Source organism: Plecotus auritus (genome assembly GCF_963455305.1).
Source record: "Plecotus auritus genome assembly, chromosome: 10".
In the NCBI taxonomy this organism is placed as follows: domain Eukaryota; kingdom Metazoa; phylum Chordata; class Mammalia; order Chiroptera; family Vespertilionidae; genus Plecotus; species Plecotus auritus.
The window spans coordinates 40154295-40298473 of NC_137785.1; the positions used below are offsets into that span (position 1 = coordinate 40154295).

General features: G+C 41.8%; 1 protein-coding gene across 1 annotated transcript; it reads left to right on the forward strand.

Moving 5' to 3' along the window:
* Nucleotides 1-40350: 40350 nt before the first annotated feature.
* Nucleotides 40351-108566, forward strand: ADAMTS18 (ADAM metallopeptidase with thrombospondin type 1 motif 18; the record flags this gene model as incomplete). The annotated part of the gene is made up of 20 exons (XM_080644378.1): nucleotides 40351-40612; nucleotides 42874-43067; nucleotides 43326-43409; nucleotides 45432-45591; nucleotides 46961-47066; nucleotides 51629-51766; nucleotides 55126-55279; nucleotides 60666-60761; nucleotides 64966-65114; nucleotides 70787-70959; nucleotides 74082-74212; nucleotides 74899-75022; nucleotides 75968-76212; nucleotides 91517-91658; nucleotides 94039-94165; nucleotides 97318-97522; nucleotides 98766-98951; nucleotides 100611-100823; nucleotides 104308-104455; nucleotides 106868-108566. 20 exons carry the CDS (start codon nucleotides 40351-40353, stop codon nucleotides 106981-106983), a joined length of 3153 nt encoding a protein of 1050 aa, XP_080500504.1. The 3' UTR covers nucleotides 106984-108566.
* Nucleotides 108567-144179: the final 35613 nt, after the last annotated feature.

The following is a 144179-nucleotide window of genomic DNA, read 5'->3' on the forward strand; positions in this document are numbered from 1 at the left end:
GGGCCGGAACAAAAGCATGGATGGAGTGTTTGTGTGAACTAATATAAATTCAAAGTAAAGGAGCGGAGGGGAGAGCAAGAAAACCGGATAGAACAGCCGGATCCGGCCCGCGGGCCGTAGTTTGCCCACGGCTGCGTGGCTAATCATTTCCCTTCTCTAGGCCTCGATTGCCTCATCTGAAAGTGAAGGGATGCGATTAGAGAAGGATGTGTCACGCTGTCACCTCGGTCTTCCTACACAGGTATTATTGTAGTGCCCGATAAACGGTCCGATTCCTAGGCCTCACCCCAGACCTAAAGAGTCGTCGTCTCTGGGATTGAGACCCTTGGAATCAGCACTTTCAATAATGCGCATGCTCATCACTTTTGAAAAAAAAAATCTGATTCATTATAGAGAATTTTTGTTTCAGAATTTGGGTTGCAACCAACTAGTGTAGTGGTTCTCAACCTTTCTAATGCCGTGACCCTTTAATACAGTTCCTCATGTTGTGGTGACCCCCAACCATAAAATTATTTTCGTTGCTACTTCATAACTGTAATTTTGCTACTGTTAATGAATCGTAATGTAAATATCTGTTTTCTGATGGTCTTAGGCTCTACAGCAGCGGTTCTCAACCTCTGGGTCGCGACCCACAGGTTGGGAACTGCTAGCAGAGTCGCCTAACCAGGCATCCTCAAACTACGGTCCGCGGGCCATATGCGGCCCGCCGAGGACATTTATCCGGCCTGCCGGGTGCCGCTGCCTGTCCTGCTTAGCAGCCGACTCGTCCTGGGCCCGCAGTGCGCATAGGAATTTGTTCATAGTTTTTTTTTAAACTGTAGTCCGGCCCTCCAACGGTCTGAGGGACAGTGAACTGGCCCCCTGTTTAAAAAGTTTGAGGACCCCTGCCCAAGACCATCGGAAAACACAGATATTTACATTACGATTCATTAACAGTAGCAAAATCACAGTTATGAAGTAGCAACGAAAATAATTTTATGGTTGGGGGTCACCACAACATGAGGAACTGTATTAAAGGGTCGCGGCATTAGAAAGGTTGAGAACCACTGAACTAGTGGGTCATGAGTCAATTTAATCGGTTCTGATGACCATTAGCAAAAAGAGAAATATTACAGGTAGCATTAAGTACATAGGCTAGACTCCGCCGGGTTATTGTCTAGGAAGAGCACTGAATGAGATTTTTCAATGTGTGTGTCCACTGAGCCATGTTATAACATGTATGCTAATTTTTTTAGACATGGCTTTTAGCCAAAATAGTTAGAGACACTATTATAGAGCATCCATATTTAATGGCTGTGCAATGTGGTTTGTGTAATTGTCCCTCAAGAAGGTGGTATTATGTGGGCCACTTAGATCCAACCCAGACAAACACACAGGGTTGTGCTGGGGCAACATTCGCAGGAGCTGTGGAGTCCCTGAGTAAATGTCTCCTCTCGCACTGATGGGTCTTAAAGATTATGTAGGTCTCTATACATTTGTGCCATTTTTTTCTCCCCCCTCCCAGACCCCCCGAAAGCATGAGAAAGGTTCCCAGTGAGTATTTGAACAGAAAGGGAGCACTTCCCCTCCCATGTCAGCAAACGCCTGCCTTTGATAGCCCAGCTTTTAGCTGAGCTCAGATTCAAGCCGGGGCTTGTTTGATGAAGCAGCCCTGTCAGAGTGCTCCGCCGTAAATGCCATAAACCTGTTGATTTAAGGGGTTCAGTGTATACTGTAGGTCATCAGCCCCAAACAGAGCACATGGTTTTTGATCTGAGGATTCAGTTCTCCATTGTAAATCTGTCAGCCTGGGCTGTTGAGTCAGCTACTGAGAGCAGAACGTCTGTGATACTGTTTATCCTGTCATATCAGCTTAGGTGAACAGTTTTTTGTTCCTCTCCCCTGTTAAATGCTACTTTTGACTCTAATGCAGTTCCTTATCTCTGCTTTCTGCACCGTCTGTTTCGGTGGGACAGGGCTCCAGGTGATGTAGCTTTAGTCTTTTGACTAAAACGTGGCCACTCAGTTCACAAGGTGCTTCTGAAATCCTGCATAGAATTTAAAGAATGTTTCGCTTTCTGCTCCAAAACGTTAATTGGAATAGCATAAATATAAGTAGGTGCACAGATAATGAGTATAAAGTGCAATTAATTTTTGCAAAGTGGCCACACTCAAGGAACTGCCAATTTGATTAGAATATAGAAGTCCTTGGCTGCCTTCTCTCAGTTTCTCAAATATTACCATTACTAGAAGCCCGGTGCACGAATTCGTGCACAGGTGGAGTCCCTCAGCCTGGCCGGCGATTGGGACCAATGTGGGGGCTGCCCCCCCCCCAATCAGGGTGATTGGGGGGGCCAGCTGGCCAAGGAGAGGGACCGCGGGAAGTTGGCCCCAGCAGCAAGCTAACCAATGGCCGATTCTGCGAGGAATCGGGCTCCCTCCTTCCTCCTGTATGGGTCCAGGGTGCGGGTGAACCAGATTCGGGGTTGTCAGGGCCCAGCAGCAAGGTCTGGGTCAGTGCGCATCATAGCTACCGCCGGTCATCTGGTCATTCTGGTCATTCTGGTTGTTCGGTCTTAATGGTCACTTAGGCTTTTATATGTATAGGTAATGAGTTCTATCACTGATACAGGTACCAGAGGTATGTTCTTTTTTATTTAAACTTCTTGAACTTTGTTTTGTTTTGCTTTGTTTTGTTAATCTTCACCCGAGGATATTTTTTCATTGATTTTCAGAGACAGAGTGGAAAGGAGAGGGAGAGACACAGAGAGAGAAACATCGATGTGAGAGACATATCAATTGGTTGCCTCCCACATGCACCCCAACCAGAGCTGGGGATCAAGCCTGCAACTGAGGTACATGCCCTAGACCAGAATCGAACCCAGGACCCTTCAGTCTGCAGGCTGATGCTCTATCCACTGAGCCAAATCAGCTAGGGCTTCTTGAAGTTTTCAGTGCTTCCTAGATACGTGACTGGAAGTCATTTTTAGTTTTGGAAAATTCTTGGCCATTATACTTCATCTGCTTTATGTTGTTTCACCTCCTCTTTTGAGACTTCAATGGCACATGTACCATACATATATTTTCACATTACACAGAGCATGTATATTATGCGCTTTCTATTGACCTGTTTTCCAAAACAGTAATCCTCCCTTTAACTGAGTCTGAATTTTTGTGAAGTCATCTGAGTTCTTAATTTCAATGATTATAACTCCCATTCTAAAACATGAGTTTTGAAATAAATTTTGCTTTTCGAGTGACATTTTTCTCCCCTGTGATTTATTTTCCTGGGCATGCTAACCTCAGTTACTTTAAAGTGGCTAGTGACATCAATATCAGCTTCTCCTGAACCTCTCTGTCTAGTTTCTGGGATTCACCCCCACTTTGGTCCTGTTTATTATTATGCCTTGTGATTTTAATTACATGGTAAGCTTTATGTATGAAAAGTTATAGAGATTCCAGATGAGCCTTTAGCTTGTGAGGCAGTCAGGTAAGGGAGAATCTGCCAGGCAGATCCATTTAATCCAATCTATGTTTTGAGGGTGAAACTTCAGTTTTTGTAGTCTACTCCACTTCCCATAGTCTGTTCTACCTGTGCTGCACTGCTTCAGGCGGGCTCAACGGGAGACTGCAGGTTCTTACCAATTTTCTTCTTCCTCAGTGGTTGCTGAACTCCATTTACTTTTTATCTCCCCATGAAACTGCCAACACCTTAGTTTAGCCCCCTCAAACTTTGGTTTGTCACTTTCTGCTCAGCTTCTCTGAATCAGCACCATTTATTAAGTAGAACATTCCTCAAAGAGATAAGCATTTCAGACTATTGGATTCACTTCTTTGTACTTCTCTCCTCTGTAGGATGTTGGCCCTTCAAGTCCTGGATATTTTGGGAGCCTGACATGGTTTCTGTCTTCCTAGTTTCTTGACTCAGCAGAAAATTATGTTCAAGTTTCCATCTCTTTGCAAAGTCTAGATAGTCATTTAATATCTGATTAACAGATGTGTTTTGGGCTGTGGGTTTGGAAATCTTATAAAGCTTATCTAGTTGTCATCAAGGATGATCTACTGTAAGATAGTTTCAGTTTAATTTTCTATTAAGGACCCTATAGAAAAGAAACAGACTTCCATTGCACACCTGTTTTGTGGTTGGCACTGTGAGAGACTGAGAGACAAAACACACAGGTATTGACAAAGAGGACTCATCATTATCATGTAACGCCATCTTATTTTTTATGAAGAGTTGTACTTAAGAAGGTAATGGGATTTTTCATCCCCCTTTCAGAATTCCTTCCACATATGTTAAGTTTTAAAAATGTCTTTCTTGGTCCAGGGCCTAATATTTTGAGCGTTCTGCTATACTACCTTTCAATTGATAATAACAATGTTTTCTTCTTCTTAAAATATGTTCTGAGTGCTTTGTTTTGTTATTCAGCTATGTCTTAATATAACCACATGCTAGGGTTCATTATTATCACCATTTTACAGAAGCAGAAATGGAATATTAGAGAGGTGTTGTGTACTGAATTAATTGGACATTGCAAGAGGTTTTCCCAAGTGGGTTGGAGAGGTGCTCAAAATATTGAAAAAAATTCCTTTGTTTGAGCTTGATTTGCATTCAGGATGGAAATTTTGGGATGTCTGGACCTGAAATTTTGGGATGTCTGGACCTGAATTTAGGTTCACTTTGCTGTCAACACACTACTGAGGCATCCAGATTTTCTCTCCCTATACCGACAGACCGCACAGGGGTGGCCAGATGCTGCTTCAAGACAAAGTCTTAAATTTCCCCTGTCCTTTGTATTCCCCCTATCTGCACATCAATGCCACTTTTAGTCACAGCTGATCTGCCCAAGATCACTTGGAATTATTTTCCTCACCAATGGCTAAGGTGATTAACAGCAGCGCTAAAAACATTGTTTTCTGGAGGAACTGGCCTTGTTAAGATTTTGTTCAAATATCCTTTTCACCAAAGAAATCTTCTCTGATGCTCCTGCACTGAGTTAAGGACTCATTCTTTGTACTCTCTGGCTTACCTTTGTCATTATGCTGTATTGCAATGACCTGCTGGCTTGGCTATCATCCCCATGAGATAGGTAACTCCTTAAGGAAAGAGGTCAGATCATAATCTTTGCAGTCTCAGATCCTGGCACAGAATCAGTCACACTAGATGCAAAGAATCACAGAGTGGACTGTGTCAGAAACGCATTTGAAAAGTACATGGATAGAATGACCTGTACTGGGCTTTGAGAATTTATAGCCTTTCATTATACAAACAGGATAAGCAAACAAAGAACTTTCGCATTATTAAAAGTCCCATCTACCCTGTATTTGAGAATCAAGTCATGTTTGCTATTGTTTCTCATGTTGATTTTTATTTTTATTTTTTATTTTTTTAATTTAATCTTTATTGTTCAGATTATTACAATTGTTCCTCTTTTTTCCCCCCTTAGCTCCCCTCCACCCAGTTCCCAACCCACCCTCTGCCCTTACCTCCCTCCCACTGTCCTCATCCATAGATGTACGATTTTTGTCCAGTCTCTTCCTGCACTCCCCCACACCCTTTTCCCCCCGAGAATTGTCAGTCCACTCCCTTTCTATGCCCCTGATTCTATTATATTCACCAGTTTATTCTGTTCATCAGATTTTTTATTCACTTGTTGATAGATATATATTTGTTGTTCATAATTTTTATCTTTACTTTTTTCTTCTTCTTCCTCTTTTTAAAGAATGCCTTTCAGCATTTCCTATAATACTGTTTTGGTGTTGATGAACTCCTTTAGCTTTTTCTTATCTGTGAAGCTCTTTATCTGCCCTTCAATTCTGAATGATAGCTTTGCTGGGTAGAGTAATCTTGGTTGTAGGTTCTTGCTATTCATCACTTTGAATATTTCTTGCCACTCCCTTCTGGCCTGCATAGTTTCTGTTGAGAAATCAGCTGACAGTTGTATGGGTGCTCCCCTGTAGGTAATTAACTGTTTTTCTCTTGCTGCTTTTAATATTCTCTCTTTGTCTTTTGATCTTGGCATTTTAATTATGATGTGTCTTGGTGTGGTCCTCTTTGGATTCCTTTTGTTTGGGGTTCTCTGCGCTTCCTGAACTTGTAAGTCTATTTCTTTCACCAGGTGGGGGAGGTTTTCGGTCATTATTTCTTCAAATAGGTTTTCAATATCTTGCTCTCTCTCTTCTTCTGGCACCCCCATAATTCAGATGTTGGTATGCTTGAGGTTGTCCCAGAGGCTCCTTACACTATCTTCAAGTTTTTGGATTCGTTTTTCTTTTTGCTTTTCTGGTTGAGTGTTTTTTGCTTCTTTGTATTTCAAATCTTTGACTTGATTCTTGCGGTCCTCTAGTCTGCTGTTAGGTCTCTGTATAATATTTTTTATTTCAGTCAGTGTATGTTTAATTTCTAGTTGGTCCTTTTTCATATCCTTGAGGGTCTCACTAAATTTATCGGCCTTTTCTAGGAAATTCTTGAAAAACCTTATAACTGTGGTTTTGAACTCTATATCCAGTTGTTTGTTTTCCTCCATTTCTTTCATTTGTGATGTTTCTTTGTCTCCGCATTTTCATTGCTTCCTTGAGTTGGTAAAGTAGCTTTGTGTGCTAGGTGTCCTATAGGGCCCAGTGGCTCAGCCTCCCCAGTTAACCTGAGGTGGACACTCTTGGTGCACCCCTTTGTGGGCTGTGTGCACAGCCTTGTTGTAGTTAAGTCTTGATTGTTGTTGGTATCACTGGGAGGAATTGACCTCCAGGCCAATTGGCTGTAAGGATCAGCTGTGTCTATGCTGGGAAAACTTCTGTGCTGGATACACCCTTATGAGACAAGTCTTGCAAAAGCTTCTGTGCTCAGCTTGGATGGGGCAGAGTCTCAGGGTGGAGCAGACAGCCTTGGCTTCCCGTCAGCCCTGCCCTATGAGGTCCCTGGGTCTTAGTGTCCCTCGGTAATTGCTGCAAGCACCTCTGAGAGTAAGCTTCCCTGGAGTTTGGCCCTCTGCCAGACAGTCCAGTTTCTCCCCGAATGAGTCTGGGTTCCCAGAGTCTTACCCTGAACTGGAGTTCAGTGCAGTTGGGAGCTTCTGTCTCCCTCCCGCTTGAGAAAGCCAGCCACTCACTCAGTTCCCTGCCCTCTCTGTGCATGCGCCTCGGTACCTCTGCTTTCCACAGCTCCCCTGAGTCTCAGTGTGCTTTTCTCTTTTTCTGACAGTCCAGATTCCCCCCAAATGAGTCTGGGTTCCCAGAGTTTCACCCGGAACTGGAGTTCATTGCAGTCGGGAGCTTCCATCTCCCTCCCGCTTGAGAAAACCAGCCACGCACTCAGCCGCCAGTCCTCTTCACGCTCGCGTCTCTCTACCTCAGCATTTTGCAGCTCCTCTGAGTCTCAATGTGCTTTTCTCTTTCCTTCTAGTTGGAGAATTTCCACTCAGCAAGCTTTCCTGTGGTTCTGGATGATGTCCATTTTGTCTTTTAGTTGTAGTTTTGAAATTGTTGTGCGAGGCAGCAGTTTAGGTGTTTACCTATGCTGCCATCTTCATTTCTCTTTCATGTTGATTTTTAAAAAAATATTTAGCTATGGAGTTTACAGGCAGTTTTCAATGATTTTATTTCTTATTTTCTTATTATATTACTGTCATTGATTCAGTTACTTACTTATAAAGAAACCTTGGGTCCATGTGATAATATAGTAGGGTAGAATTGAGGTTCATACTTAAAATCTGTTTTCTGTCAAACATAATATTTTATAACCCTGAGAAGTTATCCTCAAAATCTACTCTTCTATCTCTCTTCTCTGGTCACAGACATTCATTGCCTCATGGAGTTTTATGATGTTGCAACAGGAATGCAGAACTCAATTCAAGCTCTTGATTCATTCATTCATAGCTTTTTCTTCTCTGCTCCCTCTTCCTCCTCCTCCTCCTCTGCAAGTGGACACTGGATTCTTAAAGACCAAGGTCTTTGATTTACAAGAACCAGCAGTGGAAGACTTTTCAGAGGTCATACCCTGATGAAAGCTTGCCCCATGTAACTCCAGTTGTCCTCAGGTCTCCGTTCTACCCTGAGGAAAGCCCTCTCCCCACTGGATCCATTCAAGTCCCTTTGGTTACATGTTCACAACACCATGTCTCTGCCTTTCAAAGTACTCATCTCCATTCATAATTGTATACTTAATTGTGTGATTCTTTGAGTATTGTTGATCTCTCCCACTAGACCTTAAGAACTGCAAGGCAGGACTCTGTCTGATTTCCCTCACAATATCTAACATATACAAGTACTCTTAATAAACATTTTGGGTAACATGAATGACTCTGTCTCCCCTAATAGTTATGCTGGCTGAGACATGAAGATCATTTAGATGTTGTTCAAAGGACCTAACTCATCAACAGACTGTATTCTAGGCAGAGGGACCTGGATATTCAGAAGCAAGGAGACTGTTGACTTTTAATCATATGGGTCCCAAAGATCTCCCACCCCCTTTCCCTTTCCCAGCCTCATATGTCATACTGTAGTGGAATATAGTGGGATGAAAGCACAGGCTGTAAACATAGACAATCCTAAGTTCAAATTCTACCTCTGACACTTAATAGCATGTTATATTGCTAAACGTGCTTAAATCTTCATTTCTTCACACTGTCCCCCAAATATGGGTAAAATTTTCCCTACATTCAAATATCATTATGTGGATTAAACAAAGTGACTCAAAGAAAGCATTCTCCATGTATGCTTGCATTATTATTTCCAATAATATCAAATCTTAGCCCAGGGATAAAGTCTCTCTTGACTTACATCATTCCACCTCTTAAAGGTACCAACACCCTCCTATCATAAACTCCTATATTTTTGTCTTTTCTATATGATATTGGGCAAGTGACTTAACCTCTTTGTGCATCAGTTGTCTTAACTACAAAATTGACATTGTTATTATGTGTCTCATATTTCTAATGAACATGAAATTGAGTTAATGCATGCAGGAGGTTTTAAACCATGCTTGGCACGTAATAAGAAGTTAACATATTAGCTTTCTTTGTTATGATTTATAGTGATGATTATAAAAGTAATACTTATTAATGCTGTACCACTATGTGATTGCCCAGTAATTGCTTCATGTGTATTTGATAGAGATTGTATTTTTATGACATTGCGGGGCATTTCCCACAGGGAAGCCAGATGCTAGGGTAAAGAATTCAGGGCATTCAACCATGGCCAGAGTTCTTGGTCTTGAGCCAGGCATCTCTTAAGTTAGGATGCTTTTGTAAAAATAAGAACTGGAAAGTTAAAGCTTTGTATGTGTGTGTTGTTTTTTTTTTGGGGGGGGGGGCAACAAATGCTAATCCAATCTTCCTTTGTTTTATAAAAAATGTATTTTTCTACTGTTAGTCTTCAGATTAATTATCCATGTTGATCAAATGCAAGTTTGTATAGCAAAAGGAAGAGAAGGCACATAAACATTCTCCAACTTAGGTTGATTTTTAAAGTTGTTTATGTGCTACTTAAGTCTGGGGCTTAAAATGGGACTCTCTGGGTTTCAGTTCCCATTAGTAACCTCAGCAGCACTCAACGGCGGGCTCCTTCTCACTTCTCCTGCCCGCGTCTCCCAGGCACACTCCAGGCTTTGCAGGAGTCCTCTGTGTGGGAATCTCTGTTTGGAAGGATGTCCCAGGATGGTGAGGATAAGGAACACTGCTGGGTTCTGGGGTTGCCTTCAGGAAGAGGACAAGAATGATCAGAAGTGGGGCATCTCCCAGTAGAAGGGTCCACTCTGGGTGGAAGACAGTAGTGGGTCATATTTTGTGCTGTAACAGGAAACTTAGGCGCTTGGCTAATCACTATATAACTGAAGTTCTTCTGCTTCTGAGCTGTTGCCACTGTTCCAGAAGGAGACGGAGCTCATGAAGTCTAGTGTCTGATGAGGGCAGTATAACAGTGATTAAAGCTCTGGAGCCAGACCAGGTTCAAATCCCAGTTCCACCATTTGGTGGAAGGTTACTTAAGTGCTCTGGACCTCAGTTTCCACATATCTCAAGCAGGGTGCAAAATATAACTTACTTCAAAGGACTGATGAATTAATTTAGGCAAAGTTCTGGAAATGGCACCTGGTCCACAGTAAACATGTTTGCTGTGATTATCTTGGATCATTGTGCCTCGACTCTTGTCTAAATTTGTTTTTTTCCCAAAGTAAAACCCGAGACAAGGATTTGGATGCTTCTGAATTGGGGTAGTTTATTGGGGAGATGATCCCAGAAGTGAGAGGGCAGGGAGAACATGATAAGGAATTATTTATCATGTTTAAAACAACAGTATTGGGGTGCTTTCTGGAGGATTATTTGGGGTCACAGTGAGCTCAGTTCTGCCAAGATCTCTTGAGAAGCACACAGATGTCTCCTAGAACTCTCCCTGGAGAGTGACTTTCACTGAGTCCCATGCTCCACTGGTTGGGGATTACCCCAGGGGTCGTAACTCACTCCATCCTCAATGCTGGGCTGGAGGCTGAGTGGGCAGTGGCATAGAAGAAAGCCATGAGGCAGACATGCAAAGAGACACAGCGCAGGCTTGAGGTGGGATGTGGTCATCTGGATATATAAGTCCGACCTCACCCTGAACTGTCCATGGTGGTTGGGTTGAAGCCAGGGGACCTGAAGGGGATGTGATATAAGCACCGCGGAGCTTCTATGAGGTCCTGGGTCAGGCAGGGGTGGACTTTCCACTGTGCAGGGTCAGAGGTTCCATTTTAAATGTTATTAAATTATTTGAGAAATCTGCTGTGGACATTAATTCACTCTAACCAGTTGCCACCATATACTTCTTGGTACTAGAAAGTCTTTGTACTTATTTTAAAGAGAGAGATGCCTGGCCAGGTATTCATATAAGCCACTATCCTCTTAAAGATAGATCCATGTAGGATTCTAAATTGTAGATAGCAAAGTTATCTGTAATTAATTTGTATAAGGGACAGAATTTTGGGGGCTGATTACAGTTGTAGTTGTAATTATCACTAATTAGTAGTGGTAGTAGTAGTAGTAGGAGTAGTAGTAGTAGTAGCAGCAGCAGCAGCAGCGACATGGGTGCTTCTTATTTTGGGTAGTTTATAATCAAGTCATGATTGCATACTGAACAGTAACTATTGACATGTGTTATGTATTGTGCTTGGTATAAGCCAGCCACTATAATTTGCGCCTGGCAGCATAATCTTACTTGCAGCCCAAGGCAGCTCTATGAAGTATATACTGTTATCTTCTCCATTTTATGACTCAAGCAACCGAAGGTCAGAGGAACGAAGCAACATCTCAGCATCCTAACACCAGCAAGTAGTAGAGTCTCTGACTGAGAAAACACAACTGATATCACTTAGTTTTATCTTCTTTGGGGGAGAAAATCAAATAAAAACATTAGAATTTCTCTAGGCTCTAGCTTTAATTTCAAGAATGAAAAGGTTGGCTCACCTGGTTTAAAGAAAAAGGGAATGTCTGGTTTTGGCTCTGAGGGATGTAGGTGCTAAGCGAGGTCAGCAGGCCCGGGTCTCTCTCCGATGCCTGGGCCTGCTTCCCTCTGCGTCGGCTTCCTCAGGCCTCCCTGAGTGATGGCAGGGATGACCACAAGCAGTCCTGGTTGACTTGCTTGCAGTTGAGCAATCTCAGACTAAAGACAGCCTTTTCCCAGGAGATCCAGCTAAGTGCACAGGCTGGCCCTCATCGGCCGGGTTGAGGTGGGTTGGGATGGGCTCATCTCTAAACCCAGGTTAAGTGGCACAGCCTCAAAAAGCTAGTGGTGGGTCCACCTCACACCTGAACCACATGGAGTGACAGTGAGGTATAAGGTATTTTCCCACAAACAGGTGTGGCTGCTGGCCCCAAAGAAGAAATGCTGGGCATGTTGATGACCACCATACAGGCTCATGTCATCTCTATTTTTATGGATATAAATGAATAAACTATCTTTTTGTACACAAGCAGTCCCCCGTTATCCATGGCTAAGTTACCCACAGTTGACTGCAGTTCTCACAATGGAAAATTTCAGAAATAAATAATTCATTCATTTTAAATTGTGTGCCATTATGAGTAGCCTGATGAATTTTCTCTGTCCCTCTCAGGATGCCAATCATCCCTTGTCCAGTGTCTCCACACTGTAGAAGCTACCCTCCCATTGGTCAGTCAGTGGTCAGTTGTCAGGGCTTATGTGTAAGCAACCCTTATTTCTCTTACTGTGCCTAATTTATGAATTAAACTTCATCATAGGCATGTATGGATAGCAAACCCATAATATATATAACAGCACTATTTGCAGTTTCAGGCATCCACTGAGGGGCTTGAAACGTATGCCCCACAGATGAGGGGGCTCAGCATCTCCCCCAACAGCCATTCTATGACCTCTTCTCATCAAACCTAAACTTCTGGATTCTACACATTTTAAATCCTCCCTTTATTTAGTTCTTGAATTTTCACTTCTTAACCCATTTCTATCGGTTTTCTACCTAGAAGAGCAGTTCTCAACCATGGGCGATTTTGACCCCAGGGGACATTTGGCAATGTTTAGAGACATTTTTGGTTGTCACATCTAGGAGTAGGGGACGAGCTACTAGTATCGCAGGCGTCCTCAAACTACGGCCCGCAGGCCACATGCGGCCCGCCGAGGACATTTATCCGGCCCGCCGGGTGCCGCTGCCTGTCCTGCTTAGCAGCCGACTCGTCCTGGGCCCGCAGTGCGCATAGGAATTTGTTCATAGTTTTTTTTTTAAACTATAGTCCGGCCCTCCAACGGTCTGAGGGACAGTGAACTGGCCCCCTGTTTAAAAAGTTTGAGGACCCCTAATCTAGTGGGTCAAGGCCAGACATGCTACTAAATATCTGTCACGCACAGGACAGCCCAACACCACAAAGATCAATGTCAATAGTGCAGATGCTAAGAAACCGAGGTCTAGATCGATGCTTTAAAACTACTGTGACCAAAGTTACCACGTCTCCTTTTCACTGAAGCGGGAACATTGCCGTCAGCCCTTAGGTTGCCTGTTAGAAGTATTTGACCATTTTGATCATGGCCTTCTGGAAGCCCTGCCCGTCCTTGGAATATGTGATTGTTACACCACCCCCTGGTCTCTTGCTATACTTTTGGCTGCTGCTGCTTGTTTCTTATACCCTTATTGTTCTTTTTACCAGGTGTCCCAAGCTCAAGTCCTGAGGCCAGGCGTGAGGAAATGAAACAATCTCGATGCATGTGGGAGGGCACAGAGGGATCGGTGGTGTGCAGGGCAGGGTCCCCATCTCAGGAGGGGCCCTCCAATTTCTTGTCACCTCCAGATTCTCAGGAATGAGATACAGTGTCACCAGCTTCTCTGAGTTTCCCGGACAGTCTGTGAAGTCTTTCCATGTTTAATGTGGGCGACTGAGTGAACATTTTCGTAAGAAGCTCTGGGTGGACAAAGCAAAGCACATCTCTGTGTTACCAGAGTGTAACCACCTCTGCCTTAACGATCAGAATTTCCTGGGGATCTTTTTTAATAACCCTTATTTTCTTCTCAGGCTCTGTATAGTGGCAGGTTTACCCAGTTCCTTGGAATAGATTAATATCAATATGCTAATGACTCTAAATTCTACAAGGTCTGTGTATCTAGTCAATATGGATCTATTAAGTTTGTTAACAGAATGGAGTTCATTATGCTTTTTAAAAAAGAAGTGTATTGATTTTTAGAGAGAGAGAGAGAGGAAGATAGAGGGAGAGAGAGATAGAAACATAAATGTGAGAGCACAACATTGATCAGTTGCCTCTTGCATGCCCTCTACCTGGGATGGAGCCCGCTACCTGGCATGTGCCCTTGAATGGGAATCAAACCAGCAACCTCCAAGCTTTGCTTAGTGGCAGTATCTTAGTCAATGAGATTTATCCGAGGTGTGATTATTGCTAATTGAAAACTTTTCCCAATACCTCGCCGTGACGACTTGAAATATAGTCAGCACTGGCAATATTTGACAGTCTCTACGGAGACTGAAAAAAAAAACAATAACACAACAAAAACAAAAAAGCAACCTCCTGGTGCAGGGGACCACACCCAACCAGCTGAGCCATACCAGCCAGGGGTAATTATGCATTTTTAATGTAACATCTGGGTGATGATGATGAAACCGATTACAGAGAAGAAAAACTTAACGTGATGTATTAACATAATAGCCACAGCAATTGGGAAGTCTGACATCCTCTTATATTTGTACTTAGGAAAATTGGAAAAATGAGGATCCTGCCCCTTTTTCTATAAATTTCACTCATAAAGGAATAAATAAATGTGCCAAGTTCCTCTTTTCTATATGTTGGTTTTTCTTCTTTCCCACATCTAAAACAGATTCTAAAACTAATTTTTATTCTCTGCTGTACTTGTGGTAATAATAGCATCAGATCTGGAATCATGAGTTATCTCGAAAAGCGATGCAGATTGGCACATGTTTAGTGGACAAAACTGGGATGTTGTTTAATGCGAACTCTGAAAATAATAATGTTTTTGGAATCCACCTGGTTTGTGATTTGGGTTTACAAAATAAACCAATCCCTGTTTCTCATAAGTTTTCCTGGAACCTAGATTTCCCCTGTGTGCCGGAATTCAGAACTTACTCTTTGCAGGTTTTCTCTTGACCAGTCGTCTTACCTTCAGCATTTGTTTTTCCATTAAGATTTTTACCTTTGAATATTTCCTGTGGTTTTGGTCTAAAATGATTTTTCAACCTTGTGGTTCTGATAACAACTTCCTTCAGAAATTATACTAATCATGTGAAACTGGTACATAACCCATATGGTGTCTGGAAATAGTTATTTTTAAATGACTTTATGCTGAAATGTAGTCATATTTTTGTAAAAAAAAGGCTGTGATCTGTTTTTAATTTGCAGCAGTTTGAAGCCATATTGATTTTTTTTCTGCTGATATTTCAAATTTCCCTTTATGGCAAACACAGTAAGTCGATTAACCTCTTGACTTCCCTTGCAGTCAAGTGGCAATAGCGTTATTTACCCAATTGGACTGTCTAGAGATTAAAAATTCTTTGGTTCAATGTACAACTTGGCAGAGGGTGGTGGGGAGTTATAGACAAAAGGCTGTGTCTAGAGCGCCAGCCTGGTAGCCAAATGGTTAGCGAACACCCTGGCCTTCCCATTTTCCCACACCAGCTGGGTGGCCCTGGGCAAGTTGCTTCACTTCTGCTGAGTCTCGGTTTCCTCATCTACGAAATATTAATAGTGTTTTTCTACTCGAGAACTCAATGAGATGAAGCAGCTTGGCACCCCGCCCAGCTCACAGTGGGAAGTGCTTCGTAAGCGTTGGAAAGTACTACTCCTAACACTGGTACTCGGTAACTGCGGCAGTAGTAAGAGTAGTAGCCATCCATCACATTTCTCTAGAGTGGATCTAAAACTGCCCAAAGGCTTTTTTCAATTTGGGTTTCTCCAGAGTCCTGTTTGCTATTGTCCATTCCATCCTTTTATTAATTTTTTTCACGTCTTTCTCCATGTCAGGGCCTTTGGTTAGGTGCAAGAGATGGAATGATTGTTTTTTTAAAGGTATGTTCCTGCCCTTGTGGGATTTATAGCTTATAATCATGTGGGAGCAGATCTGTCCATTAAGGAATCATGGAAACATGCAATTACAGCTTCGGTAAGTGCTTCCAAAGGAAGGTACACGGAGCAAGGAAGGCATGCTTGGTGGAGGGGGGTGCAGAGGAGGCAGCCCTGAAGAAAGCTGTGATTAAGCTGAGACGTGATGGGAAGACGAAACGTCACGAGCCTGCTGGGTAGAGGCAATGGCTCGTTCCTTAGGGGAAGGAAGTCTGGCATGGCTGGAGGAACCAGTGAGGCCACCATGGTGGGGCCACGCTGGATGGGCAGCTGGAGGAGCCGGGTCCTTGGTGCGGCTGCAGCGGGGGGCAGGGCCAGACCCCAGGGACCTAGTGCGCTTTCAGAGCACTTAGGCCTCCTCCATACCAAACACTCTCCCTCCCCACCTTCCTCCTCCATCTCAACGCACATTTACCAGCTGATAATCCAGTTGGAAAGAAGATGTTGGTATGGTTTCTTGTTTCTCCTGAGGTCTCCTTTGGTACTGTGGCGTAGTCTCTCTTTCCTCAGAACTACTTGGACCTGTAATAAGATTGTGGTGAAGCTAGGCTGATAAGGGAAGATGATCCATATTCTCACCAGCCACAGGCAAACAGCTTCCTGTGCCTATGATTTTCTGTATGTTGAGAGCCTGGATGTGGAGGGAACGTGGGTTGTAACTTAGGTGCAGATGATCTTGTTACCTTGCAGCTATGCTGCACACCCAAGTGTGAGGAGAGCTGCAGTGGTTCAGCCGTGGAGCTTATAAAGGCAGTTGCTACAGGATCATCCCAGACTTGATGAGTGGCAGTCTATCGTGGTGTGTGCCCTGTGCAGTGATAATCAGCTCAGGCTCCCCAGAGGTTCCAAGGCATGCTGCCTCAGATCCTCAGCTCTGCAAAGGCAGTGTCCACACTTCTGTGTGTTTGGACCCAAACACCAGAGATCTCTATTATATTAGTAACTAAAGGTCCGGTGCACAAAATTCATGCACCCAGCGGTGGGGGGAGGGGTCACTCAGCCAGGCCTGCGCCTTCTTGCAGTCCAGGAGCCCCTGGGGGATGTCCTACTGCCAGCTTAGGCCCACTTCCCACAGACATCCTTAGCACTGCTACGGAGGTGGGAGAGACAACCACCACCACCACTGCACTCACCAGCCATGAGCCCGGCTTCTGGCTGAGCGGCGCTCCCACTGTGGGAGTGCACTGACCACCAGGGGGCAGCTCCTGCATTGAGTGTCTGCCCCCTGGTGGTCAGTGCATGTCATAGCAACCAGTCATTCGCCATTCAGTCAATTTGCATATTAGCCTTTTATTATATAGGATTCCTCAAAGACAAATATGCCTTTGCAGATTAGTTTTCAATGCAAAGAGAAGAATAAGAAATAAATTTGCATTTATTTATTAAACATATGTGTGTATACCTGTACATACATACACATACATGCATACATATATACCTGGGTATGTGTGCCTATTTTTTGTCACCTATTGGTGACAAAATATCCTATTTTGTATTTTATGAAATGATGTTGCTAAAAGAGTGCAGTTTGGGGAATAAATGTGGAAATCCATGTAAATATCAATCAACTAAGTTTTTATTGACAGGTCCAAGAATTTCAAAAAGCCTTAAGAGCTCCCTGCTTTTTATGTTAAGTGTTTCCTTGAAAAATGTCTTCTAAGTTACATTTTGGGTGGGAATCTTTTGTTAGCAGTGCAATTTTTATTTCTTTCAAATTGAGGTAGAATTAACACATAGCATTGTATTAGTTTCAGATATGCAGCATAATGATTAAATGACTGCGAAACGATCAACATGATAAGTCTGTTTGACATCCACCACCATGCATAGCTAAAAAGTTTTTTTCTTGTGATGCGGACTTTTAAGATTTACCCTCTTAGCAACTTTCAAATATGCAATACCAATCTGTTCTCTGTATCTCTGAGTTGGCTTTTTGTTCTGTTCTTTTTCTTTTTAGATTCCACTTACTAGTATAAGTGAGATTATACAATATTTGTCTTCTCCATCTGACTTAGTTGACTTAGCATAATGCCCTCATGGTCCATCCATGTTTTTGCAGATGGCAAGATTTCCTTCTTTTTATGGCTAAATAATATTCCATTGTGTATGTGTACCACATCTTTATTTATTCATCCATTGATGGATACTTAGGTGGTTTCCATATCTTGGCTAATGTAAATAATGCTTCAGTGAACAAGGGGCATATATCTTTTCAAAGTAGTGTTTTCATTTTCTTAGACTAAATACCCAGAAGTGATATTTATGCTGGATCATGTGGTAGTTCTGTTTTTAATTTTTTGAGGGACGTTCCTACTATCTCCCATAACGGCTGCACCAATTTACATTCCCACCAATTGTCCACATCCTTGCCAATATTTGTTATTTCTTACCATTTGTTAAAAGAGAAAGCTATTTTATTCTTATTCCTAAGGTAAATCAGATGTACTTAATCTCTGGTAGATCTTTTTTTATCCTCCTTTCTGTTTATTAGGATATTACAAAATACGTTCAATTCCTTTTGACACAAATTTCTAATGCCTATGTCATATTTGCTTCCTTCCAAAACTTTCTTCTCAAAATAACACTGATAACTAATATTTTTTCTATGTGCCAGTATTGAACAAATACCTAATTCTCTCATCGGCCACCCAAATAAAGCTTTTGTATTCTCATTTTTAAAATGAGACTACTGAATTTAAGAGAAGTTAAACAACCTGAAATCTATGATCAGTATTGAAAACTAGGCTTAACTAACTTCTTGCCTATTCTGTGACTCTGGGCTGTCTCCACATACAAAGCAATGAATAGTCTATGAACCAACACCTAAGTGCAGGAACCTAGTTGTGAAGTTATATTCAAAAATCTCTTGGCAGCGAGATCAGTACCTCCCCACCCCCAACTCCACCCAAATGGCTGCTAAGTTTGTATATTAATGTACAGTGATAACAAGTTTTATGGTTTCTGGGGGGCAAATTTTTATAACAAAGTTGATGGTCTTGAAAAAACAAACAAACAAAATTATCATTAATCATGCGGAGCCCTGTTAACGCGAGTCAAATATCTCAGCAGCAACAATCCCATTGGGCTACATGCCGGATTCATAGCCAGGACATTTGTCAGTGTCAGAGGATGCTGGAAGGAAGAATGGATCTGGAGTGAGAGTCACATTAGAGGCCACTGGACCATAACGGGCCCGGCCCATTGGAGGTGTTTTTTTCAGGCTGGATTTTATGGCAGCTCGTGGTTTAGAAAACTGTCCACTGGGCTGAGCATGATGTCAGTGCAAACTGCTGAGCCTCTGCTGGCTCAAACCTGCCTGGCTCCCTGTTTGGGGTGGACTGCACACCCCCAGGCAGCCTTACATTAAGTCCATGGTGCAGTAGAGACTGTGCTGAATTAGTAACTGACTTGGGAGGGCTGCACATTGGGTTTCTAGGCAGAGCTTGGCCTCTCCATGACCTTCTACAAGCCACGCCATCCTCTGGACAACTATTTTCACTTCCATGTGACCAGATGGTCACTGGGACCCTTTTAGTTTTATTTTTATATACTTTTAAATTACAGTTGACATACAACATTATATTAGTTTCAGGTGTACAACATAGGGATCACACATTCATAACCTTACAAAGTGATCAGTCCCATAAGTCTAGTGTCCATCTGTCACCATAGATAGTTATTACAATATCACTGACTATATTCTCTATGCTATACTTTATATCCCCAAGACTGTTGTTATAATTGGCAATTTATACTCCTTAACCCCGTGGTTGGCAAACTGCGGCTCGCGAGCCACATGCGGCTCTTTGGCCCCTTGAGTGTGGCTCTTCCACAAAATACCACGGCCTGGGCGAGTCTATTTTGAAGAAGTGGCGTTAGAAGAAGTCTAAGTTTAAAAAATTTGGCTCTCAAAAGAAATTTCAATCATTGTTCTGTTGATATTTGGCTCTGTTGACTAATGAGTTTGCTGACCACTGCCTTAACCCATTCAACTTTTTCACCTCTCCTTCAAATCACCTCACATCTGCAAACCATTTATTTATTCCTATTCATTTGCTCTCTATATCTATGAGTTTGTTTGTTTCATTTATTCATTTATTTCAGTTCTTAGATTCTACATAAAAGTTAAATCATATTGTTTTTCTCTATCGGACTTATTACACTTACCATAATACTCTCTAGGTCTACCCATGTTGTCACAAGTGACAAGATTTCATTCTTTGTTATGGCTGTGTACTATTCCATTGTACAGATGTACCAAATCGTCATTATTCAAATGTCTTTCAGTGGACACTTAGGTTGCTTCCATATCTCAGCAATTATAAATAATGCCACAATGAACATAGGGATGCATATATCTTTTCAAATAAATGTTTTGGATTTCTTTGGATAAATGCCCATAGTTGCTGGGCATTCAAGGACTTTCCATACTGTTTTCCATAGTCCCACCAAGAGTACATGAGGGTCATTTTTTTCTCCAAATCCTCACTAACACTTACTGTTTGTTGATTTGTTGATGATAGCCATTCTGACATGTGTGAAGTAATATTTTATTGTGGTTTTAATTTGCATTTCCATAATGATTGGTGATGTTGAACATCTTTTTATATGTATATTGGCTAACGCCGGTGGTCTTGATCCAGCATCTAGAAGGGTTCAGGAAACCTGGAGAAGGGGCTGTGTGTAAATTAAATAAGAGTCCAGAGACAAAACATAATTTTGAAAGGTATTTGTGGTGGGGGCAGAAGAGCTTGGCTGAAGGAACCAAGTTCTCCTTGTCTCAGGGCCCCTTGCTTTTTATTGAAACAATTTGTCCTAAGGCAAGGTGGAGATAATACACATCAAAGGGTAGGGTTTGGTACAGCGGCTGTTCAGGTGTTTGGCCAACAGGAGGCAATAATATGTAGATTAAGATGCCCTGAGCTGTCTGGCAACAAGCAATCAATTTTTGTATCCTTTTCAGGTTTGGGGAAATGCCTTTAGCCGTTCCAGCAGGCAATAACATATGTGACTCAGCCCTTGTTGAGTCCCCAAGTTCCATCAACCTTTCGATGAAACTCTTGCAGTTATGACATGCTGGAATTGGCTTCCGGCAATTGGCCATCTAAATGTCCTCTGAATTTGCAGGCCTTCCCTGAGCTAGTCAGGTTAGCATGTGGCTCCTTTTCCTCCACATTCTTTAATGACCCTAGTCTTTTAGACACTGTGAGCTCTCCATGCTGTCTGAAAGTTTCCATGCCAGCCCACTCATCATGTCGGTATAGAAAAGGATTTAATAGTTCACATTTATACTTTGACTTAATGCCTGATACAACTTAATAGTAAATGAAATGCATTGCTATTATTATATCAAAAAGATACCATTTTGGTACTTAATGCAGAGGGATTTGCCAACTGGGGTTCAACAAGGACAGAAATACTCACTGATTCAACAAGTAATTTTCATGCCCAGTCTATGCCAGGAATGGACCAGGCACTGGGAATACAGCAGTGCACAAATTGAAGTGAGCGCCCTCCTAGAGCTTATACTGCAGTGGGAGAAAATGGACCATAAGCAAACACATGTACAGTCATCAGCATGTAAAGTATTATGAAGGAATGTAAAGCAGGTAGGTGGGCATGGGGAATGATGAGGTGGGAATTTCATACGGGGGTGGGGGTCAGGGAAGGTCTTATTGAAATTGACCCATGAGCATGAAGGAAATGAGGGTGTGAGGCAGGTGTGGGTGAATGTTCTGGGCAGAATAAACAGAACTTATAAAGGCCCTACACAGGAGCATTATACTTAAACATCTTGAAGAACAGCCATCAGGCTGGTATAGCAGGTGCTCATTTAGTGAAGGATGACCATTAGGAAGTGAAGTCAAAGAAGAATGCATGAGTTCAGATCATGCAAATCATAAAATAAACATGACAACACCATAGAGACCATGACAGGTACTTTGACTTTTACTCTGACCTGGACAGGAGCTGACCAAGAGTGATATCACTTGACTTTTTCTTCCCCATAATATTACCAGTTGTGCCTGGCACATAGTATGTGGTGAAAATTTTGATTCAGTGATTCTCATTAGTTTTGTACAATTTCCTGTATGATGACTGAGTATCCTCTATGTGGGAGGGACTGTTTTTCTGTGACTGAAGTTTCTGTGAGCACAGGTAGTCAATGGAACTATTTTCTTAGTTAATAGCAGTATGAGTTACATTTCTCAAAGTTGAGGCACCTTTGTCCAAATCACCAAGCCACCTTCTCCTATGATAGAGGTAGATCCCCTTGGTAAGGCTGCTGGGAAACTTAGAAAGGGTCCTCTCTGTTGATCTGAAGTAAACTCCTGGGTCCCCTTGCCTGCCACCTGCATGAAGAAAATAACACCTTTTCTTTCTGTTCAACTTGAAACCAAATATAGTTGTTGTAGTTTTTGTTATTGTTTTAAGATATTATCATTCCCATTATTTTTTTCCCTTTTGTTGAGTTTATTGGGATGACCCTGGTTAATAAAACTGTACAGGTTTCAGGTGTACAATTCCACAACACATCATCTGTACACTCTATTGTGTGTTCACCACCCCAACTCAAGTCTCCATCACCATTTATCCCCCCTATACCTTCTTTTTCCCTCTAACCCCAGCAGATTATAGGTTGTTCATAGGGACTTTGCAGGTATTAAAAGGGAGATCAATAGAACCTTACTGTTGACTCCTTCCCCTCCCCCTCTCCCTGGCTATTGGTACTTTATCAGGAACACCCTCATAATTACCATAATTACTTTTTATTTGACATTAGGAGGCTCCAACTTGTTTGGAGCAAGCCTCTTTCAGTTTTATCTAAGACTGAGGAATCATGAAGGGTTGGTTTCTAAACCTGCCTCCCTATTCTTCCAAATGCATGTATGCCATGACATTGAATTTATGCGTGTAAGTAGATTGAAATTCCTATCTTTAGAAGTAGTTTGACATCTTTTAATTTAAAAAGAAAAACAAAATATAAATGTGTGGGACCATGGACAACTTATTGAAGTTGATGGAAGGTTGGGAGCATGGTGCAGCCAATATAATTTTCTGCTCTGTTCAACGTGGTAGCCGCTAGCAACATGCACTTGGAATGTGTCTAGTGTAGCTAAGAAACTGCACTTTTAATTTTATTTAAACTGAATTATGTTAATTTAAACAAATGTGGGTAGTAGCGACTGTATTGGACAGCATAGCGTTGGTGGGCTGACGGAGTTGTCTGTAGGAAGTTAACAGAGTGGGTGACAAAAATGAAATAAAGGCTCTTTTCATCATTGATCTATCCAGTTGCCTACCAAAGAGATCTGAGTACCTTCCTTAACAACCCAAACCCAATAATTAAACCCTTGTAAGTCTACAGCAGCCTTGGGCAAACTACGGCCCGCGGGCTGGACCCGGCTGTTCTATCCGGTTCTCTTACTCTCCCCTCCTCTTACTCTCCCCTCCGCTCCTTTACTTTGAATTTATATTAGTTCACACAAACACTCCATCCATGCTTTTGTTACGGCCCTCTGGTCCAGTTTAAGAACCCATTGTGGCCCTCGAGTCAAAAAGTTTGCCCACCCCTGGTCTACAGTCTTCTTTTTCTAATTCGTGTGCTTTATTCCATTTTTACTGCCATTGCCTAATCTCCATTGCCATTTTCTCATGCAGAAACCAAGGCAGTAGACTCGGAGGGATTGCTTAGTCTCGATTCTTGTCTTCCTTTCAATTCTTCCTCCACTGCAGCCACATTAACTGCTCAGGATTAAGTCCCTGATGACGCTCCCATTTTTCTCAGGATGAAGCTCAAAGTCCTGAGCTTTAATGAACATAATGGCTTTTTTTGCTTTGTAAGTTGTAAAGCTCTGACTATTTGGACATCAGATTAATGTACATTTTATTAATGATATTTCTATTTGGAATTACATGTAGGTACACATTATCTTTTTAGTATTTAGGGCTTTTAAAAGTCTGTCCCTTTCTGCTCTCAAAAGCATGTGCATGCCAGTGCACATAACCATTCTATGCTTGACAAATCAAATAGCTGCAGGCAACCCAGCACTCTTTCTCTTTCACCTCTGCTCCCTCACCTGGATACCCTGCCCCCGCCCCTGACTCACCTGGCTGACACCAGCCTCATTAAAGACTAAGCTTAGATATTCCCTCTTCTAAGAAGTCCTTCTAAGAATTTGTTAGGTGCCCCTTCTGCGATGTCCCCAGCTCCTGGGGGATGGAGGGGGAGGGCAAAAGGAGGCTGTCTTTCTTGTGATGTCTGCTTAGCCGTTGGTCCCCCTGGTCAGAATCTCGGCACCCTGGGGTGCAGGGGCCAGAACCATTTTATTCCTGATCCCCAGGGCCTAGGTCAGTGCCTGGTCCATTATAAAGATTCAATATTCGTGAATGAGTTAAACTGACAGTTACATGTTACCATGTGGGGGGTTTTCCAAAACCCCTGCCCCAAAGAAACAAATTAAAACCAAACTCTTCTTACAGGCTTTCATTTTATATACATTTTGTGGAACAGATAATACAAAGCTTGGGATACTCTTACTTTTATTAAATCACATCCTTGGTTCTCCACCTAATGACTTCTTTACTTAGTTGACTGCCGCCAGCTGCATTAGTGGCTGCTGTCTTGTCACAAAAGCATCAGACACTACTCTTTTTTTGTTGTTAATCCTTACCTGAGGATATTTTTCCATTAACTTTTAGAGAGAGTGGAGGTGGGGGAGGAGAGAGAGAGAGAGAAACATCGATGTGAGAGAGACACATCGATTAGTTGCCTCCTGCATGTGTCCCAACCAGGCCTGGGGATGGAGCCTGCAACGGAGGTATGTGCCCTTGACCAGAATTGAACCTGGGACATTTCAGTCTGAGGGCCCAGGCTCTATCCATTGAACCAAACCAGCCAGGGCGAGACACTGCTCTTGGTGCTTGGAACTTAGGAACAAAAAATCAGGACAAGAACATGGCAAGGTTCCTCCTCTCTGCTGCCCCACATGATACTGGGACAAGATAAATAATCAGTCTGTCGAGAAACACAATACTGGCAGGTAGTGAGGCAGCAAATGAAATAAACCAGGCAGGCACTGGCTGTAGGCTGGACACTGTTCTACATAGTTCTGTCTTCAGTGCTCATCGCAAGCCCGTGTCTTTCATTCATCCCCAGGAAGCAGGCACAAAGGTCAAGTAACTCAACCAAGGTCACAAGTAGTGGAACCAGAACTTGAACCCAGATATTTGGTTCTGGTCTGTGGCATGACAACCATGCTGCCCACCTTTGTGATGTCAGGAGGGGTGTTTTGAATTAGGTCAGGGAAGACCTTGCTGAGAAGGTGAATTCAGCCTTACAGAGAGCTTGGGGTTTCCAGTGTTCCTCGGAGAAAGCCCCAAACAGGTTTGGCAAGTTTCAAGAACAGCAGAAAGGCCTGCCTGCTTAAGAAGTTTTAAAGGGGGGTGGGGTGGGCACAGTGGTGAGAGATGGAGTCACAGAGCACATCAGAGCAGGCACAGTCTTTCTTACTCCAGCTGCGTAGGTGGGTCCCAGCACCCAAACGCGGGCAGCAGCCCTTAGGTAAATAATCGCCTGTTGGGTAGCAAAGGGACAGTTTTGCTCACAGGCGTGCTTGCTGATGGATAAATGTAAGATATTAGCTGTAATCGCAGTACACATGTTATCTTAGCTATGGTTGGAGACACAAACAAAACTCTTTTTTTTTTTTTTTTTTTTGGCACAAGCTAGAGAACTCAGCATCCTGCTGCCGATTTCCTTAATGTGATCATGGTAACCCACTGCTGTGCAGCCTGTAATCTCTGATTCAAGGAGAAACATGACAGCAAAAGCAATTCGCTTGAAAACACTTCACACTGCAATAAAAGAACGGGCTGTGGAGAAAACTGCAGGCAGTGGATGGAGTGTGAGCGCTGAGTTTCCACGGAACGGTCTCCGTGTGTGCGCACTGGCTGAGCACTGAGATTGCTGCCAGCACCTGGCCGCCTGTTTTTATCTGCAGTCGGGAAGCCTGCACACACTTGAAGTACAGCTTAGCCTAGGACAGTGTGGCCAGAGCCATCTGACATTTTGAGTAACTTTGCAAACGGATCCCTAACCCACAGCAGACTAATGTGTAACTATTGACATCAGATGTAAGTGATCCAACATCTGGCAAGAGAGCCACTTCTCGTCTCCCTGCCACCCTGCGCTCGTAGCAGGAAGAGAGCTTGCATGACTGTTGGGTAAGCCAAGGAAACTCTGAGAGCCAAGGGAAAGCTTGGAGATCACCACACATATTTAATTAATCCCTCTGTTGTATGTTAACGAGTTAACAGCATATGCATTTGCCTGACAATCCTGTCTTATTTATGTCCTTCTGAAGCTGAATCTGGACAGAGGGTATGACTTTAATTTAATGCAAATGGTCCTTGGCTATTTTTGCCCCCAGGCTCGCCTCCTCCATCCCCTGTGTCTGTTTGGAGGAGTAATTTGGATGCTATGGAAGGCAAGTTTGGTTCCCATAACAGAAATGTTTACCCATTTGCAGGCTTCTGTAGTTTGTTTCTGCATGAAGGCACCAAATATTTGCAAACTCACAGGCTTTACAAGGTAAATAAATGATGCTTCTGTTGCAACCTTCTGAGAAAGCTGTGTCTATCTGCCGTCCCATGCAAACAGGGATCATTTATCGATCTCTTAATGAATGCCTGTCACCAAGCAGTGTGCTTTGCCTGATATAATCCCAAACAGTGCTCAAAAGTAGACTTCTATGTCGTTCTCATTTTACAGGTGAGGAAACTGAGGCTAAGGGGGGAAGGGAGGGAATGCAAATGGTTCGAGGTTGCAAAGATTTTGAGTGTGGAACCAGAACTTGACTCCAAATCCCTGTTCTTTTCCCCTTTGCTCAATTTAGACTCTTCATTCATAACCAGATATTTTTGGGTCAATAACTACATTTGCGGAGTTAGCACTATGTTCGGAGATCTGGCAGGTAAAAAAAAGGAAGAAAAAAGAAATGTCTCTGATAATAAGACATGACTCATATAAACAATGCATCAGCTATAGGGTGAATTAGGGCAGAGGTCGCAAAGCCAAATGTGGAGGCACCAGACTAGTAATGTAACAAGGGACTGTGGGACAGTGGGGAGGGTGGGGACTGTGATGAACTAAAGAGCATATGCCATATCTGTTACTGGTGGGGTTAGGTCCTTGTCCCCACCTGTTACTAGTGGGGATGGATTTCTTGCAATATCCTGAGAAGAAGAATTCTCCAAGACTCACACAGGGGAACAAGTGATTTTTATTTGCATGGAATCAAACCCTGGAGTTTTCAAGGTCTCATTTCCCTTTATCCCGTCAAGAGAAAAAGTCCCATTTTGCCTTTAGCAGGGCTAATGTCAGAGACAGTGTCCAGAGTTTCCTTTCCACGTTAGGGCATAGTCCAATCCAGCATCAGGCTAGCTTAGCTGTGTTTCCCACTGCAGTCCTTCAGTCCGCTGCATGTGGGGTTGCATAGCCAGAGAGTCAAGGAAGAATCCAGAGCCTAGAGAATTCCTTTGTTTAGGGGATTATGTATTTCCAACTTTTTGCGGGCTTGCAGTGGCCCTGGCCGTCGGGGCCAATGATGTCTGTTCCCAGTTTTGACTGGGCAGCACCTTCCCTGCGTCACTCCGACTTCACTGCACATGCGTCCATTTCCCCTTTGTCCAGTCTCTTCCCCAGTGATCTGTGGGGAATGGGCCAGTGGTTCCCTGGCGAGTGTGAGGTTGCAGCTTCCTGCTGAAGCTGCCCAAGTGAACTGCCTGTAATGTCTGGCGTCCCTCTTTGCTCCTTTCCTGTTATTAGTAACTAGCTAATTACAATGGTATCATATCCTCAGGGGGCAGCCTCAGCTCATGCCCAATAGTTGTATATACAAAACAGAATTTCTGACTTCTCTTGAAAAATTGAATTGAAATGGCAAAATTGGATTCAAATTCCTGCATGGAAAAAAAATATGTTAACACAGAGTTGAATAGGAAAACCTACTAATGGGGAGTGTTTTCAGCAAGATGGAGGAGTGGAAATTTATAGTGCTTGTCTCATAGAAACATCAATTTGAACCCATTCATGGAAGCAAAACCCTTCACAACAGCTAAGCTAAGTGCATTAAGGACTTAAACGTAAGACTGAACACTGTAATGCTACAAGAAGGGAATATAGGGAAAGGCTACAAGGGAAAGGCTTCTTGACATTGGTCAGGGCAATGAATTTTTGGATATGACCCCAAAAGTACAGACAAAAAAATAAAAATAGACAAATGGAATTGTATCTAAAAAGGATCTGCACAGGAAAGGAAACAATAAACAAAGTGAAAATACAACTTACAGAATGAAAGAAAAACTTTGCACACTGTACATCTGATAAGTGGTTAATATCCAAAATATATAAGGAACTCAAGAGCAAGAAAACAAATATCCTGATTTAAAAATGGATAGCCGAAACCGGTTTGGCTCAGTGGATAGAGCGTCGGCCTGCGGACTGAAGCGTCCCGGGTTCGATTCCGGTCAAGGGCATGTACCTTGGTTGCGGGCACATCCCCAGTGCGGGGTGTGCAGGAGGCAGCTGATCGATGTTTCGCTCTCATCGATGTTTCTAGCTTTCTATCCCTCTCCTTTCCTCTCTGTAAAATACCAATAAAATATATTTAAAAAAAAATAAAAATAAAATAAAAATAAAAATGGATAAATGACCTGAATAGACATTTCTTAAAAGGGGGCATTAAAATGGCCAACAGGGATATGAAAAAATGCTCAACATCACTAATCATCAAGTAAATGCAAGTCCAAACCACAATGAGGTATCATCTGACACCTGTTAGAACAGATATTATCAAAAAGGTAAGTATTGGGAAAGATTCTATACACTTTGGTGGGAATGCAAAGTAATTATGGAAAACAATGTGGAGGTTCCTCAAGAAAATTAGAACTACCATATAACCCAACAATTTCACTTCCAGGCATATATCCAAAGGAAATTAAATTGGGATCAGAAAGAGATATCTGCACTCCCATGTTCATTGCAGCATTATTCACAATAGCCAAGATATGGGATCAACAGATGAGTGGATAGAGAAAATGTGATATATATATATATATATATATATATATATATATATATATGATGGAATATTATTCAGCCATAAAAAGGAGAGAGTCCTGTCATTTGCAAAAACAAGGGTGAACTTGTTTTGCTAAGTGAAATAAGCCAGGCACAGAAGGACAGATACTGCATGATTTTACTTATATGTGGAATCTAAAAATTTCATACTCATAGAATCAGAGTAGAATGGTAATATCAGGGACTAAAGTGTGTGTGGGGGGGGAGAATAGAGAGATATTGATCAAAGGATACAACTTTCAGTTATGCAGGATGAGTAAGTTCTTGAGATCTACTCGAGGCACGGTGACTATAGTTAATAGTACTGTATTGTATATTTGAAATTTGCTAAGAGAGTAGCTCTTAAGTATCATCTTCACATATGCAGAATATATGGCAACTATGGGAAGTGATAGATATGTTAATTAGCTTGATTTGGGGAATCATTTCACAATGTGTACATATACCAGAAGATAATATACAGTTTAAGTATATGCAATTTTTGTTAATTATACATCAATAAAGCTGGGGTGGGGAGGGAAACCCTACCAAGGGCCAGGTTGGACCTGCAGGCACCTGTTTGTAGTCTATTCTGGAAGACTGGTTTTCAAACTCTAGAAATTTAGTCTGTGAAGGTCTGAGTTGGCTACAGGTGTCTACATCTTTAAGCTTGATATTCAGCTAGCTTGAAGGTGGGCTCTAAGGCCCCTGACTGGGCTCTGATGCTACGCAGCACCACCAAGAAATGTGTTTATTGCTCCGTGTGTACCAGGCTCTCACGCAGGCTTGCCATCTTGTGCAGAAATTGTGTTTTGCATCACAGTAAATAACCTGCATGTCATCCCAACTCATAAAAAGAATAGAATTACGGAAGTAGTAGGGCCCTTCATTAAGTAGGTGAGAAAACAAAAAGCGAGGCAGGAACGATCTGCTGCTAAGCAGTTGTGAGACTTTGGTCAATTTCTTTGTTCTTTCTGGATCCCATTTCCTTTTCCTGTAAAATCAGGGGGATAAAGTACATAATTGCTAACATACCATAATCCTATGATTATTTTCATTGGTTTTACCTTCAGGCGGGGATTGAGGAGGGGCAGGAGGAGATAAATAATTGAGGAAAATTGGGACCAGCCGTTTCCAACATGGTGTTCATCTCTGGCTCTTCCACACCACCCGTGGGAGAACTTGGGCAGTCCAGTCAGTCACCCAGCCCCTCAGTACAGCCACCCAATCAGTGGACGCCACGTGGTGTACTTCATCACATCTCTAACAGCTGGTTCTTGGCATGGCTTCCAGCTCCAGCTGTCTCTTTAAAAAATGATTGCTGTCAGTTCCAAGGTGGGCAGGGCAAGGTAGGGTGGAAGGCTTGACATAACCCATCAGCACTACAGAAACAAGTATAAACATATGTCTTCCTGATGCTGTGCATCCGCAGGCAGCAGCCTTGGGGATGCAAGAGCACCATTTATTTCAAAGCTGGTTGCTCCAGTATCTTGCAAGTATCACAGACACTACTCATGCAGCTCCAGCTGAGTCACAGGGCCCGTGTCAGCTGTTCCACCCGGAAAGTCACTGTTTTCAGCAAGTGTATGTTAAGCATCAACTACATACATTCCTTCCTGTCCAAACTCAGGGACCAAATAAATTTGGACAGTGAGAATTTAAATAGCAGGAGACACCAATAATGTAGTGATTATTGATTATCAGATAGCAAGGAGTTAGAGTTTTCATAGCAAACTATACTAATCTTATATGAAAATGTTCACCATAATTGATTCGCTACTGAGTTACTTTTTTTCTTTTTTCTGTTATTTTTCAACTAGAGGCCCAGTGCACAACATTTGTACACTGGGGAAGGGGGAGGTCCCTCGGCCCGGCCTGCACTCTCTTGTAGTCTGGGACCCCTCGGGGGATGTCTTACTGCCGGCTTAGGCCCACTCCCAAGGGGTCCTTAGTGCTGCCACAGAGCCTCTCTCGCCACCGCTGCTGCGCTTGCCAGCCGTGAGCCTGGCTTCTGGCTGAGCGGCACTCTCCCTGTGGGAGCGCACTGACCACCAGGGGCCAGCTCCTGCATTGAGCGTCTGCCCCCCACTGGTCAGTGTGCATCATAGCGACCAGTCCTTCCGCTGTCCGGTCAATTTGCATATTAGGGTTTTATTATATAGGATCACAGTTTGCATTCAATGTTATTTTGTAGTAGTTTCAAGTATACAGCATTATGGCTACACTTTAAAAAGTGTTCCAATATTTCCAGTACCCACCATACATAGTTATTACAATATTACTATCTATATTCCCTATGCTATACTTTACATCACCATGACGGTTTTTGTAACTACCAATTTGTACTTCTTAATCCCTTCACCTTTTTCACCCAATTCTCCCAACCTCCCTCCTCTCTGGCAACCATCAATATGTTTCTGTGTCTATGAGTCTGTTCCAATTTTGTTTATTTTGTTCTTTAGATTCACATGTAAGTGAAATCATATGGCATTTGTCTTTCTCTGAATGACTTATTTCACTTAATATAATATCCTCTAGGTCTATACATACTGTCTCAGATGGTAAGATTTTATTCTTTTTTTCACGGCTGAGTAATAGTCCGTTGTGTATGTGACCACAGCATTTTTCACCCATTCATCTGTTGATTGGCACTTGGGTTGCTTTTATACCTTGGCTATTGTAAACAATGCTGCCATGAGCATAGTGGTGCATATAGTCTTTCAAATTAGGGATTTGCATTTTTTCGAATATATACTGAGAAGTGGAATCGCTGGGTCATAAGACAGTTTCCTTTTTTGCGGACCCTCCATACTGTTTTCCGTAGTGGTTGCACCAATCTGCATTCCCACCAACACTGGTCAAGGGGACAATTTCTCCACATCCTCACCAGCACTTGTTGTTTGTTGATTTATTGATGATAGTCATTCTAACAGGTGTGAGGTGATAGCTCATTGAGTTTTTAATTTGCATTTCTATGATGATGAATGACATTGAGCATCCTTTCTATTGGCCATCGGTATGTCCTCTTTGGGGAAGTTTGTATTCAGGTCCTATCGATTTTATAATTGGATTGTTTTTTTTTTTTCTAGTTTTTAGTTATATGAGCTCTTTATACATTTTGGATATTAACCCCTTATCTAATGTATCATTAGCAAATATCTTCTCCCATTAGGTAGGCTTTTTGGTTTTGTAATGGTTCCCTTTGCTATGTAAAAACTTTTTAGTTTGATGTAGTCCCATTTGTTTTTCTTTTGTTTCCCTTGCCTGCTGAGATATAGCAGAAAAAAAATATTGCTAAAAGAAATGTCAGAGATTTTGCTGCCTATGTTTTTTTCTAGGAGTTTTATGGTTTTGAGTCTTACATTGAAGTCTTTAATCTATTTTAAGTTTACTCTTATATATGGGTTAAGATGGTGGTCTAGTTTCTTTTTCTTTTTTCTTTCTTTTTTTTTGCATGTATCTGTCCAATTTTACCAACACCATTTATTGAAGAGACTGTCTTTACCCCATTGTATGTTCTTGCCTCCTTTGTCAAATATTAATTGACCATCTAGGTGTGTGTTTATTTCTGGGCTTTCTATTCTGTTCCATTGATCTACATGACTGTTTTTATGCTAGTACCATGCTGTTTGGATTACTATGGCCTTATAGTATAGTTTGATATCAGTTAGCATGGTACCTACAACATGTTCTTTTTTCTGAAACTTCCTGAGGCTGCTTAGGGTCTTTTGTGGTTCCATGTAAATTTTTGGATTATTTTTTCTAGTTCTGTAAAATATGCCATTGGTATTTTGACAGGAATTGTATTGAATCTATAGATTGCTTTGGGTAGTATGGACATTTTTGTGATGTTCATTCTGTCTATCCATTAGTACAGCATATGCTTCCATTTATTTGTATATGAAGAGTTTAGCTTCCCATATTTGAATACCTATATGTATAATAATTAAGCTCTTTAAAAAAGAAATGTGAAGCAAAGATGGCATAGTAAGAATTGACAAAGTGGATGTTAGCTAATGTGTGTTCATTATGTAATTTTCTAGTCTTGTCTAAATTTCTTTGACATATTTCACGATAATACCAAGCACAATAAAAAGTATCAAATTAGTTTATTCTTCACTGTTACAGGAAGCAGAGAGTCCCTACAACCTGAGTCCAGCCAGTTTTCTGTAACATAGATAGTTTCTTATGGCTTCTCCCTTCAAAACCTTCTGCTGTTCCTCACTGTACAAGAGTTTGAATATTATCCTCAGAGGTGGTCTGCCTTGACTTTGTGCTCCCATAGGATTCTGTATGTTCCCTCATTCATTCAGGATGATTTGAGTGTCATGCCAATGCCATCTGAGTACCAAGGGCACACTATCTCCACTTTGCAGGGATTTACATTACAATGAGGGAGGATGAGAGAACCCTTTGAGTGCTGTGGCAAAGTACAGACTAGTAAAGAAGCCTATGCAAGGGGCATGTAAATCAGAATGATGAGTCAGGAAAGGATTTAATGTATCTGATTGATTGCTTACTTTTGTCTCCCATAGTAGATGTGTCCTTAAGTGTTGACATCAATGTCTTGCTTGTTCTTATGTCTCCCTCCCGTACCAAGCACGATGCCTTACTTAGCTCATTCCACAAATATTTACAGAGCACCTACCATGTGCCAAACACCGAGTATATGAAAATGAGCAACACAGACAAAAGCCCAGGTTTTATGGAGCGAGTAGGCACAATGGACAATAAGCAAACAGTTTCATGATGCACCATCAATAATGATAAGCGTTCTACGGAAAAATAAAGCTGACTGACATGGAGAAAGACAAGGTTTGCTGTGTTTATAGGGTGGTTTGAAGAGGTTGCCTTTGAGCAAAAATCTAAACGCAGGGATGTATCTAGGAAAAGAACATTCTAGACCAGCGATTTTCAACCTTTTTAATCTCATGGTACACTTAACTAATTATTAAAATTCTTCAGGATACCAAACATATATTTTTTTGTCAGTCTCACAAAAAATAATTTTGATTCATTCACACTGGATAGCTATTGTCACTTTTTTTTTTTTTTTTTTTTTTTACAATCTAAGGGAAAAGAGGTCAGTGCCCTGACTAAATAGTCAGGGATTGCATGTTTTAAACATTCTTGTGGCACACAGATTGAAAATCACTGTTCTAGACACAGAAAACAGCAATCGCAAAGGTCCTGGGGCAGGAGTGTGGCTGTCCTGTAGATGGAACAGCGATGGAGCAGGTGTACCTAGAGTTCAGTCAAAAGGGATAGAAGATGGGTCCAGAGGAGACCAGGCACTGGACTTAGGTGGACCTGGACTGCAATGTTGTTTGAAATCCATATTTCTTGTTCTGGCACTCAGCGTGTAATAATACAGTGTGAATAATACACTCTGCAAAGTGATGCTTTAGAAAAATGACTTTGGAGCCCGAGAGGGTAGGCATTGCCCACAGGGAAATGAAAGACGGGGCCAGTGCTTTACTCTAGGACCGGGTGATACATGACACACTGGAATCAGAACACAGGGAAGGACAGAGTTAGGGGCCCAGGGGATCAACTGCATGTTTAAAATTGTCAACATTGTTAACCACATAATACTGCATTTGGTAGGATGTTATTTGGAGGAAATGGAAATTTGAGATTGGGAGCACAAATTTGGATTCCCAAATTGACATGAAAAAACACAGCCCTGATGGATGTGAGTTATGACTGTATCCTCCCAGACTTTTAGCATGCACACCTCCCCTCCCCCCCTTCCCCAGGACGTTGACGTGACACGTGACGAAGGAGGACCGTTATTAGCAGACATAGCACCAAAGCCTGGAATGATCCAGGGGGAAGGCTGGCTGCATGGTCCCATGTGAAGTTCGTGCAAAGTCTGGTTTCTATTAAATCCAGACATGCTAGCTCTCTCGACTTGGTCCCTCATAATTAACCAACAGCCATGATGGCCGTCATGTGTTTTCCAAATGGAATCCTTCCTTTGAAATGATCCGATCTAAAGGAAAGTCTGGAGCAAAGAGGGCTGGGTGGCACAAGACTGTCAAATAGCCCCTTCCTTAGTCTTCCCTCCATGAGAAAGTCCTCGTGACCAAGCTGCTGGTACGGGCCATGTAGCTCTGACATCGGGCCTCATGGATGATCAGGGTCTAATAAGCTATTGGAGGAGCAGAGAAGTCGGGGTGTCACTTATCACTCTCCCGAAGATGTGTGGAGTACCTCTGACACACAGGAGGACATGCCTTGGTTGTTGCCAAGCAGAGTAGCCCAGCCGTGCCTGCAAGTACGTGCAATGCAGTAGAAGGGAGAAAACCAGAACATTGCAGGCTGGACCTGAACTAGCTTGGTAACGTGCAGGAGGCCACATTCCAGATGAGCCAGCTGTCTCCAGATCCATGGAGAAGCTTTCTCAGTGACACTACAGGACACCCTCCCTTTGGTGTGAACACTGAGAGCGGAAGCCGAAGGGATGACTCCGATTTTAGCATCTCTGGACCCAGCCTTCATTTCTAGACTCTCTCAGCTCTTCTGTTCCATATGAAGTGGCAGTAAAAGGTAGTTAGCACTTAAGTTAAGCCAGCCCAGAAGTATTTTGTTCTTATCCTCTCTGGAGCCTTTCTTGTCTTTTTTCAGCATTACTGGGGTATAATTGACAAAACTGTAAGATATTGAAAGCTTATAATGTGATGATTTGACTACCTGTACATTATGCAAAGATTTTCCCCAGTCGAGTTAATGATCACATTCTTTCACCTCATTTTATGTACCTTTAAAAAAAACTTTACAAAGACATTCAAGTTCTCTTTTAGTAAATTTTAGTTATGCAATAAAGTGTTCCCGGAACTTTTCCTGAATCCTAATGGGATGCATGTTTATGGGTGAAGAAAGGCTGTATGATACAGAAAGGTTAATAAGAGAGCTTATCAAATAGGACTATTGTGAGAGGCAGGTGCAATTTCTCAGACAGAATGTTGTGAACGCGCAGTGTCTGGTAGAAAACAGTGAACAACTGCTCCTTCAGGCGGGCAGTGAGAAAGGTGGGGAGAAAAGGAGAGAGAATCTGTCAGTCATAATTAAACTACTTGGATTCGTTTATAAATGTGAAACCACAGGTTTTGACTGCTTATAAAAACTTTATTTAAGAGCATTTGTGGATTTAACATTTTTAAAATTAATACTGAAATTTATACAATACACTATGGTAAACATGCCAACCCCTTTGATATTAATACATTGTTTAAAAAAATAAAAAGAGCTTCTTATAAGCATATGGCCTTCTGAGGAAGGCACAGCCAGACACTGGACAGAATTGGCTCACACATCTCAACCCCATGCTGAGTTGCGAGCCACTGCGTGCTGGTCTTGTGAGATTTGGGCTGTTGAAGTCATTAAGTAGTTCTTTCAATAGAAATATCGTTAATTAGCCAAATAAATAAGTTTCATCACTATGTTATTAATGTCGCTTAAGAGCCACTGGAATGGCTTGGTCTATACCCGCGCAGACAGTTTATGGTTACAGTGCTTTGAAGAAGGGACTGAGACTGTGCATCTTTGTGTCAGTACCATAAACCATTGCATATGGCCAAAACCATGTTGGCTGATAATTGTTTTGAGCCCAAACTGGTTGGTCTGAGTGAAAGAAAGGGATAATTTGTTTTGAGCCTACTGAAGTGTTTGAACAAGGAGCTAGGAAAGAGGGAAAAAGCCAATCATTTCTAAGAACTTCTGAAGCAAGATTTTTGGACTTTCCCCCCCCCCCCCCCTAATCCATCACTATCAGTGTGATTCAGAAAGCCATAGAGACTGAGAGTGCATGGAGACGCTACCTGCCTAGCTGAGGTCAGGGGTCACCTGGATAAACACCTTTGCTAGTGATGCAGCCACATGTGCCACGGGCAGAGTGCTCAGTGAGCATCTGTGGAGCAGCCTCAGCATGATCCGCCCAGGTGTTCACTGGGAGGAGGTGGGCCTTTACCGTCCCATCGAAACTGAGGGCTGGCATCAGAGAGCTCTAGTCCAGCGGCCATCAACCTTTCAGACCTCACGGACACCAGTGGTCCACGGACCACCAGTTGGCGACCACTGCTCTAGTCCATGGTCATGGTGCATTCTGCCATATTCTCCAAAAAGTCCACTTCACTTCTTTCTCCCAGCAGTAACCATCCATTTATTTCTTTAAGGCAAATCAGAAGTATTCTTTCCCCCAGAATGCTGCCTCCTGTCAGTGGAGGGCAGGTGGGTAAGAGACTGGGCAGGTAGGTAAGAGACTGGGCCTTCAGAGTGGACAAAAGCTGGATTTAAACATTTTGACCCATGAATATTATGGATCCAAATCAGGTTGTTTAAGAGGCACAGTTTAGCAATTTCCTTTCCTTTCTCATTCCCATCAATACAAACCAATAAACAAATCAAAACTAAAACATAGATTCTTTGGGTTAAGCAACTCTCCCAGGTTAAAAAAAAAGTTTATTATCTCTCCTCTATCATTATCTTCAGTTACATTTGTAAGAATTTCATTCATATGTCTCTTTTTTTTGTCCTAGCCAGTTTGGCTCAGTGGATAGAGCATCAGCCTGCTGACTGAAGGGTCCTGGATTTGGTTCCGATCAAGGACATGTACCTCGGTTGCAGGCTCGATTACCGGCCCTGGTCAGGGCTTATGTGGGAGGCAAATCAATTCATGTGTCTCTCTCACATCGATGTTTCTCTCTCACTGTCTCTCCCCCTCCCACTCTCTCTAAATATCAATGGAAAAATATCCTCGGGTGAGGATTAACAACAACAACAACAAAGTCATGTCTCTTTTCAGGTCTTAAAACCTTGTTTGGTCCTTCCATTATCTCTCAATAAACAGAACACTTACGCCACTTCCCAGAATTTCAGGTCCAATTGAAGGAGGAAATTATAAAACAAGCACACTGTTAGAACAAGGCACGACTCCTCTGCTTTGTTCCCTCAAATAATCAAATGGAATAATGATAACAGCAATAAACATGTACTGAGTGTTTTCTCCGTGCCGAGCACTGTTCTTGGCACTTAAAAGGACTAACTTTAAAAACTCTCTAAGAGAAGTGCAGTTATTATTCCCATTTTACAAATCAGGGACTTGAGTCCCTCAGAGGTTTGTAAACTTCCCCAGGAGATAAGGAAAGGATGGAAGGGGCACTTTGCCCTTGCCGATTGAAAACACTCAGTGGCTCTTATTTGCTACCTGACCTCCTCTCTCACCAGGCTGGGAAGAATTGGGGGATGCTGACAGAGTCTGATTAAATGTGGATTGACTGGGCTCTTCAGGAAAGAGCTGCGAAAATGCCCGTCCCCACAGCCCATCACCGCCCACTCTCAAATCAGTCTCCCCATCCTTCTCACCCTCTCCGTTATCCTCTCTCATAGATAGCATGCTCTTTTTCTGCATGCTTTACACAAAGGAATATTTCATAGCCCATTGGTGATCTTTGTTTAATTACTGCTCCCCCCATTTCATCAGAAGCCCTGTGAGGGCACCGATCCTTCAGAGGACCTCAAGTGTTCAGTAACTCAAAATGCTTCATTCACACACTCTACAAGCGCACAAACAGATCACTCATTTTGGATGTCCTGGGTTTATATACTTAAACTATACCATGCATTTATTTGGTTACACTCCATGTTTTCAAACTAACCCCCCCGCCCCACCACCCCAAAGAATGTTTTCTTTTTTAAAAGCCAACACTGTAAAATCCTAGTTTTGTTATAAAGAATTGTTCTAGATGTTGTCCTTGTCACTCTGAACTGAAAAATAAAGGGCTGTGTGGGCCCAGTGTGTTTGTCCCACTATAGGATGACAATTATTTTAGTTTATTGCTTTCTCAAAATGGAAGTTTTCTCTCTGCATGTGAGTTGCCTATCATTCTCCTGAACTGAAGAAAAAAAGAAAGATTCCAAACTGGTTCGTCCAGTTATAGCACTTATGGGGGTTAAGCCTTTGATATGAGTTTAACCAAGTTAGGAAGTTACTTAAGGCTGGAGGACTTTCAAGGATCATTCACTTTTTCTTTTCTTTTTTTTTTCAAAAACAGTTGCATCTGTTCACTCTGTTGGAGACTGTAAATGGTGTCCCTTGCAATGGTCAGCTTGGAAGAGGTGAGGGTCCTCTTCAGGGCCCTGTCAAGCTGAGATTGGCTCACAGGGTAGCTGAGAGTTTAAAGAAGGGACTGCTTTAAACTCTGGCTTCCCATCTGCAACGTGGACAGAGTTCATGGTTTCTATGAATTTGAACATGGCATTCCCCTGCTCTGGTTTCTCCTTCTGTGTAGGGAGGAGGCACTGGCACCCCTTCCGTATATCCCCTGCACTCTGAGTTTCTTTAACTCACTTATCCAACAAATATTAGCAGCCAATCAATATTTACTAGTATGACCTACAAATGTGTGGCACACACCAGGGATGCCAGCACGGCGCCTGCCCCTTGTAAGTGCGTATGTTGAAATTGTACATCGCAGGTGGTGGGGAGAAGGTGCCTTTTGTTTGTTTCCTTCACTGAAGATAGACTAGAGCAAGTAGTCCGTGGCCTGAGATCACTTGGAAGTGGGGGAGGGTAGTTTTAAACAGGGTCCTGAGTATTTGAGCTGAGACATATGTGATGAGCCAAGCCAGCTGGAGGGAGAAGACTGCAGTGAAAGGAGTGTGTGCAAACTCCCATTCACGTGTGTAGGGGAGGAAAAATCATTTTTTCCTTATCCCTTATTAACCTAAGAAATAAAAAGCCAAAGTGAGAGGCCACAGGTGTTTATTTAATTTCACAGAATTGCAGTCCCGGGGCACAGATTCAGGCAGAAACCCAAGCTGTGCCCTGATTACAGGGTGAGGACAAGGGGTTTTGTGAGACATGCAAGGGAAATGTTTGCGTGAATAAAGGAAAGATTTCTACTGGTGCTAACAAGTTGAGTCACTCTTTAGCTATACATGCTGATTACTGATTCTATCTTCAGAGAGTCCACAATCACAGTGCTTGTGGTCAGGATGTCTGCTTTCCTGTTAGTTTTGCAAACAATTATGTCGTATAAGACAGTGTGGCTTCGGCTCAGTCCAGAGGTTATGTTGTCCACTTCAAACTTTCCGAAGGCTCAAGGAGCAAGACATGCAAGCAGTTCCTCTGGGCTGACTTCTGGCTCTATTATGCCAACTTTTCATACCTTCTAGGTTCTTGGCTGAGATACGCCTGTAATGAAACAGACTTAAGGTAGTGGCTTGGGCCAATTCCAGGAGTTACTCAGTTTTCCTGAGTATCTCCCATGTAGAGAGGAGGTATTCATGTCATTAAACATCTGTTTGTTTTTCTCCTGTTAATTTGTTGGTTTTTTTATTTTTATGACAATGGGGTTCTCAGCCAAGAACCTGGAAGGAAAGAGGGAAAATTATTCTTCCTTTCCCATAGTGCCAGTATTCGCTTTCCCACTTACTATCTTAGCCTCGGTTTCCTCATCTGTAAAATGGGAGTGATACGAGTTGCAACTGCTAACGGTGCAGGTAAAATGAGAAGATACGTGCATGCATTTAGCACAGTGCCTGCACCACAGGAAGTGGCCAATAAGCAGTTGCTAAAAATCAACACAGAAGACAGGCATGCCTGGAATCATTCATCTTCTCTTTGTATTTGGCTTTTCAGTCAGGTCTAATAAGGACACGAAAAAATGAATTCCTCATCTCGCCATTACCTCAGCTACTGGCCCAGGAACACAACTACAGCTCACCTGCGGGCCACCATCCTCATGTACTGTACAAAAGGACCGCCGAGGAGACGGTCCAGCGTTACCATGGCTACCCAGGCTCCAGCCAGATTTATCCTGGTCATACCCTCAGTCACACTCCCCACACGTACCGGAGTCAAGAAGGAGAGCACCACCATCGAAGGTCGCAAAAGCAGCATTTTTGTGGACGACGCAAGAAATGTATGTAAGGAAACTTTCTCTTTTCTGTTCTTCTGTGGGCGCTCGACAGGCTTTGAGTGCCATTGGCTGTGCTGACTTTGCAGATTAAGATGGGGAGACACTGAGCACCCCCAGAATTTAGTCTTGGGGAATGGAACAGACATCACCCTGTTAGGCAAACACTAGGTGATCAGTTCTCAATTTTTCTCGGATAAACTAGGAAAGACTTTTATATGCTTTTTTGTCATTCTTATAGCATCTCCTACATTTTAGTCACAGGTTCCACTGTTATCTCTGTGCTCATGAGAAAAGCACCCAGTCTTCCAATAACTAAAGAAATCAGAGGTGAATCCTCAGGGGTGATTGGTGTTCCTTCTGAGATTTGAAGGAGAAACTTCCCAGGAAATAAGAACTTTGGCACCTGAGTGGAATTAGCTGGACCTGTGGGCATGTTTGTTGACCCAGGCACAGCCTTTCTCATTTTCTAGACCAGCAGTGCCAGCAGCAATATAAGGCCAGCCCCAAATGTAATTTTAAAGGCACATTTTTTAAATTTAAAAATGGTTAAATTAATGTTAATAATATAGATTTTAAAATATATTCCATTTAACCCAATATATACAAAATATCATGTTACTATGTCATCAGTGTAACATGACATTTTTAAGTGTTAAGTTTTGGAAATCTAGTATTTAGTTTGCACTGAGAGCACAGTTTCAACTGAGATGATAAACTCTCATCAGAAATACTCCATCTATATTTAGGTGTCATAACACTTAAGGTTGAAAAAGTAGATTTATATATTCAAGTTATTCCGAACATGCTTAAGCTTTTTAATAACTGAATCAAGCCTTGCTTTTTAAATACAAATTTACATTAAATTAAACTTAACATTAACTTCCTCCATTGTCACTAACCACATTTCAAAGGCAAGTAGCTGGACAGGCAGCCAGGTGATGGTCCCACCCCTGGAGAAGGGGAGCTCCGATGGCTGAGGTCTTGATTGGGAGCTATAATGAAAGGCCGTGTTTTTACCATTTTAATTGGTTTTTGCATTCAGAGTAGAACGGACACATTCTCTTTTAGAGACATCTCTTCGGCATGGGTCTACAGCAATAGTCGTATTGATCATTGCAATGCTATTCACAGTGGCAGTGAGATATGAGAACTAAACTCAAGGTCACCTTTCAACATGGCCAATCTGAGTTTTTAAATCTGCCTCTAACTGGTTTGTTCCTTTAATTTCACCCTGTGGAGAGAGGACATCACTATTAAAACTATACCAGTTGGTAAAGCACTAAAATAATTCCATATTCGTTTCTATAGTGACTGGGCTTTCAAATGCCCTTTTCCTTCCCAGCCGCCCTTGGACTAAAGGGACCATGCCTGGCCCAACAGGCCCGTTCAGGGCTCTGCGCAAAGGCCATGGCCAGCATCCATTCTGTTGAGGTGGTGCCCACACTTTCCCTCTTACAAAATATTTATACTTCAAATATCAACCTGACTCTGCTGTTCCCCTATGACTAAGTCGATATCAGGCAAGAGACCTGATTTGACCACTTATTTTGTGTTACATTAAAGTTCATGTTGATGAAATAGACTATAATAAGACATGGGCAGTATTCTACAGGATATACATTTCTAATTTTATTTAGAAAACAATATATAAAGTGTTATGAATTCAGACGCAAAGAATGATACCTATTTCTGCAGTTTTTAAACAATAAAATAAAATGAGCACTTTCTGTTTTTAAAGACTATGCTCACAAAATTGATTTTTCTTGACCCACTAGAATTGTATCTTTTCTTTTACTCCTTAGAGCATTTTCATTTATTGAATCCATCCTTCTACCCACCTGTCCGTCCGTCCATCCATCCATCCATCCATCCATCCATCCATCCATCCAGACTTCTATTGAATGAATCTTTTTTTTTTACTTACTAGACAAAGACTTTATTTTCTTTTATTTTTTTAATTTAAATATTGTTGGAGTATTACCTATGTCTCCTCCCCCTTTCCCCCACCATTGGCCACTTCTAGCCCCTCCCCCAGGTCTTCACCACTCTATTGTCTGTGTCCATGGGTTGTTCATACATGCATACAAGTGAATGAATCGCTCTTGACCACAAACTTGGTGCAGAGCCTCAGGACAGACACGGATGGCATCAGTAGCTGAGTGAAGTGTTGGTTACAGAGTCCTCCTCCTCCCCTGGTTTAGATGTCTGCCTAGCTCACCTAATGTTCTGTACTGATATCCCTTCCAAATGCTCTTCTGTTCATTGTAGATGCCCCCAAGCCTCCCACAGGGGACACCTATCTCAGGTTTGATGAATACGGGAGCACAGGGAGACCCAGAAGATCAGCTGGGAAGTCACAAAGGGGCCTAAATGTGGAAACCCTTGTGGTAGCAGACAAGAAAATGGTGGAAAAGCACGGCAAGGCGAACGTCACCACGTACATCCTCACAGTCATGAACATGGTAAGGGGGGCTGTCAGGACTCCATCCCTCCTGGCCCTCTACGACAGCTAGAAAGAATAGAACTCCCCGCTATTGGCTGACTAGGGGATACAGCCGTGTGTTTTTCTTGAGAGAAAAAAAAGTGTTGAAATTGGCTTCATTGTACATATATTTGGTAAAACTAAAGCCTTTATACATATAAATATAACTAATTGATTTCCCACTGTCTCAGTTTTGGAAACTTTCAGATTTTGTTTTTGACTTTGCATGTTTCAACAGGTTTCCAGCCTATTTAAAGATGGGACCATTGGAAGTGATATAAACATTGTTGTAGTGAGCCTCATTCTTCTGGAACAAGAACCTGTAAGTGGCAAAGTTCACTTATTTCTTCATTCAGGATACACTTATTAAGTATCTGCTATGTGCCAATCTTGTACTTACCGGTCATTAGAAATTTGCATTTGAAAATATGCTGATCCTACTCTCAAGGAAAGTATAGTCTAATAAGGTTGTATAGTCAAATAACTAAAACCTTACAAAATAATCATCTGCATGTATATATAACATATATGCATATATAATGATACAAAATATTAAATATACATATATAATATGAATACAAATGTAAAAATATAAATTTCACATTATATACAAAAATATAAATATTACATAGCTTCATAAGGAAGGTGCATTTGGTAATAGCTGTATGGGTAAACTGGATTTTGCAAGTTGGATAGGCTGGGTAATAGCAGATATATGCAAAAGGATATTTTGAAAATAAATCCTCAGAAAATTCTTGTAGTAAACCTACTGTCTCCCCAGCACCGTCTTGGGTACTATAGAGAGTAAACAAGGAATATGTAGCTGCTCTGATTGATTATGGTGTGGAATAAGGGAAAGGCATGGGGTAAATTATACCATCAGGACACATAATCAAGTGTTACATGGCACGACACTCACTGCTTTGTAGTATTTTGATGTTAAAGCTGTATTTTTCTGAGTTGGGGATTACCAATTAAACAGACTATTTTTTAAATATATTTTTTATTGATTTAAGAGAGGAAGAGAGAGAGAGAAACATCAGTGATGAGAGAGAACCACCGACCGGCTGTCTCCCGCATGGCCCCCACTGGGGATCGAGCCCACAACCCAGGCATATGCCCTTGTCCAGAATCGAACACGGGACCATTCAGTCCACAGGCCAACACTCTATCCACTGAGCCAAACCAGCCAGGGCATAAACAGACCATTTTTAACATCTCCTGTGCCTTTTTAACTTTATCTATAGCCCCAATAATGAACATGGAAGGCAAGGAGTCAGAGACAAAAGGAAAATTAATCTAATTGCCCAGGTGTGTAGAGCTACAGAGGTTAATAACTTGTCAAATGATTCTTGGGATTTTAGGAAGGAAGCAAAGGTGTGTGCTGTTTGGGAGACACTTTTGTCTTTAACCTATCACTTACACCTACCTCAGGGACGTTGAAGCCCCAGCATCCTAATTCACTCAGAGTTGAATATCTCTAAAAACCCTCAACTTGACCCATGTCAATAATTTAAACAAACATTTTGATAAAAATTATTATTTTTAAAAAATACGTTTTTATTAACTTTTAGAGAGAGGAGATAAAGAGATAAAAACATCGATCGGCTGCCTCCTGCACACTCCCCACTGGGATCAAGGCCAAAACCCGGCATTTGCCCTGACCAGGAACCTAACCAGCGACCTCTTGGTTCATGGGTCAATGCTCAACCATTGAGCCACACCAGCCAGGCAAAAAAAAGTATTTTAAGGGTGGATTCTACCTCACCCTTTAGAATCTTATAATTGTTTCTTCATTAATTCAATGAGCTTTCATTTGACTGGTTGGTTGGTTGGTTGATTGGTTGATTGTAACCTATGATATGCCAAGACCTTTCTTGAAAATTTTGATAGAGGAGTAACTGAGCTATACTCAGCTACATTTCTCATGCTCTATTGAGGAGGCATTGAACTTTATCACCATCAATTTACAATTATATTCTAAAAGTTATAAAACTTTTGTAAAGGTGGTACCAGCAAGAGATAAACAAGGATGTTGCTAACCAATGTCAGGTTCCTTGTTGCAGAAATATAATTGACCATAAACTACACTACTGAAACTCTGTAGTTACTTTAAATATTTGAGCATTTACCTGAAGTAGATTTTAGGCATTTTTCTTCTTTTTCTTTCTCTTTTTCTTTTTTATTTTAATCAATTGTCACCAACCTTAGCCCAAGTTTTTTCCTCTACTGACCTTTCTCCCTAGAAACATTCTGTTTCTGTGTTTGCCTGTAGAAATGGAATGATTCAACGTTCTCATCTCTGTGACAAATTCACACTCTGATTTGTGTGGGTTTCCCATAGGGAGGATTATTGATCAACCATCATGCAGACCAGTCTTTGAATAGTTTTTGTCAGTGGCAGTCTGCCCTCATTGGAAAGAATGGCAAGAGGCATGACCATGCCATCTTACTCACGGGATTTGACATTTGTTCCTGGAAGAATGAACCATGTGACACTTTAGGTATGGTATGAACAGATGCTTTACACACACCCCTGGGGAGCTGAAAACACAGTATGGAATCTTCCTATTGGGTGGGTGGCCCTTATGATCATTAATAAGGAGACCTCATACTTAAATGGTGGAGTGTCCTCACTGTACCCTCTTGTGAGTATTGTTCTATTTAACTGAGCTCAGCATGGAATGGGGAGCCCACTTACTTTCTGTGTTTTTCTTTTTAACTCTATTGAGGCTCATTGAGGCATGAGATGAATTATTTAACTAGAGAAGCTGTGGTTTATTCCATAAGCATCATTACTGCAGAACTGGGTGGCTAAAGAGAATGTGATTGGTCTCCATGGTACTTAACTGTGCTCCTTGGTAGCAGTGTCTCCTTTAAAAAGTTACTTGAGCTTTGAAGGACTCAGGCCTTCTATATTTGTACAAGACAGTGAGTGAGCACTAAAGCTTTTACATCTGTACTGTATTTTCTAGTGTATTCTACTGCATATAGTAGGGATTCAACAATTTGTTTAATGAATTGATGGTCATCTAGATCAATATTGATGGTGATGGTGGTGGTGGCAATGGTGCCATCCATGATGCATGCCTGTGCATAGGTTCCCCAATGATCTCACACCCTGATGGCAAGGTGAGAGCAGTCCATTCACAAGTGTGCATTTAGCACTAACTGGGTACGTAGCTTGTTCTACTGGTTATTAGGACTCAAAACTTGGGAGAAACCAAAATCGTGTAGTTCAAGATACAGTCAAGGACTGGCTTGAATGACTTTATAACTGTTCTCAGAAGGAACTAGTTTTTTGAACAGGAATATTTATCACATTATAGTGAACAGGAGAAAAATGAATTTAATCTATTCACATTATGTAAGCATTTTCATGTTATATGCTTTAGAAATAGACCAGAATGTGTTTTCTCTTAGAAAATAAACCTGAGCTTTGATGCTAATACTACTGTTAAGTGAGCATTTTGCATTGGTTTATCATTTCATCAGCTCCTCTGACCCAAATAATAAACTTAGATAAGGCATATAAATGTTCTGTGACTTACTGTCCTGTATGTAAAATGAGAATTACAATATTCAACTTCAAAGTGTTATTAGGAGGATCAATTGATGATCTTATCTTTAGAAGAAAGAAAATATTAGACACTACATTTATCTGTTTGGACATGAGAGAGAACCATATACCTTTATTGTTTTCCTGCAAATAAAAAAACCCCACAAAAACAAACAAACAAAAAAACACACCAAAAAACAAATTACTGAATTCATTAAACTAAAACTGTGCAGAACATTTGGAGCACAAAAGAAATGATGAGGTATCTGTGTGTGTTCCCTTTGGACTAACATTTGAAATTGATCTTTCAATAGGGTTCGCCCCCATCAGTGGAATGTGCAGTAAGTACCGAAGTTGTACCATCAATGAGGACACGGGGCTTGGCCTGGCCTTCACCATCGCTCATGAGTCAGGGCACAAGTAAGTGACTTTGTATGAAACTTGTGATCCATTGACATTCCCCTAATGATTATTATTGATATCTTAGAATACTTAGGATACATCTGTGTAAAGCTTAGAATAGTGTCTGACTGTGTGAAGGGCTCAATAAAGGCCATTGTGGATGTTGCGCTTTTTAAACAACAGCATTTAGTAACCACATTACATTCTGCAAAAATCAACTTCAGGTTCTCTAATAAATCCTCTGGTAACTTAGGCATTTGCTTATATTGTTTCGTGTTTTACTGAAGATACTTTTAGTTTATTATAATAAAGAAATAATGATGGAGACATGTAAATTCTCCAAAGTAATGGCATGCTAATTGTTTAAAAACTTTTGATGCATATTCTAGATATTCTTGTAGTTGGCATCATTGCAGGCACTCTTGTGAGAAAATAGTTAGGAATGATGAAACCTAAGAGAAATGAGATGGGTATATTTTAGGAGGCATATGATCTGGTGTGGATACAATTCTACAGAGAATTTTTAAACATTTGAGCAACAGCATCTACATTGGAATAAGCATACTGTTTTGCAAAATGACTATTTCACGGGCAAGCTCTTTGGATGTATGAGTTTAGGATTGTTTGTGTGTGTGCCTTATATTTGACATTTATATTGAATGCTCATTTTCAGAACATCCAATGAATTTCTGACTTAAAAGCAAATTCATCTATTCCACAACTATCCTATCTAATAAAGAGGGAATGTGCTAATTGACCATCACACCCTCACAAAGATGGCAGCACCCATAGCCAATAAGGAGGGAATATGCTAATTGACTGCTACACCCTCAAATATGGCATGCCCACAGCCTCAAGGTGGTGGTGCCCCACCGGGAGGTCCGGCCGCTCCGCATGCCTGCCTCCAAAGGCCCCCAGTCCCCTCAGCCACCCAGCCACCCAGGGCCGGCCCGAGGCACAGGCAAGCCTCAGATGGTGACTGCCCAGCCGCCCAGGGCTGGCCTGAGGTGCAGGCAAGCCTCAGATATTGGATACTCAGCCACCTAGGGCCGACCTGAGGGTCGACCAAATGACTGAACAGCAGGCTGCGTGGGGTGACCAGGTCAGCAGGGGAGGGCTGTGAGGGGCAAACAGGCTGGCTGGGGGGGAAGTTGGGGGCAACCAGGCCGATGGGGGGGCAGTTGGGGGTGACCAGGCCAGCCGGGGGATGCAGTTGGGAAACTAGGCCAGCAAGGGGGCAGTGAGGAGTGACTAGGCAGGTGGGAGGGGCAGTTGGGGGCAACCAGGCTGGCAGGGGTGGGTGCAGTTGGGGGGGTGACCTGGCCGGCAGCAGGGAGCAGTTAGGGATGACCAGGCCAGAAGGAGGGGGGCAGTTAGGGGTGATCAGGCCAGCATGCAGAGGCAGTGAGGGGCGATCAGGCCAGCAAGGAGGGCAGTTAGGGGCGACCAGGCAGGCAAGCAGGTGGGTGATTAGGAGCCAGTGGTCCAGGATTGTGAGAGGGATGTCCGCCTGCCGGTCTAGGCCCGATCCCAGGCAGGCGGACATCCCTCGAGGGGTCCCAGATTGAAGAGGGTGCAGGCTGGGCTGAGGGGACCCCCCCCCCCCCCGCTCTATACACGAATTTTGTGCACCAGGCCTCTAGTAATTTATATTTGATATTTTTGTGTTAGTCTCTCATGAGCTAAATTTATTATCTCTAGGAAATTTGAATCTTGACCATACCGTTATCTAATAGTTCCCTAGAATTTTATGTATATACACAACTGTTTTTATAGCAAGATATGAATGAATCAATTTTACTATGAATGGCAGTGGTGCAAAAATGCCCATTAGGCACAAGACCCCTTTGTACAGAGCAGGAAATAAAATATCTGTGAATGTCAAATGTATATCTAAATTTGTTTCACCAACATGAAGTCCAAATTAACAGGTCTCTCACTTTTCAAAATACCGGCCATTAAAAACTTGACTCATTCTTGGTTATGAGTTAAAGTAACCAAAATTGAAATCCAACATTTTAAAAAGGAGAAACAAAGACATTCTCCAGATGGGGTGAGGAGAGAATGGTCAGAATTAGAAGAAAGAACAGATATAAAATAAAATATACATACTCATGTTCTAAATAACATAGCCTTATAGGGGTAAATTTTGAAACAGACATTTCATGAGATTTTGATATGCCTTTTGACATGTGCTAAGGAAAATGTATATTATTCTCTAAAATGCTGTTAAATAAAAATAAATTAGAAAATTTAACATTTTAAAGTTTAAAATTCAATTCAAACTTGATTTTATTATGTTCATAAAACTCCAGTGAAATGCTAATTTAATTACCATTTCCTCTTTAAATAAAGACTTTCATCTCTCCTCACCCATTCCCATCTGTCTGATTTTTACCCTTTCCTCTGGTTTTGATATATAAATTTCCTTCTGTTTTTGACTTTCATAAATATGTTTAGAAGGAGTGTCTCCCAGACTAACTCCCTTACTCTCCCGGTTCAGTATAAAGAAGAGTTGAATTGAGCAAAGCTGAGGAGAAAATGCTTTCTCTGAGTATTTGTTGAAGTAAATAATACCTATTTGTTTAAGAAAAAAAGTACACCTATTTATGAATCTGCTACATCTAAATAGCAGGAGCATTCCCTGATCCTGTCATGGTGTATAGCCATCTGGGGTTACCTGCCTGATCAATTGAGAGGAATGTTAGAAAAGTGGCTAGTTGTAGACATGAGTCACAATAGAATCCCATTTATGGTTGTAACATACTAGTAATTATCTATTTACATTACATTGTAGTATGTTATCTGGTAGAGACTACCTTCAAAAGATAACTATATAAATAAGATTATATCGGAAGAACGTGTTTATTTCCACAGGAATCCTATCTGCTTCATAAAAATATGTTTTTTTCCAGAGGCAAATTATGCTCCTTTATTATTTTTTTTTGCTTTATTTTTTTAAAATATATTTTTATTGATTTCAGAGAGGAAGGAAGAGGGAGAGAGAAATAGAAACATGAATGATGAGAGAGAATCATCGATCGGCTGCCCCCTGCTCGCCCCTTACTGGAGATCGAGCCCACAACCCAGGCATGTGCCCTTGGCCGGAATCAAACCCGGGACTCTTCAGTCCACAGGCCAGCACTCTACCCACTGAGCCAAACCAGCTAGGGCCAAATTATGTTCCTTTAAATAATTAGGTTAAGAATAATCTAAGTTAATGATAAAGTTGATATCTGTCTATTATCTACCCCTCTAGAAGAAACACAAAAAGCTTTCTAATGAACTGAGTTTTTTAGAGATGATTAAAGACAGTTATTCTCCTATCCTCTACCACTTTAATATGGCCTGAAGTAAGCACTTTGTGGTGTGTGTATTATACATGGATATGTACATCACTGTCATGTTTATTCTCCCAGTCAGGAGATTTGAGAACCATGTAGGTGTAATGTGCATGATTTACAGGGAGTAAACCACCTAAAATTATTTTTACTCTGTAATTGCTAGAACCTTCTGTGTAAAATGGGACAAATCAATGTTTTCTCATAAAATGCATTCAAAAGAAGTCTTTTATATGCCTTCAATAGATGGGTTCAAACACTAATTTGTAAAGAGGTTTATGAGTTAATTATGACCAGAGTTTGTGATTTCAGCTAATAAATGGGTCACCATTACAAGTTTGTGTCACACTAGCTGTATGCATGAACAGCCCACAGCTTTCCATCAGCTTCTCTCTGTACCTACCTCCTACTCACACTAAACTTCCTTACCATAGTTCCACGAATGGTGGCAAGAAATTTTGCTATTTGAATAAAAAGGAATTTGACTCTCTCATCACTTCAGTTTAGCTTAAAAATCTTGACCAAAAATTTTTCCCCCTTAAAATACCATTCTTTGATTCTTTTGTGGCCAAGACATACTATAACAAAGCTGTCAGCATTCTTTAAAATTTTCTCCATGAATTTCACAACACTTTATGTAGTAATTCATTTTTTGTTTTTCCATTTTCTTATAATCTTTTCTTTTAAATATATTTTTATTGATTTCAGAGAGGAAGGAAGAGGGAGAGAGAGAGAGAGACATCCGTGATGAGAGAGAATCTGATCTGCTACCACCTGCACTCCCCACACTGGGGATTGAGCCCACAACACGGGCATGTGCTTTGACCAGGAATCGAACCATGACCTCCTAGTTCAGTGGTCGGCAAACTCATTATTCAACAGAGCCAAATATCAACAGTACAACGATTGAAATTGCTTTTGAGAGCCCAATTTTTTAAACTTAAACTTCTTCTAACGCCACTTCTTTAAAATAGACTCGCCCAGGCCGTGGTATTTTGTATGAGAGCCACACTCAAGGGGCCAAAGAGCCGCATGTGGCTCGCGAGCCGCCGTTTGCCGACCACTGTACTAGTTTATAGGTTGGTGCTCAACCACTGAGCAGCACGGGCTGGGCTTTGCTTACGACCTTGCTCACTCTCTCTCTCCCGTGGGCTCCTTGATTCTTAGGGCACCATTTTTCTCCTCTGATTATAATCAGGGAAGCGGGTTGTTCACAGAAGGCTTTGTTGTTTGCTTCAGCTTCGGCATGGTTCACGATGGAGAAGGCAACCCCTGCAGGAAGGCTGAAGGCAATATCATGTCTCCCACACTGACTGGAAACAATGGGGTGTTTTCATGGTCTTCATGCAGCCGGCAATATCTCAAGAAATTCCTTAGGTAAGACAGGCCAAAGCAGGCTGCTCCCAGGTTTGGAGCGGTGCCAGCGAACAGTGTTCAAGAAGTGTGAAAACAAGTGTGCAGCGGGAATATCTTCTGACCCCCCAATGAACAGAAAGGCTGACACATTCCGATGATGATGATGGTGGTGGTGGTGATGATGATGGTGGTAGTGATGATGATGATGATATTGTCATTGTTGAAAAAAACAGATTAAAGGCCTAATACTGTGCTATATGCTCTCCACATGATGCCTCATTCAATCCTCATAGCAATCCTATTATTTCCTCATTCTAGAGCTGAGGAAATGGAGTCTTAGAGAGGATAATTGTGTTGCCTAAGGTTTTGCATCTGGTAAGTTGCAGACATAAGACTCACACTTACGTCTGATAGGACTCCAAGCTCTGTGCTTATAACTATTTCTCCTTATGACCTCCAGAGATTGCTAGGTATATGGGCTTTTCACTGTGACTAATTATTTTAATCTGATTGATTTGGTTTAAGAGTATTAAAAAACACAAAAATGGTGTGCATGATTTTAATGAATGGAGATTGCCTTGATTGGCTATTTTGTTTGGAATGGTTGAGAGCTAGTTCTATGACCAAATGATATCCAAAGAGGATGATAGCTATGTAAAATTTATTTTATAACTAAGAACTCTTGCATTACATTAATAAAGTGTGAATTACAAAGGTAGCACTACTTGATTCATATTAAATGATGAACCCAAAGTTGAAACTCTCTGAAGTTTCCTTTAATTTTATTTAGCAATAATATGTATTTGACACTTTGACCATTGTAACAGCACTATATATATATATACACACATATATATATAGTTATATAGTTATATATAGTTATATATATATATAGTTATATATATAGTTATATATATGTATATATGTATATATATAATTTTATATGCATGTAGCTATATCTTATTAATCTATGTTGATTCATAAGAACTCTCAGGTTCTAATCCCATCTCCCTTTGACCAGATGTTAGGGAAACGAAACATTTCTTTGGGAACTGATATTGATGCAGTAGTCTCCCCTTCTTTGTGGTTTTAGATACCTATGGTCAGTCATAGTCCAAAAATAATAAATGGAAAATTCCAGAAATAAAACAATTTAGAAGTTTTAAATTGCTCCTCATTCTGAGTAATGTGATGGAATCTACTCCCTCCCGCTCGGGATGTGAATTAACCCTTTGTCCAGCATTTCACACTGTATACGCTACCAACCCCTTTGTCATTTAGTAGCTGTCTTAGTCATCATCAGCTATCAGAGAATGTGAGAGTTCACATTCACATAATTTTTTATTACAAAATATTGTTATAGTTCTATTTTTATTACTAGTTATTGTTCATCTCTATGGTGCCTATTGTATAAACTTTATCATATGTACATATGTATAGGAAAAAGCATAGTATACATGTATAGGGTTCAGTACTATCCACGGTTTCAGGCATCCACTGGGGGTCTTGGAACACATCTCGAAGAAATGGGGGGGACTACTGCACTTTTTTTTAACCTGTGCCACTGCATATTATTTCCAAATGTTTATAGGTTTAGCAATATATACAGCACAGGCAAAGCTGATTAAATGTTGATGTCTAACAAATGATGTCCCAAAAAATAGTGAAAAATTGATAAACCTTTTGCTCACAATAAGCTCTATCACATAGAAGATTTTCTTTTTAGTCTTAAATCTATGATTTGGTGCCTGAAATTATCTTTTCTATCTCATATGAGAATAGATATTATACATCAAGGTCAACTTAATACACGGGGGTGGGGGGTGGCGGGCGGGGAAAGAGTAACTTTATAGTTGTTTGTATAAAAAATAATACAATAATTAATAATAATACAAGAATAAACTCTGTTTTGGGTATTCACAACTATAAACCTACTTTTGCCTCACCCTGTAGATAGAATTTCCATTATCTATGTGAAACAGTTAAATGCTTTTGGATTATAATAACGGCAGCAGCTGCTAACTTTGAACACTTACTATGCTGTGTTAAGTGCTTTCTTTTTTCTTATTTGATCTGTGTAACAGGTATTTATGGGAGTCCTTGTCATAAAGGAGATGTATAAGAGTTGCATGGCTGACCAGGACCCCCATCTGTCTGACTCCAAGGTCACACTTAGCCACCATGCTGTTTTACCTCTCATTGATATCATAGTTTCATTAAGTCAGTGGAGATAAGGTGGTTTCTAAGAATAACCATGCCATCAAGACAGCTCCTCCCAGTTAAACATGCCTCAGGGACATTGCTCTACCTTATGCCCATGTGTCCTTTCTCCTGATTTCTTTCAAAAACCTGATTCATTTTTTACTTGTAAATGTCATTTGAGGTAAAATACATCTTTGATTACTTCCCCAGTATCTATAAAAAATATATCATCACTTTCAACTCCATGAAGATGGGCACTCTCTGTACGTCTAGTTTACGCTGCTCCCTTAGTGCTTAGCCTGTGCTGTCCACAGAGTAGGCACACAATGAAAATCCATTGAAGCCCTAACCGGTTTGGCTCAGTGGATGGAGCGTCGGCCTTCGGACTCAAGGGTCCCAGGTTCAATTCCGGTCAAGGGCATGTACCTTGGATGCGGGCACATCCCCAGTAGTGGGTGAGCAGGAGGCAGCTGATTGATGTTTCTCTCTCATCGATGTTTCTAACTCTCCCTCTCCCTTCCTCTCTGTAAAAAATGAATAAAATATATTTTTTTAAAAATCCATTGAATATTGTTGAGCAAGACTGTTGAGGAAAGTTTCTAATATGTTGACCTTGCCCATCTCTTAGCAGACCAGGCCAGGTCACGTGGATGGCTATAACTTCAGTACCACATGAAACCCCCTTTTTTTTAAAAAAAATATATTTTATTGATATTTTACAGAGAGGAAGGGAGAGGGACAGAGAGCCAGAAACATTGATGAGAGAGAAACATCGATCAGCTGCCTCCTGCACACCCCCCACTGGGGATGTGCCCGCAACCAAGGTACATGCCCTTGACCGGAATATAGGTTTAGCAATATATACAGCACAGGCAAAGCTGATTAAATGTTGATGTCTTGCCTTGAACCCGGGACCCTTCAGTCCGCAGGCCAACGCTCTATCCACTGAGCCAAACCGGTTTCGGCACCACATGAAACCCTTTATGACTGTATAAATTTCATCTTAAGCAGGACAAAACTCACTATTTGGAATAAACATGCATTTTAACTTGAAGCACATACCTATTTCTTCAGCCATGTTATATTTTTCTCTGCATGAATGCATTCAGAGGTGCATGCTTTTAAGTTGCAGACCACAGGTAAACAAGGTCATTAACAAGGCCATGTTGTCCCTGCAGTACACCTCAGGCTGGGTGTCTGGTGGATGAGCCCAAGCAAACAGGACAGTATAAATATCCGGACAAACTCCCAGGACAGATTTATGATGCCGACACACAGTGCAAGTGGCAATTTGGAGCAAAAGCCAAGTTATGCAGCCTCGGCTTTGTGAAGGTATGTTTGCTTGTGATTTGAAACTTACATTAAGATCCTGTCATGTGTCTGTGTACCTAACCGAAGTATAAACATTTAGTTTGCTAAGGCCAAGGGTTGGAGTCTGGGTTATCTCGAAGATGTCAGTTGTTTGGCATGAAAATTAAGTGGCAATTTTACCGTCAATGAATTATCCAGCCTTATCCCCGATAGACCATGCCTGGTTTTAATACCATCTGAATGCATTCTTGAAAGAACTTTCCTATGCTGTAGACGAAGATTTTTATCTCAAGTAGTTAATCTGGGTACCATAGCTTTTACCTCCAGCTCATCTCTGTTTTCGGTATCATCATGTTCAATTCACATTCCCTTTTAATATGATATGTTTGAAGTAAGCACCACCCAAAATACCTACATGTGCCTTTTATATTATACAAAAACTCTTGATGGCAGGCAACTCTTTTTGATATGTAAACATTCAAGGTGTATCTTGAGCAGTCTTAATATGTTTGTGTCAAGCCTTTCATTCATTATTGTGAGAAAGGTAGATGGGAAAAAGCAAAAAAGAGGATGGACAAATGGAGGAACATTGTTCCAGTTGGTCAAAAACGACATCACTGACAACCTCAACATCACTTAAAGGTAGCTTCACTTTTAAGTTGGTTTATCCCTAGTACCGCAAGAGAAACATGGAAATCCTATGTCTGGATGCAGGGAAATTATGGAATTTTATAGCTAATGTTCCTTCCTCTGTTCATACTCTCCCTCTTTCTATTGCTCCTCTTTTCTTCTTCCTCTTTCTCCACCCACCACCACCACCACCACCACCACCACCACTCTTACTATCATTACCATCAATACCACCGGCACCATCATTACCAACAGCAACACCACTAAGTTCACTTCTAGGAAATAATAACAATTAAATCACAGTTTTGCTATGGGATTACGTATTTTTCTAATACAATTTCAATGTATAACTATTAGAAAAGTTTTATACATACATCATTCACAATTTTTTGGTGTATTCTCCATGATACATGAGCCTATATGATATGTATAAATTAATATACACTTATGACTATTTCAAATTACATATTAAGTTGATGCATTTGGCAGAGTAAATAGTCATTCACTTTGTTGTAACTGTTTGATAACTTTGTCTTCTGGTCACTTCATTCTTAGAGGATTCACTAGCTTATTCATTAATCAAATGTTTATAAAGTACTTACTATGCAGTAAATGCACAATTGTCAATGAGTTAGATTTTCTTTAGTAATATAAAGGAAGTTTCTAAAATTACTATCATTCCTTTAGGATCATACATTCAGCAAACATGTGTGGGTGCCTGTTCTGTGTCAGACAGTGTGCAGGGCTTAAACAACCATTCTTAAATCCTAGACCTTTTTTTTTTCTGAAAACACACCATGCTTTTGAAAGATAGTATCTCAGTGTGATGGTCTTTCTGGGGAAGCAGAGCAAAGGGAAATGGAAATTCCACACTAAAGAATGGAATAAAATAAGGAAAGGCACAGAGATAGGAATGCCTGGCGGGGTAGGGAGATTTGATTAAGAGAGATCATTGACAGTGACTATGGGGTAAGGTAGAGAAGGTAGCGTTGGTAGGTGGGTCCTGAATGTGGAATATTTCTCCCCTCCACAGCTGACATTTTGGTATTTTTCCCAAACCTACTTATAACTTGGACCATGGCTGCGTCTCTGAGGATCATGAGGAGGTGCCTGCCAGGAGGAGGGGTTTCAGAGCAGCAATCTCCTGTTCATCCTGTTGATTTCAACAGGTCAGACCAGCTCCAGCAACACAAGAACAGGATGACATTTCTGTTCAGGGTCTTCACCGTCCTATTATGTTCCCTTTCTGACCTTTTCTTCTTGCTGCCTATTTTTTTCCTCTATACCTCCTAGAAAGGCAGTTTGCATAGTGTTTAGAAGCAAAAGAAAAGGGAAAAAAAAATATGATACCATTTTCAAAGTGTTCTCACAAACCAGCAGATGTAGTAGATTAGCATCACCTAGAACCATGGTTGGCAAACCGCGGCTCGCGAGCCACATGCGGCTCTTTGGCCCCTTGAGTGTGGCTCTTCCACAAAATACCACGTCCTGTTTTGAAGAAGTGGCGTTAGAAGAAGTTTAAGTTTAAAAAATTTGGCTCTCAAAAGGAATTTCAATCGTTGTACTGTTGATATTTGGCTCTGTTGACTAATGAGTTTGCCGACCACTGACCTAGAACTTGGTAGAAATGCAAATGCTCAGGTCTCATCAAGGCCTAGAGAATATGAAACTTTGGCGTAGGGCCTGGCAATCTATGTTTGAACATGGGCTCTAAGTGAGTCTGATGCATGCTCAAGGGGATGGGGGGAGCTACTGAATTAAATGATCTTAAACTTTAAACACACACGCGCGCGCGCACACACACACACACACACACACACACACACATTTCTCTGCCCTTTGGCATTAGATAGACTTGAGTCTGAAGCCTTTGAAATACAACTGGAGAACATGGCCAAGGAGTGACAGGACAGAATAATGTATGGCATTGAGACTCTTCTCAAAAGTCACACCCAGGCAACAGGAGACCTCGTAGTCTCTGTGGTTATTTCTCTTTCCCTTAAATTATGACTTAAGTCTAGGGAATTACAGATAAGGAAAAGTTATTCGAATATACTGGGGAAAAAGAGGGAAGAATGAGCAAAAAAGTGCAAACTCTCATTTCTGCTTACTTTGAAAGGGAGCTTTCTCAGAGGACTCTCACGGTCGTCAAAGCCTGCAGTTGGCTATAATTACGTTTGACTTCTGTGCTTCACCACAGAAGAAATAACGTGTTCAGCAGCCCCCTTGCTTCGCTCTGGAACCCCTGTGTTTTTGCGTTTTGCTTTTATTTTCCTGGTCTTCCCAGGCTGCCCGCTTCCCAGCACCCTGTGGCTTGGCGCTGGTGGCGGAATCTGGGCCTCTGCTTCTGTCTGCCCTGGGTCATTTCGGCGGCTGCCACATAGGCGATGGGAGTGTGTTATGGCTTTCCCCTGGCTGTAAGAAGGAAAACAATTTAATTCTGAAAGCCTTTCTCACTGTGGCTTTCCCGGTTTCAATGGTCACATCCAATTCTTCCTTTTTTTATTATTTTGTTTTTTATGTCTTTAAAAATACATTTTTATTGATTTCAGAGAGAAAGGGAGAGGGAGAGAGAGCTAGAAACATCAGTGATGAGAGAGAATCATTCATCGGCTGCCTCCTGCACACCCCACACTGGGGATCGATACTGCAACCCGGGCATGTGCCCTGACCTGGAATCGAACCTCGACCTCCTGGTTCATAGGTCGACGCTCAACCAGTGGGCCACGCCAGCCGGGCCATTCTTCCACTTTGATGTAGACTGTTCTTTTCCCACATTAACTTGTCCCCCTCGGGCCCAGCGTCACACAATACGGTGGCGCACAGAGGTGATGAACCTGATTCACGGTGCTGGGAGGCTGCCCTATGCTTTCTCTTAATGTCAATGGCAGTTCCATTTCCATGGAAACATGTTGTGTCTTTGAGCTGTTGGGAGGTTTGGAAGTGGTATGTGTGGCACATGTCGGGCTGCTGGTGGCAGCGGTGTTTCCAAGCAGTGTCCTGAATGGCCTTCCCATCTCTCTGGGGAAGGGCAGGTAGGATTTTATGGTCTGTAATAGCACACTCACTGCACACATCCCTGCTTCCCCTGTGTTTTCTTTTCTCAGGCCTGTGGGAAACTATTTTATGAAATATTTCTAAGGATGTCCTTGCTATATGTTCTAACTGTGAAATCCATATTCACCGGAATGCTTGGGGGAATTGGGTGCCTGGTTAATTGAATTTTCAGGGCTACGACAAGTGACCACAAGAACAATTTTGTGTCCAACCTGGTGGTTAATATTTCTCCCAAAAGGAATGTGTTCACACTTCTACCTTAGTCAATAGAATGTAGCAAATAAAATGAAATCACTTTGGCGTTTCGTGATCTTGACATTCCATTAGCGACGTCATTCCGAAGAGCAGCTTCAGCTGTGTGAGCTGGAAGGCGTCCGGTTCAGTCCCCTTTGTCATCAGGCAGCGGAGGCCTGGAGAAGTGGAGAGCTTTCTACCATCCACTGATGGTAAATCCCAGTCCAGAGCAGTGGTCAAGGGCCTGCAGTGATCAGGTCATTTGGGGTTCCACCTTTGCTACTTACCAGCTGTGTGACATCATGGCTTTGAGCGTATCAATAGCTTTCTCAGTTTCCTCATCCAAATGAGTTTTTATAAGGACCTGGTTTAGTGTCTTCCACTATTAAGATTAGTTTCCTATGGCTGTCGCAATAAATTCCCATCATTGTAGTGAGTTAAAACAACACACATTTATTTCCTTATAGATCTGGAGGCAGGCATCTGACGTGAGTCTCACTGGGCTAAGATCAGGTGTTGGCAGGGCTGTGTTCCTTCTGGAGGCTCTAGAAGAAAGCCATGTTCTTGCCTTCTCTAACTTCTAGAGGCCTCCTACATTCCTTGGCTCGTGGCCCCTTCCTCTATCATCAGAGCCAGCAGTGTCTCCAAGTTTGCCTCCCGCTCTTGTCTCCCGGGTTCTCTTCTGTCTTCCTCTTCTCCATTGTATGGACCCTTGTGACTACCTTGTGCCCTTCTAGAAAATTTAAGATAGTCTCCCCATCTCAAGGTCAATGGATGAGCCACCTTAATTCTCTGTAACATTCATGCTTCTGTGCTATATAACCTCACATACTCAGTTTCCAGGGATTAGGAGGATGTGGTCATTGTTGGCGGGCTTTAGTCTGCCTACTACAGTATAGCACATGGGAGTTTATTTCATAGACTTACTGTGAGAATTAAATTGTCTAAATGCTTGAAAATTACTATAAAGATAAAAAAGGTAATGACAGTGATCATTTGCATCATGGGTCCTTGAGAAGAACCTTATAGGGGCACGTGCTAACATGATCACTATTTGGCAGAGGAAGAAAATGCACTTACCAGCCTTCCAGAACACGTCCACAGGGCATGCAACCTGGAGTTTCCAGACAAGGATTGGAATCAGGCTTTGGTCCAGTCTTGGCCTCTTCTGCTTCACTGGTTATTATATTGTTGTTTTGTTTCTGTTGTTATTAGCAACCAAACCTCTTAGGTTCAAGCCAAATGGTCTCTAAATTAACTACTGTTCGCTCCCAGTCATTCCTAAACATACCTGAATATGGGGGCAGTGTAGGGAATTCGTTGGTTAGAACATACTACTGGTTACCTTGCTACTACCAACTTCTCTTGCCTTCACTTTCTGGATAAAGTGTCACTTCAGCCACCTCTGAATATAAATGTGTACGAAAACTTTGGATGTTTTGTTTTATTGTATCATCACCCTTACCAGTTCCTCCTTTCCTTTCAGGACATTTGCAAGTCACTTTGGTGCCATCGCGTGGGCCACAGGTGTGAGACGAAGTTTATGCCTGCAGCAGAAGGAACCGTTTGTGGCTTGAGTATGGTAAACTACATACCTGTTAGTTTTTAGTTCTAAAAACTTGATGGAGCATAGAACCCACTCTTCGTGCTGCAACCTCAGATTGGAATGCCTCACTGTGTATATGCTCCAACTTCTCATTAAATGAACCAGCATATCTAGCAGCTATCATAAAACTCAATGCAAACATAACCCAGTTGGCTCAATTGTTTAAGAATTTTTTTTTTGCCTTTGCCTTTATTTTTGAATTTCAGCTGGAGGTTTGGGTCAAAATATTTCTTTTTCAATAAGCTGGTAGGTTTCATTGCATATTCTTTGTCTTTTAAACTTGATTCAGCATAAAAAGGCCTCAGGGAGCAGATAGCCCTTTGAGTAGCAAAGAAAAGATGGTCCCTCCATACAAGGCCTCTGTTAAGCACTTCACAGGACCAGTGTGGAACCTGTGATAAGCCCAATAGAGGCCCATCACATATAGTGACTCCTGTGGAAGGGTAAGCTGTGTCTCCATCTGTTGTACCAGAAAGTCCTTTTGCTTTCCAGTGTCTTCAACCCTAAGCACCACTTTCATTGTGGAAGATTTTTGTGTTTTGAGTGAAGAACTCTCACATATTAGTTTCCATTTTTCTTCCCCTGTCCCAGTAGAATCTGAAAGGAGAGGTACACTTGAAGTTCAGTAAATGCTCCAGATTTGGGGCGTTCCTTTGAAAGGCCGAGATAAGGGAGTGATGACTGATGAAAGAGGATATGAGGTTACAGGATTTTTATCTCTGCTTTTGGCTCTCTTGAGACAGCACAAGCCTGAATATAGAAGAATTGGTCCTTGAAAGTGAATTCAATTCCACAATAAATTCCTGACTACTAGCTATCAGAGACAGAAAGCTCTGGGGATACACCAATGAGTAAAACTCAGTTTTATCTCTTCAAAAACTCAGTTTAGTGGGGAGACCTGTGCAGAACCCAACAACTCTAGCTTTCTTTATAAGCACACTTTCTTTAAGCACAGAATTGCTGTCGAGGCCCATGTGAATGGGAGATTAAGCTTGCTCGTGATTGGTGTGCACTTAGACTAAACGACAATGCGTGGGTGCACCGAGGCGGATGCTGGGATTTGAATTGAAGTTCTTCAGTCAGAGGAGAGAGAGACTTTTAGTGACAGAGTAACAATAAAGGCAAGGATAGACACACACGAAAATAGATGTGTCAGAAAAGGCTTTCTGATATTAGTTGTCATTTTCCTAATGTCTTAAAAGACTGGAAATTTTTAACTGTTTTGTACTTTAAAGAAAATGGCCATTTAAGAAGGCATTACATGCAATTTTTAATCAGATGCACCTGTCTTACGCAATCCCAATAGGGATTCTCATGAAAGCATGCACTGGAGTGTGTTAGTTGGGATGACACAAAACAATGAATTAATTGAATGATTAAAAATATAGGTTCTGCTCAAGTTATTTGTATTGTTAAAGCATCAAAATTTAGAATTTCAACTTGAAGATTAATAGATACTTTTGTCATTAAGAAAGCAACAGTACTAAATGTAAGAGGGATGTACAAGAAAATACTGATATAATAAATGAGGAAAATAAGTGCACAATGGCATAGGTTAAGGTTTGCTACATAAATACACCCGGGATCTAGTTCCAGGGGACAAAAATGCCCCTGAATTAGACTTCAGCTAATATGAGACACATCAAGCCAGGAGTTAGAAAACAGATGTCCTAACACTTTTCCTACCTACTATTTTGAAAGACCACACCATGGATATATATACTGGAGGAAAGCCCTCAATTATAAGGCCACCCTCTGTAGAAAGCATTCTGGTAAGTTTCATTCAGTATAATTCTTCCTCATTCATATCAATGGCTCTCTGATCTCCCTCCACTGGGGGGATGTAACTGGCTATTTATTGGACTGTAAACTCCATGAGGCCAGGGCCATATCTTACTCATGCTTTATCTCAAGGGTTTGCAGAGTAGCAGCTACTCCATGTTTTGTTTATTCCTCCATAACTGGAACCCAACTGAATCCTTTCCCATCTTTCTCCAGTCCCTCCCTCGTCCTTCCATGACAGCTTTACCATGAATGTTCAGTAAATGGGTGAAGATATGAAAGCCACATTCTTTTATCTAGATCTGTGTGCAAGGAAAGAAAGATTTGTGCTTGTTGTCGATCGTTAAAGACATTTGCCCAAGCCATGGCCATTCAATTTGAAATTAGAAGCAGTGCTCGAAATATATCTGTTTGGATAGATACAGTTATATGTGTGTTTTACAGTCACATGGTATCTGTGGAATTTCATATATACATGTGAATTGTGCATGTATGGGTATATATTCTTGTGTGTTCCTGACTCCTATACTAATTGAAGAAGCCGGAGGAGACTGTCAATACTACGATACTGGAATAAAAGAAAGTTGAAATAATTGAAGGGTTGGAACAGAACTAAAAACCACATTTCCAAAATAGAAATTAGGTCAGCGTTCAGATACCTTGATGGGCAATTTGCCTCTGAGGTGAGAGGTCTATGTGTCCTGTTCAGGAGTTTTGGCTGCTAAGTTGAAATCCAGCCTCAGCTAGTTGTGTGCTTGGACAGATGTGTGATTCTGGGCAAGTTAGTTAGTATCTCTTTGCTGGAGTTCTCTCAGCCAGAAATTAGTTATTAACCCCTAAGTACTTTGTGAGGATTACATTAGATACTGCGTGTGAAGTCCCCCTCCTTCCCCTGCCTGTACCATCTGGGGAACATAGAAGCCCCTTAATAAGTGGCAGCTGCTGCTGCTGTTGGCTTTTGGTTGTTATTTTGTCTCAGCCACTGAGCTCTGTCCAGGAGGGCTCGGGAACTCTTAGCAGGGAAGATTCAGATTGGTGCTTATGGTCGATAAAATCCTCAAATGACCGATTGCTTCTTCCCCGACCTCAAAGTCCTCAACAGTGTTTTAGGCTTTCGTGCAAACTCTGAAATGGCAATTAATCCAAGGGAAAGAAATATTATAAACAGAAAATTAATCCGTTCATGGCAAGAATTTGAAGACAGGAAGCAATATCTTGACCTAGATAAAGTGCACTAGCAAGACAATAAACAGCCACCAACCAAATGGATCATGGAGACAACGTGAGGATTTGAACGTCAAACTGCCCCGTAATTCTATAACCGAACCCCCGCTGATCAGCAGAACCTGGAGCAGCCCGTTGGATCTGATTGCACGGGCTTTCAGAAAAGTGTGTGCTTATGCTAAGTCATGCAGAACTTGCTCCTAGTAAAAGCACCACAGGAAAGAAACCACCCCCAGAGGCTAATGCAACCCCCAAGGACAGAGAGGACCCACAACGCCTGGATTGTGTTACAGAGGAATACTAAAACCAAAGGTTGGGGCAGAAAACCGTTCTCGCCCTAGCGAGCAGATCACTGACAAACGGAAGACCCAGAGCTAAGTCATAAAAGACCCTCAGAGTTCCAAGTCAACCAAGGGTCTTAAGTTGGGACTTTTTATACACACAAAAAGGTGTTCTCTAAAAGCACAGTGAACGCTACTATTCAGTTTTATAAGACAAGCGCAGTTTTTTAAGACCGCTATCGGTGGAATAAACAAATGTTTGCATAGCTATATCTGCTTTTATGATGAGAGAACTATCCAGAATGGTGAATTCTGTTAATGTCTTCAAAACTGGCTCTCCGTGAGCGCATGCGCCAAGCCGTTCTGCTCTGACTCCCTTGGCTATGGGGGATAGAGAGGGTGATCTGGTCTGAGCATTTCACCTCCATAGCTCACAAAGCTCATGGGTGACAGATGGCCCTTCTCTCTAGAAGTCAGCTTTTCAGTTTGTTTGTTTTTTTTTATGTATTTTTATTGATTTCAGAGAGGAAGAGAGAGGGAGAGATAGAAACATCAATGATGAGAATCATTGATCGGCTGCCTCCTGCACACCGCCCCCCTACCCCACTAGTGATCGAACCCGCAATCCGGGCATGTGCCCCAATGGGGAATCGAACCTTGACCTCTTGGTTCATAGGTTGACACTCAACCACTGAGCCACACCGGCTGGGCAATGTCTGCTTTTCAAAATGCACGTGGGAAATGCGCACTGAGCCGCTCTTCCCACAGCGTAGCCTGGGAAGGAATGCCATCTGCCCACACACTCATGTTTCCTGTCCACGTGCCGCTGTGAGCATCTCCTCGCCTTCCCCAGGTGGCTCTGACAGGAGACATGTCCCATGTTCTTTCCACAGTGGTGTCGCCAAGGCCAGTGTGTGAAGCTCGGGGAGCATGGCCCCCGGCCCATCCACGGCCAGTGGTCCTCCTGGTCGAAGTGGTCAGACTGCTCCCGGACGTGTGGCGGAGGAGTCAAGTACCAGGAGAGACACTGCAACAACCCCAAGTAAGGCTCTGCAGCAGTGAGGATGTGTAAGGCATTAACCTTCAGCCGGTAACGTGCTGGTTCTGCTTGTTTTACGGGCAGTTTTCTTCACTCCGGCTCATAGCAGTCATCGAGGGTCCTACGGCTGCATGGAAAGGTTGTGTGCAGGGGGGGGAGAGGGAGGAGGGAGAGCATGGTGGGCGGAAACCAAAAAACAGCACAGAGTGATTCCACGCGTGAATAGTCTGATCAAGGGTTCCAGCAATGGTAGTAACAATCTGAGCTACTTACTTTCTGAGTCTAAATTAGGGTCACACAGTCATACACCCAATCGCCTGTGCGATTGGGGACCAGAGAGGCTTGGCGGAGGGGTGTGTGTGTGTGTGTGTGTGTGTGTGTGTGTGTGTGTGTGTGTGTGTGTGTAGTGGGGGAGCGTGTGTCTCTCAAAGTGATGAATTGGAGAAAGTATGCTGATTTTTGCCTCGCAGGAATGTACATCAACACGTGTTGACAGATCTGTCTGACTTTTCAAGAGAAACCAGAAATCTAAAAAAATGTGTGTGAAATTTCCCAATTTCTAAAATATCGATGACAAATTCAATTTTCTTAAAAAAAAAAAAAACCCACACACATAATGAGGACTAATCAAAATGTCCGTGGATTAAAATTGGCCTGTGATCATCTATCTGTGGGCACCCTCTGGTCTGGTACTGGGATTCTGAACTAGTTTGTGCTGTGTGGAGAGGGGGTTTAATGCTACTTTTACTCTAATTCCCACAGGAAACATGTATGTTTCCTGATTGACATGGTTCTGTAGAAAGAGCCCAGGTTCAGGAGACAGAATGATATGACCCCAAATGTCTGGCCTTCCATTTATTCACGGCATGGCTTTGGGAAGGTCACCTGAGCTGTGAGCTTGGGCCTAGGTGTATAGAATGGAGATGATAATACCTCTAAAGGTTTAGGGAGGATTAAAAAATGCATCTGTAAAATCTCTGACACACCAAGGGGCATCTAACGGGCATTCGACAAAGGTTCTGGGTTCCATGTGGTTTTCATCATTTCATTTAAAAGCTCACTAAGAACACAGGGCAACAGAGGGTCGGCCCTCAGAAGCAGTGGGGAGAGGCCTGACTAATGAAACTGGCCTTGGGAGGATGCTATGGAGTAAGGAGAATGTGATGGGATGTTGGAAAATAGAGGCGTTGATTTGTACAACGTAACCTGAGTGGTGGCATAGCATGGGGGATGAGAATACAGACTCAATCCCAGTCACCTGGGTTTGCCTTGTGGCCCACCGCTTCAGAGGGCTGTGGCCATAGACCACGGCCTCTCCCACTCTAGGTAAAGTGGGATCAAGATAGTACCTTCATCACCTGAGTTCATACTTGTAAAGTGCTCTTTAAAAGTGCCTGGCAGGTTGTAAATATTGCAGGAATGCTTGGTAGGTTGAGAACTAAAATAGATAATGGAAGGAAAGCCCAAGCAAATTTTTAAAGAGACAAGTGATACTTTATATAAGTGAGCAGGCTGAGCTGGATCAAAAGGTCATTTTGTTCCAAAATACCAGGGAGGGTTGGGAGATACATTAACCATGGCTTGCTAGGCCTGCATTGGGCTATCTCAGGCTAATGCAGGATTTCTCAATGTTGGCACTATTGACAGTTTATTTTAATTTTTTCAACTTATTGATTTTAGAGAGAGAAGGAGAAGGAGAAAGAGAGAGACAGAGATCAAGTTGTTCTATGTATTTAGACATTCATGGGTTGATTCTTGTGTGTGCCCTGACCAGGGTTCAAACCCACAACCTTGGCGCATCAAGACAACACTCTCACCAACTGAGCTACTCGGCCAGGACACTGTTGACATTTTAAGCTGGATAATTATTTTGCTGTGGGAGTTGGCCCTGTATATGGCAGGATGTTTAGCAGCATCTCTAGCCTCTCCCCTCCCCCCACACCTCCTACAGTCTCCAAGTTATGACAACCACAAATGTCTCCAGACCTTGCCAAATGTCCTGTAGGGGTAGAGTCATCCCCAGCTGAGACTGACTGCCCTAATCAGACCCAGTAACTGTGTGTAATGGTAGGGAGGTTTGTGATACATGTACAATTTATATCAGGTTATTAAAACCACTCTCGTCTACTTTGAACACAGCCTGTATCTTGGATAGGATTGTTAAAATTCATCATATTTTCATTTTTGCAACATATTTCATGGATCTGGTTTTCATACTTCACTACATTTTACAATCTCAATTTTTTTTCCCCAAGAAAGAAATAGATTGCCTAATTTAATAGCCTTGCTGGTAAAGTGCATGAATGACGCCCCTGAGATTTAAAGGAAACCTCTCCCATATCTGTGGGATTGAGAGCTCACATTATAATCGGGCATTGTTCGTGGAAATACCCTATCATAATTTTAGAGATGCCTAACAGAAGAATTAATCACTAAAGTAGTTCCACTTGGTGCAGTTTTAAGTTTAAACAAGTCCAATCAGGATACTGTTTGCTTTCATTAAGTTCGAAGTCACGAATGAAACAAGCTAGTGGTCGGCTATCCCAAGACCATTGAGTTAGATGTTCTCTGTTCCTATTTCCCTTGGTTGTAGTACAGCTGCTTTTTCCTCCCCACTGCAGGTTCCTTTCTTCCTTCAGCTCAAACATTCGGTCTGTTCCCATCACACAGCCTGACCATTTTTATTTTTTCATGTGGAGGCAATGCGAGCTTTTTATTTCACACCATGATGGCTTTCCCAGAACACATTTTTGTTTCATAAAAAGTGAGTTATTCCTGGCCAATTTAGGGATGCATTTCAGCTTCCCAAGAGTTGACAGGTTATCTGGTCCCGGAATGGCCAGTCCCAGGTACATGTGGCCCTTTTTATTCCTCCGTGAGTTGCAACCTGTTGTCTAATCCAGTTATTTTATAAGTAGGGTGGCAGAGGGTCCCATTCACGGCACCAATTCTTGCCCACGTCACCACGCTGGTCATGTTAGAGTGGATCCAAGAGCCCACAGTCATAATCCTTTGACATTTTCTCTGGGTCCCTGGCTATTAATTATTACACTTAAGGGAGCTAGTAAAACTCCTATAAACTGTTTAAGAAAACTGTGAAAAGTAAACCCATTAAGGCATTCTAGAACTTTTTCCTAAAATGTGAGTCTACTTGAGAAAGAATAATATGCCACTAAGTTCATAGCTTCAGAACAATAATTGACTCCAACCTCTGGCTCTTTTCCCAACTGCTAATTTCCAGGCCCAGCTGATGATCGGAATCACCAAGTGTGCTTTAAAAAACTGAGTTTGGCTCTTCCCCACCATATGTTCTTAGGGAAATGTCTGGGGAGGGACCAGGAGTATGTCTGTGTATTTAGTAGGAGCTCCCTCCATGGTTCTAGTATCAGCCAGCCGATATGATAACCATTCACAGGGAGGACCTGATAAATTATGCAGAAGCAAATTATGGGTAAACTTTATAACAGTCTAATATAAACACAAAATCATGTGCCTAGACATTTGTTTTCTCACTTTCTACATTTTTTTAAATCTTAATTTATTATACTGAGGGATGCCACCGTTGAATTTTCTGTTAACTTATCCTAACACTCATGTTCATAGCTGCAGAAAAATGTACCTGTATTGGAAGATGTGATGGAAAAGTCCAAATGCTTGCCAGTCATTAAAAGTAGAAAGCATTTTCAAATAGTTATGATTTGTGCAAACTGGGCCCTAGACTGTGTCCTAAATTCTGTCCAAATGTTGTCTCAGTTCTTTGTCACAATTGCCCCCACTTTACAGATTAGAATAAAATTGCCTAAAGATAAGCTGGGAGGAGGCAGAGAATAGTTCATGCAGATCTGCAGCATTAGAAAAGGCCAGCTCCCCAGCCACTGTGCATTACTCTCTTCTCTCCCATGCACGGGCCCTACTGCCTAACACAGTGAAGCGCAGGCAGAGTACAGTGGGCGGAGACTCGGGGGGAGCCCGGAGATAAGAGGTTTAGCTCCGCTTTCTTGTAGCTGTGTGACCTTTAGGCAAGTTTAAATGAGGAGATGGCTATATGAACTTTGAGGTCTTTTCCCTGTTACCGTTTCAGCGTTGAAAAAGTAGCACATGTGGTCCTCTTTCACTTGATTGCATTTAAATTGTCTAAATGAAGGTTATTTGTAAAATCTCAGACTCAGAGTCTTACACTGAGAAAGCTTGGCATATGCTCTCTAAAGATGACCAGCAATAGGAAGACTGTCAGATGTGGCACTTCAAAGTATTGCTCAATGCTTTTTAGGTAATGATTTAAGAAGTCCTCAGGGATTTGATCTAGCCCAGTGACTGCTGGATGTTTAAGTAGTTACTCCAGAATGTTTTGAAATAGCAGAAAAATCTCATTCTGGCAGCGTGACACTTCCCGTTTCTGCTGAATCCATTTTAGCATGCAGTTATAGGAGGACTTGATAAAATATGCTGAAGCAAATCCAGGGTGTTTTATAGCATTCTTGTGCTTCCTAAAGAGACAAGGAATTTTAATCACATCAGTTTGTTAACCTGAAGCCTTCTTTCATGTTACATGTTTGCATTGAGCTTTGGTGTGAGACGATCCATCCTTGGGTTTTAGCCTTTGGAGAAAACCGCCAACAAAATAGTGGGACTGGAAAGAAGCAATTGCTCTGTGCCCGGACTAAGCTGGACAAGATGCTAGTGGTGATTTTCAGTGTGGTTTGTGCTCTTTTTTCTTTATTTTGCTTTCTGATGTTTTGCGGCCTGCCTACCGAGATCTCAAAGAGTTTGCCATTAGATCCTAATTATTTATGTTCTGATGGGATTCCCTACTCTTGAAATCCATTTCCCATCGTGCTTGGCAGGAAAAGAGTAGGCCACCTGCAAAGTTAAAAAGTGATTGTGCAGATGAAAACAGGGGAATGTTTTGCCTTGGAGCTTAGGAACAATTAGAATAAAACACACAAGAGTCAGACAGCAATCAAAATATCAGCCCAGTGACTGACAAAGCTGGACTGGAAAGCATGGCAGATGGGGCTTTCTGCTCTGTCTCCCCAGGGTCCTGAGTTTGTACGCAGCAGCAGGTGCTGGACGGCCTGTGGGAAGATGATGAGTGTTTAGAAATGGGAGAGAAGCTGGCGAGTTGCTTGGGTTCGCATTTGAAGAGCTTTGATACCAACATAGGGTGTGTGTGTGTGCGTGTGTGAGAGTGTGTGTGTGTGTGTGTGTGTAGCTCACATCTATGTAAATAAGAACATTGAGGTGCGTTTATAGATTTCCTAACATATAAGGTGATAGGATGAGTGTCAAAATATGCTTTCATCAGTTTTTAAGGAAATTGCCAGAATGTAAAAATTGGATCAGAAATGGCAAATAAGTTTGATCTAACCTGCCAGTTCCAATTGATGAGCAGTGGTAGTGGCTACCTTGAGGGCTGTGTTTAAGGGGGATTTTAAGGACATGTCAGGCTCTGCCAAAAAAAAAACAAAAACAAAAAGGTCTTTGATTGATTAGTTATGTCTGCCATGGATACAAGAAGGGATGTGACAAGTTGTATGCTACCTACTTCTGTTCTCATAATAGACTATGTATGCAGAGACAACACTCATCTGGATTTTTCCTCTGTATAGTACTCTGTGTGACGTATAGTGAGCCCTTTGACTTCCAGCATTCAAGTTCTTTACTCTTATTTTTAGGCCTCAGTATGGTGGCAAGTTCTGTCCAGGTTCTGGCCGCATTTATCAGCTGTGCAACATTAACCCTTGCCATGAGAATAGCTTGGATTTTCGAGCCCAGCAGTGCGCAGAATATAACAGCAAACCTTTCCGGGGATGGTTCTACCAGTGGAAACCCTATACGAAAGTGGAAGGTAATTTGGTCTGTATGACCCTCAAATAAATATGTCTCTACATGGACGGTAATGTGAATGAACAGCTCAGAAGAAATTGCTGCCTGTATGAACGAGTTTCAATTTTTATCTTCTGTTCCCCAGACCCATCCTGGCTCATGTGTTTTATTCAGTTCCATAGGTTTTGTTTATTTTTCCACACTTTTTTATTTCACAAGACACCCCTTGTCTCCCACATCTGTAAGCCAAAGTATTCATGTGTTTGGAATGCACTTATATTTCCAAACTTACCTTTGACATTTCAGCAATTAAGTCTCCCAGGGATGTTAATTGAAATTGGTATGAATTATCCAGACTAAAAACTCGTGAAACCATATATACCCCATGGAGACACCATACTCAGTAACTGACATGTTCGATGATTACAAGCATGGGAAGGCATATTTGCAGAGTATGTACACACACACACACACACACACACACACACACACACACACGAATAAAAAAAATATCTCCAAACTAAGTTCTTAGTACTTATTACAACTTAAAGTAATGGCATGTATTGTACTTTTAAATTAATTTTTTATTTTGGTTAAGCATCAAAACATTTATTTTAGTTCTAATATGCAAATTTAATGTGCTTTCTGTTACCTGTACAGAATAAGCTGTCACTGTTCTAGTTATTTCTTTTTCATTATTTCCATTCACTTGACTTATTAGAACTCATCCATGCTCCCTTGATGATGCTTACTGCCTGGCAGACACCCTGCCCAATGCCAAGGAAACTACATTGAGTAAAACAGAGACCCCAGCCTTGGGATCTCAAATCCCAGTGGAGGGAGACAGAAAAGTAAAGGCCTTCTTGTCCCTTCCTCTTCTCCTTTTAATTGTAGACCACCCTTTTTTTTCTTTTTTGTTGTTGTTAATCCTCACCTGAGGATATTTTCCCATTGATTTTTAGAGAAAGTGGAAGAGAAGGGAAGAGAGAGAAACATTGATGTGAGAGAGACACATTGATTGGTTGCCTCCCACATATGCCCCAACCAGGGCCAGGGATCGACCCTGGCCTTGACCAGAATCAAACCCAGGACCATTCAGTCCTTGGCCCAACACTCTATCCACTGAGCCAAACGAGTGAGGGCAATGTAGACCATCCTTGTCTTACAGTAGTGAGCTTTTTTCCTTCTTCTATATTTCTAATGGACTAATTTATAAGTTGCTCAGGAACCTGTGCTGGAAAAATGGAGCTTTTTAGATTGTGTTAATTTCAGCTCCTGAATTGCAAATGCAAAAGTTAGTAGGCATTAAATAAAACTGCTATTAAAAAAAAAAAAAAAAAAAAAAAACTGGCCCTAGCCAGTTTGGCTCAGTTGATAGAGTGTTGGCCTGTGGACTGAATGGTCCTAGGTTCAATTCCAGTCAAGGGCACATGCCTGGGTTGCAGTCTTGATCTCCAGTAGGGGGCGTGCAGGAGACAGCCAATCAATGATTCTTTCTCATCATTGATGTTTCTATCTCTCTTTCCCTCTCCCTTCCTCTCTGAAATCGATAAAAATATATTTTTAAAAAAAACTAGGTGGGAGAAAAAAAAGTTAATCCATCCACACATCTGCATATTTGGAACATAATAATTGAACTTCTTTCTCATTTTTGGCTTTGTCTTGTATTGAGAGATTTTATGAAGCACAACTGTTCGCAAATTGTTTACACATTTGTTGTAAGATGTTGTCAGGGATATCACACAGTGCTGCCTACGTCAGGTCTCGTGAGAAATGTCATCTGCAGATCCTGGACTAGAACATCTTTCTATTCGAGAAATTAGCATAACAACTTTTTTCTGATAACAAGAGCTCTATAAGTATAATGCTTTCATTTTTTGCCTGTGATATCCAATATCTCAGTAACTTAATGGTCAATAAAACTTACTTTTTAAGTTCAGTTTATTTGCTTCTTCTTCCTTTTCATGATACTTCTCTGTATGTTTTATGAACATTATTGACATACTAGAGGCCCGGTGCATGAATTTGTGCATGGGTGGGGTCCGTTCGGCCCGCCATGATCTGACGCAGTGGGCGATTGACAGGCCGGCCCCGTCCTTAATTGGGCAATCGGGGGAGGGGCCGTGGGCGGTTGGCCCTCCAGCCCCCTGGTCAAACTTCAAGTCGAGGGGACAATTTGCATATTAGCCTTTTATTATATGGGATGTCTTTTTACAGAAATGCCTAAATTCTTTTCTCTTAGTTGATTGAATAAATATCTAAAGTAAGTTATGTCCTAAATCTCAGGTCAGTGAACTATGGCCCTTGGGCCAAGTCTGAGCTGCTTTTTTATGAAAATTATAAAGTTTTATTGGTGAAGGACAAATATCATACGATTTCACTTATATGTGGAATCTAAAAACACAAAATAAATGAACAAAAAAAACAGAAACAGACTCACAGATACAGAGAACAGACTGATGGTTGCTAGAGGGGAGAGGGGGCAGAAGGCTGGGTGAAAGGGGATTAAGAAGCACAGATTTGTAGTTACAAAGTAGTCATGGGAATATAAAGTACAGCACGGGGAATATAGTCAATAATATTGCGGTAACTATGTATGTTGCCAGGTGGATACTTGAATTATTGGAGGGATCACTTTGTAAATTATATAATTATTTAACCACTGTGATGTATACCTGAAACTAATATAAAATATTATTGAATGTCAACTGTCATTGAAAAATAAAATTTAAGAAATAAATATAAAGATTTATTGGAACTTTAAACACTCCTTCATTTATACGTTATCAATGGCAGATGATAGGGCCTAGGAGACCTCAAATATTTACTATACAAGCAGAGTAGCTACACAATCCACGTGTGTATCGTACAATTACTAAGGACTGGAAAAAATAAAATTCTTATATATTGATGTTAAAGCAACTTTATATGGATTACTAACTGGCATTTGTATTTTTTAAAGCCACATACATAAGCACATGTGCACTAACATGCACACACACACATACACACAAACCTGTAAGTAACATTTTCCATTTTGATATGCTAGCGTTTTAAATAAATTTAGTTCATCCTTTTGGAGGGCATGTCATTGTCCTATTATTTCCTCTTGACCGTGTCCTATCTTGATCTCTTTGCTTCTAGAGGAAGACCGGTGTAGGCTGTACTGCAAGGCTGAGAACTTTGAATTTTTTTTCGCAATGTCCAGCAAGGTGAAAGACGGAACTCCTTGCTCCTCAAACAAAAATGATGTTTGTATTGATGGGATCTGTGAAGTAAGAGAACCTTTCTGCTTTGGGATGTCTGATCATGTTTGTGTTTCCTCATATCAAATGGCAAATGTGAGAAGTGTGGCAACAGAGTCTGTCTGCAGAAAAGCAGGTGGCATAGGGTTAAGGGGCAACATTAACCCTATGACATAGCCTCCTGTACATAGTAGCTGTAAAAATTAAATAAGAATGTAAAATTTTATTGTGTATTCACTAAATACATTCACTATATGATTAGAACCTCACAAATGTGTTTGAAATAGTACTACTATTTATTTCTAGTCGTTTTCTTTTATTTGGGTACCCACTTTTTCTTTTAATTTGATTGTGAGATTGTTGATCTCTTCAGGGTGTGTGTGTGTGTGTGTGTTTTGTCCAGCATTTTTAGGTTTCAGTAGTAGAGCTGGCTCACCTGTCCTTGGTAGCAATGGTAACTTTTTATTCTGATTTTACAGATGATGAGTCTAAGTCTAGATAAGTTATATGACTGCCTGGGCATAAATCTAGTCATGAATGGCAGGGGAAGGATTTGAACTCCGAGTCAGTCAAACTTGACAGTGTGCTTTTCATCGTAAAGCTGAACCTCCCTCCTAAAGTTCTGCAAATACAGGAAACCATGGACCGTGTGGTTATTCTTAGCCACTGGCTTCTCTGACCTTTGATTTTTCTCACTCTTTGCCTTCTTGTCACAGCCAGTGGGATGCGATCATGAACTTGGCTCTAAAGCAGTTTCTGATGCCTGTGGTGTTTGCAAAGGTGATAATTCAACTTGCAAGTTTTATAAAGGCCTGTACCTCAACCAGCATAAAGCCAATGGTAAGAGATACTGCTGCTCCGTTGCTGTCACTGGTGGGACACACCTTCTGCTACTGAACAAGTTCAAGTGATGCTAGATGTGGTAGAGCCTTTACTTGGCTTGCCTGACACAGGGCAGATGATGGCTTTGACACTTCTGCAAGAGCTAGGGAGGATAGGTGGGAATTTTAACACGAAGGGTTTTAGCAACACACACACATCTCAGATGTGTTAAAACAAATGCCCTTCTACATGGCAGTCTGAATATGCTGATCAGGCTGTCCTATGCCCCACATTCATTCGTTAAGTAGAGAACTTACTGTGAAACTTAGATAATACCCCCTCACAATGTTAGATGAATATTTGAAGTGATTATCTAAATGTCTCGAGTAAGATTAAACTCGGAGCCTTGTTTTCTGCATATCACTGTGAGAGTACACGACTCTCACTTTCTCGTAGGTAGATGAAAAATAAATCACGCCCTAACAGGTTTGGCTCAGTGGCTAGGGTGTCAGCCTGCGGACTGAAAGGTCCCAGGTTCGATTCTGGTCAAGGGCATGTACCTTGGTTGTGGGCATATCCCTAGTAGGGGGTGTGCAGGAGGCAGCTGATCGATGTTGCTCTCTCATCGATGTTTCTAACGCTCTATCCCTCTCCCTTCCTCTCTATAAAAAAAATCAATAAAAAATATATTTTAAAAATAAATAAATCGCATCCTTGAGTTCCGTGGCTTGCACAGTACCTTCAGTCCACACACAGCTGCTTGGGACAGCCACATGCATTTCTCTCTCCCAGGCTCCTACCACTGGGAAAATGAAATTACCAATCACTCTCACTTCCTAAGAGTAGAAATGAATGTCAGTTGATGAATCAAAAACCTCCCTCTACAAAAAATGGCCACTCCATGTCTGAGCCTTTCTAGTCACCTCCAGGGGAAAACAGAAATGCTCTATTCTTCCCACTTAGAATATTACCCGGTGGTCGTCATCCCAGCGGGAGCCCGAAGCATCGAAGTCCAGGAGCTGCAGATGTCCTCCAGTTACCTCGCTGTCCGGAGCCTCCATCAAAAGTACTACCTGACGGGGAGCTGGAGCATCGACTGGCCCGGGGAGTTCCTCTTCTCTGGGACCGTGTTTGAGTACCAGCGCCCCTTCAACCGCCCAGAACGTCTGTCCGCGCCAGGACCCACTAATGAGACGCTGGTCTTTGAAGTAAGCCCCTTCTGTTCATTCAGTTCCCAGTGTCTCCTGCTAAGTGGGTAGTGATGATCCCAGCTTGAACGAGCTCAGAGAGCCCCAGTCCTTCTAGTCCACGTCTCCTGACAGGCTCGATTTCAGAGTGCAAAGGGGAAGAGGCAGCAACTCCATTTAGGGGGGAATGGGCAGTGGGTCCCCAAGAGAATGCGTGAGTTTCACATTTAGACGCCAGCCTCTCACTGTGGCACGCGGCTGACCCGAATGCTGAGGAGTACATAGAGGAGGAGTACTTTGTAGATCGTTCCGGTGTGTCTGTGTCTGCCATTTGGGTAGTCCATTGCTGCAATTTCCCGCATAGGTCAGCCGGCCCAGGGGGCAGAGTGATGGAGCGGAAAGGACTCAGGCTTGAGCGCCAAGAAAGTTTTAATCACAGCAAGCCACCTTACTTTTGTAGGCTGTCATTTTCTCAGCTGTAAGAAAATGAATGAATGGCTAATAATGGTAATGAAAACAGCCAGCGTATCTGCAAATGGCTCTGCGGACTGTTATCACGTGTACATTTTCTTGGGTCCTCATAATGTTCAGTGTATAAGCCGGGGCTGGTCATTTGCTTTCAGAGACAAGTGATGTGCTTCGGGTTGGGTAGAATCACACTGGCCCCCACGTACTGAGGTCTTACATAACCAGGCACTCACGTTAGTCATTTCGAGCTTCAGTCTCTCACCCACAAAATTGGGATAGAAAACCTACCTCACCGATGTGCCAGAAAAATAAGCAATGGAATGTGAAGAAAGCTTAAAAGATTTGCCTAACTCATACAGCGAGGGAAAAAGCAGAGTTGAACTGTAGCTCAAATCTTTCCCATCAAGGGGGATGATACTGCTCTTCTCAATTAAAGGAAACAGTAGCTTAATTCAATAATTATAATAATTATAATTATACTAATAATTATTGTTATTACAGGCATTAGCCTTAAACATTTACTAAGGAAAATGAGTAGAAGACAGTTTTTAAAAATGAACTACTGTAACTCTGGAATTCTAAGTCAGATATTGTACATGTAGTATGGTTGAAAGTACAGACTCTTTTTTTTTAATCCAAGGATATTTTTTCCATTGATCTTTTAGAGAGAGTGGAAGAGAGAGGAAAAGACAAAGAGAAACATCGATGTGAGAGAAACACATCAATTAGTTGCCTCCTGCATGAGCCCTCACCAGGGCCCTGCCAGGGGAGGAGCCTACAACCAAGTACGTGCCCCTGATCCGAATCGAACCAGGGACCCTTTGGTCTGCAGGCCAATGCTCTATCCACTGAGCCAAACCGGCTAGGGTGAAAGTACAGACTTAACTAGCTATAAACTTGGGCAAGTTTCTTAATCTCTGTGTCACTAATACCCACATCTGAAATAGGGGCAAACAATACTAGGTAACTATTAGGGCTAGTGTGAGGATAATTTAAGGTAAGTCCAATGCTTACAAAGTCCTTGGCACATAATATTTGTAACCATGATCATCATTTTGCCCTCTGAGCGTATCGCACATATATTTTTAAAATCTAAACCTCAGACCATGGTTAGCCAACTGCTGACCACAAGTCAAATCCAGGTCCAGATCTGTGTATTAAAACAAAATGGATCAATACTTTAATATAAGGTGATTTCCTATTTTTAAAGATACAGATTTTTGACATCTCTTTAAAAAAAGAACTTCTGGCTCCAGTAGGGACAGCATTTGAGTTTGCAGCCTAGGCCCTTGACCCTGACCATGAGTGAACCTCCACTGTCTTATGAATTTGAGGCACCAGGTCCTGTCACCTCTGTCTGTGTGATAGAAGGTCCCTCAGAGATCTCACAACAATAAGTCTGAGAAGCCATCAGCACAAGATATTCTTCCAACCCCCTCAGGTCTTTCAGAGGATAAGACAGGAACCCGAATCAAACTGGACTAAAGTTAGGGTGACGGGAGCTCAACAGTGAATCCAGCCCTGAAATTGCACTTTCATTAAACCTAAGGCACCAGGGATTGAACTCTCTGATTAAGGATTTCTGGACTTTTTTTCCCCCAAATCTTTTTGTTTTAGATGTGTATGTTTGTTCTATTTCTTTTCGACTGAGCATCTAAGCCACAAACTTCTTTTTCTTTTCTTTAGAAAGGTATGTTTTCTTTTAGGGGTGGGGTATACTAAGCTTGCAAGGTTTATGTTTTAGAGCAACATGGCTTTATTAGTTTTGCCAAGAGGCCTTTGATCCATCTCTGAGCAAATGTACACACACCAAGGTCTGTGGCTGAAAAATAACGTAGGTCGGGAAGGGGGCGAGGTGCCTCCCACGGCTCTGCCATGCGCAGTCACAAGTGTGCGCACGTCGTTCCTCGTGAGAAATGTGTGGTTTACTCCCTCATGACAAGCAGCCATTCTTTGTTGTTGTTTCTCCAGTTTTGTTCATAAACACAGAGCCGCTCCAGTAGGTGTCGACAGTGCTGTTGGTAATTCTGGGCCTGTTGTTAAACATCTATCATCCATAGGGAAACCACAACAAAGAGTCAGACAAGAATGATGGAAAGTGCACAGCAGAATAGCAGAGTTCCTTCTCGCTTTCATCTTCAGAGCCCGGAATATCCCCTGGCACTGTCTGTGTTGATCAAATTAACCAGATAATTGACACATTGTCACTGAATGTTGTACCAGCTTCAAGCTGAGAATTTTTATTTGTGCTTTGTTTGATCTAAGCATAGCTCCATATTTTATTCATCTATATTATTTAGCCCTGACTAAAATTAATTAAACCTTTGGGTTGTTCACTAGGTCCATTTTTTTTTCCAGATGTTTAGGAGCTATTTTTAAGAAATAAAAGGATGACCTCAGTTGGTGATGGAGTTCTCCAAAACTGGTCAGGTTCATCAGTCTATCTGCTTGCAAATACAGGCAGTGCCTTGGGAGGGAGGTGGGGGAGCAACTATAATATAAGGGAAAATATTATGTAGATCTAAATAAAATTATAAAAACATAAAATCTTCCCCAGCTTCAATTGGATATGTAGAATATATTTTTTAAAATATCTTCAATGGTAAGATATGTACACATATAATACCTTAATAAAAATTTGAAAAAAAAATATATCTTTATTGATTGCAGAGAGGGAGAGAGAATCATTGATCGACTGCCTCCTGCATGCCCCCTACTGGGGATAGAGTCCACAATCCAGGCATATGCCCTGACCAGGAATCGAACCCTGACCTCCTGGTTCAGAGCTCGACACTCAACCACTGAGCCAAGGTGGCCGGGCTATATTTTTTAAAATAATTTTTATGACTATATGAATAGAAGGAAGAACTACAATAATATTTTTATTAATACAAAACCATAGTTTTGCTGCAATGGAATAAGGTCACATTTGCTTACAAGCCACACTTTCTGTGCTCATTCTACTTACAGAATCAATGAAAGCTTAAATTAATGTCCTAGGAATGTGACCTGTCTGAAAGTAACCTAGAGGGAAACTTACTTGATTAATTGGACATGAATTGCTTGTATTTTTAAAGGAGTTGTGGTTTCATTCAAAACTTGCAAATATGTTAGGAGATTAACAAAAATCAAATCCAGTGACCTAGTATTATGTCTATTTTATCTTTTAAAAATATTGGGGTTAATGACTTTAATATTTAAATTATACATTATTCCTCTCAGGAGAACATCAAATTTCAGGCCAGTTTTTGTCATGCAGTCAGACCTCTCCTAAATCGATATAACACAGTGATTTTAAAAAGTTAAAATCATAGTAAGCAATAAATTACATTTTCCCAAAGCTAAACTGTATATCAATATCCAAGTGATCCATGGCTGTATTCTTTAAAGGGAGTTCAAGTTCATACGGCTCTCCATACAACTGTGAATTGAACCAGAATGAATACTTTGGGAGCCAAAAATATGTTCACTCCAATGTAAAAATGTTGAATGCATTTTACAATCCTGTGGGATGCTGAAAATCGAAGTGTGGGAACCTACCAAAATAAAAAATGCTGTTCCCTCCACAGAAAGTATAAGTCTGTGAAAGAAAGCACTTTCTCTCTCGGCCACTTAAAATACTTGTGTGTTCACTAAGTTCTTCTTATAGTGTAAAAGTCGGCAGGAGGGTGTGTTTACCATATTAATCAGACCCTCCCAATAGATTAGCTAGTTCCCATCTTCGACTGCCTTGGTGTGCATTGACTTAGGTAACTACTTGCAAAGTAATTTTCCCCTGCTTACTTCCTCTCTATGTCTGAACAAAATGAGACATTTGTTGAGTGCCTTGAACTAGACATAGGGAATACACAGTGCTTAAGACACAGATCATGTCTCGGGTCTTTAAGGGATGTAAAGAGTGAGTTCCGGTATGTGGATCGCATTCTTTGGGAAGCGCATGGGCTGGTGCAGGGAGCATTGTGTGAATAGTTGGCAACATGGGTTACATGCTGCTCTTCCCTGTGCCACGTTGCAGGAGTCACTTCAACTCTCTGTATCCCAGTTTTCTCATTTGGGAAATGATTTCCCCGAACTCATGCTAAACTGTGCATTCCACTGTATTCCATAGTGCTGTCCTTACGCACTTTAACAGCCCCTGAATTCCCACATCCGCAGAAGGACTTACTCATCTTTGCAGCTTCCAAGGCTGACTTGGTACCTAGGACATAGTAGATGCTCAAAAAAATATATTTATTGGATGAAGAGCTTCCAATGATAAAATTCATTTATACATTTAAAAAGTGGAATCTTCTTTCCAAATTGAAAAAAATCATACATAGAGACAATAAATAAGTTAAATGACAGGAGAGTTTCTCAGACCAAAGTCAGGAGTGACAGGCCCAGAGACCAGCCTCTTCTTACCCAATTTTTGCTTCTGTCCCAAACCACAGTTGTAATCTCTGAAATGCCCAGACTTCTAAAGGACACATTTAAAAACCACTGGATTTCATCATCTCTTAGGACTAGTTTTAGAACTGGGTTGAGTTCAAAGTTGAGTACAGTGAACAGCATTTAAAGTGTTGACATTTGATCTCCTGATTTGCATTTGAGGAATCAACATGGTTGCTAAAATGCTTGCCTCTCCCAAAGTGAATAGTTTACACAGAAGAAGTTTCTGACCAGTTGATTCACAAGACTCACCCCAGTCTGAGAGAATAGCAACTTGCCTTCCCAAGGTGGTGGGTTTCCCAGACCCTTTTGCTTATTTCTGATCGTTTTCTAGTGCAAGGAAGGCAGGGTGATGCAATCCTGGGAGTAACTGACTGCTGTCAGTTAACCCCAAAGACAAGGTCTTCTGCTTCTGCTTATGTTTATCTGTCAAAGCTGTGCAGAATGTCTTCATAGGGAAGCTCAGTCTAAATGGAAAACAGACCGTTACTTTTATCACCGAGTCGTGCGCCCGCCCAGTTTTAAATGCAGTCTCTCTTCCACTCATGCATTCTCCTGGGAACCTTGGCTCTCCATGTGTCCGCATTTGCAAGAGCTGCATGTCAGAGGACACAATGCTGGAAATTCCTAAGGATAACCGAGGGTTTATATGGTTGTCTTAGATCTTAAAAATGTTATGCATTAGGTAAGTCCATCAATCAGCATCTCATTGAGAAATACACCCATATATGTAAGTGAGTTGGAGGAAAAGAGCTCATTTTCAGGGCCCTGTATTATATGTGTGCATTGCCTCCCGGGGAAAGACTCCTCAGGCACATGCAGACCCAGCACCAAAAGAAGTGAGTATTGAGCTGGCAGTCACACACATCCTGACACAGTTATTATCAACTAGATCATTTCCACATTTTCTTACTCAACTCCTTCCACACAACATGAGTCTGGAATAAAGTCTAAGGAATTGCTTATTGAACGAGTTCACTTGTCCGTCATCTGAAAGATTTAAAAGTCAGCTCCTATTTCTATAGTCTTTAGGAGATCAGGTATAGACCACCACATTGTTTAGTTTATTGGGTTTGGGAAGACCAAGAAAAACTAAGTATGTTACTTCCACACCCCACGTTTAGTGTGACTGTGTGTGAGTGTGTGTGTGTGAGAGAGAGAGAGAGTTGTGTAAGGAATCAAATTTTGAAGTGGTAGAAATGTGAAAACTGAGGATCAGAGTTGACATTTACACATGTCTTGTTGATCAATCATTTAATCTGCAGTCAACAAAGATGTGCTGGGCTGAAAACTTGTGTTTTTGTTGTTTTTTTTTTCATTTTGAGATAAGATATAGGTCATATAAGGCCACCGACTCTTTTTTTGTTTGTTTGTTTAAGCACTGTGCAAAGGGCCTGTCTAATATATAATTTTAGGGGGCCTTGACAATAATAATTAAAAGCACAAACATTCTTTTTTTTTTTTCATGACTAGCTAAGGTGCCCACTTAGAGATGATACATTCTTTAGAAGTGACTGAGATGAGCTTTTCTGCTAGCTTTGCCCTCTCTCTCATCCCCACAATCCCACCTCTTTCCTCCCTGCCCCATTTCTTCTTCTCCCACCGTCTTTCTCTTTCCACTTCCTCTCTCTCTTCCTCATTCTCCATCTGTCTCTGTTTCTCTCTGTCTGTCTCTGCTTCTGTCTCACACTCACACACACACACACAATGAATGAGATACATTCTCTATCAAGCTCCCAGTTGGAGGGTATGAGGAAATTCATCATGAGTGTTTCATTGTGAAGTAACTTCATCTCCGTCTGATTAACACTGATTGGGAACAAGATGACACAGGTTGCTATTCTAAGACTAAAACATGATCCCCTGTGTTTGTACAGCATTCCTGCTTTTTTTCTAAGTCTTAAAAATAAAAGCTCTCCTTAATGTTAAGGCTTGTTTCCTCTCTCTGTTAAGTGGCAAAGGGGGTGTTTAACTCTTTGAAACTCCCCAATTAATAGCGTACCGAGGGAGAGTCCTGCAGGGGAAACGGACAGCGGCCTTTGTAATGACAGTAAGTGAGAAATAGGTTAACCACAGGCCAGTTTCAAGGCAGAAAAAGACATCTAAAGAAAATTGCTATAATAAACAACTTCCTCCGCTCTCTGGTGAACGGAGATGATGGAGTGGCGGGGACCAGGTGGCCGGGCACATAGATCAGTGCGCTGACAGTGTGTGAGCCGCGCCGACGGAGCATTACCTTCTCATTTAGCCCCTCCCTGTGACCCTGCTGTCTGAGTCCGCCCCTCCTCCAGGGAAAGGAGCTGAAATGAATGAAGATGAGCCTCCAGATAAACTCAGTGTAAGGAGATTAGCCAAGGAGCACGGACGGAGCGCAGACACAAAACACAAAAGAGGCAGAGACGTAATGGAGGGTTAATGCAGAACAGATGATCTAAAACTCAGACTCCAGCGGACAATTCAGAGGTGCTTTGGCGATGCCACGTCATTTGTCTAGAGAGTGCCATGTGCTATTAGAAGTGCAGGCTTCAGTTCATTCACGGCAAATACTTCTGTGACGGGTGGGAGGACACTCTTTCTCTTTACTAAACCCGAAGGAATCTTGATGAGTTGAATTAGAACTGTAGTCGGGGTTCAATGTGTCAACCGCACCTTTGAAGCTGCCTAACAGATGCGTTTGCAAGTCCCCATCAGCGTCTCTGCGTTGCTGTCTCTTGTCAAATCCAGCTCACTCACACTTAATAGCAATGATGATACCGGTCGTGCTCCTCCAACTTTGAAGCACACAAGGAGGCAAAGACAGCTGGCTGGCTTTTCCCATCACTGGGGCTTCCAAAAACCACAGGAACATACACAAACATGAATCCACACCACGGAAACGTCCCTTCCGGAGCATGAGTCCACATGGGACGGGTGGTGCAGTCCGTGACTTATCAGGAGGGGCCAATCTGTAACATGTATTGTGTTTCAGTGGCTAAAACAGCAGTTAAGTAACATATCTAAATAAACACAGGGGAACATGAATTTAGGAGATTAAAAATCATGGTTGCTTAAATCAGACATTAGCATGTTCAAGAAATAAAATGTCCCGGGTTGGAACCCAGTAGCACTATGTAAGTAGTACAGCATGCTTTTGAATCCCAGTGATAAGATCTTTCCAATAGTTGGTATAGTTTTTAGAATTTTGTTAGAATCCTGGACACTGGGTTTCATAGCTGGGGAGGCAGTGTCATGAGAGTTAAGATGCTGAGTTTTGGAGTCAGGGATGTTAGAGACTGGGGTCCGGTGCTTCTGTTTACTAGCTTCGTGATCCTGTGGATTGGCTTATTGGTTTATTCCTCTACCGAAGTGGAGTCTTAAAAACACTGTCCTTTCCTCATAATCTTAACAACTTTAAATGAGATAACGCATGCACAGTGTTTTGTCTGGCGCACAATGAGTGCTGCTATTGGTGTTTTGTAAACAATCTATTCTAATAAAAGGGTAATATGCTAATTAGACCTGACATCATCCGTCTGTCCTTCTGGAAAGCCATGGTGGCAGGGCCGAGGCAGAGGCAGTTAGGGCAATCAGGACAGCAGGGGAGGGCAGTTAGGGATGATCAGGCTGGCAGGGGAGGGCAGTTAGGGGGCGATCAGGCTGGCAGGGGAGAGCAGTTAGGGGGCGATCAGGCCGGTAAGCAGAGGCAGTTAGGGGTGATCAGACTGGCAGGGGAGCATTTAGGGGCAATCAGGCAGGCAGGCAGGCAGGCGAGCAGTTAGGAGCCAGCGGTTCCAGATTGTGAGAGGGATTCCTGGCAGTCAGACATCCCCCAAGGGGTCCCTGATTGAAGAGGGTGCAGGCCGGGCTGAGGGACCCCCACTCCTGTGCATGAATTTCATGCACTGGGCCTCTAGTCAAATATATTACTGAAGACAAGAAGCAAGCTTTCTAGCATGCATTCAATAAAAAGCCAGTCTTTCCAGCCCAGGCATAACTGGTGATTTCCATGGGAGGATGAGAACAACCTCCTCTCTCTCTCTCTCTCTCTCTCTCTCTCTCTCTCTCTCTGTCTCTCTCTCTCTCTCTTTTTAAGGCCTAAATAATGAAACAAATACAAAGCTGGTTGAAGTCATTTGTAGTTTTAACACTAAAAATTAAGCATGGGTGCAAAAGAAAGAAGGCTGTTTACCAAGATTACTCAATGTGTCCTTTGTTTCAGCTGTGTGCACCCGAAGCAGGAGCGCCCCCCCCTCCTCCCGAGGGCAGTTGGTAGCGTCCAGCCCTGTCTGTGGTTTTCCAACCTAAGAAGCTGTAAATTTTATAACCCTGCACCCTGTGGTCAGAGCTGCTGAGTGTTGTGTCTGAAGTCAGGTGGTTCGTGTGTTCAAGGTAGACATTAAACAGCTCTGCCGAGGACCTGGAAGCGTTTAAGGAGGTTGCTTGCCAGCTGTAAATTAGAGACCCAATGCCAGTTGGCTGGAAAATTCTCTGGACTAAGACCAGTTAAGTAGACGGAATCGCCGGCGGTCTTTCCAAATCTGTGCATTGAGCCGCGCGGCGTTCCCGTCTGACATGCAGCGCGGGGTGGCCGGGAACAGCGCTACTGTGATGCCGGGACAGAGATGGGGAGGGCATGTGGCATTCCCAGGACCTGCAGGGCGTTCATCTTCTCTGCTGGTGCTGAGAAGAGTTATGGACTGCCCCTGACAAGGTCACTGACAATGTTTTAAATTAGATATGAGGGGTGGGAATTATTTTCAAATTATGCATTGCCCAGCTGTGTTCCTCAGCATTCACAGAAGCAGTTAGAGTCCCACCTGTGTGGTTATCACACAGCACCCCAAAGTCCTCCCATATCCCAGATTCTGGCAGGACCAACTGTGTCAAGATGATGGTCATGGTCGTCCAGAGGGATGTAGGTATGAACAAACCACCAAGACCATATAGGGGGCTATCGTCTCCATTTAGGAAGAGCAGGTGCAGTCATCGTTAGACCACAGGGCCATTTGAAATTTGGAAACTTTTAAATTGTGCCTTAATACTGCTGCAGGTGAGAAAACCTTCACCTTGAGGTTGGATGGAGCAAGCTTCACGGATGTGGAATCTGCAAAGCCACGTGGGACCTCATGCTCACACAGGCCCTGTGTTTGGTTTCATGCTTGGCTGTCACCAACTTGAAATTCCTAATCATTTTTTAAAGTTCAGGCTTTTTGAGAATCTCTATTCTATTAGCCAGATGGGCAGTCTGTTTCCAAAGGAGATGGGAAAAATAGGAAAAAGGAAGAGATAAGACTACAGCTGTGTAGTCTGTTCCTCGTCACCTTTCTCCTCAATACAAGATAAATAAAAGGGCAGAGATGTACCTTCATTCTCAAGAAGCAAATAGTATGTTACAATTGCCAAAGGCTCGTCTTTTATATATTTGGTCTTGGCATCTAGTTGTTTAATTACTATCGTTAAGAGGTTTCTAGGAGGGGTTGCTACAATAAATTCTTAAGTCAGCATTCTGCTAGTTCATACAAATATTGTCTCTGAGCGTACGTGATCACACATACAGCTGTCTGTGAATGTATAGCTGTGTAGACATTATAGTCAGGCCTTGAGTCATTTGATTTTTTAAAGTTGAGAGTCTTTTATTCATTTATGCATTCATTGAATGCTTTAATATGCTCAACAAACAAACTATAAACAATAGATCCTTTATGCTACTGGCTATAAAACTATAACAGTAATACAACGATATCCAGCTCTATGTATTTTATGAGCTAGTAATTTAAAGTTGTATAATCCTGTGAACAATTACAGTAAATTGTGTAAGTTATTTCTCTCTTGCTTTGGCTGGGTAAGTAAACGCCTAATTACCTTGACTAGAGGCCTGGTGCACAAAATTCGTGCACTCAGGGGCATGTCCCTCAGCCTGGCCTGGTCCTCTCACAGTCCAGGAGCCCTCGGGGGATGTCCGACTGCTGGCAGTAGGACATCCTTAGCACTGTCACAGAGGCGGGAGAGGCTCCCACCACCGCCATTAGAACCCAGCTTCTAGCTGAGTTGTGCTCCCCCTGTGGGAGTGCACCGACCACCAGGGGGCAGCTCCTGTGTTGAGCATCTGCCCCCCCTGGTGGTCAATGCGCGTCATAGCGACCAGTCGTTCTGCTGGTCAGTCGATTTGCATATTAGCTTTTTGTTATATAGGATAATATGGAATGGATTAGTTGTCTTCTTGCTATTTAGTATTCTGTTTGCTACTATTCTTAATTGTTGCTTAATAATTTTATTTTTGTTTAAGCTATGAGGGAAGGCACATGGGAAACTCAATTTAAGAGTTTGTCCTATTGAGGTAAATAGAAATCCTCAAAGAAAACTTAAGTTCTCTTTTGTTGTTTTGTGGCTTTTTTGCTGAAATCATCCACAGCATGCTTTACTAATGACAGCTAGTACGCTTCTTCAGTCATGCGATCCCTTCCCCCAATTTCACAGCAGCGTTGGATTTTTCTTTGCAGTTGTGTAGTACCTTGTTTTTAACCTCTTAAGTTACGGTATTATTTTTGTGTGGACTGCCTGCCTCATTTCCTCCACTGGAGACTAGATCTCTCCTCACCTAGAGAGGGCCATCACCATGAGAATCAGAAGAGGCGATGTAGCTCAGATCTGGGCAGCCACAGTGGCCTAGACCAGTGGTCGGCAAACTGTGGCTCGTGAGCCACATGCGGCTCACGAGCTGCGGTTTGCCACTCTGTTGACTAATGAGTTTGCTGACCACTGCTGTAAGGCATTACCCTTACCCAGAAGTTTTGACTTCAGGTTAAAGACATTAGTACATTATTAAAATGTTTTTTAAGTGTTTTTCCCTAAGGCAGTGGTTGGCAAACGCATTAGTCAACAGAGTGGCAAACCACGGCTCGCGAGCCGCATGTGGCTTGTGAGCCACAGTTTGCCAACCACTGGCCTAGACAAAGGGAAACATGGTCAAGTTGAGATTTGTTGAAAGTAAAGATAACACCATTTCTGGATTGATTAGCTGTGGAGTGTGAGAAAGAGAGAGGAGATCAAGGTGCCACCAGCTTTTCACTTTGGCCTCAACAATTGGAAGGATCAGGTTGCCATTCTATGAGATTGGGAAGAACAGGGAGGAAAATCAAGAGCTCAGTGTTAGACGATGATACACCTTTTAAACATTCAGGTATAGATACATGAGAGAAGCAGTCAAGAGGTTGAAGGTCACTTTGATATTGAATAGTTAGGAGATAAGGAGAATTCAACAAAGGAGACTGGTAATGAAGGTCAGTGAGTCAGGAGAAGAACTGAGAAAACAAAAGGGTTCCTGGTGGCAAAAGAAGGAGGAAGTAATCAACTATGTCCAGTACTGGTGATTGGTTGAGTAAGATGAGGCCTGTCACCTACTGAACATAACAAGGTGTTCTTGAAAGAGCAGTTGCAGGGATGTGGTGGGAGGGACACCTGACAGAGAAGAATCAGGGACTAGTAAGGAAAGATATGGAGATAGAGAGCAAAGGTAACTCTTGGAGGAATTTTTGCTATGAAGGGGAAAAATGGGACAAGAACTGAGGGATGCATGAAGGAAATTTTTTTCTTAATATGAGAGATATATTAGCATATTTGGATGCATGATGGGAATGATCCAATTGACTGGGAAATTTAAGGCTCAAGAAAGAGTGGGCAACTGTAGTAGTGATGTCCTTAAGCAGGTGAGGGACAACCTGGACTAACACGAGAATCAGAACAAGGCATCCTGGGTAACAGGAGAGCGTGGGGGTACAGGTACAGAAATAGGTTTGACAGACAGAGATTGTCTAAATTCTGTTGTTTGTAGGAAGGTAATTTTGATATATTTTTTTTTATCATTGGCTTTCCTGGAGATCTGGGGACCCTGACATCTTGGTTGGTTTTGCTTGTTCAATAGTGATGACACTTTGATCTTCACAGTCTAATTTTTTTTTTTCTTAAATGCATCCTGCTGTTCACAGCAACATTTAAAAATGTTTTATAGTAAAACCACATGCCATGCATGGCTTAAGTTCTACAATCTGTCTATAAATGAAAGTGGATTATATTTTAATTCCCTTTGAAAAGTTGTTAAACCACTGTTAAATCACCAGAATATAAGTCCTTGAAATCCCAAAAGCAAGAACTAATGTTTAATTTTCTTTGCATTCCCATTAGGGATCACTTTCCCCTGTGGCAGTAGGAGTCGGAATCTAGTTTGAATGGGGGGGATGGGTGGCCTTAGGAAGAGGAGAAAAGTGGATTTCTTTATCACACTTACACTTGAATATGCCTTCCACACATGCATGTGTGATGCAACGCCACTGCTATAATACCATCCCGCCTCGTGAGCCTTCGCTCCCTGTAACTCTTATGCAGTCCCTGTGTTTTCCTGCATGTACGTGTGGTGCACTGCATTATTTTCTCCACTACACATCTCTCCATTCCTACTGCATACGGAAAATAAAAACCCAAAGTGTTGCATTGGAGATACTATGTTCATTGAAGGAGAAATTTGCGTTGAGAAATCAGTGACCATCAAGAGGATCTTCTGAATGTAAAACTTCTCTCACAATTCTAGGTTGATTGTGAAAGAAAACGTTAAGTGTCTGTTTACTTAATAGCACATAAAGACATTTACAGAAACATTGCAACAATCTCAAATAAGGAAAGCACACTTTGTTCCAAATGTATGAAATGTTATAACACAACTAGAGGCCTGATGCATGAAGATTCATGCAAGAATGGGCCTTCCTTCCCCTGGCTGCCGGCACCACCTTCGCTCCAGCCGGAGCCGCCTTTCCACTTTCCCAGGCTGCCCAGAGGCCAGGAGTGGCTGGGGCGAGGCGGGACACCTGCGTTGTTGCGACAGTGCAGGCGTTCCGCACCGCCCCCCGCTGCTCGGCGCCTGCGTATGCAAATTAACCCTCCATCTTTGTTGGGTTAATTTGCATACTCCTGATTGGCTGGTGGGCGTCACGAAGGTACTGTCAATTTGCATCTTACTCTTTTATTAGTGTAGATTGAATACATGATTCCAAGAACCTTTGTATGATTTAGCAGCAAAAATAAGAAAAGCAAAGACGAAAAAGGTCCTCAGAACTAAAAATCCCTTAGGACCTCAATTTTAAGGTTTTCATTGGTGACTAATAGAATTTGGCATTTGTCTATTTTAATGGTCCTACCTGTTTGCTATTTTTGGTTTTGGTTTTGGATGGGGGTGAGAGGAACAAAGACCCATCTATTAACATTTCTTTCTTTCTGAGAGGCACCAAGATTCGTTTTGTTGCGCAATAAATGATGCCCACACCATGGAATCTTTTGTGTAAGCCATTATATTCCTGGATCCACTTACGCTAATAGCAAAGTGGAAACCATTTTGTAGCATCCTAAGGAGTGGTCTGGTTTAATGGAGGTCCTTAAACAGCCGCCACCCACCCAACTTTAATTGAGGTGGGATCCCACCAGACAGAGATAGAGCCAGAGGTTTCTATATTTAACTGGAAATCTGCTTTGCTTCTTGGGCATGAATGCCCAGTTCTGGTGGTAAAGAATTTTCCACAAGAGTCATGGGGCAGAGACAAGCAGCTATTTATATTCATGCTTCAAGCTTGAAACAGGAGAAGAGAGGAATAGTGAAGAAAGGAGAGATCAGGAAGGAAGGCAAATATTTGCCCACGCCCAAAACAAGGTGACATTTTGCAATATTGAGATACATTTTATTGGACGTCCCAAGTTGTTTTAAGCTCATTCACTAGTCACCTATGTGACTTGCACGGGGTCTTAATATTTTTTTTTCAGTGAAAAAATAGCTACATTATAAAGTGGTTAGAGGAATGCTTTGAGATAATGCATAGAAAAAATTCAGCAGGGTGCCTAGAATGTGCCAGTAAATTATTGCTCTTATTTTAGCATCTTATAGGATCAGATTTAGCCTAAGTCCCTGCCCTTTTAAGGTTAAGTACTTGTTTTACTTATATTATTTTTATTTAAATTTATTTATATAAAATCAATCCCTACTTCTGATGATTTTTTTTGTCTTATCTGCTGTTCATCCTGGTACACAGTTAACAGACACATTCGCTTTGGTTAAGACCTCAGAACTTTCTTTCCTTCAATATAATGTAAAACATTTTTTGTTTTATTAATGCAATTATTTTTATTAAATGTATACCTAGAGTTGAGGGTTGTGGGCTTATGGCAAATGTCAAGTCAAGTTTCTCTATATAACATTTATCTTAATCACAGTTTTGATGAAATGGTGTACACATTTTTAAGTGTCATGGGAAAACTTTAAATCAACATACACCGTACTTGGGAACAATGTTGTGAACCAACTTTAAGGTCAAAATGTCATACAAATACCTTTACCATGTTCCACGAGCTCTCTGGAATTCCAGGGCCTGACCTGCCTCTTGATCTCTGATTTGTGTCTTACGCTGTCCAGATTCTGATGCAAGGCAAAAACCCGGGCATAGCTTGGAAGTACGCGCTTCCCAAGGCCACCAATGGAACTCAGCCCATTGGGAAGAGACACACCCACGCCTGGAGCACGCTGCAGGCCCCGTGTTCCGCCTCCTGCGGTGGAGGTAGGGTGACTTCTTACTCCACCTTCCAAGTCTCTTCTTAAAACAGGTCCTTCCACACCAGGCCTCTTCAAATTGTGTGGTTAGAATAAGCAACAAAATAAGTGTCTTTTATGGGAACCATTACTGTAAGAAGCGAATATCATTGCACTATCTGAGGATTTTCCTATGTAGAGAGGAAACAATTCTCACAAAACTCAAGTCAGCCACAACCCAGACTCAGAAGTTATACATCAGATATGTATAGGGGAAAGAGGAAAAAAATCTATAAGAATATCTACACATATATCTGTATATTTTTTAAATTTTTCAGCTTACAGTTTAGTTTCTCCCTGCCCCAACTTTTCTGTTGTAGAAGGTGGGTCATGAAAAGTGAGAACAGAGGCCCTGCAGTGTGGACACTGTGCCACCCGGGGCGGGGCGGGGGGGTCAGCAGTCTCTCAGCAGGGAGAGGGGTTAGCTCTGAGAAACACCTTGGTAAGGGAGGAAGTGCAATAGTGATCCCCTCAGCAAGTAGCAGTCTGGCATTTTATTGAGATCCAAAAACCTCATATATTTCTGTCTGTTAGTTCATCTTAGTCACACTTGGGAGGAGGAATGGAAAGTCCATAAGTAGGTCTGTGAAACCGAGGCACGAAGGTGGGTCACTCATTTCCTCCTATTCAGAGCACCTGCCGACAGTGGGTCACTAACTCTTCCATCTCCCTTAGCAGAGGGGGGCATCTTGCAACCACGGACTGAGCAGAAACATAGAAAATGAAGAAATTCTCATGTCTGTAAGGCCTGTTCTTCAGGTGCTCATGCTAAATAACAAAATATGAGGAAATAATTCTTTTTAAAAAAATATCAAATCACCCAAAGATAATGTTTTTATTAATAATCATTTTAAAGGCAATATGCTATAAAGAAAAAAATAATTTCCCATAATCCCTTAATCATCAATAGCCAATGTTAAATATTTTGGTCTAGATCATTCAATTTTTATTATGCAAACATAAAAATATGTGTGTTTGACCTCCTCAGACATATGCCATATGTATCATTGTGTTTGTTATTTTTAAAGAACAGAAACCATGCTAATAGACCAGCGATTTTCAACCTTTTTCATCTCATGGCACACATAAACTAATTACTAAAATACTGTGGCAAAAAAAATAGGTACAATTTTGATTCATTCACACTGGATGGCTGTTGTTGTGTTGGCTGTTGTCATTTTTTTATTTGACAATTTAAGGAAAAGGAGGTCAGTGCCCTGACTAAATAGCCAGGTATTGCATGTTTTTAAAATTCTTGCGGAACACTGGTTGAAAATCGCTTCTGTAGACATAGCTCTACCCTTTTTTACCTAGTTTTGGAGCATGAGCGGTTTTTCACACATCAAATGTTCTTTGAAATTATTTGCAGTAACTTCCTGGTATTGCAGAGAGAGCACAGTTCCTTGGGAAGGATGGAGATTCGATCCATTTTCCATTTCCAGGGAATGAATGCAGCCAAGGGGAGGATGCTGGAGAAGTGCATTGTGGGGTTCCCTCTTGCCTTGATCTAGCAACCCCTTCAGGTGACTCACAGACATGTTGTGTCCAAGGCATATGAGAAGAATAAGATCTCCGGAAGTAAACTCTTAACTTTAGGGAATCCCAATGTGGTTAAGTGCCACCTCAGGCAAATCTACTTCAACCTAATGGTAACAGCAGGGTGACTTTTCATGGCTCCTCCGATTCATTTTAAGGGAAAGCACTATGTAAATAGAAACAAACAATTCAAAGAGGAGGCAGAATTCCTATCTGGGGAGCTGACAGATACAGCTACTCACAGAATGTGCGCCTCTGATGAGAAGCCCTGAAATGAGCCTGGCAAGCAGGGCATAGGAAGGCACTGAAACAAAAAATCAGAGTCCCAGCTGGCAGGTACAAATACATACATACTCCGTGGGCCGCACTTTTGTTTATCTATGTATCACACGCGTACGGAAGTGGAAGGTGCTTCATGGAAAAGTAGAATCTTAGAGTTTCCACACATAGCTCACCAATGGCTTTTCATTGAGGAGCATTTCCATTTGATGTCGGCAGTGAGAGTTACAGTTGGCGGGTGTTTCCCTTACAACCGCCCTATTTTCAAAGGGCTGTGTATCACGATGTGGTTCTAGAACCCACAGCCGTCTTGAAAGTGAAGAAGCTACATGTTAAAATGATTAAGATGTGAGGGGGGAAATGGGATTCAAATTAGTTGCAGATTTCATCAAAAGGAGGCGGTCTCACCCAGTATATGGATTCTGTATCCTAAATGCAGTATCAGAACCCTGGTAAATCAGAAGCTACGTTTGGAAAGGAAACTGAATTGGTTATCTGTAATTTTTACTGTGTATCTTTTGATGTCTTGTTAGGTTACATAAGTGTAAAGGCCATTTGCTTACGAGATCAAAATACTCAAGTCAATTCCTCATTCTGCAATGCAAGGACCAAGCCAGCAACTGAACCCAAAGTATGCAATGCGTTCTCCTGCCCTGCCTAGTAAGTCATCTGGAAATGTCTTTCTGATGATATTAGTTCTTTATATGCCTTCGTTGTTGGTGTGAGAACATTAAAGCCCACATGTCAATGCTTCTGATCAAAAGTAATGGTACGATTGATAGATAGAATGCCCCCAAAAAGTAATAGAAGAAAGAAGGTAGTTGAGGTTAAAATATAAAACTTGAAAAACACAAATTGGCTTTAGACATTCATTTAACTCTGTCTCTGCAAACCTAACCTTGGGCTATAAAGGTGGTGGTGTTTTTTTTAACCTTTACATACAGACTCCTCTTCTCTGCACTAAATCAAACAGATATTTCAGTAACCCAGATTCCTACATTAGTTAAGGTTACATGTGGTTGTGTGCTTAACTTTTATATAGTTGTCTAAGAATTTAGAAAGCAGACCATGAAACCCAAAATGCAAATTACACAGTAGCAAGACGCAAAATAAAAAGGAAGGGGTAAGAGGCCAAGTGGTAATCCACTTCTGATGATGGTAACCTACGGGGAGCTCAGAGGGTGTGTTTTTGGATGGATTTTAGCCACACTATTGTTTGAACAATAATTTTAAGTAATCTTCCCAGCCAAATGGAGTCTTTTCTTGTGTGATTTATCTTCTGCCAAATGTATTTATATAGAATTGACAGAGTTTCTTCCAAAGCAAGGTTGTGTTCACTAATGTTTCAGATAATTTTAATAAGTAGTGTTTGCTTTGTGGTAATGCTGTGAGTTTATACAATCTTTTAATACACACACATGTATTTTTTAGTGTATCTGTCATCGTTTGGGGCTGTAGCTATCTACCAATCCCATATGCCCAATAGTCAGTTTTTCTCTTAGAATCTGGAACCAGCTGTATCCTAAACACAAAAAAAGAGAAACTTGGGAGCTTTTATGGATTTTCCACTTTTGCTAAGAAATATCTGGTTCTAAGAAATATGTGATTATCAGACAGTGTTATTGACCCTCATGGAGTAACTTCTCCTTTAGTTGGTAGGTGTGTGTGTATGCATGAGTAGGAATTGTATGCTTGAATGGCAAGCTGATGTTTCTTATTTTTAAGCCTCCTTCCCATCACTGGTTATCTCAGCCAGCCAAAGAAAGGGACTCCATTTACATATCATCCATGAACAGAGAGAGCCTAGGTCCTGTCCGACTCCTAAGACTTCCCTGGGGACCCCATGTGGAAATGATACTCAGCAGTAGCAGGTTTACTGGCTATTGAAACTGGAAAAGCGCCTCACAATGACTGCCAGAGTGGAGTGGAGAAAGGGGCAGGATCTTTGTTGCCTTCTTCTTCACCCTATTATTTATTTCTCATTATTTTCTGTTGTAATAATGGGGACTCTCAGGGACTATTCTTTGCTAGGGATCTACTAGGAATAAAGTTTAGACTCAGACTATTAGAGCTAGAAGGAGAAAGGAATTATACTAGGAATAAAGTTTAGACTCAGACTATTAGAGCTAGAAGGAGAAAGGAATTATACTAGGAATAAAGTTTAGACTCAGACTATTAGAGCTAGAAGGAGAAAGGAATTAACCTGAGCTAACTCCCTTATTTCCACATGGAGCAATCATGTCATATGTGTACTTTTCGTATGCCAGCTCAGAGCTGAGGACTGGGATGTGGAAATGAGTAACTTGAAGCTCTTGCCATCAATGAACCCTCAGCTGAATGGAAGAGATGGAAGTGTAAAGATACATGTATAAAAACAAGTTTACATAAAAAAGCAGTAAGGGAGAAATGGATGTTGTAGGAGTCTGGGCTCTGAGGTGGGGGTTGATAGGGAAGGAGGCTAGGTGAGAAGTAAGCCTGGGGCCCCAATGTGGGGAATCACACATGTCACACAAAGAGTCTATTTGTGTTATACTTCATCTAATACTTTTACAAAATCATCTTTGCCACATAAAGGAAAGAGATTTTAATTTGGTAGACAATAAAATGCCATCTTGATAGACAACTGTCGAAGCTACTAATAGCAAAATATATGTTTTCTTTACATCTTATAAGATACAAATAATTGTACCAACATAAGAAATTATTTGATACAGTCTTTCTTTAAATAAGATAGTATGGACTACTTAATGTTTTAGAATGCATACAACCCTAGAATCCACGTGCTAAATTCTCTGGCCTAAAGGTCTTTAATTTCTTATGTCACGCTTGTGGGGGAAACCAAAGAAAAAAATTTATAGGACTAGGAAAGGTGAGAGAAATGCAAAGGTGTAACAACATATGTCTTAAAATGATACCTAGAACATTGGTAGAACAAGCCGAGTTTTAGACATTGCTGCCGGGATTCAGATGTAGGTATTAAAGATCATATCTGCTAGATCTTTTATATGCTAGGCCTTCAAATCATAGAATTTCAATTAATCAAAATTAGCTGTTGAAAAGTATTGGTAGTTTCTGTTGATTACCCTTTAAATATAAACCAAGTCTCAGACCACTGTGAAAAAGCTGGCCTGGTAATCTTTAAATAAAGAACACAGGGTTCTGTCCCCAACCCATCAGTAAATTTTAAGACTAATCAGAAAAGTAGCTGGGGACTTGCCTCCTTAGACATTTCCTCTGTGAGAACTTCTCTGAATGTACCCCTGTCTCCTGCATGTGCACACATGTGTACACACACACGCACATACCTCTCATTGATCCCTCTTCCATTACTCTCATTATTGTAGTTTATATGTTAACTAATAGCATGGCAATTATCAGAAAGTATTGTCGACATTGTTCACATGTCTGCCTCTTCACGGAGTTGTAGGCTCCTTAATGGAAAGAACATTGCCTCATTCCTTTTTCCAACCCTAATGCCTAGGAGAGTCCCTGGCACAAAGTTAAGATCCCAAGAAATTTGGCTAAATGAGTGGATTGCTCAGATTTCCAAATGGCACACGTTTCTTCCCCTGCAGAGGGCAGGAATGTATTTTTCCCCACGACTTTGTGGTGACTAAGTGACTCCCTATAACTGGACCACGTGAGTATGGGCTTCAAAATCTGCGAAAGAAGAATTAGTATGCATGGCCCTTATTGGTTCTCACGTTGCCCTAAGGCTTTCATCAGGTGGTTAATCTTTCATAGGAACTGCTTTGAAAGTGATGAGCCAAAGCCTCAGCTTCATTGGAAGTAATTTTGCTTTTCACTGGCAGCTGGAAGCCAGGCGACTGGAGCGCGTGCAGCAAGCCGTGTGCGGGGGGCCAGCAGAGCCGGAAAATCCAGTGTGTGCAGAAGAAGCCCTTCCAGAAGGAGGCGGCGGTGGTGCACTCCCTCTGCCCAGTGAGCACACCCACTCAGGTCCAGGTCTGCAACAGCCACGCCTGCCCCCCAGAGTGGAGCCTCGGGCCCTGGTCTCAGGTAAGTGGGTCAGCCTTAGAGCCGTTGGTCCTGTTCCCCATGGAAAAGGAAGGTGACAAAAGCATCGGTGGCACCTTTGCTTCCCAAGAGACTCTCAGGTGTTTACACCTTCAAGAGAACCACACTGACTTAATGCAACGGGGCATTTTAATTAACGTTTTTAGTGATTTCTTATGCGGCCTGCAGTTTGGGAACCTTAGACGTCCACAAGTTAGAGGACGTGTAGGCTAGACAGGATTCGAGTGTCGGAGGAATGGCCGGTGAATCTGGCTACTGAATTCTCCAAAGCAAATGGGAAAGACAAAGACAAAGAGAGACGCCTAAAGGGACATCTAACTCTTGCGTCAATGGCCTACAGAGGAGTTGCACCTACCGTTTGCTATTGTCACAAATTCCCAGTGAAAGATACAAGGTTATAAAGTTGGAGGAAGCATGCAACTACCTGTCATCCACACAGAGGTTCTCAGCTGGGGGACTGATGGTAATGTCAGGAGACATTTTTGATTGTCACAATGGGGAGAGGGCATGGGTACTACAGGTGAGATACACATCCTACAGTGGTGGGACAGCTTCCCAAATGGCGAGAACTCTGCTCTGTAACAGCCCAGCCTTTGCTAAACCACAGCTGGCAAGACAATTTTAGGCAATAATAAAAAAAAATTCAGGGGTTTTCTTGCCTGAACTAGCAAGCCAGGTAGCAGCCCCTGCCCACATTTCTGCCATGCTCTCCCTTAGGACACATAATATCGTGGAGGGTGTTGATTTCGGATCAAGTTTAACAGTGCACTATCCTGTCCCCAACAGAGGTCAGATGAGGTTTTGTGCATTTAATGAGAGGACATGATGGAAAATGTTTTCTAATGTTGAGAGTATACCTCTTAGGGGGAGAATGTCTTTGAGCATGCATAGACGTACTTTTAAAATGAGGGTATACGTTCATCTATCACTGAGGGCAAATCTAAGTAGTGTGTGGTACTGTCTGGTCTCTCTCTCTGCAATTAGTAGTTATAATTTACAAAAGGAGGGCTATTTCAGCACAGTATGTAGGGTGGGAATGGATAAAGAACATGGCGTTCTTCATGGAAAGGAGCCTTAGTTCATGAAGTTTGCCCCAAATTTCACACGGAAATATTTTGGGAGAGTGTTTTATTTCTCTTTCCTGACTACTAAAACCAACTATGTCTGAGAACTTAAAAGTCATTTGAAACCAGCATGCCAACAGCATTTTTCTTTTCACCTCAAGTGTTCCAAGACCTGTGGGCGCGGGGTGAGGAAGCGGGCGGTGCTGTGCAGAAGTGCCTCCAGGGCCGAGGGCCTCCCCGAGAGCCTGTGCGCCAGCATCCCCAGGCCAGAGTCGCAGGAGGGCTGTGTCCTGGGGCGATGCCCCAAAAACACCCGGCTGCAGTGGGCCGTCTCCTCGTGGAGCGAGGTAGGACTTTCTATCACTGATGCGTCTGGGTTTGGTTTGTTTTAATGCTCAGCTAATCCACCAGCATCCAGATGCTCAAAGCTTCTTTCTGTTCGACACACATATACCAGGTACCTTCTAACTATTCCTTCTTCCCGTCTGATTTCTTCATCAGATATTGATAAAGCACCCATCACGGTGTTGGGGCAATGGAGGCACAAAACCGCATAAAGTGTTGGGATGGAAACATGGGGAAGGGATGCAAAGTGCTGTGACGGGGGTTGGCCCTCCCGTGGGACCGCCTAGGTCCACTCAGCCCAACATCAGGAGGAATCCTTGTCAGAAGAGAGTTTGCAGGGAGTGTGAGCCTGAACGACGGGCAGGAATGAGGAGGAGGTGGTTGGGGGGAGGCTGCTCCACACGGAGGGGTTCCCCACGCAGGGAGAGACTAGAACACCCTTGGTAAGGATGGAGCCGGGTGTGCTGGAGCTGCAGATATCGGGGACATGAGGGCCTTGGGGAACAGACTGAAAATCTACCCTTTAAACATTGGGGGGCCCATTAAACTGTTGAAGAAGAAGAACAAGCAGGTTTTCGTTTCAGAGAGAAGGGGAATCGATGCAAATGGGCAGAAGCCAGAAAGGCGCTTGCATGGGCATCAGAGTAATAAAGACAAAGGGGGAACGTATTTCAGGAGAGAGACGTGCCTTTGAGAGTTCCTAGAGAGGCCCCTGGTACCTTCAGGAATATGTGGGCAAGGCAACGATGCCTCCTCGATTTCTGGCTTGGGCACCTCAGTGGAGTTCACAGACACAGGAATCCTGAGGGAAGGAGCCAAGCCAGACAGTTTGGTACCTGGGAGACAGGTGTCTCCTCACAGGAGCTCGGTCTGGCGAGGTCCAACACAGGAGGGGTTTCTAGCGCAGCAGCTCTGGCTCTTGTCCACCAGTGCCCTTCTCCGCCTCAAGGATGCGGGTAGAGCAGTGTGTCCCTCTCTCCTTTCCTCACTCATTTTCTTTGAGACATTAAAACCCTAGTGGCTACATGCTTGGGCCTGCCCCTCCCTCACAGAGCTGTTGTAAGTATGAAGCTCAGTGCCATCCTTCATTGTTCGATTGTTACACTGATGCCAGTGCTCCTTATTCAGTTCATCAAGGCCCTACACTTTATCCCATAATACTTAAAACAGAAACACGTTTTCTCACACTGATTTCATCCGTCTCCATCCTTCTCTCTCTCTCCTGCGGCAGACATCATCAGGCTGTACCTCAGCCGAGAGGGGCAGGGTAAAAAGATAGGGTTGTTCTTCCCCTCGGGAGCCTCCAACTCTCCTCTTCGTGCGCTGCCTCCTTGGCACAGACTCCCGAATCCTCAGGCCTCAGGTCGACCTGCACATCTAAATAAACACCAGCCAGAGACCCCGACTCCATCCCCTGCCACCTCATCTTTGGACTCTGCCGCACTCACATCCGTAGAGCGATGCCTCATTTTGGTTTGTTGGTGCTGATGAGCCCTGTGACTGGTTTTCTCACCTGTGGCACGAGGGACTTGGTGCCATATTTGTGGGATCCTCGCGTGCGTGTGGCTGACCTGCCATCACCCAACCCCCTAACGTCACGTGGATGGTACGTCCTCAGGCCGGGCACATCTGCTCGCTGACCCTCCTCTCTTGGCTCCTAGTGCTCGGCGACCTGCGGGCTGGGGGTGAGGAAGAGGGAAATGAAGTGCAGCGAGAAGGCCTTCCAGGGGAAGCTGATAACCTTCCCAGAGCGAAGGTGCCGCAACATTAAGAAACCGAACCTGGACTTGGAGGAAGCCTGCGACCGAGGGGCCTGTCCAGCGCGTCCCGTGTACAATGTGGCAGCTGGATGGTATGCATCACCATGGCAACAGGTGAGTGCCCCCAGATGCACGAAGTTTGTATTTAAGTGAGATTCAAAAAGAGGAGGCAGTCCACCAAGGGCTGCTGGTAGAGACTTGTCCACGTGTCAAGAACAAAGGGCTTCACCACCTGTGTAGCCTGGGAAGGTTACGTAATCTGGGAGCCTCCGTTTTCACATCTACAAAAAATTGAGAGGATGATATCTTGCAAGGTTTGATTTCTTTTTCACAATAAGATAAATCACTTAGTACCCGGCTTGTCACACAGTGCCAGCAGTTGCTATTAAATCCACCACTAGTGTCTTCTATATTCTAGAAATGTCCCTCATGGTCTTGACTCATTTGGTTCTTATGTCATGTTTCCAAATCCTACCTAATAAAAGAGTAATATGCAAATTAACCATCACTCCGCGACACCCAAAAGCCATGGCCACAGAGAGCAGGAGGGAGGCTTGGGTTTCCCTGGCAATGAAGGAAGCCAAGCTTTCCGCCTGCCCTTGCTGGCCTAGGCCTCCACTCAAGGCTACAAAGTTTCAATGATAGAAAATACATAAATCCCAACAGAAATGGCGGCAGCCACAGAGCTGGAAAGAGCAGGAGGCTAGGGTTGCCCCTGGTGATGGAGGAAGCCAAGCTTTCCACACACCCTGGCCGGCCCAGGCCTCGCTTAAGGCTACAAGGTTTCAATTATAGAAGATACCTAAATCCCAATAGAAACGGCTGCCGCCACAGAGCGAGCAGAAGGCTTAGCTCCGCTTCAGGCTACAAAGTTTCAATTGTAGAAGATAAATAAACCCCAGATACCAGGGCCTCCGCTTGGGTTGTGGGGGGCGTGGCTGGCCTGCATACCACCACAGGCCCCATGCCCCAAGGGAACCCCCACCCTGATCCGGGACACCATTCAGGGCAAACCAGCTGGCCCCCACCTGTGCATCAGGCCTCTATCCTATCTAATAAAAGAGTAATATGCAGATTGACCATCACTCCAACACACAAGATGGCTGCCCCCATGTGGACACAAGATGGCCAGCAAAGGAGGGCAGTTGGGAGGGACCAGACCTGCAAGGGAGGGCAGTTGGGGGCAACCAGGCCTGCAGGGAAAGGCAGTTGGGAGGGACTCAGGCCTGCAGGGGAGGGCAGTTAGGGGAAAACAGGCTGGCAGGGGAGCAGTTAGGCATCAATCAGGCTGGCAGGGGAGTGGTTAGGGGGTGATCAGGCTGGCAGGCAGAAGCGGTTAGGGGCGAGCAGTTGGGAGCCAGCAGTCCTGGATTGCGAGAGGGATGTCCGACTGCCCATTTACAGGCAGTCGGACATCCCTCGAGGGGTCCCAGATTGGAGAGGGTGCAGGCTGAGCTGAGGGACACCCTCCTCCCCCATGCAAGAATTTCGTGCACCGGGCCTCTAGTAATAATAGCTAACGTTTGTCAAACCCTTGCTATTAACGTTGCTAAATGCTTTACATGCATTTGTTATTTTCTCACTCTCACTGCATCCTTTCAATGGTCTTATTGTGTGTATTGTGGTCACTGTTTTGTGGATGAGGCAGGTAAGGCTCAGAGGTGGGCACCTCAGTCATGGACCCCCATCTCGTTTAGCTTGGCCGATGTCAGTGCCACCCTCTTTCTCGGAAGGCTTCGATGAAGGTTTGGTCACTTTGGTGTGTTTTTTTTTAAAATATATTTTTATTGATTTCAGAGAGGAAGGGAGAGAAAGAGAAACATCAATGATGAGAGGGAATCATTGATTGGCTGCCTCCTGCACACCCCCTATTGGGGATCGAGCTACAACCCAGGGCCCTTCAGACCATAGGCCGACACTGTATCCACTGAGCCAAACCAGCTAGGGTGATTACTTTGGTTCTTATTGGTGGAGTGGGTGATGCAAAGTCGGAGAGAACACTGTTTTGGTCCTTGTGGTGCACAGCTCTTCAAAGAGCTTGTTGGCTTGAGAGGTGCTGCCCACACCTCACCATGAAACACGGGGGCGGTGCTAAGACACAAGTATGTCTGTTTCTATGTTTATATATACATGTACATGTATGTATTCGGTTGTCCCTTGAACAAGATGGGTTTGAATTGTGTAGTTCCACTTATACGAGGATTTTTTTTTCAATAAATACTGTAAGTGTATTTTCCTCATACATTTTTTTTCTCTAGCTGACTATATTGGAGAATACAGTATATCATACAAGTAACACAAAGTATGTGTTAATCAACTATGTTATTGATAAATAGCTAACTGTTGACCAGAAGCCTTAAGTTTTAGGGGAGTCAAAATTATAAGTGGATTTTCAACTACAGAGGTAGCTAACCCAAGTTGTTCAAGAGTAAGCTGTGTATGTATGTGTGTTTGGGAAGTAAAACAGGGGGAAAGGAAATTAGTATGATTTTATATCTCTAATTGGCTAGGTGCTATAGCTTTGTGGTTACCTATGTACTAAATGCAATGCCTGTTGCTATGGATTGCTTTTATCATTATTTTACAGATTTGGAGATTGATCCTTATAAGATTATTTCAGTTAGTAAAGAACTGCCAGCATGCCAACTGCTCCCCTGCCTGATGTGCTACGAGGGCAGAGTGTAATAGCTGCCACAAATGGCCCATAAAACCTAAAATATCTAGGCTTCACTTCACAGAAACGTTTGCATACTCCTGGTTTAGATCAGCGGTCGTCAACCTTTCGGACCTCATGGACCACCGGTTGGCGACCGCTGGTTTAGAATGATCATACAGCTATATTTGAATTTGGGGCTAATTACAAACTCATACTCTTCCCAGCAGAAAGTATTTTTTCATCCTAAATACCAGTCTATATAGTGATGACTGTCCAAGATAAAGTTTCACCTGTCTGCAATTTAAAAAATACAGTGAATTTTAAAAAGCAAAAACAAAAAATAATTTAAAGGGATATTTTTTCCCCTGATAATATTTTATTCTTTTGTTATGAAATGTTATTTTGTTCAGACACATGAAAATTTAAGAATGCTAACAGTCCTTGTTAGTCATCTATTTTTCTAAAATTCTAATCAAACAGTAACAGCATTGACTTCTGGGAAGCATCCTATCCACCATGCTAACCAGGAATCTGGCTAGGCACCCAGAGCATCATTTCTTTTGCTGCCCTAGTTTTGAACTATCCCCTCCATGATTGCATCTGCAGAGATTATTTGGAATTCTTAAACTACAGGGATTAATTGCCTAGATGTGTCTGTATTCGTTTCCGCATTCTTATGGCAGCTTCTGTATTTCTGGAAGCTCTCTTCTTTATGAGTCACACGCTTGGGTGAGATAGCATTAGCCTACGACCCTTCTAATCCCATCCACTGGCTCCCACGTTAGAAAGACTGTGGACCGCAAGCACATGTACCTGGCTCTGGACCATTTATCAGCAGGCACCTTGGTCACGTCATGAAGCCTGGAGACATTTTCTTTGATGTCACTGACATTAAATGGATCCCATCCAGCTGAGTGTTTCTGATGCCTCCCTCTTCTGCAGTGCACGGTGACCTGTGGGGGCGGGGTCCAGACCCGATCCGTCCACTGTGTGCAGCAGGGCCGGCCTTCCTCAAGCTGTCTGCTCCGACAGAAACCTCCGGTGACACGCGCCTGTAATACGAACTTCTGCCCAGCTCCTGAAAAGAGAGGTAAAAAGGACCCCACACTCCAGTCAGTTTTACTCGTCTTCAGAGAATGCTTCAAAATCCCATCAGATCTGGTTGCGCAGCTTGTACATTCCACACGTCTAGGGCAGTGGTCGGCAAACCGCGGCTCGCGAGCCACATGCGGCTCTTTGGCCCCTTGAGTAGCTCTTCCACAAAATACCACATGCGGGCACGCACGTACAGTGTGATTGAAGGAGTACACTAATTAAGTTAATAACAATGTATCTACTTATATAGTTTAAGTTTAAAAAAATGTGGCTCTCAAAAGAAATTTCAATCGTTGTACTGTTGATATTTGGCTCTGTTGACTAATGAGTTTGCCGACCACTGGTCGGGGATGCCATTCACATCAAAGTCCACGTGAACAGCACTCCTTGGAGGTGTACAAGGCACAAATCCAGCCGTTCCCACTCAACATGATCTCATATGCAGGGGAGATTTTGTGCTATGATAAGGCTTTTTAGTCATTAATTCTTCGCAAGGGAGAAATGGTAATCTTGCAAGTCCATTTTTTCTAAACTAAATTTTAATTGAGTAAACACTGTGCCAGAGATTGTATAATCAATGGTAATGCAAGAGTGCACAAGAATTGCCCTCAAGGAGCTCACGTTTTAATTGAGAAGACAGTTACATTACAGTCCAGTCCAGTGACTATGTATTGTCCTAGGATGACAGCTGACATGTTTTCTTAGTTTAAATGAAGTGCATGTGTGCTGATGGGAAATTCAGTGAAGGAACTACACCATTCCTCACTAGTGCAACTTATTGACAAACACCATGAGATATTTTTCAGCCTAACCAGATTTCCTTGGGCTCAGGAATCATGTACCTGCTCAGTTTTCTCTGTATGTAATCACAGCTTTTTCCAAGACTCCCCAATCTCTTAGCCTGCACTTGCCAATTTGTGGTGAATCAGATTCAGGACAGTTACTCACTTCCCATCTGAATCTACATTGCTGTTTACCTGCTTCTGAGATAGCCTTAGCTCCAGCATCACTTTCCCTTCCTCTGCTCCCTCCCCTGTTTTATCTTAGGCTTGGAGACCAGAAAGCTAGTCCTGTAGCAGTTACTCAGAGCCAGATCACCTCTAGGCAATGCCAGGATTCTACACACCTGCAGCCTTTCTTATCGGAAAGCTTATGAGGGAAAAGTACACACATTTTGAGCATGTGGTCATGTTTTCCGGACCATCTCCTCCTTCCTTCATTATCAGTGATTTCAAATTTCCACACTTTAGTCAGATGGCTCCAGACGCAATCACACATGCAAAGATTAGGGGAGATTAGGAGAACCACATCCTGGGGCCTTGTTGGCCACTCTAAGAACTACCTTTTACTCTGAATGGCTGGGAGCTAAGGGGAGAGTCTGGGGACATGCTTTACATAAAATGTCTTACTTTTTTAAAAGGATCACTATTAGATGGGATATTTTTTTTTTTTTTTTTTGGCAGAAGAACAAATTTAGTTAGTTCTGAATCACAGAAAGATAGGCTACAAATTGGGAGCTTTGTATGCTCTGACCAAAGGCACAGTGGAGAGCCACTGAAGGGTGAATTCAGAAGGCACATGAGTAGATACCTGTGGGCGGTGTGTAGTTTTGAGTTGCAGGTAAAGGCAAGTTAAGGCTGGCATAGAGGAGGGGAAAACTGTCCCAGCTGTGAATGAGAATATGTTTGAAGTCAGAACTCCTTGAGAATCCAGTAAAACGACTGAGCCCTAACTCCTCAAACACGTATTTGTTTACATGAAGAACATCTTACTTACAATTTCATGCACATCCTGTATCTTGTGAGATGCTTCTGGGTAAGAATTCCTGTACAATGTCCTGCTTCTAATCCGTAATCACATCTGTTCTACTGGAACAAAGACGTCAGAAAAGACTGGTGTTGACTTATATCCACTTGGTTGCAGATTGGTTCTGAGATTTATTTAAACTTAACAGAGAGTATTGCAGCTGGGCCTCCATTAGGCTCCTGGTTCCCCAAAGTAACACATGGACCAGCAGCATGTGTGTTAGAAACATAGAATCCCAGCACTCACCATAGACCTTCTGAATCAGAACCAGTGGTTTCACAAGATCCTTAGGTAATTCTGAATGTGCTGTTCTAGGTACTTCCTGGGGTGTAAAATGGGGAGGATCAGATAATCTCTGGCTAGATATGACTTTTTTTCTTAACATCCACTTTTCCCCCACTGGTTTAAATTTTGCTAATGGTCATAGTCCCTTTTGATGTCTTAATGCTGCTCTTTTCACCCTCCTATCCAAGTCCTAATGGATAAGAAGAAAAGCCACTCAGAAGCACAGGCAGGTAGATCCAAGGTCATTAAACTGTAAGCCTTCACCTTAAGAGACTGAGCCTTTTCCTAGCATGCTAACTATGTTTTCTCATTTTAGAGGATCCATCTTGTATAGATTTCTTCAACTGGTGTCATCTAGTTCCTCAACACGGTGTCTGCAACCACAAATTTTATGGCAAACAGTGCTGTAAGTCATGCACAAGGAAGAGCTGATGCCCTCCCCAGCACCTTAGGGCCGGGGTCTCACCTTTCGGACCAAAGGCTGAAAACTCAGCACCTCACGGGTGATTGGCAGTGTTGAGGAGCCAGCTCTGAAGAACAGTCCGGCTTCTTTTTCACTTCCCCAAAGCACATGGTACTCTGAAGCACTTGAAAATGGGAAGCGATGACAAATCTGACTCACGAAGAAACAACGTTGATTTGCACTGTTAATTGAAAGAAGTGATGAATCACACTGAGATATGTCAATGTGAGAGTCTGGTCAACTTTGGGACACATCCCCTTTTGAATTTAAAAGGGTCCCATGGCAAAGACATCTGTTTCAAAAGGTCTTTCGAGACTTCAGGTCACAGACTGAGAGTTAGAGGAATCAAGCATGGATGGAACATTTACTTGGAGCTCACAGTGTGACTGAAACTGTGGACACCCCCAACCAGGAGTTACACAAAAAGCCAAATGGTGCTCACGACAGTGCTTGCTGCTGGACTGGCAAGCTTCATGTATGTTTATTTAGTGTGCGTGTGTTGTTTTTATTATTTTGTTTAAAGTATATCTGCTTATAGAGTCTTCAAGACTAAAATTCACAACTTGAAAAGTATTCCAAGGAATATTCAAAAAACAGGGCAACTTGGACTATTTAAGATCTCCATTTAATTGAAATGCACACTCTGAAGAAAAAAAAAAAAGAGCTCATAAGAAAGGTAAATATTGATGCCCTACACATTATATCAACCTCTGTAACTTTTGGTGCTAGCCAGGATCCTCGAGTCTGCTCTTTGGGAATCCGAATTGGTGAAATGTTCTTTTTTGCTAAAAATCTAGGAGTTAAATAGCAGTGTGTTGAAGGAGAGGAGACCATTATTTGTAATGCTCCCTACTTATTATCAGAGCTGTTTGGAAAATTAAAGACCACTTGTGGTTTTTGCCTACCAACTGACATGTTTAAATCTGCCCTAGGATTTAGTTAACAAGAAAAGTTATAGTGGCAATAGAAAAATCCATCTATCTTCCTGCTACGTTAATATTAATAAATCATACTATGACAAAACTATTCAATGAATAAGTATTTTACAATCTTTCAGATGATATTTTCAGTCTTCAAAAGCCAGCTGTTGGTTGGCACTAATGAGTTTAAAATTGTTCTCAATTGCAAAAACACCATACTATTTTGCCAAAACCAAAGTAACTTACAAGACTGGGTCCTTCTGTAATTTTTTGAGATGTGGTTATAAAAGACGTATTTATATAATTCTACTCCATTCCTCAGTTTTTTTGATGAATGTAACCCAACTACTTTTAAAAAGTCTCAATTCAAACAAGGATTTGCCAGCTCAGCACAACCAACTAGACAGTGGTTTATTAAATTTAGATCATCCTTTGTTCCCCTTCATGCATTCTCGAATCTCAGAGAAATGATTAGATATTTTCTCAACTCTCTGGGCCTAGAATAGTGGTTATTTTATCATTAAAAAAGAGTTCTACATCACCACCCTCTGAAAAATTACAAGTTATCTGTTCTTTATATAATTATCATTTTATTTTATGGAAAAATTAATTTATTACTAATAGCCTATTGTTGTGTTCTCACTTGCTTCTCTGAGGGATATTAATTCTGAGGAAAAGTGTTGACTAAAACCATGGGTTATAGAGAAAAGTCAAAATATATGTGTAATATTTAATTATTTTATAAGTTTTATAATAAAGTGTTCTGTTTATCTTTGAAACTTGTTAAGTTTTTGAATAAATTAGTGAGAAGTCAGTTATGTCCAAGGTGATTTAACTGTATAAATGTTCATTTTTCAATGAAAAGTTGAGAAATTTTTAGGGGGGTAAGATAAGATATTCATTAATTAACAATTTTTCCTGTTTGTGTATTAGAAAATCAGAAACTGTCAAACAATGGGATGAAATAGATAACATTTACCACCTTAGGAAGATAATTTTTTTTTCTACCCTAACAGTCATGCAAACATTTATGAAAATCATCGAAGTTAGATAAACCTATAAATGTAGTTGGTTTTCTCTCTTTTTTTTCCTAGTTGAAAGTCATTCTGGTAAAATTGTTTTGCAATGAGAAAGAGAAAAGGAAGGAAGAAAAAAAAACCTAAGAGCCCAGAAATAAACTCGTGCATATCTAGTCAATTAATCTATGACAGAGTGAGCAAGATTATACAATGGGGTAAAGACATTCTTTTCAATAAATAGTGTTGGGAAAACTGGACAGATACATACCAAGAAAAAAATGAAATGACCACAGTCTCACACCATATAACTCCTAGAAGAAAACATAGGCAGCAAATCCTTTGACATTACTCTTAGCAATATGTCTCATCAGGTAAAAAATAAGCAAATGGGACTACATCAAACTAAAATGTTTTTGCACAATGAAGGAAACCATCAAAAAAATTAAAAGACAACCTACTAAATGTGAGGAAATACATCCAATGAGGGGTTAATATCCAAAATATATTTAAAAACCACACACAGAGGAGATCCAAGATGGCGGCGTAGGTAAACACCTAAACTGCTGCCTCGCACAACAATTTCAAAACTACAACTAAAAGACAAAACATCTATCACCCAGAACCACGGGAAAGCTGGCTGAGTGGAAGTTCTACAACTAGAAGGAAAGAGCAAACAGCATTGAGGGGTGCACAAGCGCTGAAAAGCTGAGGTACGGAGACACGTGAATTGGGCTGGCGACGGGTGACTGGGAGCGCTGCTGTTTTCAACCCGAAGGGAGATAAGCTCCCGATTACTCTGAACTCCAGTTTCTGGGGAGACACGGGGGACCCAAACTCCTACGGGGAGAAGCTGGACTGTAGGCCATGGGGTCGGAAAGTGAGGGAGGCTTGCTTGCAGGGCTGCGCAGGAACAATTGTTTATTGTGCTGGGGCCCAGGACGCCGGGACACGGTCAGAGACGCAGAGCCGCAGAGATGGCTTACTGGCAGCCATCGCTGTTTGCCACGCCCTAGCCTAGTCACGCCCTGAGACCCCGCCCTGCACAATCTACGAACCCACCCAAGCTCCAAGCAGCGGCTTTAGCATATAAATGGTCTGCCCTATCGCAGCTTAACCTAGCAAACTTGCAGCCCGGGTCAGACAGCTCCAAAACCTCCAAACCCCAAGCAAAGAAGAGAAAACTGTAGTTCTTGCTGTAGCTCCTGCTGGGTGGCCTCAGACAGTAGCTGACCTGCACCCCATTGGAGATCCAGAAGCCAGTGTACCTAGTGGTCAGTGTGAGACACCAGATTTCAACTCCTCACATCCATAAGTGACACATTCAAGAGGCAGAATCAGTGAGCACCAAAGCCCCACTGAAACAAGTCCTGCACCATAAGCGTGTCTCCAGCGCAGCAGTTCTTCCATTATAGACACAGCGTGTCCTCACAGCCAATTGGCCTGGAGGTCAATTCCTCCCAGTGTACCAACAGCAATCAAGGCTTAACTACACCAAGACTTTGCACTCAGCCCACAAAGGGGTGTACCAAAGGCGTCCACCTCAGGTGATTGGGGAGGCTGAGCTACTGGCCCCTATAGGTCACCTACCACACAAAGCCACTCCATCAACACAAGGAAGCAGCAAAATGTGGAGACAAAGAAACATGTCACGAATGAGAGAAATGGAGGAAAGCAAACTAATGGACGACATAGAGTTCAGAACCACATTTATAAGGTTACTCAAGAATCTTCTAAAAACCGCCGAGAAACTTGATGAGACCTCCAAGGAGCTTAGTGAGACCTTCAAGGACCTTAATGAGAATGCCAAAAAAATGGAAAAGGACCAGTCAGAAATTAAGCATACACTGTCTGAAATAAAGAATATACAGAAACTCAACTGTAGATCAATGTACCCCAAGAATCAAACCAAAGATCTGAAATATGAGGAAACAAAAAACACACAACCAGAAAAACAAAAAGAAAAAATCCAAAAATATGAAGATAGTGTAAGGAGCCTCTGGAACAACTTTAAGCGTACCAACATCCGAATTTTTGGGGTGCCAGAAGAAGAGAAAGAGCAAAATATTGAAAACCTATTAGAAGAAATAATGACAGAAAACTTTCCTTACCTGGTGAAAGAAATAGACTTACAAGTTCAGGAAGCACACAGAACCCCATACAAGAGGAATCCAAAGAGGACCACACCAAGACACATCATAATTAAAATGCCAAGGGCAAAAGACAAAGAGAGAATCTTGAAAGCAGCAAGAGAAAAACGGTTAGTTACCTACAAGGGAGCACCCATACGACTGTCAGCTGATTTCTCAGCAGAAACTATGCAGGCCAGAAGGGAGTGGCAAGAAATATTCAAAGTGATGAACAGCAAGAACCTACAACCAAGATTACTCTACCCAGCAAAGCTATCATTCAGAGTTGAAGGTCAGATAAAGAGCTTCACAGACAAGAAAAAGCTAAAGGAGTTCATCACCACCAAACCAGGATTACATGAAATGCTGAAGGGTGTTCTTTAAGAAGAGGAAGAAGAAGAAAAAGGTAAAGATAAAAATTATGAACAACAAAATGACATCAAATACATACCTACCAACAAGTGAATCTAAAAATTCAAGTGAATAAAAAATCTGAAGAACAGAATGGACTGGTGAATATAATAGAATCAGGGACATAGAAAGGGAGTGGACTGACAATTCTCAGGGGGGAGGGCGTGTGAGGGGTGCGGGAAGAGACTGGACAAAAAGCTTACACCTATGGATGAAGACAGTGGCGGGGGGTAAGGGCATGGGGTGGGGTGGGGAATCAGGTGGAGGGGAGCTATGGGGGAAAAAAAGAGGAACACCTGTAATAATCTGAACAATAAAGATTTATTTTAAAAAAAATAAAATAAAAGCAACCCCCCCAAAAAAATAATAAAAATAAATAAAATAAAATAAAAACCACACACACACACACACAAAAGAAATACCACTTGATTAAAAAATGGACAAAGGACCTAGACACTTCTCCAAAGAGGACATACAGATAGTCAATAGACATATGAAAAGATGCTCACCATCACGAATCATCAGAGAAATGCAAATTAAACCACCATTAGATATCACCTTAACCTGTCAGAATGGCTATCATCAATAAATCAATGAACAACAAGTGTTGGCAAGGATAGAAAGATAAGAGAACCCTCCTGCACTGTTGCTGGGATTGCAAACTGGTGCAGCCACTATGGAAAACAGTATGGAGATTCTCAAAAAATAGAACTACTATCTGATCCAGAAATTCTACTTCTGGATATTTACCTGAAGAAAGACATATGCACCCATATATTCATTGTAGTGTTATTTACAATAGCCTAGATATGGAAGCTACCTAGGTGTCAATTGGTAGACAAATGGATAAAGTAGTAGTGCAATAGAATATTACTCAGCCATAAAAAAAATCATCGATTCTTACTATTTGGGATAACATGGATGGGCCCAGCGGGTATTATGCTAAGTAAAATGTCACACAGACAAAGACAAATGCCATATGAGTTCGCTTATATGTAGGATCTAAAACAAACAAAAAAAAATGAACAAACAAAACAAATAAATTCATAGATACAGAGAAAAAATTGAGAGTTGCCAGATGGGAGAGGAGTTAGAAGAACGGGTGAATAAGGTGAAGGGATTAAGAAGTATAAATTGGCAGTGAAATAGTCACAGGGTCATAAAGTACAACACAGGGAATATATGGTCAATAATATTGTAATAACTATGTATGGTGTCAGATGGGCACTAGGCTTATTGGGGTGATCACTTAGTTACATAAATGTCTAATTACTATGTTGTGCAGTTGAAAGTGATAATATTGTATGTCAACTGAAATTGAAAAATAATAAACAATTTTTAAAAGATGAAAGAAGAATAAGAAACCAGAAAGCATAAAGAAACTGCATATATTCCCTTGACTGGACTTCCTCAGACAAGAGCCTACGGGAAAGGCAATGGGCTGTCATTGGAGATGAAGCCCAGAGCGGGGATATCAACCGCAAAAGAAACATTCGCAAGACAAAGAAACAAATCAAAGGCCGAGAGCTTCATTTACGAAATCTAATTCTAAAGGGTGGGCCCTGCCCCTGTTTAGTTGAAGTGAATTTATTCCACCAGAATTTAGTACTCCACAATCCCCTACCTATAAATTTCTAAAATTTGTACATAACTGTGCCAAGCTCGGGATCATTCTAGGCCATGATTACAAAGTTTATATATATAATCCTTTTTATTGAATACTATACCAAATCCATGTATAAGCATCAATTTCCTACCCTAATAAACATTCAAATTCTTTTTAAAAACTAAAATTAAAAAGCAGTTTTTTTCAGGCTTTTCAAATTTTGAATCATCAGACCAGTGGAGAATAAAAACTCTCTGGGCAAAGTGAATCCAACTGACCTGAATAAAAAGTATTTTTCCCTGCACATATATATATAATTTGTGCATGTATAACTTTAAAAATATTTAAGAGGGTTTTTATATGAATTATTGCTAATTGGCACACACAGTAAAATAAATTTGGTTAAGAATGAAAAATGGTATAGATGGCAGAAAAGAGAAAGTATCTTTATACCTTTTGGTAATAAATATCACTAATAAAAGTAACCACATATTAGTGTTTAACAGGGGCCAGGTACTGTGCTAATAAGCCCTGCATATCTGTTGCCTCATTTAATCTTCACAACAGCCTAGTTAGGAAGACAGTGCTATCTTCCCACTGGGTTCAGAGATTTGGCTTCAGGGCACATGGTCATCAAGTGATGGGTCAGGATTCAAACCCAGGTCCATTGGACTTAAAAGATTATTCTCTTGTTACTGTGCTGCATTATCCTGAGAAAGACAAAATAAAAAGGACATGTATGCCTTAGAACTCTATGCATGTGGAGAAAATCTGGTAATAAATGATTTAACAATGAAGAAATATGGGCAGAGCTGGGATGTTGTAAGGTGGGGAATTGGGAATGGGAGGTAATAAATTCCCACCTAGCCTGTCTTTTCAATAAAGGATACTTAAAGACTTGTTGCATAACTGACTTTATCCTCTAATAACTGCTTATCTCTTGGATGAAAATGTTTCCTGCACAACAGAATCTGAGTCTGGAGCCTACAACGTCAAGTCCATTAGGAGAGAGGGAGAGCAAGCAAGAGAGAGTGAAGAACTGTGCCTTTGGTGTGGATTCTATATGCTCACTGGAGGGAAGGATGATCTCACAGCAGCGTGTACCATGCAAAAAATCCTTTAGGGAATTAATAGCATAGAATTCGTTACTGCTAAATGCAATGTAGAAAAGGCCATTTACTTATGTTCTATGTGGGTTTATTTTAGGAATGAAAAGTACATACTGTAAACCCTCACTTAATGTCACCAATAGGTTCTGTGACATTAAGTGAAACATCATACAATTAAACCAGTGTTTATAGGCTAAATGATATAAACAAGAGTTAAGTTCTGACAGCATCTTGTCAATGTTATAACAACACGATGTGGAATGAAATGGTGTTATTTGAGGGCCTTCTGTACATGAATTTCCCAAAAGATCTTGAATCCTGGAACACCTCTATGGCCTCCTCTGATGCTGAGAATCTTCTCTTGCAGTAACTCTTCGTCAGTCACCCTGGGTCTAGGTCATTCGGTCTTCCTCCTCCAGGGAGGACCACAGGGACAAGTGATTCTTTAACTGCTATCATCATTTACTATCGTCTTGAGTTTCCCTGTAAACACAAATTTCTAAGTAAAAAAATGAATCTAATAAAATATTTTTTAAAAAATAAAGAGTAAAAACTCCTTTATTGGGAAAAATCATATTATTTGCCATAAATAGAAAGTAGCTATAAAAGTAAGCTCAACAAATAATATTAACATTCGTTAATTTTAATGAAAAATAAAATATTGTCGCCGAAACCGGTTTGGCTCAGTGGATAGAGCGTCAGCCTGCGGACTGAAGGGTCCCAGGTTCGATTCCGGTCAAGGGCATGTACCTTGGTTGCGGGCACGTCCCCAGTGCGGGGTGTGCAGGAGGCAGCTGATCGATGTTTCTCTCTCATCGATGTTTCTAACTCTCTATCCCTCTCCCTTTCTCTCTGTAAAAAAATCAATAAAATATATTAAAAAAAATAAAATAAAATATTGTCACTATAATTAATTTACAGAATTCATACTGGAAAAAAAATCCTTAATGAGAATAAATGATCTGGCCACAGTTCCTGAGGAATATTCCATTTAGCACTACTAAACGTAGGATAAAGATGAAATTTTCTGTCCATAAGACTATTTTTATCTTGGATCCCAATTTATATATGTATATAGAAAAGGCAAATTATATCCGTTAACTGTACCTTTGCTGACAGAGTTAGACATTGAAAATAATGATATAAGTGGCTTTTGTTCAACAAATTTTTGTGTACAGAGAAGCCATCAGGAGCAATATCCAGAATATATTTTCCTGAATGTCTAGTTATTCGTTAGTTTCTGCAAAGTTCATGGCAAATTGCCTTACCCATGCACAACCACCCATCCAGTTTGAATATTATGAAGAGATACTTGCAAGGTATTTCTAAGTGTTTTCCTGAATTGTGTTTAGTGAGAGTCACAGTTAAGTTCAAAGTCAGTTCATTCAATAACATCTATATAAATGTTGGTTCATTTAATTAACAGATGAGGTTCAAGGAGTGTTTCCAGCATCCTAATTGGGTTGAGAATGAGGTGCCAATGCCTAGGAAAAGGAAACCTGTAGGCCATTTCTCCCCAAACCCCTCTGTTTCCTTCTAACCCTCTTCTCTGAGTCACTACATTGCCTTGGGCTCCGCACTTAGGCTGCCTCTGCCCCACACAGGTCATGAGATCTCCTGAAGTTCCCTAGTGTTGGGCCACAACGCCCATACCACATGTTGGAGAACACTACTCTAAATGAGCACTTGGTACTCCTTAACCCTCTAGCCCCATAGCTAACAGACTTTCTAAAACTGGTGTGCAGTACAAAATGTGGCATTTTTGCTGGAATAAATGAACAATCAGAGCCCTTGGAGGAGATGGACTTTGAAGGTGAACCCAGGGCCAGGGGCTATTCCTGCTAAAGACAAGGCCCAGACAGGTTTCTCTCTAACTCCCTCCTTTCTCTTCTTTTATGTGACTGAGGCACAGGAAGGATAGGCAGCCCACTCTTGGATGAAGGCCTGGCCAGCTCTACTGTTTCTGCACTTTCATTCCATATACTCTGTGGCTGAGTAGCTTCCTTTTCTGGGAAAGAGGGTCCTGCCCCACCCCCTTTTGGATGCAAGTTGGATTTAGAGTAAGTCTCAGGACAATAGTCTCTAAGTAATTAGTGACATCACAAAAATACTTTACAAAATCTTCCCAGGCCTCATTTCAGAAATGTAATTAATTAAGCCTGGGGTAGGACCTGGGAATTTACTGTATATTTTAAAAGGCATTCAAGGTCCTCTATGAACAGCTACTTTAGAAACCAATGGTTGAGGGCAAATAAAGAAAAGTTTGGATCACCCCTCCTTGTGTAGGCAAAGGTGTTCCCTTGGCACCACCCCCTTCTAGTACAGCTCTGAGGTGTTCTGGGCCAAACTCAGTTAATACTAAAGGAGCCTTGGCCTATTCTCATCCCCTGCATGTAAGTTTCACCTGGGAAACTCTTGGGCGGGTAAATAATGAGTCAAGAGAAGGACTCACCAGCAGGGACCAGTTCCCTGGTCATCTTTCTCTCAGATTCTTCTCATTCTCAGGAATGTCAGTAGCCTACAGTAGGGTTTGGTGGGCAGTGGATCAGCAGTATTGAGGCAATTGGCCATTTCTCTCAGTCAAGCACCTATATGCAAGAGCTAGTGTACTGTGTGGGGTGTTTTTGTGTGTGTGTGTTGTTGTTTTTAAAATAAAAAGCATGCAATAGAAAAAATGGTGAAATCACCCTCAGAAAGTGTCTTCTGGCAAATTTCTCCCAGGATCTCGTGTGTGTGTGTGTGTGTATGTGTGTGTGTGTGTGTGTGTGTGTGTGTGTGTGTAGAAACAGACAGTGCATGAAAACAGTTGTGCTTATTTGTGGAATATAATGAACAACATAAACTGATGAACAAAAACAGAACCAGAGTCATAGAAGTATCGAATAGACTGTCCAACCTATGAAGGAAGGTGGGGGGTGAGCGATCAACCAAAGGACTTGTATGTATGCATATGAGTATGACCAATGGACACAGACCAGGGGTGTGGGGTGGGACAGTGAGGGAATGTGCTGGGGGTTGGGGGAGGCTGGGGAAAGCTCAATGGGGGGAAAAAGGAGACTTATGTAATACATTAAACAATAAAGAACTTAAATTTTTTAAAAAAAGAGTAACAGTTGTGCTTCTGAGATCCAGCGTCAAGGCAGAATGAAGGCTCCTGTCCTAGTTCCTGCCCAGTCATTAAGTGCCAAGAGGTAAATTAATCATTTTTAAGAATCAGGTCAACTGTAACTTCCTTACAAATTGCCAAAAATGCATTGGCTTACTCAATTGAATAAAAATAGTAACTTCAGCTTTTGTACTACGGAAGACAAAAGAAACATCTTTGATAATATAGAGAAGAAATGCTAGACTGATGCTTTTTTGGCCACACTAAAGTAAAAGACACAAGAAAAATCTCAATCTAAATTTATGCCCAAAGGAGCTAGAAAAAGAAGAACAAACAAAGCCAAAAGTGAGAAGAAAGGAAATAATAAAGATCAGAGTGAAAATAGCCTAAAAAAGACAATAGAAAAGATCAATGAAACGAAGTTATATTTTTTGTAAAAGATAAAATTGATAAATTTTATCCAGATCCCTCAAAAAATAGAGGTCCCAAATAAAATCAGAAATGAAAGGGAAGTAGTGACAACTGAATACAAAGGATTTTAAGAAAATAATACAAACAATTATATGCTAACAAATTGGACAACCTGGATGAAACAGACAAATTTTTAGAAACATACTAGCTGCCACAACTGAATCAAATAATAAGAAAATGTGAACAGACCAATAACTGCTAACAAAATCAAATCAGTAAAACAAACAAGTAAAAAACCTCCCAGCAAACAAAAGTCCTAGAACCAAACATTCAAATAGAATACCGATCCTTCTGAAACTTTTCCAAAAAAAATTAAAGAGAAGGAAAGCTCCAAACTCATTTTTCAAGGCCAATATTAATCTGATCTCAACACCAAAAACACTACCAAAAAAAAAAAAAAAAATTAAAGCTCAGCCAGTGTGGCTCAGTGGTTGAGCATCAACCCATGAACCAAGAGTTCCCCAGTTTGATTCCCAGTCAGGGCCCATGCCTGGCTTGCTGGCTCAATCCCTAGTAGGGGGCATTCAGGAGGCAGCCAATCAATGTCTCTCTCATCAATGTTTCTATCTCTCTATCCTCCCTTCCTTTCTCTAAAATCAATAAAAACATATAAAAAATTATACGCTAATAATCCCTGATGAACATGGATGGAAAAATGCTCAACAAAATATTAGCAAACTGAGTTCACCAATACATTAAAAAGATCATACACCATGATCAAATAGAATTTATTCTCAGGATGCAAGTTTGTTCCGGTATGAGCAAATGAATTAAAGTGATACACCATATAAATAAAATGAAAGATAAATATCATATGATCATATCAATAAATGCAGAGAAATTATTTGACAAAATCCAACATCAATTAATGGATAAGAACTTTCAGCAAAGTGGGAATAGAGGGAACATATTCAACATAATAAAGGCCATATATGAAAAACCCACAGGTAACATCACACTCAATACTGGAAAGCTAAAAGTGTTTTCCTTAGGATCAGGAACAAGACAAGGATATCCACTTTCACCACTTTTATTCAACACAATATTGAAAATCCTACCCACAGCAATCAGACAAGGAAAAAATTAGAAGGCATCCAAATTAGAAAAGAACAAGTAAAACTGTCATTATCTGAAGATGAATGATCCATATAGAGAAGACCCTAAATATTTCACCACAAGTTACTACAATAAGTAAATTCAGTAAAGTAGGAGGATATAAAGTTAATATTCAGAAATTGATTGCATTTTTATACACCAATAACAACTATCAAAAAGAGAAATTAAGAAAACAATCCCATTTAAGATTGCAGCAAAAAGAATCAATATCTAGGAGTACATTTATCTAAGGAGGTAAAAGACCTGTCCTTGGAAAACAATAATACATTAAATAAAGAAATTAAAGAAAATACAAATAAATGGATGGCTATATCATGCTCGTGGATAGGATTATTAACATTAAAATGTCCATACAACTTAAATCAATCTACAGAGTCAATGCAATCCCTGTCAAAATGCCAATAGAAGTTTTCACAGGACTGGAACAAATAATCCTAAAATTATATGGAACCACAAAAGATCCCAAATTGCCAAAGCAATCTTGAGAAAGAACGAAGTTGGAGGTATCACACTATCTAATATCAAACTATACTATACTGCAAGGCTGTAGTATTCAACAACAGCATGGTACTGGCATAAAACAGAAATATATATATGGAACTGAATAGAGAGCCCAGAAAGAAACCCACACCTAATTAACCTATGACAAAGGAGGTAAGAATATACAATGGGGTAAAGACAGGCTCTTCTATAAATGGTGTTTGGAAAATGGGACAAACACATGCAAAAAAAAAAAAAAAAAAAAGGAAACTAGACCACTTTCCTGCACCATATACAAAAATAAACTAAAAATGATTTAAAGACTTAAATGTAAAACTTAAAACTATAAAACTCCTAGAAGAAAACATAAGCAGTAAACTCTTCGACATCTCTCTTAGATACATATCCATCCATGGGAAAGGGAAACAAAAGAAAAATAAACAAATGGCATTACATCAAACTAAAAAGTTTTTGCAAAGCAAAGGAAACCAGCAAGAAAATGAAAAGACAACCTGTTGAAAGGGAGAAGGTATTTTCCATTAAATAAGGGGTTAACATCCAAAATATACAAGGAACTCATACAACTTAACATTAAAAAAAATCTGATTTAAAAACAATGGACAGAGGTCCTGAATAGACATTTCTCCAAAGAGGTCATAGATATGGTCAATAGACATGTAAAAAAAGATGGTCAAACCTTAGGGAAATGTGATTATGTAACTTGATAATTGAGATGAAAGGATAAATTTAATGTTAGCATTTGTTTTAAAAATGTTCTAAACTGATCCCCTATACCTTTTCCAAAAGGATAAACGTTCATAGTATCCATGTTAAGGGCACAGAGAGTAAGTATGTTTTGACTCAAATCGTATTATAAATCAATAAGTTTAAAATGGCCATATATGCCCAGTTAAAAGAGTAGCCTGATTTACTGTTCTTGTGCTAAAAAGACAAAAACATAGAACAGCTGAAACAATGGTAATTAAATCCTCTTGCCTGACTGGGTCATAGGAAGAAATGAACCAGATGGAAAGTAAACCCTCATTGTAATTGTGATGGCATTAAAGAACAGGATCTGCCAAGAACCAGACTATTTCTCCTGGATAAGAGTAGGTGGAAAGCACTACCACAGTTCTGAGCTCTGGTTGCAGAAAACAATTTAGAGAATGGAAGCATTAGCATTACACATTACTCATTCAACCTACTCTTTAAGAGTTCGGCAGGAGAGCTATGTCTATTTGCAGCCACCTGCATCCTATATGACAAGATCGAAGTTATAAAAGGAGGAGGGAAGGAAAAACTAATTTGATCTTACTCCTTTTTTTCTACCCCCCCCCCCACATTAAAAAAGAAATAGAGATATACCCAGGGGAAGTTCTTGAATATTTTGTGGATTCTATAAAATAGGTGTTTTCAAAATGTGTGTGTGTGTGTGTGTGTGTGTGTGTTTTAAGAGTCATCAGATTAAATTTAAATGTTTTGCTTATTTTCATAAAATGTTCCTAGGACTTACTTGGAAAATCAAGAATAACAATGCAATAAGATGCTAGACTTCCCAAAGATTAGGAATGGGAGGAGCAGGCAATGTTGATGGGATGATGATGGTTGTAATAACTAACAATGCACATCTTCTATGCACAAGGGGTATTCTTGTATTTTCCATACATTAATCTGAATTTCTGCAGTTATCTGAATCTTAAACATGTCAAATTATTATTAACTCCCCTAGTTTTGCATATGAATCACAGCTCACAGACATTTCATAGGATGACATTGGATTCATGGAGACACTATTATATTGATTAAGAGCAAGGAATTTGCATCCACATAAATTTCAAAGTCATATCCTGAGTTTCCTCAAAAGACTCATCTGGCCGAAACCGGTTTGGCTCAGTGGATAGAGCATCGGCCTGCGGACTCAAGGGTCCCAGGTTCGATTCCAGTCAAGGGCATGTACCTTGGTTGCGGGCACATCCCCAGTGGGAGGTGTGCAGGAGGCAGCTGATCGATGTTTCTCTCTCATCGATGTTTCTAGCTCTCTATCCCTCTCCCTTCCTCTCTGTAAAATATCAATAAAATATATTTAAAAAAAAAAAAAAGACTCATCTGGTCAGTGACAATGTCACCTCATTTCTTTGAGCCTTAATTTCTTCACCTTGGAACAGCATCTAATCATTTATTCAACAAAGTGCTGGATATGACAGGGTTGAGGACATAGAGGGTTCTGCCTTCATTGGGCTTATGATTCTTGGATGAGGACAGCCATAGACCAAGTTTTCTCATTGAAAAACACAAAATAAAGACTAAGCAGAAAAGGTGTATGGTTGTAGAGGGGGCTACATGGTCAATGGAACCCTTACTCATTTTGTTGCACAGCAGTCTTGGGTGTGATTTTACTCCCACAGCCAGCACCTGTGTTTCTCTTCCCAAGGCCGTGCTCTTGCTGCCCGGACCCACTTTGCAGCAAACACAGACAACCGCAAGTGTCTGGAAATTTACTTCCCCCTCAACTCTGGGAAGACCCTCAGCCGATGTGTCCTTCATTTATTAGTGACTGACCTAGTCAGGAGTAACAATAGTAACTAGAACTGTTTGAACGTTCAATAACACATTGTGCACTGAACAGGAATGCCTGACACATACTAATACTCAACAAATGGTAACTACAAAAAAGAACAATCAAGAAAAAGAAGACAGAATAGTGAAGAAGGCCGCAGATGCTCTTGCAACAGTGAAGGAGAGTTGAAGCATAAAAGAAGAGTTTTATAATTGTGAAGCTTTTCAGAAAACAATGAGGAGCAAGTGTATTCGTGGCCAAGATTTCTCGAGGGCCTGGATCTGACCCTCCGCTGCCAGCCTCCTGGCACAGGTGCACGGCGGAGGTCCTCAAAGGACTGAGAGCTGGCAGCCTGGGAATGGCCAGCTGCCAAACTCCTCCTTTCCCCAGAGTGGGAGGAAGTTGGTTCCTGTGTGACTATTAATTAAACCCTAACTGGGTGGGCACTGTTAACGTCTTTTCCAGTGGCAGTCTTACTAGCAGAGTTCATAACTGAACTGCAGCCAGCCTCAGTCAGGGAACAGGAAACAACCTTTGGCTGGGGCCAAAGCACTTGTTCTCCATCCAAATTTACTCACCCAGGTAGAGGTCCGAGTTGGAGGTCAGCCTGTAATTCTCAATGGATCAATTGTTTCCACCTAGCTCCCCTCTGCAAGGTCCGGAAGACATGAAATAGGATTTGGGAAGATTAATGTGCTGCTTTACCATATTGTCTATCTGGAAGGCACACTGGGTATTGTTTGCTAGCACAAAGAGTCTTTCAGCATTACTCTGTAAGGATTGCTTTTTGGGAGATTATGTTTGGGAGTTAGGTGTCTCGGTATCCCCACTACAAAGTGGCAGGGAGATTTAGCAGTGATCTAGATAATCTTATCAATCTAGATAATGCAGATGTGGGTTTACTGCCTTCAAATGCAGTAGCCAAAGAATCACCAGCTAGTTCAATTCTTTTCCAAAGCCTTTACTGCTACTCAAAGAGAAGTGGGCTGACATTTACAAACCCTGATCATGTGCCAAATATTATCCGAGGCACTTTGTCGGCACTCTCTCCTTTAATTCTCACATAAAATCCCTTATTATAATTTCCTCCCTTTTAAGGACAAGAAAACTGTGGTTCAATAAAGGTAAATAATTCACTTAAGGCCACACAGTAAAGCATGACATTATGGGGCTTAGAATATAGGTCTGTTTCAGGTTATAAAATCTTCCAACTTAGAAAGAAAGAAGCCCACTTTTTAAAAAACAAGCAATAAGATTTGTTTAAAAATTACCCTGTGGCCTCCACTTATAGGCTGATGTTATAAGCCTCCAAAAGACCAACTCTCAGACAGACAGACTTTGGACAAAATATGAAAAACATCTGCCTAGAGATCCGGAGGGTAACATAAGCAGGCACAATGTGGAGAAGCAAAGAGCAACGGAGTAAGTTTCTTTTCCTTTCATTTTCTTTCCATGAGGAAACCCAGATGTTGACTTAGCAAACAAAGGTTTTTATTCTATTTCAAGTACTTCAAAAATGGAAAAAAAATCATGTCTAATGAACTAAAGTATAAGAGTGATGGTAAAGTATGAGAATGTTGTTCCAAATAGAGAATGTCAATAAAAAGACTGAAATTGTAAAAAAAGAACCCTGTAAAAATTCTGGAGTTTAAATAGTTCAATAACTGAAATGAGAAAAGAAATTATGAGAGGGGCTAAGTAGCAGAGTGCAGCAAGCAAAAGAAAGAATCAGAGAACTTGAACACAGGTCAGCTGAGATTACTATAGCTCTATAATTAATTTAAAAATCAGAACGTATGACTTCAGCTTTGCTATTTTTTTCCCTCAGCTTTGTTTGGCTATTTGGATCTTTTGTGGTTCCATATGAATTTAGTTGTTTTTTCTATTTATGTGAAAAATGCCATTGGAGTTTTGATAGGGATCACATAGAATCTACAGATCACTCTGGATAGTTTGGACATTTTAACAATAGTATTAATTCTTTGAACACATAAACACAGGGTATCTTTTCATTTGTGTCTTCTTCAATTTCTTATATCAATGTCTTATAGTTTTCAGGGTATAGATTTTTCACCTCCTTTGTTAAATTTATCCCTATGTATTTTATTGTTTTGATGCTATTGTGAATGGGATTTTTTTAAATTTTATTTTTCAGATAGTTTGTTGTTAGTATAGAAACACATCTGCCTTTTGTATGTTGTATCTTCAATTTTACTGAACTTGTTGATTAGTTCTGACAGTTTATTGGTAGAATCTTTCGGGTTTTCTATATATAAGATTATGTCATATGCAAAGAGAGATAATTTCACTTTTTCCTTTCTAAGTTGGATGCCTTTGATTTCTCTTGTTTAATTGCTCTGGCTAGGACTTCCAGTACTATGCTGAATAAAGTGGTGAGAGTGGGCATCCTTGTCTTGTTCTGGATTTTTGAGGAAGCTTTTTTACCATTGAGTATGATGTTAGCTGTTGGTTTTGTCACACATGACCGTTATTATGTTGAGGCAGATTACTTCTATACTTAATTTGCTCAGAGGTGATTTTTTTTTTAAAGAATGTGGAATTTTGTCAAATGCTTCTCAGCATCTATTGGGATGATATGATTTTTAGTATTAATTCTGTCAATGTGTGTTTCACATTTATTGATTTGCTTATATTAAACCATGTTTACCTCCCAGGGATAAAATCCCACTTCATCATGGTGTATGATCTGTTTATGTGCTGTTGAATTAAATTTGCTAGTATTTTGTTCAGGATTGTTTTCATCCATATTCATCAGGAATATAACCTGTAATGTTCTCCTCTTGTAGTGTCCTTATCTGGCTTTGGCACGAGGGTAATGCTGGCCTTGTAAAATTAGCGTGGACACATTCCCTCCTCTTCAACTTTTGGAAGAGTTTGAGAAGGTTTGGCATTAATTATTTGCCAAATGTTTGGAAGAATTTATCCATGAAGCCATCTGTCCTGGGATTTTCTTTGTTGGGAGGTTTTTAATTAATGCTTCAATCTTCTTGCTTGTTATTTTTCTGTTTAGGCTTCCTGTTTTTCATTATTTAGTCTTGGTGGGTTGTATTCCTAATTGCCAAAAGTTGAAAGCAACCCAAATGTCCATCAACTGAAGACTGGTTAACCAAAGTGCAGTACAACCACAATGTGGAATATTATTCAGCCATAAAAAGAGATTTTGCAATGGGTGCACAATGCAGCATGCAGATGATGTTTTATTGAGTTGTACACTTGAAACCTGTATAGTTTTGCAAGCCAATGTCACCCTAATAAATTCAATAAAAATATAAATAAATAGAGGGGAAAAACAAATAAATTTTGAAAACACTATGCTAAATGAAAGAAGTAACTCACAAAATATTACATATGATTCCACTCATGTGAAGGGAAATCTATAGATTCAGGAACTACATTGGTGGTTGCCTAGGGCTAGGGGGAAACTAGGAGTCAGGGAAGTGATGATAGCTAAAGCAGGTGGGGTTTGTTTCTTTTGGGGTTTGAAAATGTTCTAAAACTGGCTATGGTGATGGGTGCACATTATCTATGACAACATCAAAATCATTGCATTGTACACTTTAAATATATAGTATCCAAACTATATCCTAATAAAGCTGAACTAGAACCCAGCTTTACCTGACCTGCAGCCCAGCATGCTTCTTTTAAAATAATCTTTATTGTTCAGATTATTATAGATGTTCCTCTTTCCGCCCCCCTTATCTCCCCTCCACCCGATTCCCCCCCCCCCCGCCCCATGCCCTTACCCCCCGCCACTGTCCTCATCCATAGATTTTTGTAAGATTTTTGTCCAATCTCTTCCCGCACCCCTCACATGCCCTTCCCCCCAAGAATTGTCAGTCCACTCCCTTTCTATGCCCCTGATTCTATTATATTCACCAGTTTATTTTGTTCATCAGATTTTTTTTATTCACTTGATTTTTAGATTCACTTGTTGATAGATATGTATTTGTTGTTCATAATTTTTATCTTTACCTTTTTCTTCTTCTTCCTCTTCTTAAAGAATACCCTTCAGCATTTCATATAATCGTGGTTTGGTGGTGATGAACTCCTTTAGCTTTTTCTTGTCTGTGAAGCTCTTTATCTGACCTTCAATTCTAAATCATAGCTTTGCTGGATAGAGTAATCTTGGTTGCAGGTCTTGCTGTTCATCACTTTGAATATTTCTTGCCACTCCCATCTGGCCTGCATAGTTTCTATTGAGAAATCAGCTGACAGTCATATGGGTACTCCCTTGCAGGTAACTAACTGTTTTTCTCTTGCTGCTTTCAAGATTCTCTCTTTGTCTTTTGCCCTCGGCATTTTAATTATGATGTGTCTTGGTGTGGTCCTCTTTGGATTCCTCTTGTTTGGGGTTCTCTGTGCTTCCTGAACTTGTAAGTCTATTTCTTTCACCAGGTAGGGAAAGTTTTCTGTCATTATTTCTTCTAATAGGTTTTCAATATTTTGCTCTCTTCTTCTGGCACCCCCATAATTCGGATGTTGGTACCCTTGAAGTTGTCCCAGAAGCTCCTTACACTATCTTCATATTTTTGGATTCTTTTTTCTTTTTGTCTTTCTGGTTGGGTGTTTTTTGCTTCCTCATATTTCAAATCTTTGGTTTGATTCTTGGGGTCTACTGTTGAATTTCTGTATATTATTCTTTATTTCAGACAGTGTATGCTTAATTTCTGACTGGTCCTTTTCCATTTTTTTGGAATTCTCATTAAGATCCTTGAAGGTCTCACTAAGTTTCTTGGAGGTTTCTAGAAGATTCGTGAGTAACCTTGTAACTGTGGTTTTGAACTCTATATCCAGTAGTTTGCTTTCCTCCATTTCTTTCATTCATGACATGTTTCTTTGTCTCCGCATTTTGGCTTCTTCCCTGTGTTGATGGAGTGGCTTTGTGTGGAGGTGACCTATAGGGCCCAGTGGCTCAGCCTCCCCAATCACCTGAGGTGGACACTCTTGGTGCACCCCTTTGTGGGCTGGGTGCACAGACTCGTTGTAGTTAAGCCTTGATTGCTGTTGATATACTGGAAGGAATTGACCTCCAGGCCAATTGGCTGTGAGGACCTGCTGTGTCTATAACAAAAGAACTGCTGTGCTGGAGACACCCTTATGGGGCAGGACTTGCTTCAGTGGGGCTTTGGTGCTCACTGATTCTGCCTCTTGAGTGTGTCACTTATGGATGTGAGGAGTTGAAATCTGATATCGTCTCACACTGACCACTAGGTACACTGGCTCCTGGATCTCCCAGGAGGAGCAAGTTAGCTACTGCCTGAGGCCACCTAGCAGGAGCTACAGGGAGATCTGCAGATTTCTCCTCTTTGTTTGGGGTTTGGAAGTTTTGGAGCTGTCTGACCCAGCTGCAGTTTGTTAGGTTAAGCTGCGAAAGGACAGGCCATTTATATGCAAAAGCTGCTGCACACAGTTTGGGTGGGTTTGTAAATTGGGCGGGGTCTCAGGGAATCAGTAGGGCATGGCAAACAGCGATGGCTGCCAGTCAGCCCTCTCTGTGTCTCTGCATTTCCACGTCCACGTCCCCGTGTCCTGCGCCCCAGCGCAGTAAACAATGATTCCTGCAAGCACCTCTGCAAGAAAGCCACCCTCACTTTCCGACCTGATGCCAGACAGTCCAGCTTCTCCCCATAGGAGTCTGGGTCCCAGAGTCTCACTGGAAACTGGAGTTCAGAGCAGTAGGGAGCTTGTATCTCCTTCCCGATTGAAAAAAACAGTGCACCCAGTCACCAGCCCGATTCACGCACCTCCGTACCTCTGCTTTTCCGTGCCTCTGCACGTCCTACCCGATTTCAATGTGCTTTTTTCTTTCCTTCTAGTTGTAGAACTTCTACTCAGCCAGCTTTCCCGTGGTTCTGGGTGATAGTCATTTTGTCTTTTAGTTGTAGTTTTGGTGTGGTTGTGAGAGGCAGCACGTACAGGTGTATACCTTATGCCGCCATCTTGGTTTCTCTCCGAGCATGCTTTCTATGTGCTCTGCTGCCTCTCAGAAATAATACACTCAACCTAATTATCAACAAGTATTGGAGCCCAATATTCTGGTGACTGAGAATCTTGGATGTCTGAGGTTCATTACTTAAAGAAAAAGATCTTAAGATTTACTGTCTCTATTCCCTGAAGTGATTAAGTAGACATTACTAAGTGCATTAATTACTCAGTGCATTACTATGGTGCCTTTAAAAAAAGGAAGACAGAAAACCTGGAGTTTCAACTTTGCTCTCATATTCTCCGTGACCCCAGGATATCATTAGATCTTGTGATACTCAACCCTGAATGTATATTAGAGTAACCCAAAGAGAATATAAGAAATATTATGCCCATGCCTCACCTCCAGAAATCCTCATCCCACTGATTTGAAATACAGCTGCAAGTTCCCCAGGTTATTCTTATTCAGCAAGGCTGCAAACCACTGGTTCAAGTCCAACAACATTGTAGATGAGTCATTTAAGGGCTCTTCCAAGTCCTTGAATCTCCCATAAGTTTACGTTGGTTTCTATTCTCACTGAAAATCTAAGAATGACTTCAGCCTGTTGTGTAAGTGGCCTGAAAGAGCAATTGCTAAAGCAACTTATTTATCTTCCCTGGGTGGGTTCAACAAACAAATTAAAAACATTTGTGCTGAGTACTAGTTGGGACACAATGGGAATGGGGGGAAGTGGTTCTCAGGGAGCTTGTGGTTGGAAAACTCAAATCAAACCCTTTTGGGATGTGTGTTACTGTTGCTATGGTGTCAGCAGCAAATGCCCTGCCTACATCTTACTGGTGCATTTGGTACGGTGGCACCGGAGTTCTCTGGTTCCACAGATACCTTAATTTCCTTCTCCTTACCCAGAACATCTGAAAACTCACATGGATATTGGCATAACTCTTGACAAGGAGAAACTATTTGTACCACTTCTGGACAGGGACAGTCATAGAGGAATGAGATGGGCATAAATGAGCCCTGATCTCCCCATAAAATAAAATAAAAAATACAGCTTACATTCAAGATTGATTTGCAAAAGGCAATGTTCTCTCTCTGTCCCCTTTGCAATGTCCTCGATTTTCCACTCCCGAAAGAAAGTCAGTTTTATTATTGAATGGTGATCTCCAAGACTTGCTTAGCAAGCTTTTGCCACAGTACTTACTTTTCCTTCTCCAGAAAAGATGCACCCTACTCAGGAAGTTAGGATTCTGCACTGAAAGCAGAGAACACTGGAGCTCAGAGGAGAGGTGAATGCGCTGCCTACAAGTTCTCTCTCTTTTTGAAGACTTCTTCTCTACCTGAGCTCGACACCCAATGCCTGAGTTTCTCTTGGTGTTTTGGAGTTATCATCTACTTTCCTTCTGCCCTGTGAAGGAAATTGACTCAATCTATCAATTTACTCTATATTGCTCTTCTTTAAGAAAGACTCATGGGGCCCTAGCTGGTTTGGCTCAGTGGATAGAGCATCAGCCTGAGGACTGAAGGGTCCTGGGTGTAATTGATTCTAGTCAGGGGCACATGTCCGGGTTGTGGGCTCAATCCCCATTAGGAGGTAGCTGACTAATAATTCTATCTCATCATTGATGGTTATGTCTCTCTCCCCCTCTCCCTTCCTCTCTAAAATCAATAAAAATATATTTAAAAAAAAGAAAGACTCATGGGGATGAAATTAGATGTTGGGCCATGAGAGGGATAAAGGCATAAAAACCAAAGTTACTCGAGTGATTTCATTCTCTTCTTTCTATCAAAGTTAGTTAACCCTCTTTTATAGTGTCTGCCAAAAAAATATCTATTAATATTAAGCCTTAATTTTTCCCATTTCCAAAAGGAGAAATTTGGGCAACATACGGGTAATTTTTAAGGCTTTTTATCTGCTCTAACAGTTGTGATTTCCATTTTATCTCAACTTTTCCCCATACAAGGTTGTTTCTTATTAAAATGATATGTAAGTTTGTGGTTTAAATGAAAAATAACACTTGGTGCCTTTTACTTTACCTTAGGTGCTATTTTGTATTTTCACTTCCTTAGTATTAATTTTGGTCCCTGAAAGTAGGTTAGGGATGATCAGATGAGGGAAGTGTTATAAACTCATTGACATATTCCATAAGTACCTGTTATTTGCCAAAATTCAACTCAATATTAGAAACACTAGATAAGATATGGCCCTTTCTTTTATATGTCTCTTGGTGGAGAGATAAAGCTGTACTTTACAATAAAATGAATTTTTTTATAAGAGATAACCTAATAGAAGTATGTGCAAACAGAAAAGAATATTATGGAAATATTGTGGGAAAACAGAGAATATTATAAACCGAGAAGTTCTGTTTAAAGGATTCAGAGAATACTTCACTGAAAAGGCAGTGGCATGTGAGATGGTTCTAGAACTCTGCTAGCGACCCACAGGTTGAGAACCGCTGCTGTAGAGCCTAAGACCATCAGAAAACACAGTTATTTTCATTACGATTCATCAATAGTAGCAAAATTACAGTTATGAAGCAGCAACGAAAATAATTTTATGGTTGGGGGTCACCACAACATGAGGAACTGTATTAAAGGGTCGCGGCATTAGAAAGATTGAGAACCACTGCTCTAGAAGGATAGGAGAGTACTAGGTAAAGATGAGAGCAGGGCACTCAAGGCAAAAGGAACAGCATGTTCAGCGTTATGAGTACAGCAGCCAGGCTCCAAGAAAGCCCCCAGTGACCTCTGCCTCCTGTATTTATGCCCTTGTGTAGTCCCCTCTCATACTGAAAAAAGCTTAGCTGTGTAGCTATAAAATATTGCCAGAATAACTGTGTGATTTCCAAAGCCAGGCCATAAAAATATTGTGGTTTCTGTCTTGGGCCCTCTTGGGTTTCACACTTGGGCGAAGTCAGTCACCCTATTATGGTGAGGCTCAGGCAGCTCAGGAGGAAGCCCCCATAAAGGACTCAAGCCCCCTGACAGCAGCTAGAACCGGGTGAGAGCATCACCTTGGAAGAAGATTCCCCAGCTAAGTGTTCAGAGAGCTGAGACCTGCCTGACGTCTTTCTTGTAGCCTACTGAGGGACCTCAAACCAGAACCACACAGGTAACCTCTTCTGAATGCCTGTGACTGTTGTGAGCCACTGTTTGGGGGTAATTTGTTATACCCTGATAGATAGATAGATAGATAGATAGATAGATAGATAGATAGATAGATAATAGAGGTGGCATCCACGTTCATGGTATGCTCTGGGATAAGAAGGGAAATGGTAAGGGATGAGGGTACAAAGAAAGAGGGGGAGATCTAACTGGAAAGGTTTTGTATTCAGGGTGAACCACAGAGAATTACAAAAGGGGACTGTTGTTTATTTTAGCAATGAAGTGAAGGTACTAGATGTGTAGATGGCATTAGAAAGTAAATGCCTAATACTAGACCATTATTTGAAGAAAGATGTGGGTAGATATACTAGGCATAAGTTATAGTGAATTTTTTTCCTACTGGATTGTCTATGTCTAGCTTTATTAGAGGATGACTTTCAGAGTTGCAAGAGAATTTATGGATTCCAATTTCATTCCCTCTTCAAGACTCTTCTCCACAATCTGCTTGACACATGACCTTCCTGCCTCTGCTTGAACATCTCCAGGGATGGAAAGCTCACCACCAATTGAGCCAGCCATCGACATAATGATTTTGAAGAGCTGTATGACTCCCTATAATTCTGACAGACTGCTGGAGTGGGGTTTAGGCTTGTTTCTCCCACTAAAAAGCTGGTGACCTTGGGCCTAGAACTCTTAAGATCAGCATGAACTTGGATGGGGTTCAAGATCTAGTGCCAGTCTGCTCACTCTGCGATGAACTCACATAAATCAGTAATAAAGTAATGATTCTGAGCTCCAACCCTGGAGATACTTATTAACTCTAGGTTGGGGTGTGTGGAGTAGAGTGACTGAAACTTTACACTTACTACCATCTGTCGGCCTGGCTTTACCAAATTGAGCAACAGAATCATCTGAGGGAAAGTTAAACTCATCTCAGTCTCTCTATTTGACATCCCATTTTGAAGCTACTTTAAAGCATTGGATTTAAAATGGCCTTGCATTGATTTGTAGTTTTCTGAATACTTCAGAGAGTTCATACTGTAATAGATCCCATGCCATCCCACTCTGATGGCCCTCAAGTGGCCATAGATGGAGGTGGTTGAAAGGCTGCAGTCCCAGGATGTCCATAATGAAGATGAGGTCATGGTTTAATCAAGACTTGGCTCAGGCCAGTTCTGGTAGAGGAAGTGTCAGAAGCATTCTAGCTTGTATAAATGCCCTGACTTTCCGGTCCAGGTTACAACACTTGGCGACCAGCAGAGCCCTGTTAAATGATTTGGATGTCCATACAATTGCTTAATCAGTAGGTTCAATCATCTGAGGTTTTAATAACTTTTAATCATTCAATATATTATATGATCCCTGTAGGTTCTGCCAAAACATAGTTTCAAGAGAGAGGAAACAGAGTAATGAAAGCAAGATTGTGAATGAGAAGGTCACCTTGTATCTGTTTTTTCAGAGGAACTTAAACTCTAGTGTCATATATGTGTTGGTATTGTACTGATCTTGGTCATTCATGTGATCTTTAAAACTATGTCAAGATATGTAATAGGAGGTCCCTTAAGTTTGAAAAGTATAGTGTAGTAAAAACTGGACTTAAAGTCAGGCTGACCCATGGTTTCAAATCATGGCTTTGTTGGGACATCTAGATTCCATATGGCAAGGGCTACAGTTAGCTGAGAACTTCCAGCCACAGTACCATTTCTTTACCATTTCTGCTCAACATAGGGCATTTCTAATGGGCAATATTTGCTCTGAAGTTCCCTGATGAATTAGCCTACACTTTGTCAAAGTCCCCTCCCCCACCACCCACACACATACACAATTAATTCCACATGAACTATTAATTCCATTTCAGTGTCTGCTTCCCAAAGGATCCAACTGACAGGGTAAGTTACTTAAATTCTGAGAGTAAATTCTTCCTCTTTTAAATTACATTGTTCCATATACATCATCAGAATTTGAAGGGGGTGGAATGAGGTAGAATACATAATGTACCCTGGCTCATAGAGGACTGTCACCAAGAATTTTTTTTACCTTCACTCAGCTCACTAGTATGATCCTTCTCATCACTGGTGTATAAAAATAAAATATATTCTGCACTTTTAGTTATCAATTATGATATGCCTAGAACAGGGTTTAACCACAAAGGGAATGGGATGCTGGACACATCTCTCCCAAGTCTGTGAGCATCTTAAGGGTGACTTCAGGTTTCCTAGGTGCTCTGACAAATGTAAATACAGAGAGGAAAATCTAGCACAGAACAGTGAAATCTAGACTGGAATGTCATGAAAAAACTACATAGAGAGAAAATACTCTATTTGAGTCTGGAAGAATGAGTACACATTCACCAAGCAAAAGAGGAAGGTTGTTGCTGGGAGAAGGGACAGCCCTTGCCAAGTGTCCAAGACGCTGAGAACAAGGAAGAGTGAGACAAAGTCAAGATGTTCCATAGATATTATATAGAAAACTGGTGAAGGAGAAAAAGGTGTCCCAGTAGACCCGCCCCATGAGGGGTTCATGGCAGGGATTATCCACCCATTGTACATAAATGGAAGCTGAGCAGAGGGGTTAAATACCTGGCCCAGGGTCACAGAGTGGCAAAGCCACTGAGCCCCCCAAAGACACAGCCCAGGTCTGTGATGCTCCTCTACCTGCAAATATATGGAGACTCCCCCTCCCAGGGAGTTACTGAGTGACCCAAGTCCCAAGCAGGTCTTAATTAGCTGATTGCCTATGGATCAGGGAGAGGGACCCAGAAAACAACCTCAAAATCAACACTTGAGGCTTTTTTGCGAAGAGAAGATCACTGTGCTCAATAGTTCGGGGAATGTGAGCTCCTTGAAAGCACAATTCTGGAGAAACAGAAGCCAATGTACACATTCACAGCATTCAGTTCCCCCGAATCAATTATGGTTAAGTGATGTTAAGGGCCTGACAGAGCCACAAAAGAACGAACAATCTTTAACCTCAGAATTGAGGCTGATCCTCGTGCCTTAATCTAATCCATTGTATCTGGCCCTACTTGCAAGCCCAAGTCTGGTTCTCATTGCTTTTGTGGATTTAAGTGAAATCCTTCCCATAACTTAAATTAGGTTTTGTGTTGATGATATTTCTTTTGTTATGATATGAAAAAAAGAAAGAAAGAAAAACACCAAAATCCCTAAAATCCAGACCATTGATCTAGTGGACACAGACTGTCCCAACAGATGGAGAGAGCCTTTTCCCCAACAATGAGGGTGACATCAGTGTGGGTGGCACGTGGGGTGTGAAGAGCCAGATGGGTTCGAGCTGTTCCCATCCCCTGCTATTGCTTGTTGGTGCAGAGAGGCTAATACAAACCACACAGGATCAGATGGCTACTACAGGAGGCTGCTGGGATAGACTGTGGGACTGCTGGACCAAAAGCGGGCTTCAGATGCCAATTATCTAGAAGAAACCACATCTCATGCTGGGTGAGAACACCGAGACCAATTGAGCTCAACTTCTCACCTTCTAGATGGAGAAAAGTAGGATTTGATTGGACAGATGATGTGCTCTAAATCAAAGTCAAGCCCATGGCACAGGCAGAACTAGAATCCAACCTTTCTGGTTTCCAGACCATCACTCCTATTTGGCTCAACTACTCAAAAAGCAAAGAAAGCCTCTGGTTCCAAGTTTTTCTTTCCATTTTGGGTGAGAAAAATGAGATACAATCCTGAAAGAAAAGGCTGCTCAGGGAACAGTGAAAAAATAAACAGTTTTGGCAGCAGTAAGAATGTTGTGAAATGCATGTCTACATTTTGCATATTATCTTCTTTGTGCACGCACTGATGTGTGTATTTTACCCATGTGGGTTTGTAAATACAGACCTGTCAGCTGCCTATACCACATGCTTTGGGATTGACAGGTATGGCCCCTATCAACAAGGAGAATATCCCCACTTGTACCGGATGTTGAAAGCACAGAAGAAAACATCAAATGTATGTGTGCTGGTAGAGAGAAAAGATGGTCAACGTTGAAAAAGCTCTTAGGAGCCCTGGCTGGTTTGGCTCGGTGGATAGAGCATCAGCTTGCGGACTGGAGGGTCCCGGGTTTGGTTCCGGGCAAGGGCACATGCCCAGGTTGTGGGCTCGATCCCCAGTGGGGGCGTGGAGGAGGCAGCCGATCAATGATTCTCATCATTGATGTTTCTATCTCTCTCTCCCTCTTCCTTCCTCTCTGAAATCAATAAAAATATATTTTTTTTAAAAAAGAAGCTCTTAGTAGATCACCTAGTTCAGTGGTCGGCAAACTTATTAGTCAACAGAGCCAAATATCAACAGTACAACGATTGAAATTTCTTTTGAGAGCCAAATTTTTTAAACTTAAACTTCTTCTAACGCCACTTCTTCAAAATAGACTCGCCCAGGCCGTGGTATTTTGTGGAAGAGCCACACTCAAGGGGCCAAAGAGCCGCATGTGGCTCGCGAGCCGCAGTTTGCCGACCACGGACCTAGTTCAGCATGTCCCAAAAAACAATCCACATGAAGGGGATCTGCTGTTATGGAGAGAAATGGGTCCTGTGCTCAAATGACTTTGGGAAACTTTCATCTCAATCTAACAGGTTTCTTTACAAGAGGACTCTTCACTTCAGGGTCTTTACTACGGTGATGTGCACTGAGGCTTTCTAGGAAAGGAATGTAAGGTACAAACTCTCTCACACTTGCATGTCCACTGAACTCCTTTTCATTTCTGGACAATCTCATGAGGTGAATGTTTCTTGGAAAATACCTTTTCTTAAAACATATGTCTTTTATTGATTTCAGAGAGGAAGGAAGAGGGAAAGAAAGAGATAGAAACATCAATGATCAGAATCATTGATCAGCTGCCTCTTGCACACCGGAATGGAGCTCATAACCCGTGACTTCCTGGTTCATAGATTGACGCTCAACCACTGAGCCATGCCAGCTTTGTTCCTGCCCACAGAGCAACCAAAAATGTGAGGAAATGTTTGCTGTCCATCCCCAGTGGCTTAGATCATTTGGCTATCATATGACCTTCGGTGATCTAAGTCACCTCTTTCCTGGCTTTGCCAAAAAGTGGATTGTTGTTCAATTCTTCCTCACAAAGGCCATTCAGCAGTAACATGTCTTCTCCCAAATGACTGAAGATAAATGGGGGGTGGGGGGGGTAATCCTGTGGAAATCCAACTGGCAGTAGATATGTGTTGGCTTAGATGGCTTCTGCCCTCATGTGCTGAACTCCACGTGCTTTCATAATAGTCCTCAGAGTCACTGGTTTCAGTGTCCACAATGAAGCCAGAAGGCGTATTGGTAGCCAGCTAAAGAACAGAACCTCTCCTCCACTCCCAGTGAGGTATCATGACCAAAACGGGAAGCAGGACTCAGAGAGAGGATCAAACCAGGAGACACAGCAAGGACCAATAGATAATAGACACCAAAGACATTTTTCCAGAAAATACCTTTAAATGTTTATCTGTTCCAATATCTTTATTTCACAGATGAGAAAAGAAACAAAAGTCTGAGAGAAAATGTGACTTTCTTTAGGTCGTACTAATCATCTGACCCAGGTTTCTAACCTAGACCTCAGACAATAACCAAATGACCAAATCCCATTTTTGCTGCTATATCCCTAATGTGTTTTCAATAGAGTTATCAATAAGTAGTAAGACAGTGACTAATAAATAACAGTTAAGTGTTTTACCTGCATTATTTTACATCTTGACTAAAATCCTAAAGAATAAAAACTCTTATTAGCAGTTTTACAGATAAATAGATAGAAACTTAATACCAGCCATTTGACCTTTGGCAAGTGGTAGTATATGGAAAATGAGTAACTGAATAAATACAGGATAAGACACTTTTTACTACAAATATAAATGACGACCCCCTAGATTCTTCTCCCAAAAGAAGAGGCTATAAAAAGGAGGAATAATCAAGGAATACGATTTCCCTTTGATCATGGCAGATCCTTCTCTCAAACCTGAGCTGAAGATCACACTCCATATCTGGTAGCTCTGTAACTCAGCCCCATGACCAACACAGAGAGGCTATGCAGGTCTTGCAACATAATGTCCTTCTGAACCTCCCTCATCAAAGCCTGAGAGGTCCCATCCTGGCCATCAGGAAGGCATTAGCCTAGCCCTCCCACACTTCCATTGTCTCTTGAAAGTCTTTTATGCCATCACAGAAATCCCAGCTCTTGGGATTTCACATTGTTTCCCATCCTGGCCCTTAATTCTGTGTTCCTTTCTCACAATAGAAAAACCTTATATCTTAAAGTTAGAACTCCTGGGGATGGACCCTGGCTCTGGACCTTACATGATGAATGACCCTGGACTAATAATTTGAGGGATAAGAGAATCATCATCATCATCATCATCATCATCATCAAAGTTCTTATTGGTTGACTCTACCTACCATATCAGCTTTAAGCTTCACAACAAATCACTGGAGCAGCTATTATTCTTGTCTACATTTTATAAATAAGAAAATGTGTCACAGAGAAGCTAAACTAGTTCTTCCAATTCACAAATGTTTTAAGGTACATATATGTGTGAGTGTGTAAGTATGGATGAATTCTCTCTGTTGTCACAAGCCTATAAGGTAGGTATTATCATCCCCATTATAAAGATGAGGAGACTGAGTCTCAAAGAGATTTTAAAATCTGTCACACATCAATGAGTGGTAAAGACAGAATTGGAGCTAAGAGTTGAATGTCTACAAAACCCAAGCTCTTTTGATTATATGATTCTGAAATTTCTGAACCACAGTTTCCACGTTTGCACATGAAGACCCTAACAATGCCTCCCTCTTAGTGACTGCAGTGAAGACCATGGTAGGTGAAAGATGTCATAAGCTATAAGCCCAGTGACAGTTGCCTATTTCTTGTCTTTGTCTATGCAAACCAACAATGAGGAGCCTCTCTGGCAGGCTGCCATTTGCTGACTCTGGGTTCATGTGTTGGCTGCAAGTTAGATTCACTCACCTAATTTTTTAGGGCCTTTTACAACGTATGAAGTCATTTGTCTTTGTTAGTGAACAAGGTTTAGTGATGAATTCACCCTACAGTATAATTAGCCCCAGGCCTGTCGGTCCCTGAGGGAATCCTTCCTATCTTAGCAAAACATAGACAACCTGAGGCGCAGGGGCATGTCACTCTATAGAGTCTAGCTAATCTAACACAAAATGCGTTGAATCAACAGGTCTTTATTCCGGCCACCTCCAAGAGACTCTGTTTCTCCCCAAAGCAAAACAAAAGACTCATTTTTTGCCAGCATTAAGGTTGATTGAACAACATAAACCCCAACTGCCAGTTATTAAGAATGGCTGGATTCTTGGTTTGCATTTCTACAGATGTTCCTTTGGGTTTAAAGGAACAAAGGGGTATATTTAGGAAGCGGAAGACACTTGTTATGCTTGCTATGGCTTCTAGAACATGCCTCTACTTGATTTTCAAAAGACTTTCTGAACAGAAAGGCTAGGTGGTTGCCAGCTGGCCTCAAAATGACAGAAGGGTTTACTCAAAAGAGAGAGTTTGCACTTTAATTTTCAATCATGCTTTGTTCCTGCCCACAGAGCAACCAAAAATGTGAGGAAATGTTTGCTGTCCATCCCCAGTGGCTTAGATCATTTGGCTATCATATGACCTTCGGTGATCTAAGTCACCTCTTTCCTGGCTTTGCCAAAAAGTTGATTGTTGTTCAATTCTTCCTCACAAAGGCCATTCAGCAGTAACATGTCTTCTCCCAAATGACTGAAGATAAATGGGGGGTGGGGGTGGGGGGGTAATCCTGTGGAAATCCAACTGGCGGTAGATATGTGTTGGCTTAGACGGCTTCTGCCCTCATGTGCTGAACTCCACGTGCTTTCATAATAGTCCTCAGAGTCACTGGTTTCAGTGTCCACAATGAAGCCAGAAGGCGTATTGGTAGCCAGCTAAAGAACAGAACCTCTCCTCCACTCCCAGTGAGGTATCATGACCAAAACGGGAAGAGAGGACTCAGAGAGAGGATCAAACCAGGAGACACAGCAAGGACCAATAGATAATAGACACCAAAGACATTTTTCCAGGTATTTTAGAAAGACCACATACATACAGAAAGTCACAGGAACCTTTCTGTTTGGGAAAGCAGATTATTTCCATGGAAAATCCTCACTTTCTCCCACCCTCTCTAACTAATTCCTAGTCACTATTCAGGTCTCAAATTAGACAACCTTCTTCAAGAGTTTCCCTCCAACTCCCCTGAGATGGGGTAGGTGCCTCTCTGATGGGCTCTTTACCACCCAGTTCTTTCCCCTGTTCTAGTACATCTGATACCTCATGGTTGTGATTCCCGTTTTCCCCATCAGACGAAGGTTCAACAAGGCGAGGGCAGAGCTTGCCTCCGTTATTACTGTGCTCCCAGCTTTAAGTCAGCATGTGCCCTGTGTGTGGAAAGGAGTTTCTGCTTCAATCGTCATTGGTCCTTTGAGTGTTTCCTGACCCCCTCACCAGGCCACCTATTCCTCTTGCCAAAATGTGGCAACAAGGTCCTAGCACCACCAGGAATGATCTGACCAAGCCACAGTGGAGGGAAATGATCCCATCCGTTATTCAGAACTTTTATGCTTTTATTACTGCCCCTTAAGATCATCCGATTCACTGGACAGGCTCGCTGTGCAGAGCATAGTGCAGCCCATGGAACAAAGACCTCTGGTTCGCATTCATTCACATCTCACCCTGACCTGAGAATGTGCAGCGCATTTTGTTTTATTGACTAACATTTTAGAGAACAAGCCCAGCAGTGCGCACTTTAGCTTTGTTTGGACGATTTAGGTGCCCTTGTGATTACAGAGAAGCGGGTATTAGGCAATGCTCCTGTGAATTCCCACATCACATTCCGCTTAACGAGAGCTCGCCTTTGGTGGAAGAGTTTCTGTTTAGCACTTGGCAAAGAGCCTTCGTTTAATTCAACTGTATTCTATTTGGAAAAGGAAAAACAGTTGCACGTGACACTGAATTCCTTTCAGAGAATTGAATATTTCTTCAGAGATTTGAATGTTCCCAGGTTGTAGGGGCAGCAGCAGAAAAAGGCTGTAGAAATAACAGAGTATTTGGAATCAGATAAATTTGGGATTGAGTCTCTTTTCTGTTGCTGGGCAGTTTATGACAAGGGAGAAGTTACTAAGAAGTAACACTGAGCAGCAGTTGCCTAAAGTAGAAAGGGGGGGGCAGAGTTACTCCTTCCACAAAATTAAACTACACATGCATCTAAAAGCTCATTGGACATATAGTTTCACAATTGCCGCGCGAGGCTCATAGCAGCACAACCTCTGTCCTTGTTCTTGATTTGCTTTTGTTTCCTGCTGGATACAACCTGTCCATCTGGTACCCTGGTTGACCTTGGAGTCTAGTTAAGTCCTGCCACTGAAACTTGCATTTAATAAAGAGCACTGCCTATGGTCGCCAAAGTGTAAAAGAAGTAGATAAAGAGAGATGACAGCTTTCTCTGAACCTTGAGATTTGGAGGTTCAGATTGCAAAGCGTGTGTAATAGCCACCGCTTTGTAGACAGCCACAGGACCCTCTTTGTGAATAGGTGTAGGTGTAGGTGTAGGGGTGTGGGTGTGGGGGGGAGGGGAGTAGTTATAGGGTGGAGAAATGGGAGGACTGTTTCCTAGGAAGTGGTCCTCTGAACCAGCCCACTCTGTAACCAGCGGTGGGAGCTTAGAGCCCCCTAGTGTTGTTTAAACACATGCCATGGTGTTGTGAGGCAATACATGGGCTGGCTGGTACATCTATAGGCACATGCCGCCATCTCCTGGTTGGAGTCACACTTAGCAAATCCCAGATGTTCACTGTTCTAGGAGGGAAGCTGCAAAGACTGGGCCTCTCTCACCAGAATCCCTGGAGATCCAGGGTCAGCTTTTTAAGGCATGAAAATACAAAGGGAAAAACAAGCTGACTGTCCCCAAAACCCGTAATTCCCTTAAGACATAATCTGGGCCCATTATCCTCTACACATACCTCTACCACTGCACTTTTCAAACTGGTCTGCGCTGGCAGTTCTCTTTCTGGTCTTCGAAGCATCAATGCTATGAAAAGATGTTGTTGTTGTTGTTAGGAATCAAGCAACTTTACCAGAAAGTAATTTTTTTAAGTTCTTCCTACACTGAAACAGGTGATGCAAAATACTAGCAAATAGCCTGAAACATAACAGGTATTTTTTACATATTAATTCTCTTTCTAATGGCTCCCAACATACCACAACCCAACCAAGCCTTTTACGGTAATGTCCCAACCACTGCACACATCTGCGGCTGCACAATCATCAGCAGAGGCTTCACCTGTTTGATTACCTCTGCTGACGAGCTCTCACTACCCAATGTGGCTGCTGGCTCTACAATTGGACAACGGTATTTGCTAGCAAGTCCTCATTTGTCTCACTGGTTCCTCTTTTCACATGATATCTGTTCAGATATGCAAAGAGGATTTTAGTATCAAGTCTCTGTTCATCGGAATAAATATTCTTAGGTTCTTAAGACTTAGCACTCACAACATGTATTTCAAAATCTTTATCATACTTCCCCTACTTATTTGGACGTGCTTCATTTTATAATATCCATTTCCATCTGAGTTTATCAGGGTTTTATAAATGCCCTGAGCAGTGCTAAATCAGCACAACCATGATCTCTTGTTCTGAACACTAGAGTTGCATCAATGTGCTTTAAGAGGCATAAATATGGTTTTAAAGGATTAATAAACATGTTTGCACAATGGCATCCAGATCTTTTTCACAGGAACACCTGCCAAATTTTCTATATGCAGACCCAAGTCTTTTAGCATCTATCAATTATTCACATTCATACCACTGAAATAGGAATTTTAGGGGAATATAGGCAGATTTAGAGAATTTTTAGAATTGGGGGTTCATTGAAAAAAACTCAGGGCCACAGACTGGGAGAAGTCACATTTCCATAAGATGAGAGAGCTGGGAGAAGGTACATTTCCATACTACAAGGGAGCCAACAGTTATATTTACATAAGACAAGGGAACTGGGAATAGCCAAAAGGTCTATATTTACAAAATAAAGAAGAAAAAGAGCCCAGAAGGAATAGGAGGACAATGAGGGAGGAGGGCCTCGGAAGTTACTATAGTAACCAGTTCAAAAGGAGATATTGACCAATCAGAAGGGCTATCAGGACATAGGGACTTGCAGCCTTTATAAAACCTGGAAACGGGAAGTCAGTGGGACTCTTTCCCCTTCCCCATGTGGGAGTCTGTGCTGTGAGATTCTTTTCCTTTCACCACGTGGGAATCTGTACTTGTTCTTCAATAAATCTCCACCTTTGCTATACCATCTTCAGTCTGTGGATTCATTCTTCGACTCTGACGAACAAAGAAGTCAGGGAACACCGCGTGTTCCAGTCCAAAAATCACGTATCACCACGACAGGGTTGGTTCTGCCTCTGTTTTCAGACTTTCCATTTACTTGTCCTCACTCTCAACTGTGACAGTTTAAGGCTGTGTGGTTCCTGTTTGCTATCCTTGAACGATGGGAAGTGCTGACTTGAACACAAGCCCCTCATTGGTCACAACAGTGACTCATTTTATTTATTGATTTTTTTAGAGAGAGAGAGGAAGAACAAGAGGGAGGGAGGGAAGGAGGGAGAGGGGGAAGGGAGAGAGGGAGAGAGAGAGAAAAACATCAATTTGTTGTTCCACTTATTTATGCACTCATTGATTCTTGTATGTGCCCTGATGGGAGAGCAAACCTGCAACCTTGGCCTATCAGACAATGCTCCAACCAAATGAGCCTACCCAGCCAGGGCCTTGACTCATTTTATTTTAAATGTTTTAAGAATAAACTCATTTTTACTTAAATTTATTTAAAAGATCCTTTTTATTACTATCATATATGAAAGTAATAGCACCCCTTGTCTTTAGAGGAAAATGCAAAAGCAAATAGAAGGAAAACTAAACAAACACATTTATAGAAAAATATAGTTGCTTGCCAAAGTTTTTATTGAAAGCAGGTGTGGGGAGGGGAGGAGGGCACAATTAGAAGTTTTAGGATTATTTAACACTAGAGGCCCAGTGCACGAAATTCATGAACAGGTAGGGGCCCTAGTGGCTGCCGGCTGTCAGCCAGGCCTCCCTTCTCCCAGCTGCCTGCCGCCACCGCCCCCTGGTGGTCAACACACCTCTAACTCCCAGTCAGTCGAACTCCCGCCTGTGGGGACGATTTGTATATTAGCCTTTTACTATATAGGATAAGAGGTTGTGTTTTTTTTTTTCAGGAGAGAATGGGGCATTATTGCTTATAGGGTAGAGTTTCTATTTGGGACAATGAGAAAGTTTTGAATACAGATAGAGGTGATGGTTACACAACATTGCAAATGTACTTAATACTACTGAATGGTACACTTAAAATAGTAAATTTTATGTTATGTATATTTTACTAATAAAGACAGGAATTTCTGCCCCAAAGACCTAGAACCCATCACTTTAAAATGTAACCATCAAGGAAGAGTGTGCCCCTGTCATCCAGTTTCTGAAGGACAGCAGCCTGACTTGGCAGGTGCCTTGCTCCAAAACTACCTCCTGTCATTTAATTTTCCTTTGGATAAAACCAATTAGCTATCGCAGAAGGCCACCCTAATTACCAAATGAACTTAGGGTGACGTGTGTGGGACAAATGGTGCTGTCAAGTCCGCTGTTTGAGGACTAGTTATTGCCTATCAGTGGGCTGTATCTGCTTGGCTATGCAAAAGGGCGAGATTCCTTAGTCTCTTCTTTAATGAGTGGCCTGAGATGTGCATCACATTCTAGTTTAATGCTTATCCTATCTAATAAAAGAGAAACATGCAAATTGATCATACCTCTTCTACGCCCACAAGCCACGCCCACAAGCCAATCAGGAGCAAGTATGCAAATTAACCCAACCAAGATGGCAGCAGCCACGGAGCTGGAGCAAGCAGGAGGCTTGGGTTGCCCCTGGCGATGGAGGAAGCCAAGCTTCCTGCCCTCCCTGACTGGCCCTGGCCTCCACTCAAGGCTACAAAGTTTCAATTATAGAAGATAAATAAATCCCAGATACCTGCTTTCAGCCTATGCTTGGGTAGCCAGGGGGCGGGGAGGGGTGGCCGGCCTACAAACTACCATAGGCCCCTCACCCAGGCTGCCCCACACCCTAAGGGAACCCCCACCCTGATCCAGGACACCCTTCAGGACA